The 126,891-nt window shown below is 34.9% G+C and overlaps 6 protein-coding genes across 14 annotated transcripts; 2 read left to right on the top strand and 4 right to left on the bottom strand.

Moving 5' to 3' along the window:
- Window positions 1–36,164: 36,164 nt before the first annotated feature.
- dusp10 (dual specificity phosphatase 10) lies at window positions 36,165–60,541 on the bottom strand. Of its 4 annotated transcripts, XR_005625392.2 has the most exons (6): window positions 55,166–55,382; window positions 51,027–51,776; window positions 41,190–41,558; window positions 39,674–40,036; window positions 36,454–36,599; window positions 36,165–36,320 (listed from the first exon to the last, which is right to left on the bottom strand). XR_005625392.2 is itself a non-coding variant. In XM_039690256.2 (4 exons), the coding sequence occupies exons 2-4, from the start codon at window positions 51,739–51,741 to the stop codon at window positions 39,771–39,773; spliced, it is 1,350 nt and encodes a 449-aa protein (XP_039546190.1). In that variant the 5' UTR covers window positions 51,742–51,776; window positions 55,166–55,382; the 3' UTR covers window positions 38,386–39,770. The 4 variants fall into 4 exon arrangements, 1 of the variants encoding a protein (XP_039546190.1); XR_016146103.1 differs by lacking the exon at window positions 55,166–55,382 and adding an exon at window positions 60,450–60,541 and having other exon boundaries at window positions 36,165–36,599; XR_005625390.2 differs by having other exon boundaries at window positions 36,165–36,599.
- On the bottom strand, window positions 60,282–68,020 carry LOC120492116 (TATA box-binding protein-associated factor RNA polymerase I subunit A). 3 transcript variants are annotated; one of them, XR_016146102.1, is made up of 12 exons: window positions 67,841–68,020; window positions 67,243–67,409; window positions 66,325–66,438; window positions 66,048–66,240; window positions 64,849–64,964; window positions 64,332–64,490; window positions 64,184–64,250; window positions 63,158–63,281; window positions 62,522–62,676; window positions 61,998–62,339; window positions 61,628–61,761; window positions 60,738–60,876 (listed from the first exon to the last, which is right to left on the bottom strand). XR_016146102.1 is itself a non-coding variant. In XM_089118938.1 (10 exons), the coding sequence occupies exons 1-10, from the start codon at window positions 67,938–67,940 to the stop codon at window positions 60,414–60,416; spliced, it is 1,323 nt and encodes a 440-aa protein (XP_088975064.1). In that variant the 5' UTR covers window positions 67,941–68,020; the 3' UTR covers window positions 60,282–60,413. The 3 variants fall into 3 exon arrangements, 2 of the variants coding, with proteins under 2 accessions (XP_088975064.1, XP_039546187.2); XM_089118938.1 differs by lacking the exons at window positions 61,628–61,761; window positions 61,998–62,339; window positions 62,522–62,676 and adding an exon at window positions 60,282–60,541 and having other exon boundaries at window positions 60,722–60,876; XM_039690253.2 differs by lacking the exons at window positions 60,738–60,876; window positions 61,628–61,761 and having other exon boundaries at window positions 61,860–62,339.
- Window positions 68,021–69,676: 1,656 nt separating this feature from the next.
- On the bottom strand, window positions 69,677–87,992 carry LOC148976887 (TATA box-binding protein-associated factor RNA polymerase I subunit A-like). Of its 2 annotated transcripts, XM_089118940.1 has the most exons (11): window positions 87,681–87,992; window positions 77,069–77,218; window positions 74,583–74,749; window positions 73,769–73,882; window positions 73,486–73,684; window positions 73,118–73,233; window positions 72,858–73,016; window positions 72,710–72,776; window positions 72,407–72,530; window positions 70,542–70,696; window positions 69,677–70,091 (listed from the first exon to the last, which is right to left on the bottom strand). In XM_089118940.1, exons 2-11 carry the CDS (start codon window positions 77,166–77,168, stop codon window positions 69,814–69,816), a joined length of 1,479 nt encoding a protein of 492 aa, XP_088975066.1. In that variant the 5' UTR covers window positions 77,169–77,218; window positions 87,681–87,992; the 3' UTR covers window positions 69,677–69,813. The 2 variants fall into 2 exon arrangements, with proteins under 2 accessions (XP_088975066.1, XP_088975065.1); XM_089118939.1 differs by lacking the exon at window positions 87,681–87,992 and having other exon boundaries at window positions 77,069–77,392.
- On the top strand, window positions 78,433–106,874 carry mia3 (MIA SH3 domain ER export factor 3). 3 transcript variants are annotated; one of them, XM_089118936.1, is made up of 28 exons: window positions 78,433–78,666; window positions 80,029–80,162; window positions 80,985–81,071; window positions 81,157–83,542; window positions 85,183–85,491; window positions 86,261–86,394; window positions 88,267–88,398; window positions 89,075–89,096; window positions 90,359–90,447; window positions 90,540–90,617; window positions 90,708–90,818; window positions 90,906–90,977; window positions 93,979–94,083; window positions 94,172–94,294; window positions 95,118–95,217; window positions 96,417–96,472; window positions 96,551–96,641; window positions 96,733–96,871; window positions 98,241–98,403; window positions 98,973–99,008; window positions 99,187–99,254; window positions 99,347–99,444; window positions 100,859–100,972; window positions 101,461–101,529; window positions 102,680–102,729; window positions 102,869–102,922; window positions 104,142–104,385; window positions 105,010–106,874. In XM_089118936.1, the coding sequence occupies exons 1-28, from the start codon at window positions 78,543–78,545 to the stop codon at window positions 105,267–105,269; spliced, it is 5,448 nt and encodes a 1,815-aa protein (XP_088975062.1). In that variant the 5' UTR covers window positions 78,433–78,542; the 3' UTR covers window positions 105,270–106,874. The 3 variants fall into 3 exon arrangements, with proteins under 3 accessions (XP_088975062.1, XP_088975061.1, XP_088975063.1); XM_089118935.1 differs by having other exon boundaries at window positions 102,866–102,922; XM_089118937.1 differs by lacking the exon at window positions 102,869–102,922 and having other exon boundaries at window positions 78,434–78,666.
- On the bottom strand, window positions 106,009–114,283 carry aida (axin interactor, dorsalization associated). Its single transcript, XM_039690285.2, has 10 exons — window positions 113,991–114,283; window positions 112,889–112,955; window positions 112,373–112,426; window positions 111,757–111,811; window positions 111,422–111,485; window positions 110,609–110,712; window positions 109,965–110,087; window positions 109,756–109,878; window positions 109,368–109,485; window positions 106,009–108,944 (listed from the first exon to the last, which is right to left on the bottom strand). The coding sequence occupies exons 1-10, from the start codon at window positions 114,095–114,097 to the stop codon at window positions 108,848–108,850; spliced, it is 912 nt and encodes a 303-aa protein (XP_039546219.1). The 5' UTR covers window positions 114,098–114,283; the 3' UTR covers window positions 106,009–108,847.
- A 609-nt stretch (window positions 114,284–114,892) lies between these two features.
- brox (BRO1 domain and CAAX motif containing) lies at window positions 114,893–126,553 on the top strand. Its single transcript, XM_039690183.2, has 13 exons — window positions 114,893–115,022; window positions 115,707–115,813; window positions 115,899–116,005; window positions 116,182–116,278; window positions 116,530–116,625; window positions 117,387–117,459; window positions 117,617–117,722; window positions 118,986–119,075; window positions 120,183–120,268; window positions 120,517–120,598; window positions 122,275–122,425; window positions 123,014–123,173; window positions 124,714–126,553. Exons 2-13 carry the CDS (start codon window positions 115,713–115,715, stop codon window positions 124,798–124,800), a joined length of 1,236 nt encoding a protein of 411 aa, XP_039546117.1. The 5' UTR covers window positions 114,893–115,022; window positions 115,707–115,712; the 3' UTR covers window positions 124,801–126,553.
- Window positions 126,554–126,891: the final 338 nt, after the last annotated feature.

Below are 126,891 nucleotides of genomic sequence, written 5' to 3'. Positions count from 1 at the left end.
TGTTTTTGTTTGCTCTCGGCCAATTAGAGACTTCCGTAGCTCATCGGGACCTTGTTTTTGAGGGTATAACCTGAACTTATCATCAACAACGATACTCAAATTGTTTAACTGAAAGGATTCTGAACACAATTGCTGATTACACAATTAAAGAAATAGGTTATGTATTTTACATTTCCATACTTTCATTTTATTATTGATAAAAGAAAAAGAAATTTAATCAGGTCATATATTATTTCACTCCGAAAACAAAAGAAAAAAACAGTATATATTTTAATATAGAAATAAAAATCTGCATTTTTGCATTTTGACACCATTTCCAAGACAATGTAGCAATTTTTCCCCAAATTCATGACATATTACGATGTGTTTTCTATGGAAGCCCTGAACCGCCACGTAAAAAAAAAAGAAAATCTGTATTTTTATTTATTTATTTATTTATTTACACACACACACACACACATATATGAATTGACAGTGATAACTATAGCAATGGACGGAACAACGTGATCCTAGTGTAAATGCAAAATAATAGACCTGCCACTTTTTCTGTGTAATTTTAATACTAACTTTTCAAATCAGTGACTTTTTACATATAAATTTAAAGATTTTAAAATATAAAATTAGGGATGCACTGATATGAATATTTTGATTGATACCGATAACCGATAATCCTTTATATCTGAAAGCCGGTAACCGATAATTCTTTATATCTAAAAGCCGACAACCGATAACTCTTTATATCTGAAAGCCGGTAACCGATAATTCTTTATATCTGAAAGCCGATAACCGATAATTACTTATATAAGAAAGCCGATAACCGATAATTCTTTATATTTGAAAGCCGAAAACCGATAATTCTTAATATCTGAAAGCCGATAACAGATAATACTTTATATCTGAAAGCCGATAACCGATAATCCTTTATATCTGAAAGCCGATGACCGATAATTCCTTATATCTGAAAGCCGATAACCGATAATTCTTTATATCTGAAAGCCGGTAACCGATAATTCTTTATATCTGAAAGCCGATAACCGATAATTCCTTATATCTGAAAGCCGATAACCGATAATTCTTTATATCTGAAAGCCGATAACCGATAATTCCTTATATCTGAAAGCCGATAACCGATAATTCTTTATATCTGAAAGCCGATAACCGATAATTCCTTATATCTGAAAGCCGATAACAGATAATTCTTTATATCTGAAAGCCGATAACCGATAATTCTTTATATCTGAAAGCCGGTAACCGATAATTCTTTATATCTGAAAGCCGATAACCGATAATTCCTTATATCTGAAAGCCGATAACCGATAATTCTTTATATCTGAAAGCCGATAACCGATAAAGCCGATAACCGATAATTCTTTATATCTGAAAGCCGATAACCGATAATTCCTTATATCTGAAAGCCGATAACCGATAATTCTTTATATCTGAAAGCCGATAACCGATAATTCTTTATATCTGAAAGCCGATAACCGATAATTCTTTATATCTGAAAGCCGATAACCGATAATTCCTTATATCTGAAAGCCGATAACCGATAATTCTTTATATCTGAAAGCCGATAACCGATAATTCCTTATCTGAAAGCCGATAACCGATAATTCCTTATATCTGAAAGCCGATAACCGATAATTCTTTATATCTGAAAGCCGATAACCGATAATTCTTTATGTCTGAAAGCCGATGACCGATAATCCTTTATATCTGAAAGCCGATAACCGATAATTCCTTATATCTGAAAGCCGATAACAGATAATTCCTTATATCTGAAAGCCAATAACCAATATATTGGCCGATAAATCTAAACCAAAATGTTTCTATAATTTTTTAGAGCCTGATTACAAAAACAAAAGTCTAAATCATTAAAAGCCACGTCCGAAACACACGATTATAATGTTCTTAATGTAATTTCATGTAGCCGACGTGACAGACTTGCGATGCACATGTTGTACTTTACAGTATTTTTCTTTTTTGAAGTGATTCCAGTCATATTTCAAGCAAATCAAAACCATCATGTTGAACAGTCGAATCTGAAGTGTCTCAGCTGGAGGAAAAATACATCATTTATCAGCTTTAATATATCGACCAAATTTTCTTATAAGGCCGATAACATTAAAAATGATGTCGGCTGATACCGATATGATGACCGATATGTAAAGTTAATACTACAAACTGTTTCTTTGCACATATTTTGTATTTATGGTCAGTACAGCCCAAGGGTACTTTGTACTTTTTTTTTTTGCAATACAACTCAATACGATTCAGATATTTTTGGATCATAAAATGTGAATCTGGGCTTCCCTCTGGCGCTCCGGTCGGGCTGATCTAGTCCACTCAACAATCTGAGCAATATGACCTCTCGCTGTTGTCACTTAGGAGATTTATTGAGGCCACATGCATTGTGATCGGCCTGTGACCCCCCTTTATGAGCTCTCTGGACTAATGCCACATAATGTCTGTAAGTTAGCCTGTGCAATTATAAAGCCTGTGGACTGAAAGAGAGCTGTCATTAGGATGTGCTTAAGGACTGTGGAGTCTGGCTCTGGGACAGGACAGCAAATGGACTGGGACCTGTAAGACGAGCCGGGCCAGAAGGGGATAATTAGAGTGTTTTGTCCGACATTGTTGATATAAATATGACAAAAGCCCCTCCTGTTGCTCACCAACACACACTCATTCACCCACTCTACGAGCCACCCGTAGACATCGCCCTAATCATCATGTTCAACAGGTGCTGGGCAAATGCGAAGAGCATGAAACCGATACTGTGTTTCCTGCAAACTGACAAACGTGCTAATTAATCCTGATCTTTTTTCTTTTTTCCCCCCACTTATTGTCTCCCATCTGTTTGTAGCGTGTGAGGCCTGCATGCTGAAAGCAGTTTTCCTGCAGTCGGTGCGATGTTAACCCTAATGTGTTTAAAGAACCGAAAAAAGCGATTCTGTCATCATCCGCTATTGGTTTCCATCGCCACCTATTTTTATGGGAATTTTAGAATGAATGGAATGGAATTAAAATTAAAATGTGCATAAAAAATATTTATTTTTATGTTATTGTTTCTAAAATCAATAAAGACAGTGTTTAATACTTAGTGTTTTTCCACTAAGAAACGAACATTGTTATTATGTTTTGATTGCCATCTATACTGTGGAAAGTGCTATATAAAATATATTTAAGAAGATACAAATAAAATAAATAATAAAAAAATCATTAAAAAAAAAGATATTAAAAAATCTTAAATGGCATGTTTTCTTATTGAATGAAAAAAGTATGCACATAAACTACAATGAAAACACACTTACCTAATAAATTCCTGGATGTGCAACAACAACAAGAAAGTGTCATTTGATTGGATAACTGGACAAACCAGCTGATCAATTTTATTGCACACCATGCAAAACATTGTTTTTTTCATTATGAAATGCCTGAGTGTGAAATCAAAGTGATTTGGTATAATGGGGGTTGGGGGTCACTAGTTACAGCAGCGTTTTGTTATTTTATTATTGATGCTTTGTGCCACGTTCCCAGTAAATTACCATTTTGTTCTCTTGAACAAATGGGGTGGAAATGATTGCAAATGCAATATTCCTCATTCGAAACATTAACTCATCCATGTGTCATTTCAAACCCATACGATTTTCTTTTGTATCATTAAGCTCCAAAAAGGACATAAAAAGTGCCATAATGCGAGCTTAAGTTGTACAATAACATATAAAAGCAAAATGTACGTTTTTATTCACCGATAATTCTCCTCTAGATTTAAACTGAATTTGTGCATCATGACATATATTATTGAAATTTAGTGTATATACAGTATATACAGGAAAACCGGTGATGTTCAACATCACAACTGGTTACGCATTTTTGAATACCGGTATGCATGACCATTTTTGAGATCTGATAAGATTTTCTTTTGTGTTCTAATGAAAAACGAAAGTCATGTTGTTTTGGAGAGACGTGAGTGTGAGTAACTGATGACAGAATTTACTTTTTAGGGTGAATATCCCTTTAAGAGGAGGGTGTACTATAACAAAATCTGCTTCTGACCATGCCAGTTAAATCCTGAAAATGAAAGATTGATTCGCCTTTGCAAACCAGCATGGAATTAAAAACCAAAAATGTTGCTTTTAAACTCCAGCAAACGACATTTGTGGTAACAGAATATGTGTGTCATGATCCACCGGCAGTGAAAGCCCTGATTCATCTACCCCGAGGAAGAGGATTTACCCTTCTTTATAATTTTATGGAGCTACAAGGTGGATGAATCTCACTGGGAAAAAAATATAATATCCTAACTTTTTTTTGTTGCTTTCACGTATCAGATGAAATCCTTTTTTGTGGTATTTGTCATAATTTCTGTAAATGGTTCAGTCATTGGTTTTGTGGTATTTGTCGTAATTTCTGTAAATGGTTCAATCAAATTTGGCTCAGAAAATAATAATAGTTGTGATCATTAACTATTTTAACGAATGAAACTGAAATAAAATAGTTTATAATGACCAAAAATACCATAAAAATTAACAAATCTTTTTTCGAGTCATTTCGTTCATTGAATCAACCCATTCGAGTCATTTTCATTCATTTCGAGTCACGAACGCACATCACAGAACAGAGCAAGGCGAGCATTTGTGCTTATTAAACTTAAACTTTTTTATTTATTGTTTAAAATGGCCAATCGTTTCACTAGATAAGACCCTTATTCATCGTCTGGTGTCGTTTAAAATCTTTTAGACCTTGAACCGTTTGGTCCCCATTGAAGTCCATTATATGGAGAAAATATTCATCAAAAACCTTAATTTCTTTTCGACTGAAGAAAGAATGACATGGACATCTTGGATGACATGGGGGCGAGTAAATTATCAGCAAAAGTGGACTAATCCTTTAAGACTCTTAAATTGATTGATTAATTGATTGAAATCAACAGCCCTAATATATATATATATATATTTCACATTGCTGGAAGTGATATCAGTTTTTGTTTTCTTTTCTTTACCACACCTTTTTTCTCACATTCGGTGTTTGAAGGGATGAAGTTATTTGGGTTTAAGTCGTGCCTGACATACGAGTGTCCAGCATCATGTCACCAGGATCAGATCGCTGAAGAGGCTCAACTCCACGCCCAAATGATGGATCACTGGGGAGCAAGAGAGAAAGAGAGAGAGAGCTTGAGACGAGGAAAAAAAAAAGTGCACAGAGAAATTTACTACACTTCCAAGAAACTGCTGGAACGGCAGCCGTATTATGGCCGGACCTCAAACTCAACTCCATTTTACTCGAATGGCCTGTTGACCAGAATGTGTGATTATCTTGTTTCATGTCAAGCGTCCAAGCGTCTGATTGGTTGACGATCTGTCCTGGAACATGCAATAAAAGTGGACGCGTTTTCGGCGACCCGATTCCAGGGTCATTAGTGGTTTTGCGCAAAGCTGGTGTTTTGAGGCGAAGCGGTTTCGTTTCTTATTCCTACAGAGAGCTTTTGTCCACGCTGGCACTGCAAACCCAAGGGTGGGCCTCTGGATTTGAGTGATTTATGAAGACGAGTAAAGAGGCCACGCGGTCGACAGCGCTGTCACATCTAGGGGAGGAGAAAACCGCATCAGGACATCAGAAAAACGGGCCAAAACTGCACACGAGGGCCCCTTCATGACAAGGAAATGAAATCTGAGCGTCGTCCACAGGGATGATCCACACCGGGAGGAAGCGAGCACATTTCCATCACGTTAAAGCTGACAGGGGAAAGTCTGCATATTTCATCCAGCACATGTTTTGCGAGTGAAAAGAGCCAAATCCTTTTCAATTTTTCATCTTATTATTTTGTTACCCCGAATTTACCCGTTAATAGCGAACATGCACCTGCATTAGAGACCTGATCTCAGGCCTGCGCGCTTCTCCAGATGTGCATCGCGCTGGGATATTTGTGAAACATATGAGATCCCACCAATCACTAAAACACTCCATCCAAAATCCCATCAAACGCAGCAATGCAACACATCCATAATGTCCCACAACTGACTCGATACTCACTCTGGGATCACGCTTAGAGGTTTGAGAAGTATTTATTCGCATTAAAGTCAAAATCGTCGCCTTTCCTAATATGCGTTTCTGTTCTTATTTTGCACGATTTATTAGTGTGCAACAAATTGGATTTTTTGATGATAAATATAAACCTTATCATTGTGTATTTAAAACACATACACTTTATTAGTACTATGACAGAACTGACAAATATGCATCAACACATTCATTTTAGTCGTTTATGTTAAAACTGTGCAATCCAAATGGATGGAAAACTTTACATGCAATTTAAATACATAATCATAAATGTAGGCCTTAAAATATGTTTTGGAGGATGTTTCTGAAATTATGCCAATTTTTTAAGCCACGCCCCTTTTTAACCATCCAATCAATTCCCGCCTGACATCCGGCTTCACAGAAATACACCACATTACCGAAGTAAAACGGGGTGCGAATGCCATTTTCTGCCGGCTTTAACACTAACAATAACGGATTTACACGGATTGTGTAACATATGGAACGCCACTGAATAAAAAAAATGAAATAAAAATAATTGCGACTTTTTATCTCACATTTGCGAGATATGAAGTCAGAATTGTGAGATATAAAGTCGCAATTCTGAGAAATAAAGTCGCAATTGCGAGAAAGAAAGACAGAATTGAGACTTTTTATCTCGCAATTCTGACTTTATAACACATAATTTTATATCTCGAAACTCTGACATCTTTTCTCAGAATTGTGAGATATAAACTCGCAATTGCAAGTTATCAGGCCAATTCTAAGGGGAAAAAAAGACTAACTTTTTTCCCCACAGAATAGTTTAGTTCACGCAATTGCGACTTTATATCATGAAATTCTGACTTTATAACACACAATTCTGACTTTATATCTCGCAATATTGACTTTATATCATGAAATTTTGATTTTATAACACATCAGAATTGCGTGATATATAGTCAGAATTGCGTGATATAGTCGCAATTCACGCAATTATTTTTTATCACGCAATTCTGACTTTATAACACGCAATTGCGACTTTATATCTCGCAATTCTGACTTTATATCATGAAATTCTGATTTTATAACACACAACAGAATTGCGTGCTATAAAGTCAGAATTGTGGGATATAAAGTCGCAATTGTGTGTTAAAAAGTCAGAATTTCGTGTTATAAAGTCAGAATTGCGAGATATAAAGTCGCAATTTCGTGTTATAGTCAGAATTGCGTGATATAGTCGCAATTCACGCTATTATTTTTTATTACGCAATTCTGACTTTATAACACGCAATTGCGACTTTATATCACACAATTCTGACTTTATAATACGCAATTGCGACTTTATATCACACCAAATTGTGTGTTATAAAGTCAGAATTTCGTGTTATAAAGTCAGAATTACGGAATATAGTCGCAATTCACGCAATTATTTTTTATTACGCAATTCTGACTTTATAATACGCAATTGCGACTTTATATCACACAAAATTGTGTTATAAAGTCAGAATTTCGTGTTATAAAGTCAGAATTACGGAATATAGTCGCAATTCACGCAATTATTTTTTATTACGCAATTCTGACTTTATAACACGCAATTGCGACTTTATATCACACAATTCTGACTTTATAATACGCAATTGCGACTTTATATCACACCAAATTGTGTGTTATAAAGTCAGAATTTCGTGTTATAAAGTCAGAATTACGGAATATAGTCGCAATTCACGCAATTATTTTTTATTACGCAATTCTGACTTTATAACACGCAATTGCGACTTTATATCACACAATTCTGACTTTATAATACGCAATTGCGACTTTATACCACACCAAATTGTGTGTTATAAAGTCAGAATTTCGTGTTATAAAGTCAGAATTACGGAATATAGTCGCAATTCACGCAATTATTTTTTATTACGCAATTCTGACTTTATAACACGCAATTGCGACTTTATATCACACAATTCTGACTTTATAATACGCAATTGCGACTTTATATCACACAAAATTGTGTTATAAAGTCAGAATTTCGTGTTATAAAGTCAGAATTACGTGATATAGTCGCAATTCACGCAATTATTTTTTATTACGCAATTCTGACTTTATAATACGCAATTGCGACTTTATATCACACAAAATTGTGTTATAAAGTCAGAATTTCGTGTTATAAAGTCAGAATTACGTGATATAGTCGCAATTCACGCAATTATTTTTTATTACGCAATTCTGACTTTATAACACGCAATTGCGACTTTATATCACACAATTCTGACTTTATAATACGCAATTGCGACTTTATATCACACAATTCTGACTTTATAACACGCAATTGCGACTTTATATCACACAATTCTGACTTTATAATACGCAATTGCGACTTTATATCACACAAAATTGTGTTATAAAGTCAGAATTTCGTGTTATAAAGTCAGATTTACGTGATATAGTCGCAATTCACGCAATTATTTTTTATTACGCAATTCTGACTTTATAACACGCAATTGCGACTTTATATCACACAATTCTGACTTTATAACACGCAATTGCGACTTTATATCACACAATTCTGACTTTATAATACGCAATTGCGACTTTATATCACACAATTCTGACTTTATAATACGCAATTGCGACTTTATATCACACAAAATTGTGTTATAAAGTCAGAATTTCGTGTTATAAAGTCAGATTTACGTGATATAGTCGCAATTCACGCAATTATTTTTTATTACGCAATTCTGACTTTATAACACGCAATTGCGACTTTATATCACACAATTCTGACTTTATAATACGCAATTGCGACTTTATATCACACAATTCTGACTTTATAACACCAATTGCGACTTTATATCACACAATTCTGACTTTATAATACGCAATTGCGACTTTATATCACACAAAATTGTGTTATAAAGTCAGAATTTCGTGTTATAAAATCAGAATTGCAAGATATAATGTCACAATTGCGTGCTATAAAGTCAGAATTGCGTGATATAGTGGCAACTCGCGCAATTTAAAACACAATTGCGACTATATCACGCAATTCTGACTTTATAACACCAATTGCGACTTTATATCACACAATTCTGACTTTATAATACGCAATTGCGACTTTATATCACACAAAATTGTGTTATAAAGTCAGAATTTCGTGTTATAAAGTCAGATTTACGTGATATAGTCGCAATTCACGCAATTATTTTTTATTACGCAATTCTGACTTTATAACACGCAATTGCGACTTTATATCACACAATTCTGACTTTATAATACGCAATTGCGACTTTATATCACACAATTCTGACTTTATAACACCAATTGCGACTTTATATCACACAATTCTGACTTTATAATACGCAATTGCGACTTTATATCACACAATTCTGACTTTATAACACCAATTGCGACTTTATATCACACAATTCTGACTTTATAATACGCAATTGCGACTTTATATCACACAAAATTGTGTTATAAAGTCAGAATTTCGTGTTATAAAATCAGAATTGCAAGATATAATGTCACAATTGCGTGCTATAAAGTCAGAATTGCGTGATATAGTGGCAACTCGCGCAATTTAAAACACAATTGCGACTATATCACGCAATTCTGACTTTATAACACGAAATTCGGACTTTATAACACATATTTATACACACAAATTTATACACACATGCGACTATATTTTGCTTCCGCTACATTTCGCTTTTAATCTCACAATTCTGACTTTATTTCTCAGAATTGCGAGATGTAAATTCGCAATTGTGAGATAAAAAGTCGCAATTACCTTTTTTATTTACCATTCTGTGGCGGACACAAGCTTCCATAGTAACACCATCAGCATTCAGCACAGTAGTGGAAATCTTCCCACTGCATGCAGTGTGTTCCTGTAGCGTTTCCGGTGTGTGTTCCAGTGGGTTAAGGCTCTCAGTGGCAGCCGAGGTTCAGGAGCTGTGGGTCACGAAGGCCACGAGCGAGAGACTTCCACTGCACAGCACATTAAGGAAACAGCTCTAACATTTATGTTTTGAAGCATTGAGCTCAAGTGAAGCTCAACAGCTCCCTGGATCACAGCGAGGAAACACTCGGCTCGGCCTGACAACAACAGATCGGGGGCCTTTCCTGAATATCACAATGACCCTAAACACAAAAAACATGAGTACATTTATGAGGCGTTTTTATGTCACTGGGTTGAACGTATAAAACTAAAGCCTAGTGAACTCTACATAGGCAGCTGCCTTCTGAGTGAGCATCTTAAATGAGTTCCAGTTTGAAGTCTATTTGCTATTTCCATTTTTTGGGGGAATTATTGAGCAAATTATTGTTATCTGCTCACCAAAGCTGTGTTTAGTTGATCAAAAATACACTGAAAACAGAAATATTGTGAAATATTGTAAGAATTTAAAACAGTCGTTTTCTATGTGAATGTTTTAAAATGTAATTTATTCCCTGTAATTTTCAGCATCATTACTCCAGTCTTAAGAAACCACTCTAATATGATGATTTGATGCTAAAGCAATATAAAAACTAATTCAAAATATTAATAAAAATTATAAGAGTAAATCACAGTATGTTATTTTGTAATAAACCTTTTTACGGCTATTGACGTTCTGATTTACAGGATAACAAAAGTCTAATATGTGAACACAGTGACTTTTTTAATATATGCAAATTAGTGCATATTTAATTAGGTAATGCCTCATTTGCATATTTAAACATTAAATTACAGAAAACATTTTTTTTCTCATCTTAATGTAGGTAATCAACTGGGAAAGTTTAATGCTGATATCTGCTAGTTAAAAAAATGACCCTATTCACCTGTAGTGTCATTTCTATGTGAATATGTGTTAAAATGTCATTTATTCCCTGAATTTTTAACATCATTACTTTAGAAATCATTATAATATGATGATTTGCTGCTCAAGAAAAATAAAAACTAATTCAAAATATTAATAAAAACAATAGCAGTATATCACTGAAACTGTATAGATTGTTATAAAGTTATCCGAACCCTTTCATGCTAATTTAAGAGTTTATGTCCGTCGTGCAAACAAGCTTTTCCTCATTCACAGATAAGATGTCACGGCTCCCATCAGTCAGCGGCTAAACGCGCCGCATCGCCGTTGCCTTGAGCTCATAAACTCATAAAACCTGCTTTACACGCCAGGAATTCAGTCCATTGTTTTGCCAAAAATAATTTGAGCAGTTTACTGTTCCAGCAGTCCATCAAAAGGGCCGGAAGTGATTACTGTTTATTAAAAACATCTACTGACGTGCACTAGCGGTGTGTTGCAGAATGGCCGCTCGCTGAGGTAAACAAAGGCAGGAAGATCAAATAATGCATTCATCACATTCCCCAGGGCCGGGGGCCAAGTTCATGTCAAATCCATAATAAGGAAAGTATCCTGGTTTCCCCACACGCACGTCACTCTCGGCGGGAAATCTACGCAGAGGATGCATTGATATTCCTGGCGCTTCCTTTCTCACAAGCTCAATACAGGCTCGTCACATCACAAGCCGAGCGCGCATCTCCCTCCCACATTAAACACACAATTATAAACCATTCGGCTGCCAAAACAGGGCCTTTGTTTTGTGTTTGGGTTCGTTTTCATGGTGGAGTGCATTACAGGCCGGGAGTTTGTCTTGCATGGAAAATAAGCAGATTTAAGGGGTAATGAGAGTCGAGGACAACAACACAACCCTGCAGTTTCAATCAGCGCTTTAAATCATGTCTGCTGATAAACTAATAAAAGTGCCCACGTAGGACATTTCTACTGGGATAAACGTATATTTATATTTTTTTGTTTTTTATTAAAGATTTTTATTAAAATTAAAACTTACGCATGCTAAAAAATATTAGATTAGAAATATGTGCGTCAATATCACTTGCTTTTTTAAATTTATATTTTAATTTTACATATATATGCTAAAAATTTGTGTAATTAACATTTTAATTAAAAATGATGAAATGGTAAATAATACATGCTAAATATTATATTATATTAGAAATGTGTGCCTTTACTGTAGATTACATAATGGTTGCTCATATACAGTAGTTAAGGATAAAAATCGCAATAATTAATATTTAGATTTTTATTAAAACTGTTTTATATACTTTTACATGCTAAAAAAGGTCAGGCAATATTTTTATTTTTTGTTTTCTTATTAAAGATTTTTATTAAAATTGGCGATTTATATTAACTTACGCATGCTAAAAAATATTAGATCAGAAATATGTGCCTCAAGATTACTTGCTTTTTTTTGCACATTTTTTTTATTTAAATTTTAATTTTACATATGCTAAAAATTGTGTAATTAACATTTTAATTAAAAAGGATGAAATGGTAAATAATACGTGCTAAACTTATATTAGAAATGTGTGCCTTTATTGTAGATTACAAAATGGTTGTTCATATAGCTAAGGATAAAAATTGCAATAATTAATATTTAGATTTTTATATAAACGGTTTTATATGTGAACTTATACATGCTAAAAAAGGTCAGACAAAGTGTTCTGCTCACCAAGACTGCATTTATTTGATCAGAAATACAGTAAAAATTGTGAAATATTATTATAATTTAAAATAACTGTTTTCTATGTGAATATACAGTAAAATATAATTTATTCCTGTGATCAACGCTGTATTTTCAGAATCATTACTCCAGTCTTCAGTGTCACATGATTAATCATTAATGATGATTCATTTGCTGCTTAAGAAACATTTATGATTAACAAAGTCACCTTTTTGTGGAAATTGTGATACATTTGATTTCTCAGGATTATTTGCTGATCAGAAAGTTTAAAAGAACAGCATTTCTTTGAACTAGAAATATTTTGCATGTAAAAGTCATTAAATCAAAATGAAACATGCTTAATAGAAATATTAATAAAAATTATTTAAAAAGTTACATTTGTTAAAGGTCTAGGTACCATGAAGTTATAAAACACTTCCATTCCATTATTTTGAATATCAAATTCTACAAAATTCTAGTATAGAAAAGATACAGAAGTGAAAAGGAGTCAAATGATCAATGCCACTCGTTTCTGCATCTAGAAATATTCTTAATAATTTTATATCTTTTACTTTTATATTTTAAACTTAAATTTTATATTTAAGTTTATTTGTTGTAATACTTTAAAATAATCTTCTTTTTGTTTCCAGATGTACATTATATATATACACACACACACACACACACACACACACACACTTACACTTACACTATAAAAAATGCTGGGTTGTTTGAAACCAAATTTGGGTCAAATATGGACAAACACAAATGTTGGGTTAAAAATGTCATTTCAAATTTTAACCCAACATTTGGGTTTGTCCATATTTGACCCAAATTTGGGTTGAAACAACCCAGCATTTTTTAGAGTGTACACACACACACACACACACTATATTCTTAGATAAATATTTACTGAACAATCTCCCTGTCTCAGTATTTTGCAGTCTTTGAGAGCGGGGACTGATCAGGTCGGTCTCCTCTTATCGCTGTCATATTTCAGGACGTTTCAGGAGAGCATAATGGTTTAACAGCAGAATCATATCGAGTTTGTTTGAGTGTGTGTAAATGAAAGGCCGGTTCCCTTGTGGGCCGCTAGAGAGATCTCTGTCAGAGGTGAGAAGAGCTGCTCTCAGTGGTCATGCAAACACACTGCAGCTGCGCACCCTTAACTGGACCTGTGAACAGTGAACCATCCCATAATGCTTATTAACCCTTTAAATAAGTCAACAACTTAATCACTGAGAACGTCTCACTCACTATTCTGGGCCATGTCAAAACAGTTCATCCTGATGACGACTGAACTCAAAGATCATGAATCATGAATAAATGAGCTTTTCTTAAAATCAGTAATTAATATTTAGATTTTTATTAAAATTGGCGATATATATTAACTTACACATGCTAAAAATATTAGATCAAGATTATTTGCTTTTTTTTGCACAATTTATATTTTACTTTTGCATAATTATATATATTAAAAATGTGTTTTTTCAATAATTAAAATTTTAATTAAAAATGATAAAATGGTAAATTTGTAACTTACTGTATATTAGAAATGTGTGCCTTTACTGTGGATTACAAGGATAAAACTTGCAATAATTAATATTTAGATTTTTATTAAATCTGTTTATCTTATAAATGCTAAAAATGTCCAAATGTCCACTTAATGAGCGTCACATCACATGTAATGATTAAAAAATCTAATTAAATTTTAATTAAAAATATTGAAATATAAATTCTATTTTAACATGTTTCGTTCAAAAATATGTTAAATTAGAAATATGTGCCGCTTCTAAACAAAATTAAATTTCAATGCCACCATTTGTTTCAGGCCAAATGATGAAAAGTAACGAAGCGAATAAGAGTTTTTCACGCACCCACCCAAAGTCCTCGTTTTCCTTAAACATGTTAAAAGTCGAGCAGAAATGATGAGCGTCACTTTTCCAGTAACAAAAAGGATCAGATTTCTGGTCCAGCATGGAAATAACGGCGTGTGAGCCTCCATGATGTTAACACACTCACCAGACAAGCACAAGAGGAGGGAAAAAAGACTCCTTACCTTAATGACAATCACAGTTCAGCCCTGAAACGAGAGAGAGAGAGACCTACCTGAGCTTCACACACCAGAGCGTTTAATACTGCAGGAAAACTCCCGTGGATCATCATCCCAGAGACACGGAGAGCGAAACCCATCCACGAAACTCACGGAAAACCTGTAAAGTACATATTCAGACCATATATCAAAAAATGAGCTTGTTTACACAGCACTTTTCATACATAACGGCCATTCAAAGTGCTTTATTTACATAAAAGTGATTAAAAATAATTACAAAAGGCATATAATAAATCAATAATAAAAAATAAGAAATATAAATAATACAAGATAAGGAAATGCATAATTTTAGAATTTATTGACAATTAAGCATGCCCTAATTCTAATTACTCTAGTGCAGAATGTAAAGCTAACTAAAATATAAATAATTATAATTAAATATTATAATAAAAATAATGAAAAAAGGTAACACTTTACAGTAAGGTTTCATTAGTTAACATACGCTAATGCATTAACTAATATTAACTAACAATGAGCAATATACATTTGTTAGTGTTTATTAATCTTTAGTTAATAAAAATACAGCTGTTCATTGATTGTTAATGTCGGCTCCATGAAATAATATTAAAAGATACAACTTCTGATTTAAATAATGTAATTTTAAATAGTAAATGTTGAAATGATCATTAGCTAAGATTAATAAATGCATTAATAAAACGTGCTATGTGTGAACGGTGAAGACTTCATGTTAATTGACAGCAAATAAAAGGATTAGTTCACTCCACAATTAAGATTTCCTGATCATTTACTCTCCGCCACTTCATCCAAGATGTCCATGTCTTTCTTCAGTCGAGTGAAATTAAGGTTTCCAGGACTCATATATAGTGACTTCAATGGGGTCCAAAACAGTTTGAGGTCCAGACGTGAGTTTCAGAGCAGCTTCAAAGTCGGAGGAATAAGAGTCTGATCTAGACAAATATTAAACATTTGTATACTTTTTATCCACAAATGCTATCGCTTGACCCAGTGTTTACTAGTCCCTCCAGAAAAACGTGATTATGCGATCACATGATTTAGTCCATAATCAGCCAAAGTCTGCATATTTATGCGGGGGCATTTTTTCAAATACGCCGCACTTTCACCGCATAAATTTCCAATTTCCGTCTAAAATATGCTGGGCTTGCATGATTTGATTTCATAATCCTTGCATTTTCATTGCAAAAAAGTCACATATATCTTAGCAGAAAGTTGAAAAATGTTGCGCTTGCATCACACAAGAGCAGCCGTTTCCCCATTGCCATGGGAACGTTATGAAGTGATGTAACCTGTTGCCATAGGAACTTTACGAAGTGATGTAACCTGTTGCCATGGGAACGTTATGAAGTGACGCTACCTGTTGCCATGGGAACGTTATGAAGTGACGTAACCTGTTGCCATAGGAACGTTACGAAGTGATGTAACCTGTTGCCATGGGAACGTTATGAAGTGACGCTACCTGTTGCCATGGGAACGTTGTGAAGTGACGTAACCTGTTGCCATGGGAACGTTGTGAAGTGACGTAACCTGTTGCCATGGGAACGTTATGAGGTGTCGTAACCTGTTGCCATGGGAACGTTATGAGGTGTCGTAACCTGTTGCCATGGGAACGTTATGAGGTGTCGTAACCTGTTGCCAAGAGAATGTTACAGTATAAAGTGACGTAACCTGTTGCCATGGGAACGTTATGAGGTGTCGTAACCTGTTGCCAAGAGAATGTTACAGTATAAAGTGACGTAACCTGTTGCCATGGGAACGTTATGAAGTGACGTAATTACGCGACGTGAACATCATCGAAAAGCTGTAAAATAGGAGCGCACTTTATTTTTTGTATTTTATTTATTCATTTTTACAGGAGTTGTAGCTTATTGTTTTTGTAAAGCTACAGAACTTGTTTGACTCATCAATGTTTTGTAAGTTTGATGTGTTTATTAAGGTCTGAAATAAAACAAAATGAGAAATATACTGAAATATTCCAGCACTTTCTGTGATGTATATGCTTGCTTATCATAGGAAGTAATATAGAAATGACTCTACATTAAGGCAGGAGCCGAGTGAGAACAGGGTGTTTGGGAATCACTTTTTTTTCTCTTTTTCATCAAACCGCAGTTTTCGCAATTTCATCGCATAAATATCCATATTCCGCCGCATTTTTTAAGAAAACGGGCCGCATAATCCAGGGTTTTTGTCCGCAACAATTACAAAAAAACTCCATGTTTTTCTGGAAGGACTGGTTTACAAAGCAAACGTGCAAAGACTAAGTCAAACGACCCTTACAAAGCATAAAATAATGATGTCGGATGATTTTGAAGTTGGAAAACCTTCTTCACTACACTTGTAAACACAGGCCTGTACTTCCGCCTACATCACACGTGACCTTTCCAACAGGATTACATCATGCCTGAAGTCGTGGAGTAGTACAAAACAAGCATCTGTGCTTCAATCAAGTGTATAAATGTTTGTTTGTATTACTATTTAATATAAAATGTCCACTGGTTTGTCTTGATCAGACTCTTATTCCTCGGCTGGATCGTGTCGAGACTTTGAAGCTGCTCTGAAACTCACATCTGGACCTTCGACCCGTTGAAGTCACTATATGGAGAAACATCCCGGAGCATTTTCCTCTAAAAACGGAACTGAAGAAAAAAAGACATGAACATTTTGAATGACATTATCAGGAAATCTTAATTCTGGAGTGAACTAATCCTTTAAACCTCATTGTAATTCTCCATTTGTTTTTCTTTAGATTTTTGGGTGAATTGTGACCTGATTTGATTTACCCTTTGATAATTATAATTACGGCCCTGTGACTAACTGAACTTGTTAAAGAGCAGAGATAGACCGAGGGAATAGTGTGTGTGTGTGTGAAGTCTTTTCAGGGTTAGCGCTCTTTGCTAATGTATTTGTGGTAGTGAGTTATTCACAGTCTTAATGAGCTGTAATAAAGCGCGCGGCGGGTGAGCAGAGCCGAGGGGTTCGTGTTTCAGCGACACGGTCACGCTGAGGGGAAATTCCCCCACAATGCACACACTGAACTGCTCTTTGATGACTTAATTCATTAACCAAGTAAACTGAATCACATTCAGCGTGAGCAATTAAGGATGTGACCACATCCAGGACATCCTAGACTGGGACACACGATGGATACTCTTTCAAACCATTAAAAGCATGCTATTTTAAAGGTTCCTAATTATTTTGGAGTCTCCTAATAGAGATTTACATGCATCCAAGGTAAAAAACATTTAAATTTTCTCATTATATACTTTGAAACACCTAATTTCACAATACAATTCATTCGAAGATTCAGTGTCTCTCCGGGAGCTGCTCTGCTCTGATTGGGCGGACGGCCCAGTCGACTGCTCACAGTGCATGTTGAAACTAAACGCTCATTAGCATATCCGAACATCAGCTCTTTCTCAGCGTTTGATACGAACAGTAACGATGGCGTCGGTTTTACCGCATTATTTCGAGAGCTCGTCTTTTTGAAGTGGATTTGCAGCGTCTTCTCGACATTAACGACACAAACCAACAACCAGTCTCTCAGATACAACTAGTGTTTGTGGGCGGGGCAAAGAGACGCTGTTCGCCGGCAGCCAATGAACACCACAGGCCGGCATTATGCAAATGAGTTACATTGTCACGTTGGTTTGTAAGACTGAGTTACTGACGACTCATTTCGTTAAAAAATCTTGGTTTATTTTTTTCAACGCAATTTTGGGTTGAGGATATTGGGTTAATTTGTTCAGTGTTTGGGTAGATTTTGTATTTCCCTGCTCTTGGGTCAGACATAACAACCCAATGTTTGGGTAGATTTTGTGTTTACCTGCTCCTGGGTCAGACGTAACAACCCAGGGGTTATTTATCACGAGTCTTAATGTGACCTCTTTAAGATCCTCTTTAATATTATTTTATTTATAAATTACGTTATTGTTTTGTATATCGTTTATAATCCATAAACATTAATTCACGTATGAAGTTAAAAAAAAAACATTTAAAAAAATCTAGTACTATACACTCTAAAAAATGCTGGGTTATTTCAACCCAAATTTGGGTCAAATATGGACAAACCCAAAATGTTGGTTTAAAAATGTAATTTAAAAAAAATGTACAGTTGAAAGTGAAAGTTTCAAATTTTAAATTACATTTTTAACCCAACATTTGGGTTTGTCCATATTTTACCCAATTTTGGGTTAAAACAACCCAGCATTGTTTAGAGTGTTGCTGGTTTAAATAAACAACCCAATTTCCAAGGTAAAATTAACCTAACATGTGTTCTGTCCTACATTTACCCAGCGCTTGGGTTGAAAACAACCCAGCGTGTAACTTTATTTGACTTTTAAAAATTTGCAGACCTTTTACATTTACAAATAGCGATATTTCACACTGCATGAACGGTAACATTGGAAAGAGCACTCTAAACAATGCTGGGTTGTTTTAACCCCAAAATTGGGTAAAATGTGGACAAACCCAAATGTTGGGTTAAAATGTCATTTCTAATTTTAACCCAACTTCAACTTTCACTATCAACTGTACATTTTTTAATTGGATTTTTTAACCCAACATTTGGGTTCGTCCATATTTTACCCAATTTTGGGTTAAAACAACCCAGCAATGTTTAGAGTGTTGCTGGTTTAAATAAACAACCCAATTTCCAAGGTAAAATTAACCCAAAATGTGTTCTGTCCTACATTTACCCAGCGCTTGGGTTGAAAACAACCCAGCGTGTGACTTTATTTGACTTTTAAAAATTTGCAGACCGTTTACATTCACAAATAGCGATATTTCACACTGCATGAACGGTAACATTGGAAAGAGCACTCTAAACAATGCTGGGTTGTTTTAACCCAAAAATTGGGTAAAATGTGGACAAACCCAAATATTGGGTTAAAATGTAATTTCTAATTTTAACCCAACTTCAACTTTCACTATCAACTGTAAATTTTTTAATTGGATTTTTTAACCCAACATTTGGGTTCGTCCATATTTTACCCAATTTTGGGTTAAAACAACCCAGCAATGTTTAGAGTGTTGCTGGTTTAAATAAACAACCCAATTTCCAAGGTAAAATTAACCCAACATGTGTTCTGTCCTACATTTACCCAGCGCTTGGGTTGAAAACAACCCAGCGTGTGACTTTATTTGACTTTTAAAATTTTGCAGACCTTTTACATTTACAAATAGCGATATTTCACACTGCATGAACGGTAACATTGGAAAGAGCACTCTAAACAATGCTGGGTTGTTTTAACCCCAAAATTGGGTAAAATGTGGACAAACCCAAATGTTGGGTTAAAATGTAATTTCTAATTTTAACCCAACTTCAACTTTCACTATCAACTGTAAATTTTTTAATTGGATTTTTTAACCCAACATTTGGGTTCGTCCATATTTCACGCAAATCCAAATTTGAAACAACCCAGAAACAACCCAGCATTGTTAAGAGTGTTTCTGGTTTAAATAAACAACCCAATTTCCAAGGTAAAATTAACCCAACATGTGTTCTGTCCTACATTTACCCAGCGCTTGGGTTGAAAACAACCCAGCGTGTAACTTTATTTGACTTTTAAAAATTTGCAGACCTTTTACATTCACAAATAGCGATATTTCACACTGCATGAACGGTAACATTGGAAAGAGCACTCTAAACAATGCTGGGTTGTTTTAACCCCAAAATTGGGTAAAATGTGGACAAACCCAAATGTTGGGTTAAAATGTAATTTCTAATTTTAACCCAACTTCAACTTTCACTATCAACTGTACATTTTTTAATTGGATTTTTTAACCCAACATTTGGGTTCATCCATATTTCACGCAAATCCAAATTTGAAACAACCCAGCATTGTTAAGAGTGTTTCTGGTTTAAATAAACAACCCAATTTCCAAGGTAAAATTAACCCAACATGTGTTCTGTCCTACATTTACCCAGCGCTTGGGTTGAAAACAACCCAGCGTGTAACTTTATTTGACTTTTAAAAATTTGCAGACCTTTTACATTCACAAATAGCGATATTTCACACTGCATGAACGGTAACATTGGAAAGAGCACTCTAAACAATGCTGGGTTGTTTTAACCCCAAAATTGGGTAAAATGTGGACAAACCCAAATGTTGGGTTAAAATGTAATTTCTAATTTTAACCCAACTTCAACTTTCACTATCAACTGTACATTTTTTAATTGGATTTTTTAACCCAACATTTGGGTTCGTCCATATTTCACGCAAATCCAAATTTGAAACAACCCAGAAACAACCCAGCATTGTTAAGAGTGTTTCTGGTTTAAATAAACAACCCAATTTCCAAGGTAAAATTAACCTAACATGTGTTCTGTCCTACATTTACCAGCGCTTGGGTTGAAAACAACCCAGCGTGTAACTTTATTTGACTTTTAAAAATTTGCAGACCTTTTACATTCACAAATAGCGATATTTCACACTGCATGAACGGTAACATTGGAAAGAGCACTCTAAACAATGCTGGGTTGTTTTAACCCCAAAATTGGGTAAAATGTGGACAAACCCAAATGTTGGGTTAAAATGTCATTTCTAATTTTAACCCAACTTCAACTTTCACTATCAACTGTACATTTTTTAATTGGATTTTTTAACCCAACATTTGGGTTCGTCCATATTTCACGCAAATCCAAATTTGAAAACAACCCAGAAACAACCCAGCATTGTTAAGAGTGTTTCTGGTTTAAATAAACAACCCAATTTCCAAGGTAAAATTAACCTAACATGTGTTCTGTCCTACATTTACCCAGCGCTTGGGTTGAAAACAACCCAGCGTGTAACTTTATTTGACTTTTAAAAATTTGCAGACCTTTTACATTCACAAATAGCGATATTTCACACTGCATGAACGGTAACATTGGAAAGAGCACTCTAAACAATGCTGGGTTGTTTTAACCCCAAAATTGGGTAAAATGTGGACAAACCCAAATGTTGGGTTAAAATGTCATTTCTAATTTTAACCCAACTTCAACTTTCACTATCAACTGTACATTTTTTAATTGGATTTTTTAACCCAACATTTGGGTTCGTCCATATTTCACGCAAATCCAAATTTGAAAACAACCCAGCATTTGTTAGAGTGAGTGTAATAGGAGCACTTTAACAGTGTGAAGCCAGAAACATATGAAACACAGAATATGAATCTTTGGTCAATGCATTGAATTCTGTGGTGGCAGCAACTTACTCAAGCGGTCAAAGTTTCCTTCAAATATCTGTGCCATTAAACCAGATATGTTATTGTGCATAAGGTATGTTTCAGGGCTCAATGCAGGGAGATTTCCCCTCAAACATCCACCCTTCAAACACTACGTGTGTGTTTGTGATTAATAGCTCGTGACAATTTAATGGAGAAACATATAGCCTGGCACCCAGCAGCTTCTTTCATAAGTAAATAAGCCCCATTAACACCATATGGTAGCAATGCCACACAAGGCGATTGGCTCAACCTGAACTTAATCACACTCACATAAGTCAAGGCGGGAAACATCCTCAAGGTAGCAATTTCAGAGTCACATGAACGACGTATTTCATTAGAGCTTTAAAAGAAAAAGCATGGTCAGTTAAACTCCTGCCAGCTGCTCAAAGCGGGTTTGCTCTGGAAAAGAAACTACGGGGAACACAGGAATAACTGTTCACTTAATTACAGTGTAAAGCCTGTCATAATATAGAAATCACAGCTTTCATCCTGAGCACATTAACTAGAAGCAATAAAGTGTGAAATGTCAACAAATTAGCTCTAAAACGGCTGTTTCTAGAAAAGGGATTGATTTCAATTTATACTTTTATTAACCATGTTGTTTCCATATTATTTTATTTTTATTCATTTATTTTTTACTGTTTATATACTGTAGATCTTTATATCTTTATTATTCTTCTGATTTATTACTGATATACTTGTGTTATCTTAATTGAATGATTTATTATTGCGATTTATAATGTACCCTCTCTCTCTCTCTCTCTCTATATATATATATATATATATATACATATATATATATATATATATGAAGAGTTCAGATGCAAAAGCCTCTAAATGCCATTTGAAATTTTCTTCTAGAATGATCATTTTTATCAAGCTTGTATATTTAAGTTCAGTGATTTCACTTAAATGGCAATGATAATTACCTATTAATTGTTATTTAAGTGAAATTACTGAACTTAAATATACAAGTTTGATAAAAATCATCATTAAAGAAGAAAATTTCAAATGGCATTTAGAGGCTTTTGCATCTGAACTCTTCATATATATATATATATATATATATATATATATATATATATATATATTCTTTTTTTTACTGGGGTAATGGCTGATTGTTTATCTTCATAATTTTGTATGTTTAATCAATAAAAATTTGATAACAAAAATTTGTACTTTTATTTAAAAATTAGTTTACAATTAGATACAATTTTAAATATATACACAAAATATATTATATAAATGAAAAAAAAAATAATCTTAATAATATTGATAATTATATAAATATTTTGGTAACACTTTCTATGAAGACCATGCTTATAATGAATTATAGCTCCATATACTTATTTATAAGTAAGTATTACTATTTTATAGTTTACAATTTATAAATACATTTATAAAGACTCACAGAACAGTTCTTATTATTATTTGCATAATTACTTAGTCATGCATTTGCTTTTTCAATGCACATGACATGTTCATAATCATTGTATTAATTAGTCAGTCGTATGATTTCATAATAATTCATAATTATATCTGTCAAATAAGTGAATATATTGTTATTAATATATTGTTATTAATAGAATATATTGTTATTAAATGTTGTGTTCTAATAAACACTTATTGTGAGTGATACTAGTAACTAACCTATATAAATGCATCATTGATGGCTTTAATTAAAGTGAAAACATAGGATGCATGTCACAAAATCATAAAGATGTGCTCATTATACATTTTAACTTGTTTACTTGTAAATGTAACTAATTAACAATTCGCTTTCAGACGCGTTAGTGTGAATAATTGTTGCATATGTGTGTGTGTGTGTGTGTGTGTGTAGTAGAGATAGGTTCATCCATATTGCCTTGTCTTATGTTGTTTGTATATTTGTTTATTTTTTTCTCATTTGTTTTCTTTAGTACGTATTATGCACTCTTTTCTTATTTGTGATCAACAAGTTTATTGGTCTTATCTATATTTGTCTATATTTGTTTCTTGTGTGGTATTGCTTAATATCCTCACAAACTTTGCGTTTTCCTTTGCAAAAGTGCTTTGTGGGTAATATCAGCCCATAAAGCACACACATATGCACACTTAAAGTATTAAGAAAACACTATTACTTGTAACATACTCATTCTGTACTCAAAATACAGCTGAAAAGATGAGCACTTCATAATTCTGCGTTAACACTCGAGTTCCTCCCGGATCTGATTTGTCAAATGTGATGTGTTAATGGTGAAATGTGCTTTTTTGTGTTTTTTTTTAATGCTCACTGTGGAGGCAGCAATGAATCGAAATCCAGCTGCCGTGGAAAAAGTGGAAACTGAATCATCACTTTTAGGAGAGCAAAAGAAGAAGAAAAAACGCATTGCACAGGTTTGATATGCAGCAGTGTATTGGACAAAATTACTCATGTGAGATGAGCGCCTGCTAAATCTATCAGAGTGTTATTCTAAGAGACACTAAATAATGAGATAAATGTTCACGGCAGCCTCCAGAAAGCATAAGGTCATATAGCTGATGTTCTCCCTTTTTTGTCACACAGAGAGATACAGCAGGGAAACGTTAGATCATACATTATTTTACCTTTTGTCAATCCGGGATGCCTTGAGACAAACGGACACGTCATCTGACAAAACAAAGCAGAAGAGTCAATACAATAATAATAATAGTTTCAGTTTTTCCATAATCAGCCATCTGTAATACACGCCTTTGCCACCAGATGGCGCAGTGCATCACACTCATAACAATAATCACATTTCACAAGGTTTATAGTTTAAATTTGTGGGTTTGTTCAAATCAATAACTCTGTAAAGCCTGATATATGAAATAATACCCAGAGAAATTATTTTTTTAATGGAATAGACAGCTTAATTTTACTCCAAACTGAGCAAAATTGTGTGCAGATGGCTGCTGATATTTATATGGCCAAAAAGTGCTTGAAATTGTGCTTGTATTGTAAATCAATCAGATCTTTATTACAGTACAGCAGATTCTTACATAAAATGCTTATAAATATCAATTCAGACTCTATACCTGCCAATAATCATATTTAACTACTTAGTTTTATGATTAAAGCTTATGTTTTAAAACATAATGCAATGCAATAAAATGATGATTGAGAATAAACAAACATCAAAAGCCTGAGGATCACAACATGATGTCTGGATAAGCTGCTTCAGTCCAATGTGTGATCATATAGAAATATTAAAAGTAATTTTTGTTTACTTTATAAAAAAAGTCAGATTTCACAGTAAAAAAGAGACATTTTTACGGAGGATTTGTACAAAATGTACTAAAACACTGCTAAAAGTTGTAACGACAGAAGGACTGGAGGAGATTGTGTGCGACAGGTTTATTAGCAGAGATTTCATCATATTAATCATTCAGAGGCCTTAGAAAGTCACGTATCAACTATACGGTATGCTTATTGATTTGCTTCATCACTGTAAAAAATAAAACCGTAAAAAAACGGCAGCTTTGATTGACAGAACTTTACCGTCAAAAATATGGTAGCAACATTAATGGTTTTACAGACTTGTAATAAACCAAATTTCATAATCTGATATAATGTTAATTTACCCATCTATTGAAATATAGATATCTGTTTTGTACCATTGTAATACACTGACAACCACCAATCAGAGCAGAGATGACAGTCACGTGATCAATCAAAGCACATATTTACTGTAGAAGAAGCTGCATTGATTCACACAAACATTAAACACCATCAAGGTAACACACATGAAATTTAAAAAATGCAATAAACATTAATTTAACAACATTAAATGTAACATAAAACCCTAATGGACATCACTGATTAGAAAAAAACTAATAAAATTATGAAGAAACAGTTATTTCAACAAAAACGCATCAAATGTGAAGTGTCACACATGGGAATTGTGGGAATGTCAATTTACGGTTTTTCACTGTAAATTATACAACGAGTTGTTCTTTTCTTTTTCACTTTCAAAAAGTAAATTTAACGGTATTTTACAGTAAAATGTACCGTTAGATCTATCACAGTTATTTACTGTATATGAAGAGTTCAGATGCAAAAGCCTCTAAATGCCATTTGAAATTTTCTTCTTTAATGATGATTTTTATCAAACTTGTATATTTAAGTTCAGTGATTTCACTTAAATGGCAATGATAATTACCTATTAATTGTTATTTAAGTGAAATTACTGAACTTAAATGTACAAGTTTGATCAAAATCATCATTAAAGAAGAAAATTTCAAATGGCATTTAGAGGCTTTTGCATCTGAACTCTTCATATAGTACGGAAACTTTATTATTTTTACGGTCTTTTACCGTTAAAATCACAATTATTTTTGTTGCACTGTATGATCAATAATCTGCCATGCTTGAAATCCTTCCCAATAACGGGTGCACCACAGACGGTCCCCGTCCCACACAACATCTTGACATGCGATGAGTCTGACTCTGCGCTCGACAATAACACTCGTCTTTCTGCCAGCAGAGAATGTGAGCGCGAGTCAAGCTAATCCAGACACGAGCTGAAACTTACACTGCGTCTCCAATAAACTCAATGACACACACCGAGTGTTTCTTCCAGAGCTGTTCTTCTATAATAGGCAATGTGGATTGTGTGTTTTATTTAGAGAAGGCATAAATAATCCGTGTTTTATGGTGACGGTTGTAACGCGGGCCGTATGCTATGAACAGGTGGCCTAGAGGTTAATGAGCTGGTAACTGATAGGCTGTAGGTTCAGAGCTGGTGAGCATCGTTTAAACTTTAAAGCTGCAGTTCGTGGCTCTTTTGGGAAGTCCATAACCAGCCAGTGTTCAAAACTCTCTGCTTGCCGTAGCTCGATTCACAACGGTTAGCTTGTGACCATCCCTGCGTCCCAATTCACTTACTAAAAGTATGTACTCTTTTTGTGAGGAAAAAGTACATACTTTTGAGTGTGTAGCAAAAGAAGCTTTGGGACATACTATCACGTCATCTTTAACGGACAGCTCTGTCGCGTGCTGCGTGCATCCTGTCAACGTAAACTGCCCTGTCAATCATCTTGTCAGTTAAAGTCCTCCATTCTATCTAATTTTATTTCCTACCGTTTCGGAGAGCACGTTCATTTGCCAGTTGTGGGCCTTTCATGCTCTCCTCATGTTTGCAATTTGAATATAATGATGCATTTAAAACGTAATGGCTAAACGTGTCTTTACAAAAGTTCACAGTGCTGCCTCAAATGCAATATAATGTGGACAACATTGAATAAATTAATTTTCGTCAGGTTAGATACTGATAATTAATCACTCAAAGCTCTTTATCTAAACCTCTCTACAAAACCGCGGGGACTCGCGCGTCCTCCGTATCGACTACGTGTCTGTAGTTTTTTAACACTTTTTACTCGTGTTTGTAGTTCTAACCGAATCCTCGTCCAACGCGCAATGGTTGTGGGCAATATCAGCCGTTAGAGTGTGCATCGATCTACACTTCGGATTCTGACCGGAAAAAGTAGACCATCCGGGTATCTTTGAAACACTCATTTCAACATACTACGATTTGGGACGTACTAATTCTGTTTTCAAATACTATTTAGGATGGATAGTATTGCGAATTGGGACGCAGCACATGATTTGGATTTCTGCGGGAGATTTGAGCATGTCTTTGAGTCATTACATCACATCTGTACACATAGCCTACGTCTGCACACACACACATAAAGAATAAACTTATAATTAAACTTATTAATTTGACGGCGGATCCAGAAAGGTTCAAACGACGATCAGTGACATATTACATTTTTATTTATTTTTTATCTTTATACATTTTATATTAGCTTTAGTTATTTTAGTAGATCAAGTTAAACTAGATGAAAATGTGATACGCTGCCTTGGCTGCTGGCAATCTTTATATTTAATTTGATTTCAGATTACATTTATTTTATTTCAAGTTACACCAAACTAACCTCTAGCGGCTCAGACTAGTTCTTAACACACAATCTTCATAGTTTTTTTTTTTTTAACTACTGCAGTTTCTTCAAAAACACCCATTAGTTAGTGAAATTGTAGGCTACTAGAACTAAACTGGACATCCTCACAACATAAAGAAAGGTTCCCTGCTCACACACAAGGTGGCACTCGAGTCCAACACAGATTCGAGATTCTTTCTCATTTTTTGTGCCTACAAGTGAGTTTTAAATGTTAGTGCAGTGTTTCCTTTAGATTTGTGTAAGGTTTTATCGCTTTTTTATTGACAGTTCAAGCTTTATATTTTTTCAGTCTTGCCACGAACCCTCAAATGATCATCCTCGTGTGAGGGAACCATCCGAAAATGTAAAAACACACAATCATACACTGAAAAATTAATTGTATCATTTGTTTACTTGATTGAATTTTATTAATAACTTTTTGTAAGTATTTATTTTCATCTAATATTATTAAATAGATCAATAACTAATATTTGATTTATTTTAGCACATAAAAAGTCATAATTATGACACAAAAAGTCCAAAGTCGCAATTTCGATTTATTAATCTCATAATAGGCTATAGTTTAGGCCTATATATCATAATTGTGACATAAGAAATACCAAAACATGATTATTATTATTTTTTTTTGTTTTCTTATTTGTTTTCCATAGCCTGATTTCGACTAATCTTCTCTGCATGTAGGCTATTCTGGAGCTTTAGATTATGTTACCTAAGCCCAAGTACCTCAAGTAGCCTATAGCACAACTATACATGTAAAAACGAATTTTGACAATATGTATAATAATGTGTCGTTTGGTAAAACTGTCTTACCTCAGAAACCCGTCGTCCTCCCGGTTGCGCGCGCAGCTCTTCTTTCTTCTCACTTTTAGCGGGAACTATAGAGTGTCTCGTGCGCCTGATCAAAAACTTGCATGAAATTCATCGTAGTTGTGGTAAATTAAAGAGCTGAAACTAAACTACGTCTATTTGTTAAAGTTATAAGATGTAGAAAAAACACAGGCCTGGTTGTATTGTGATATTTTTCACTGCCCTTGAAAGGCCTCAGCTGAAATATACAACACGTCCCAAAAGGTGTGGTCATACGTTTAGCCTACACGACAATAAAGTAAGTTTACTGTACAACTAAAAACGAAAAAGTTTTTCCTTTGCATTTTTAGATGACAACGTTGTTAAAACGATTCCTCTTTTCTTCACAAGGATCCTCGAAAACAGCTAAAAAGGCTGTATGGGTTCTATGCACGGCAGTATTTCCGGTGAAGGCCTAAGGATGCTCGATAACTTCCGCCGATCGTCCAAATGCAATACCGAGAATTTATATTGAATTTTATATACTCCATGGTTATACTAAAGAAACGTTATAGTCACAAAAAGATACGAAACAGACACCCCTCGTTGTGTTTATGCTTCTTTTTAAAATTATATTAAATAAACATAACTATAAAATTACATCTAAACGTATGAAAGTTTCGTTTCAAAGACGGAAGGACAGTAAATTTTGAAGACTTGTTTTCCTTGGTTTTCCTCTGCTTTAATCTCCCCAACCGGAAACTGAAGAGCATCCTTGCGGAATTTATGCGTGCATATATAGCCTATTCTGCATGTCAGGCCAGTAGTTGGCGAAGTCATTTTGTAGAGACACACTGGCCTTGAGATTGAACTCTGGTTTGAACACATAATATGCATGTATGACGTCATTTTACAAATTCACGTTAGTTTATATGGTGACGACTATCCTTTTCAAAAACATTTTCAGGCTGCAAAAACGCTTTTGTCACGGAAATAAACGGCTAAAACGCATTAAAAATGTTACTTATAAGTTGAAAACGCCCCCTTAAACACAAGACTTGAGCATGATGCGTGCCCTCAGTATTTTTTCCCTAATGTTTTTTTATTTTTTACACATAAAAAATAATAATTTTGAAGTAGGGTACTTTTTAAAAGTTTAAATTCACAAGATAGGTAGGCTATACTAAAAATAATTTTGTTTACTGTAATGCATTTGGAAGTCTATGTGGCAAGGCACTTAAAAATACACACAGTTTCAAGAGTGATCCGACATGTTGATGAGATATAGCCGCTTCTCTGTGCACGGTTGTGCAGTGCAGGCATCTGAAATCACCGCCTCTGTTATCATACTCTTGCTATACTCAGTAATGTAATGTTGTCATTTTGAGATAACTCACTGCCCCCAAAACAGCACAGCCATTATAAATAGCTCCTTTATTGTGACTGTTTCATATTTCAGGCTAAAATTAGATCCAGGACATGTGGCTAGAACTAAACAAGGAAGCATCTTAACATTACATCTAAATGCAGAGCGATTTCTTCCAGCTATGCAAGGACAGATTTTCATTATGGCTCTCATTACAACGGAGAAACTTAACCTCTCGCCCAATGCCAAATGTAGCCTTTATATTACTGCTTCTGTTTACCCTCTGTTTACTGTGCATTTAACAACCAACACACACACTGGGAGAATGTTGCCTGTAAACACAGTATTAAATCGATTTACACCAAAAATTAGATTTTAGGAGGCAATAATATCTGGGCAGAACAATGCAATGCATTAATATATACAATGCATTAATATATATATATATATATATATATATACTGAAAAAAATAATATGCTTTATCTAATCAATAAAATTGTGGCAACATATTACAGGCAATATTATTAATTAAATTGTACAAATTAGAATTAATTAGAATAGTAATTTGATTAACTATTACTCAATTCTAATTTGTTCAATTTAATAAATAATATTGCTTGTAATCTGTTGCCACAATTTTATTGATTAGATAAAGCATATTCATTTTTACAGTATATATACACACACACACACACACACACACACACACACACACACACACACACATATATATATATATATATAACATACACATTTGTTGGCTATAGTCATTTTACCTAGAGTTATAAGATTTATGTCAGTGCTGAAATGTAATACTTCAACTTTAAAAAATTCTGTATTCATAAATGGTGCACTGGAAGATTTTTTGTGTGCGTCTCTAATCAAAAGGTATGATCTGGGATTGCCATTCCCTCTATATTCATATTCTACACTGTTAGACCTTACCAGGTTTTTTACAGTAAAATACTGGCAACACTGTTGCCAGTAATTTACTGTAAAAATGCACTAAAACTCAAGTTAACTAAAAAATACAACTTATAGTTTTAGTGCATTTTTACAACACTGTTGCCAGTAATTTACTGTAAAAATGCACTAAAACTCAAGTTAACTAAAAAATACAACTTATAGTTTTAGTGCATTTTTACAACACTGTTGCCAGTAATTTACTGTAAAAATGCACTAAAACTCAAGTTAACTAAAAAATACAACTTATAGTTTTAGTGCATTTTTACAACACTGTTGCCAGTAATTTACTGTAAAAATGCACTAAAACTCAGGTTAACTAAAAAATACAACTTATTAGTTTTAGTGCATTTTTACAGTAAATTACTGGCAACAGTGTTGCCAGTATTTTACTGTAAAAAACCTGGTAAGGTCTAACAGTGTAAGTGCAATTTTTATCTCATGACCTGATTATTTTTGAACTGACCTTATGGGATTGTGTGTCTTCATTGTAGCATTTTTAGAGTGTGATATACAGGCGGTGGTGTTATGGTCTGCTTGTTAAAGTCTGCAGCTGTTGTCTCGAGAGAGGTTTCATATAGAGTGTAAGTATCTCATTGCAAACAGGACAGGCCAGCCTGAAGTGGGGCACAGACACACAGAGCAACAGTAACCAGCAAAAACACACTTACTGTATACATGAGCTTTAAAAGCGGAAAGTAATGACATTGTTTAAGGGCAGCGTGTCTCACTCTGTTTATTGGCATCTAACCAACAGCCAGCAGGACATCCTAAAGTCACCACGAAAACAAAATGGACAATTCTAATTTTATATGAAACATTGCAACATTTCTCATATCTGTGCAAATTTTTTAATTCATGCATTTTATCAGAATAACTTGATGATGTGGGCCATAGAAATCCATTATAAAGGCTAGATGTCTCGCCTGTGCCGCACATGGCGGCCATCTTGTCACAGGCATCTCGCTCACGCGTAACATTGTGTTTTAATGGCGCATGTACTTTTTAAATAACCATAACTTGCTCAATTTTCTACTGATTTTCAAACAGTTTGATCACTCATCTTACATCAGGAACCACAGAGCCCGCCAGAAAGCTTGCCTGTGACAAGATGGCCGCCGGTTCGCTTGACAAGACCCTTATTCATCGTCTGAAATCATTTAAAGCCCTTTGAACAGTTTGCAGTTTCTTTTAGACCTTGAACCGTTTGGTTCCCATTGAAGTCCATTATATGGAGAAAAATCCTGGAATGTTTTCATCAAAAACCTTAATTTCTTTTCGACTGAAGAAAGAAAGACGTGGACATCTTGGATGACATGGGGGTGAGTAAATTATCAGCAAAAGTTTTTTTTTAAAGTGAACGTCTCCTTTAATTGTCGAACTTCTTCACGGCCGTCATCTTGCTCCGGGTCCGACTCCGGTTCAAACTGATATGTTGTACAGATGTGTCATCAAAGACTCCCGCTGCCATTCTTTATATAAACCTCAACTGTTGTCAAGGCAACGTGTGTTGTGTCAAAAGGCCCGCAGAACAGAGGGGCGGAGTCAGCGAAGCTCATTATCATTTAAAGACACATGCACTGAAACGGCGTGCTGAAAACAAAGCTGTTTTTGACCAGGTAAAATTAGTGTTTTCTTACAATACTAATGAGAATTTTTAATAAAAGTATATTACAAAGTTTTCATTTAGACCCTAAAGATTTATATTAACTTGTACAAAAATGGCATTATATGACCCCTTTAAAGTGTAGCTATTTGATTTCAAATAACGACTTCAAATAAGACTTTGGTTTAAGTTATCTGTAACCAATGAGATTATGAGGTGTAATGTGCATTATTGGCATGGAAATTATATCACAATGTAAAAAAAAAAAAAAAAACGTTTAGGTCAGACATGACCTGGCTATATAGGCTATATATGAAGAGTTCAGATGCAAAAGCCTTTAAATGCCATTTGAAATTTTCTTCTTTAATGATGATTTTTATTAACTTGTATATTTAAGTTCAGTCATTTCACTTAAACAACAATTAATAGGTAATTATCATTGCCATTTAAGTGAGATCACTGAACTTAAATACAAGCTTGATAAAAATGATCATTCTAGAAGAAAATGTCAAATTTAGAGGCTTTTGCATCTGAACTCTTCATATGCAAAATTATGATTTATTTTCATTCTTTTGAGGTGAAATATGACTTACAGAAATATGATTACTGTTAAACATACACATACACACACACACAAGAGTAACGCTGGAGTCCTGAAGGTCTTGGATCAGTTTTTCACATAGGATCTCCTAGTTCAATAAGCTGAATGAAGAGATTACAGGGTTATTCAGTCATGGCACACTTTAGAAATGTCTGTAAGGTGGGACATTCCCCGACAGCTGACCCCGAATCAGACCCAAGGGGGATTACATGGTTCACTTCCCATGACACAAGCAAATCAGTCTGTCTCAATCTCTCAATTCCTAATCCTGGTGAGAATTTACTTTACGTTGGTTTGTTAGATTGCTCTCCACAGAGAAAGATCCCATTTGGGTCAGATTGGTTTTCTTCTAAAGGACACAAGTCAAAAATCTTTTTGCAGTGAGCATCTGAGACGCAGTTAAACCTTGCCTGAAACATAACTGAGGACCCGTGAGATATGGACGAGCAAACCCCGAGCTCCTCCTTTCTGCTCATGCTTTGCCTAATACGTCCATAACACGGATCCCGGCGTCAGACTGTGATCACGGCTATTCTAGTGCGAAAGACTGACAGCAACCATTGGACCAAATTAATGAGGCGGGACTCTCATCACTTCTAATTAGAAACCACACTAAAAACTATTTTTGGCCTCTGCTCCTGCGGGGAGAATTCAAGCCTCCCAGCCGGACAATATCACAGAGCAAATATAGACCGACTCAGGGTCGAGAGTGTGACATTTTCTCATATTTTAATACATATTAAGCGTTATTTATTACAAAAGACTTTTTTTCATGTTCTTAAGAAAATGGAAGTGCAATTTATTTCTTTATTTTAGTATGTATTCATATTTAGTTTGAATATTTTTTCCCCATTTTTAATTAGTTTGTCATAAAATTTTTCCATTGAGCTTTAATCTTTCGGTTTTAGTAAATTTAGTAGGCCTACATCATTTAATACATTTATTTCAGTATATAGTATATAAATTAGTACTAGTATATAAATTATACAAGATTCAAGTCATTTTTTAAAAGTCAGGTTAATGAAATTTAAGTTAAAACAACTTAAACATCCAAGTTAATTGTGTTGATTTTGCTTAATATATATATATAGGCTACTTTTTTACCTTTAAAAAGTCATTTTTAAAAGAAACTTTTTATACTTTCCTTTCAGGGATATATAAATAAAATATTATTTTAGTTTTTAAATTCAAGGTTTTGACAAATCTAATATGAGAAATCTATAATCTAATATCTATATAATATAATATCTAACAGTCATCTAATACTTATCACAATCCAACAAAATGTTAATGGTCCTCCTAAAACAGGCCTATACTGTATGAAAATATGCAAAACTTCTAGTACTTCAACTTAATTTAGTTTTCAACTTTTGTTATTGGTTTTTAAGTTAAGTTTTTAATCTAATATTTGTGTTCAGTGTTGGGTAAGTTACTCTAAAAAAAAGTAATTAATTACTAGTTACTAATTACCTCTTCAACAGTGTAATTAGATCACTGTACGAATTACTCTCTCTAAAAAGTATTTAATTACTTTTAATTACTAATTACTTTTAAAATCCCATATCAATCTCAACCAGCTGAATAATACAAGGACAGACATGAATCTGTTTTAATTCTTTCAAATAAATACTATAAAATTGCATGAATTATCCTTAAACTGACCAAGGTGGAAAAGGTTACATTATAAAAACATACTTTTTAGCATCAGACAATACATTTTGATGTTAAACCCACTATTGTTTAATGTCTGATCTCATGACATTTCACACTTTTTTCATACATATTTTACAATAATTCATACGAATTTGTACGAGTGCGGTCGTCATATTTAGACACCTCATAAAATGCAAACGAATCGCTGCGAGATCGGATTGATCTATACACAGTATTTACCTCAATTACATCAGAAGTAACTGTAATTAAATTACAGATAAATTCAGAGTAATCCCTTACTTTACATTTTCAAGGGAAAAGTAATTAAATTAGTAATTACACTGTAAAAAATTTGGAGTAGGATTTACTTGAAAAAACCTTGCTAAACGATCTCACTCAGAAAATGCTAGTAAATTTACAAAGATTTGCCAAGTAAAAACCTAAACATAATGATCAGTAGCTTTAATTAGAAATATTTAAGTTAAATTTACTTGGAATGTGGAATTAAGTCAACTTTACAAAAAATAAGTCATTTTAACTCGGCTTGTAAAAGGTTGATTAATACCGATTTCCTTTGCCTTTGTATTACACTTCACTAAAACAATTATCTTGAATTTTATTAGTCATTTACAGTATGTTCTTTACTTAGATCATCTAAGTAATTTACACATCATGTCAGACTTTAAGCCTTATGTGAATGCAAACACCTCAATACTTGGTAGACAATACACAATGGTGGTAACATTTGATGGATCGTTTTTGTGTTTGAATGTGTCGTTTTAAGCAAAAAATGTACTCGAAATGTCACAAAATGGCAATTTACTAATACTGAAAACAAAAATCAATGATAAAACATGTAAATACAGCAGGAAACCAGTGAAAAATTAACCTCATTAATTATTCAAGGTCCAGTGCATGATGGGAACCCCAGTATCAGAAAAGTTGAGTAATTTTTACTTAATTTTATTGAGTTGATATTACACTTTCATTTATACTCGCTTGAAATAAGTACTGATATGGAATTTACTTAGTTTTTTAAATTCTTGCCTAAACTAACTTTTTCAAGTAAATTACATTGGGGTTTTTCACTAGTATTTACTTCACCAAAAAATCATTTTTTACAGTGTAGTTACACCCAACACTGTTTGTGTTCTATGTTACTTCAGCTTCCTTAATAGTTTTATCTTTAGTTTTGAGCAACACCTCTCAGAGCAGATGTTAGAGCATCGCTATGCCTATGCTTAAGTGTTGTGGCTGGTTGCCAGGGTGTTGCTATGCGATTGCTACAGTGTTTTTTTTTTAAATCATGTTACTGGGTGGATACACAGAGTTATAGAGTTACAAATACACTTACAGTGATGCAACCATAAACACTAAATAATTCATTCAGAATCGTTTCTTTTTTTGTCGTTTATTTCCAAACCCCACATTACAAAATAACAGTGTTTTGAACTCTGACATTTAAAGAGAGCTCTTGGCTTACAGGAAGACACTTTACCAAAGCAGGTCATGCAAAAACATCGTGGAAGGCCTCCAGCGTCATAGCACCTTTGAGGGAAAAATAATAATAATATTTATAAAAAAAAAGAAAAACAGAAAAAAAGAAAGAAATTAAAAGCTTTTTTTAAGTCAGTGCAAAAATATAAACAATGCATAGAAATCCATTAGCAAATACGTGTACCGTCTGCGGCTGCAAAATGGGATGAGCGCAACCGGAGGGTTTTTGCCCTTTAAATCCTTGAGGCGGATTCAGATGCTCCGGGTCGATCGCACAAACACACCTTTCGCATCAGCTCAACACCAAAGGAACACAATCTGCACCTTTCACTATATATACAGGAAAGCATAAAATATTACAAATGTGCTTTGCATTCGTTTTTATCATCCAACATGTTCATTTAATGGTCTTGTTGAATTATTATTGGAGACTGAAGCTGCAGGAGGAGAGAAAGAGGAAAAGAAGGATGTTTTCTGGGATTGACACAGTGTCTGATCTACTGGTTTGAATGCAATCATGTTTATTTAGTTAGATTAACAAGTATGCTGGCTGGGCTTTTATTATTTATAATAAAAATAAAAATAATAATAGTAATAAAAGACTGCTTTCATTGATTCTGAGGATCTCTGGTAACTATTTCAAGTTAAGTCAATGTGTGTGTGAGTGTGCATGTATATGTGTGTATATATATATATACAGTATATATATATGAAGAGTTCAGATGCAAAAGCCTCTAAGTGCCATTTGAAATTTTCTTCTAGAATGATCATTTTTATCAAGCTTGTATATTTAAGTTCAGTGATTTCACTTAAATGGCAATGAAGATTACCTATTAATTGTCATTTAAGTGAAATTACTGAACTTAAATACACAAGCTTGATAAAAATGGTCATTTTAGAAGAAAATTTAAAATGGCATTTAGAGGCTTTTGCATCTGAACTCTTCATAAATATATATATATATATATATATATAACTGTATATACAGTATATAAATATAAATAAGGTCAAATTTTATAGCAATTCTAGTTGTACTACTTCTAAGAGCAGCAATAAGTAATTAGTTAAAAAGTGCAAGATGTTTGTGTAAAGCTGAAAAATGAAAACTGTATGTTTTAGAAAAGCCCATGAGTTTGACGGCTTGACGGGCTGCAGGTAAAGAAGAATGATAAGCTGTTTTCGTGCATTTTGACAAGCCCAGAGTTTTGTTATTTCACAGCGTTTGACACACTGTCCACAAAAAAAAAAAAAAATTCAACCTTCTGCTTTTTCTAGCACATTCGAGCACCTCACAGAAACATCCTTGCGCTAAAGAGAATTTAAGAAGAGTTTAAAGCCGTTTAAAGTCACAGAATATAAGTTAAGGCACCGATAGAGGCACAATTCTTACTGACGGCTGACGTGTGTGTGCGCGCAAACATCAAGCCTTCGAATTTTACACCGTTCACAGTGAATCATCCAAGCCGAAAAACATACAAACACATACAAGCATAATATACTGTTCTCATGTGTTCTCAAACACACACTTACAGAAGCGGAAGTACAAATATGAAAGTGCAACGGTGACTTAAAAAAGCAAATAGGAATATTAAAATGATTTACTCGCTCTCATGTCATTTAATCTTCAAGCAACTGGTTTAATCTATACTTGGATGATGATATAATAGTAATATACTTCTTGTCCAAACGCCTGTAGTAATCATGCAATCCTTTATTTTGAAAGGACATTCTAATTAGGTTTGTTCTGATTGTCAGCGATTAATGCTCACCCAAGACATGTTTAAAGCTGGTGAGTAGAGATGCACGATATATCGGTATCGGCCGATATTTGATCATTTTTAATGTTATCGTTTTTAGCCCGATAAGAACATTTGGCTGATATATTAAAGCTGATAAATAATGTATTATTTCCTTTAGCTGAGACACTTCAGATGCGAATGTTCAACATGATGGCTTTGATTTGCTTGAAATATGATTGGAATCACTTCAAAAAAAATTAAAATAGTTAAGTGGAACATGTGCATCGCAAAATCTGTCATATATCATCTACATAAAATTATAATGAGAACTTTATATAATTGTGTTTAGAACGTGGCTTTTGTTTTTGTAATCAGGCTCTCAAAAATTATATTAAAATTTGAATTTAGATTTATCGGCCGATATATCGGTTATCGGCTTTAAATTATAATGAATTATTGGTTATCGGCTTTCAAATATAAAGAAATATCGGTTATTGGCTTTCAGATATGAAGAAATATCGGTTATCGGCTTTCAGGTATAAAGAAATATCGGTTATCGGCTTTAAAGTATAAAGAATTATCGTTATCGGCTTTCCAGATATAAAGGATTATCGGTTATCGGCTTTAAATTATAAAGAATTATCGTTATCGGCTTTCCAGATATAAAGAATTATCGGTTGTCGGCTTTTAAAAATAAATAATTATCAGTTATCGGCTTTTAAATTATAAAGAATTATCGGTTATCGGCTTTCAGATATAAGGAATTATCGGTTATTGGCTTTCAGATATGAAGAAATATCGGTTATCGGCTTTCAGGTATAAAGAAATATCGGTTATCGGCTTTAAAGTATAAAGAATTATCGTTATCAGCTTTCAGATATAAAGAATTATCGGTTATCAGCTTTCAGATATAAAGTATTATCGGTTATCAGCTTTCAGATATAAAGAATTATCGTTACCGGCTTTCCAGATATAAAGGATTATCGGTTATCGGCTTTAAATTATAAAGAATTATCGTTATCGGCTTTCCAGATATAAAGAATTATCGGTTATCGGCTTTTAAAAATAAATAATTATCAGTTATCGGCTTTTAAATTATAAAGAATTATCGGTTATCGGCTTTCAGATATAAAGAATTATCGGTTATCGGCTTTCAAATATGAAGAATTATCAGTTATTGCCTTTCAAATATAAATAATTATTGGTTATCAGCTTTTAATTAAAAACAAATTAATCGGTTATCAGCTTTTAAATATAAGGAACTATCGGTTATCGGCTTTCAAATATAAAGAATTATCGGTTACCGGTATCGGCCAAAATGTTCATATCGGTGCATCCCTACTGCTGACTATTTTAAATGTCAAAAAGAAGAAAATCAGTGCATCTAAACTGAACTTAAATGAAAAGATCCGTGACAAAAAAAAACAAAAGAAGCACATCTAACCAGGTGGGCTGGAAGTCTCAGTATCGTATCGTTATATACACATCATCACACACCCGGTTGTTGATTATTGCACAGTGCTGTAATCGCGCTCCTGTATAAAAATAGATTTAGAAGAATGATACAAGCCTTGATTTCCCAGACTCCTCTGGGGGCTTTAGCCAGTACCAGTGGCCAAGAGCCATCAGAAAAGACCATAACACAGTGTTTGGCTGAACACTCACAGGACGGGTCATTTTCCTCATGCAAGTCTCCAAATCCTCGTCCAAGAGAGTGTCTAAAATGGCAACAAGAGCATATTCCATGTGGGAATTAGAGATCTTATACGACGGTCTCGACGCCGGTGAGTTTGGGCGTCAGTATACGTGGAGTGACGCCGTTATTCAGGTCTTCTTCAAACTCTAAAAGCTGACCCATGAAGTTGAGATTTGGCGAGATGATGGGCCGCCGGGATTTGACGAACTTGTAAGCGTCAGTCATGGTCATCCAGGTGTGTTTCATCAGGTATGCGATGACGATGGTGGCGGATCGAGACACACCAGCCTGGCAGTGGATGAGGAGTCCTCGACCGGCCTGATGAGCCTCTTCTGTGGACAGAAAACACACCAGAATGAGCTTAAGCAGAGATCAACACATTCAACACGATGGGAGTTGTGTCGAACAGACCCACCGCCACTGGCTTTTAGGAAAATGCCAGAAATATTTCAAATTCTTAAATATTTGTCAAGTCACTAATGCCTCTGCTCACTATAGTCTCCCTTTTACTTATATATATATATATATATATATATATAGACCATTTCACAAGATGTAAACAACACTGGTCCAGAAGCATTTCCTGTTTCAGTTTGTAACTGTTTTCTTTATTTCACATGTAAAGAAAACATCTTAAAGATGTTTGTTTAACTTTTTGATTCAGTTTTAAATGTTCTGTTGGTTGTATTTTATCCCAGCTTTTATGTAGTGTTAAAAAACTGAAACAGGAAGTGCTTCTGGACCAGTGTTGTTTACATCTTGTGAAATGGTCTATATATAGGTGTACATATTAGTTTGTAAAACTTAATTTTTATTATAATTTATTTAGTTAATATAATGTAATGATTAATTATATATAATGTGTTATGTGTAATTTTTAAAAAAATAATGATTCATTATAAATATGCATTATATATGAATTATCTTATTTTATAGTATGTACAATTAAACAACATGTTTAATGTTTTATTATAATTTTATTAATATTAATATAATTATAATAATATAATATTAATATAACAATATTATTAATTATATAAATATATATATATAATTAATGTAATAATTCATTAATGTAATGTATGTAATATTTAATTAGAACTTATGTATATAAATTGCATGTGTGTGTGTATATATATATATATATATATATATAAAATAAAAATATAGTTACAGATCAATTGTAAAGTATAATGCTTTTAATTATGTTTTAATATTATAATGTTTTATTATAATTATATTATATAGTTTATTAGTAATTATATATATATATATATATATATATATATATTTATTTATTTATTTATTTATTTTTCAAATTTTCAATTTGAAAGTATATTATGTTTAATAATTCTGCATAATTTGTGATTTAATATATATATATATTATATATATATTCCGGTTGACTTTGGGGCTGAAATATAACCCGAACACGTCCTCGTCAGGTGTCATGAGATTGCCCCGCTCTTCTCTTTATCATCATACCTATGAACTCGAAAGCCTCCTCGAAGTACTGCCGCAGGTTCTGCTTGTTGCTGTCGGTGGCGGGGAAGCGCTTGTAGTTGAAGAGGCCGAGCTCGTAGTGGAAGAGCGGCAGGTGTGTGGTGACGTTCAGGATGAACCCGATGTCCATGCGCTGCATCAACTCCAGGTCTTGAGCGTCGCGTTCGTTGCCCAGGTAAAGGAAGGGCAGGATGGCCGTCAGCTCCGCGTTCTCGATGTCAGGTGTGGAGGGCAGGGAAAGAGGTAGCGCCCCCGACAGGCCCATCGCAGTACTGCCGTCCGGTCCTTCCTCCAGGTGAAGCGAGTGCTCACACAGATTATCGTGGTTCTGCCGGAACCCGGAAAGGCCTCCTATAAGAGACCAACGCAAAAACATTCATTACTTTAAAGGTGCAGTCTGTGAGAACGACAGCTAGTGGTCGATATCGGTACTGCAGTCCAAATACAAAATATCAGAGATCATTGTTTCCACCTTAGACTGAGGTGCCAGTTAAAGGACACGCGACAGAAACAAGCACAATTGGCAATGAAAGCCGAGGAGACTTCCTTGAGTTGATCATATAATTGATGGATATCGAGGCTTTTTAGTTTGTGTGGAATCTGTAATCTCTGCCCAGTTTGTTTGCTCGTTTCCATGGCTGCAATACGCTGTGTTTCCCACCATCTGGCATCCCGGGGGTGTCGAAATACTATTGGCTGAACTGGCAGTGGGCGGAGTCACACAGACCAAAACAACAACAGACTGACAATACCGAAAGTGTAAAATAATAAGTAAAATAACTGGATGTAGAAGTTGTTTTCAGAGAAACGAGTATGTGAAGCATGTTTCCTAAATCTCTGCAAACATGTTATTTTTATGCTTTAGTAGAGTAAAAAAGTTACATACAGCACCTTTAAAGGGGTGGTTGATTATGATTTCACTTTTTTAACTTGTGTAATGTTGCTGTTTGAGCATAAACAACATACAGTATGAAAAATTACAACGCTCAAAGTGAGATATTTGCTTTTAAAGAAATCATTTTTTAAGGACTACAACAAACGGCTGGAAGAACTACACGAGCTTCCTCCTGGGATAGTGACATCGCCAACCCTAAAATTGACATAAACCCCGCCCCCGGGAACGTGATTTATAGATTATCAAGACAGAATGTGCTAATCAATGACTAAAAGATATCTCCACATCAGCAACATAAATTCACAAATAACCATTAAAAAATGGCATTATATAAGGCGTTTAATTTATTTGGGTTCACAATAACAGAAAATACAAACATTACTGCACAACACCAACAGAAAGAACCTAAAACTATAGTTGATATATGAAAATTAAATCTCCTTGCAGAAGCATGACACTTTAATTTGCTTATATAACATTTCTGTCCTTCATTTATTTTGAATGTACAGTAGCAACAGTCTAGGCAGTTGTGTGCTCATTTCTCTAATCATAAGAGATGTCTCCTGTTTTTGAGGTCAGGTGACACACACACACAAAATTTTTGCATGCAATTTGCATTTCATGTTGGACAAATTCTAGATCGCGTGACAGATCTGTCTTATTTGCATGCTGGATGATTAATACTATATCCTGAGACCAGTCAGTGCTTATCACAGTTGTTATATGAGATATAAATTCACATTTAAGAAACATGACAGAAATTGCACATATATACACAGTATATTATATCAATAATTTATATACAAGTAAATAATATCACATCATATAATCTCTATTTCTAATTTATTATATAATCCATATAATTTACATTTTATACAAAGCGATAATTATTTAAAACATTATTCATTCTAATTAATAGTATATAATTATAATTACATTATATACTTAATATTATTTAATTATGATATTATTAAATATAAATTATAATATTGCTATACAACAAAAATACAACATCATATATTATCATTATTAGGCATTCAGATCATAATTTGTATATAATAATTATGTCTTTTACAACAATCTAATTTAATCTCCATTTCCATTTTATAATACTTAATAATGAGATTAAAAATATTAATCATAATATTACTTTATACTATAGAATACATTATTAGGTATTTTTATATATTTTATATAAAAATATATATTTTATATAAATATTTTATTATATATTTTCTATTTTTAGAACATAAATAATATAATATTTCTATTTCCATTTTCAAATATACATTTCTATAATTTGCATTTACAATTAAGCACTTTTACCCAAAGCGATAATTAATGAAAAATGTATATTATATAATTATAATTACATTATATAATTAATATTATAGTATTTAATTATAATATTATTAAATATAAGTGATGATGTTGCTATACAATGTAAAACACACAACCATAAATATTATTATATTAGGCATAATACATTCTAATTATTATAATCTTATTTTATGATATATTATAATTTAGTTATGTTACTGGCTGGAAACCCCTGAGCTCTCAGCAAACAGCGGCTGAAACACTGATGACAAAGAACAAACATCAGCAAACACGCTTCTGATAAATGTTTAACCGGCCACACATGAACATCTGCGCTTCCTCCGCTCACAGACGTCGATGAATAAAGGGTGTGACGTTATAGTCTGTTAAATTTCAGTTAGTCAAATGTGAAACCTGTCGCACCTGTTAACCTCTCACTCATCCTCCTCCTCATCTTCCTCATCAACTGAGACTGAAGGGGGTTCCTGCGGTGACACAATCTCTCATTAATGCACGCATGGAAAGCACCTTCAACGCTTGTTCATTTTTGGAAACCCACTGATATCCAGTTTCTAAAAACAACCCGACTGACTTTCTAAGACTCAAATCTTTCAAAACCTCAAAAACAAAGGAGTTACCTGCTGGGCAAAGGAAGTTGGCAAGTCTGTACAAGTGATATTCCTCAACAGTCCCTCAATAATGTCAATGTCACTTTTATTTTATGTTTTTATTTCACTTTTTTTATTTAACCAGACGATCTCATCGAGACTAAAAACCTCTTTTTCAAGAGAGACTTGGCCAAAATGGCAGGATAATAACAGTTGTAACAGCAGTTACAAACACTAACACACACACACACACACACACAACAACTACAAAAAAAAATGTATATGGCACTATTAAAACAATACGTTGACCAATGTGCTTATAATAGTAATACAATAATACGCCATGGCAATGTAGTCAGCGTCCCCGTGTGCGGCTAAGCTATTCCAAAACTTAAGCTATATATCATTAGCTATAATGTAATGTAATATAAAGGAGTACTTCACCACTGACAAAATGGGCTTTCAATTAAACTTGTACAGTATACTATGGAAGCTTGTTTCCGCCACAGAATGAAAAATAAAAAAGGTAATTGTGACTTTTTCTCTCACAAATCTGACCTTTTTTCTCACAATTGTGAGTTTACATCTCGTAATTCTGACTATATTTCTCAGAATTGTGAGATATAAATTCAGAATTGAGAGATATAAAGTCGCAATTGTGTTATAAAGTCATAATTGCGTGATATAGACACAATTGTGTGATATAAATTCAGAATTGTGTGATAGTCAGAATTTCACGATATAAAGTCAGAATTGAGTGATAAAGTCAGAATTGAGATATAAAGTCAGAATTTCACGATATAAAGTCAGAATTGCGTGATATAAAGTCAGAATTTCACGATGTAAAGTCAGAATTGCGTGATATAAAGTCAGAATTTCACGATATAAAGTCAGAATTGCGTGATATAAAGTCAGAATTTCACAATATAAAGTCAGAATTGCATGATATAAAGTCAGAATTTCACAATATAAAGTCAGAATTGCATGATATAAAGTCAGAATTGAGAGATATAATGTCAGAATTGCGAGATACAAAGTCGCAATTGTGTTATAAAGTCATAATTGCGTGATATAAAGTCATAATTGCGTGATATAGACACAATTGTGTGATATAAATTCAGAATTGTGTGATATAAAGTCAGAATTGCGAGATATAAAGTCAGAATTGAGAGATATAATGTCAGAATTGCGAGATATAAAGTCGCAATTGTGTTATAAAGTCATAATTGCGTGATATAAAGTCATAATTGCGTGATATAGACACAATTGTGTGATATAAAGTCAGAATTGCGAGATATATAGTCAGAATTGCGAGATATAAAGTCGCAATTGTGTTATAAAGTCATAATTGCGTGATAGACAGAATTGCGATATATATAGTCAGAATTGCATGATATAATGTCAGAATTGCGAGATATAAAGTCGCAATTGTGTTATAAAGTCATAATTGCGTGATATAAAGTCATAATTGCGTGATATAAAGTCATAATTGCGTGATATAGACACAATTGTGTGATATAAATTCAGAATTGTGTGATATAAAGTCAGAATTGCGAGATATAAAGTCAGAATTGCGTGATATAAAGTCAGAATTGCGTGATATAGACACAATTGTGTGATATAAATTCAGAATTGTGTGATATAAAGTCAGAATTGCGAGATATAAAGTCAGAATTGTGTGATATAAAGTCAGAATTGTGTGATATAAAGTCAGAATTGCGAGATATATAGTCAGAATTGCGAGATATAAAGTCAGAATTGAGAGATATAATGTCAGAATTGCGAGATATAAAGTCGCAATTGTGTTATAAAGTCATAATTGCGTGATATAAAGTCATAATTGCGTGATATAGACACAATTGTGTGATATAAATTCAGAATTGTGTGATATAAAGTCAGAATTGCGAGATATAAAGTCAGAATTGAGAGATATAATGTCAGAATTGCGAGATATAAAGTCGCAATTGTGTTATAAAGTCATAATTGCGTGATAGACAGAATTGCGAGATATAAAGTCAGAATTGTGTGATATAAAGTCAGAATTGCGAGATATATAGTCAGAATTGCGAGATATAAAGTCGCAATTGTGTTATAAAGTCATAATTGCGTGATAGACAGAATTGCGAGATATAAAGTCAGAATTGTGTGATATAATGTCAGAATTGCGAGATATAAAGTCAGAATTGCGTGATATAAAGTCATAATTGCGTGATATAAAGTCAGAATTGCGTGATATAAAGTCAGAATTGCGTGATATAAAGTCATAATTGCGTGATATAAAGTCAGAATTGCGAGATATAAAGTCAGAATTGCGTGATATAAAGTCATAATTGCGTGATATAGACACAATTGTGTGATATAAATTCAGAATTGTGTGATATAAAGTCAGAATTGCGAGATATAAAGTCAGAATTGCGTGATATAAAGTCAGAATTTCACAATATAAAGTCAGAATTGCATGATATAAAGTCAGAATTTCACAATATAAAGTCAGAATTGCATGATATAAAGTCAGAATTGCGTGATATAAAGTCAGAATTGCATGATATAAAGTCAGAATTGCGTGATATAAAGTCAGAATTTCACAATATAAAGTCAGAATTTCACAATATAAAGTCAGAATTTCACAATATAAAGTCAGAATTGCATGATATAAAGTCAGAATTGAGAGATATAAAGTCGCAATTGTGTTATAAAGTCATAATTGCGTGATATAAAGTCATAATTGCGTGATATAGACACAATTGTGTGATATAAATTCAGAATTGTGTGATATAAAGTCAGAATTGCGAGATATATAGTCAGAATTGCGAGATATAAAGTCGCAATTGTGTTATAAAGTCATAATTGCGTGATATAGACACAATTGCGAGATATAAAGTCAGAATTTCACGATATAAAGTCAGAATTTCACGATATAAAGTCAGAATTGCGTGACAAAGTCAGAATTGAGAGATATAAAATCGCAATTGTGTTATAAAGTAATATTTGCATGATATAGACACAATTGTGTGATATAAAGTCAGAATTTCACGATATAAAGTCAGAAAGAATTGCCTGATGTATAGTCAGAATTGTGTTATAAAGTCAGAATTTTTGATTCTCAAAAACCACTCAGTATGTTATGCTTCATTGCTTTGTATTTCTATCCTTGTGTTCTTGGCGTTTTTTTAGTCCGTTTTTTGTAAAGCACATGGTCAACTGTGGCTGTAGTAAATAGTGCTATATAAATAAAATTGCCATCTTGGATTTCGTCACGCATTGCCTTCTGGGATTAGTTCATATGCCACAACAGATTTGGCCAAAAGACGCCAACTTATAAAAGGCCTCATGTTGCTCCCTACCTTTCGGAAAACAATATGACTGTCTCTCTCTATGCAGCAGCAATGTGTTTTGGAGCAGATCTATAAAGTGTGTGTCTGGTTTTCAGTAAGACGGGCACGCTCTGCCATCGTCCCTTGACCACACACTGATCACATGGCCGTCGCAGCGAGACACATGGACATGCGAATACTCAACGACCTGCAGTGTTACGTGTAGATGTAACCGGTCTACTGTAGGGTGGATGCAGAACATGTGGTTGATGTATAGCAAACCCATTTATCATTCTACATGAGCCTTATTAACGCAACAAAATAAATCAAATAGCAACAGCAACTTATATAGCACAATTAAAACAACACAAGTTGACCGATGTGCTTTACAATGTCACACACAAAAGAAGAGGAATAAAATCATCACTGTGAGGATCATGTGACACCCATGCATATTATACATTAAGCAAAAGGCACAATGTCGTTCAAAGGTCTCTTCTGTTCACCGAGCCTGCACTTATTTGATCATAAATTCTATAAAAATTGTGAAATATTATTACAATTTAAAAGTACTCTTTTCTATTTGAATATATTTTAAGATTTAATTTATTCCTGTGATCAAATCTGAATTTTCAGCATCATTACTCCAGTCTTCAGTGTCACATGATCCTTCAGAAATCACTCTATGATGATATGATGACCAAGAAACATTTCTGATTATTATTAATGTTGAAAACAGCTTCATGTTTTTGTGTAAACTGTGATCATTTTTTTCCAGGGTTTCTTGATGAATAGAAAGTTCAAAAGAACATCATTTATGTTCCCTAACTTTTGTAATATTATAAATGTCTTACGGTTACTTTTGATCAATTTAATGCATTCTTGCTGAATAAAAGTAAAATAAATAATAAATAGTAATAACAGTATAAATAATAGTATAATAATAGTATAAATAGTATAATAATAAAATAAAATAATAAAAGTCTCTCTCTCTCTAAATATGCTGCCGCTTATCCTTAAAGAGACACTGCACCCAAAAATAAAAATTTTGTCATTATTTACTCCCTCGAATTTTCTTTCTTGTGCTTAAATATACTGTGGAAGTCACTGGAGGACTGCAACTGTTTGGTTAGCCACATTCTTTCAAATGAATTTTATTTTCAACAGAAGAAAGACGTTTATTTGGGTTTAAAACAACTTGAGAGAGTAAATAATAATGACAATTACAATTTTCAGGAGAACTAATCCCCTACAAAACACAAAGAGGAAATCACTCACTGCTCTTGACTGAGAAATTGAATAGAAGCTTTAATAAGCTTTATTGCACATAAAATAATAATAATAATACATCGGTATTGGGCCAAATTAGTTATATCGTATATCGGCCAAAATCAAATATTGTGCATCCCTATTATATATATATATATATATATATATATCCCCAAACGTTTGAACGGTAGTGTATCAGAAACAGTCAAGGCTTAACAGTGGCAAACAGAAAACCAAAGATTACGCTAAAAAATAATAATGTAAAAATCCCATATGATTATTCAAAAGCGTTGCTTCAAAAAACTCCAAGCAGAGGCATGTTTAAGAGTGTGCGATCATCTTTGAGAGCACTGAATGATGTTTGAAAAGTAGATCATATGCCAGTGAAACAAAAAGTAGGCGTTAAATAATGAGTCATTCTAGAAGTAAGGAGCTCTAGTTCTGCTAGACTCAAATGACTGTGAAAGGGCACACACACGCCGGGGTTAGTCTCACAAAACAATTCACATGAACAAAATTACCTCTTTACTGCAATTTTCTAACTTACGAAAATAGGAAATGTTTGGGGGAATAGTAGAAAATGTTCTAATATACAAGTTCCTGAAAATAATTGACTTTAAAAACATTGTAAGTCACATCTTAAAGTTAGGATATCCTCCATTGTCTTCAGTTTTCTTCTTAAAAATAAAAAAGATGTACTTATTATGTAAAACTTTAAATATTTGAGAACATCTTTTTCATTTTCATTTTGTGTTATGAGAAGTTGCATCTCAAGGGGCTATCCATCAATAAATTAAATTGAATTGCATTTTCAAGAAGCAGTTCTTCAAAAATGAAAAAGTTGTTCTCAAATATTAACGTTTCACTTACACTTAAAAAAAAAAAAAGAAAAAGGTTCTTTATTAAAAATATTTTTTTTACATCCATGGAATCTTTCCAGTCCACAAAAGGTTCTTTAGGGTGAAAAGGATTCTTAAGATTCTTAAAATGTTCTTTTAAGAACTGCTCACTTCTCCGGGAAACCAAAAATGGTTCTTAAAGGGGTCGATCACCCAAAAATGTCAAAGAGTTTCTTTCTTCTATTATTTTTTTTGTATATCTACTACAAAGATCAATGGGGTCCAACAATTCTTTAGTTCTTGGTTCTTCAAAATATCTTCCTGTGTTCAGCGGAAGGAAGAAACTCATACAGGTTTATGGGAGAGCAAATAATAAGAGAATTACTATCCCTTTAATGAGACTTTCAGATGTCAGAAGAAATAGCATTCAAATGATCGAAATGTTTCCTAACATGCTCAACGACAGCAACTAACCTTTAAGAATGACGGGGTCCTTTCCTTTCCTCCTCAGCGACTCCAAACCATAGATTTTTTTATAGTTCTTTAAATTATAATTCTTTTCCTAAACTTCTTTCTTAAAGGGATAGTTCGCACAAAAATGAGTTTCTTTCTTCTGCTGAACACAAAAGAAGATTTAATATAGAACAGTTAATATAGCCATTGACTTCCATAGTATTTTTATTTCTACCATTAAAGTCAATGGGGTCCAACAACTGTTTGGTTAAAGGAGTAGTTCACTTTTAAAAAAAACTTTTGCTGATAATTTACTCACCCCCATGTCATCCAAGATGTCAATGTCTAAAAGAAATTAAGGTTTTTGATGAAAACATTCCAGGATTTTCTCCATATAATGGACTTCAATGGGGTCCAAACGGTTCAAGGTCCAAATGAGAGTTTCAAAGAGCTTTAAACAACACCAGACGATGAATAAGGGTCTTATCTAATGAAACAAGTGCTCATTTCAAAAATAAATAAAAAGTTTAAGTTTTATAAACACAAGTGTTCGCCTTGCTCTGTTCTGTGATGCGCATTCGTGACTCTCCCGTTCGAACTTGCTCATCAAAATTAATGAATCTTTTTTCGAAGTCATTTGGTTGATTCAACGAACAAAATGCATGAAATGACTCGAAATAAGATTCGTTCATTTTGATGAATGAGTTCGAACAGGAGAGTCACGAACGTAGAGCAAGGCGAGCATTTGAGCTTATAAAACGTTTCGCTCGATAAGACCCTTATTCATCGTCTGGTGTTGTTTAAAGCTGCACTGAAACTCTCTTTTGGCCCTTGAACCGTTTGGACCCCATTGAAGTCCATTATATGGAGAAAATCCTGTAATGTTTTCATCAAAAACCTTAATTACTTTTCGACTGAAAAAGTAAATTTTCAGCAAAAGTTTTTCTAAAAGTGAACTACTCCTTTATATTCTTCAGAATATCTTCTTTTGTGTTCTGCAGAAGGAAGAAACTCATACCGAATGATCATTTTTAGGTGAACTATATTCCTTTAAGAAGATTTTCAGATGTCGTAACTTAGAAATAGCATTCGAATGACGGAAACGTTCATCAGCAACTAACCTTTAAGAACGACGGGGTCCTTCCCTTCCCTCCTCAGCGACTCCAGAACCACATGCAGGGCCTGCGAGGGCGTCAGCCGGCCCGGATCCACCGTGGTCTCATCGTACACCACCAACTCTTTGGAGAAAATCCCTTTGAAGGAGTCCTTGCTGTGCCGGCAGGAGATGAGATCCAACACCGTGATCTTCCCCTGCTGGAGCCGTCGCCGGCTGATCTTATCCGAGCAGTTGATGTGCACGGCGCCTCGGATGTGGCTCTTGTTGAACTCCATGAACGGTCGACAGTCGATGATGACCGGAACCGGGCCGATCGGGTGTCCCAGCGGGCATTGCGTGAGCTTCTTAGCGAGCTCGTTAGGGTGGATGACCCGCATGCCTCCCCTAATCAAGCTTGAGGTGAGACTCGGCGCACTCCCGTGTCCCACCGGCACGTGAACGCCATATCCCACGCCAGAGTTTAAGTTAGGACTGCTGGCGCTGACCCGAACGTCTTTCTCGTAGGTGGTCACGGTGCAACAGCTGGCACTGCTGCATCCACACGTCAGCGAGCGCGTGGAGCCGCTGGACGAGGGCATATACGAAAGCTTGGTGTCCTGGATCTTCACCTCGATGGCTTCTTCCAGGGAGCTGGTGTCCCGGCGCAGTCCGAGGTCCTGAGGGCGTAAAGGCCTTGGCAGCGCCACCACAATCCTGTCGTCTAGAGGAGACGGAGGCATGGAGAGACCACGGAGAACTCAGACGACCAGACGATCTGAGGAACACAACACAGATCAGATTACTTTTTTACTCACAGGCCAATTTGGTTACTACATTTTTAAAGGGATACTCCACTTTTTTTGGAAATACGGCTCATTTTAGATAAGACCCTTATTCATCGTCTGGTGTCGTTTAAAGCTGCACTTGGACCTTGAACCGTTTGGTCCCCATTGAAGTCCATTATATGGAGAAAAATGCTGGAATGTTTTCATCAAAAACCTTATTTTCTTTTCGACTGAAGAAATAAAGACATGGACATCTTGGGATGACATGGGGGTGAGTAAATTATCAGCAAAAGTTTTTTTTAAAAGTGAACTACTCCTTCAACCAAACAGTTGTTGGACCCCATTGACTTCAATGGTAGAAATAAAAATACTATGGAAGTCAATGGCTGTATTAACTGTTCTATATTAAATCTTCTTTTTGTGTTCAGCAGAAGAAAGAAACTCATTGGGACCAGAAACTGTCTGGTTACTGATATTCTTCTAAATATCAGAAAATCGGCTGAATGGATTCGAAAACGGTAAAACCCAACTGTTTAACTCTGGGGGAGTGGTAAAATGAGCCTATTTCCAAAAAAAGTGGAGTATACCTTTAAGTTACCGGAGACTTCAGAACTTCTACTAGCCAAAAAATAAAAAATAAACCAGATTTACTACGTCACAGCTTATATATATATATATATATATATATATATATGGTATATTATTAAGTATATATATAAAGTATATATATGAAGAGTTCAGATGCAAAAGCCTCTAAATGCCATTTGAAATTTTCTTCTTTAATGATGATTTTTATCAAACTTGTATATTTAATTTCAGTAATTTCACTTAAATAACAATTAATAGGTAATTATCATTGCCATTTAAGTGAAATTACTGAACTTAAATATACAAGTTTGATAAAAATGATCATTTTAGAAGAAAATTTCAAATGGCATTTAGAGGCTTTTGCATCTGAACTCTTCATATATATATATATATATATATATATATATATATATATATATAAATACTTTGAAATGGCAACCAAAACCAGAAACCCATCAGAATACTACCATTCGAATGGATCGAGGAACAGCCAAAATGGCAAAGATTCAGCCAATAATCAAAGAAGATCTTTAGCAGTGTTGAGAAAGTTCACTTTCTACATGAACTGGTTCAAAGTTTAGTTCACATATTTTAAAATGAACTAGTTCAGTTCATAGTTCATGATGATAGTCCTCAAGATTTCACGTAGGCTAGTGGAACCGTGAAAAGTTTCTAGGTTGTACACCACACACACGACCAGCGTCGGCCAATAGTGAGCCTGCGTGCGCTGTTACACTACGTGAACTATCTCTAGGCCAAAGGAGAAGGAAATGAAGAGTTGAATAAAGTCGTTATTTTAGTTTTATTAAAGTATTAAAGTATTCTAGTCGCTTGATAAACATAAGTTTGAGCCACTGTCGTCACTCGCACTATTTTAACGATGTCTTTAATAACTTTCTGGGCAGGCAAGTTTCAATTACAATAGAAGCCTATGAAGGAGTGAAACAGCTCTCAGATTTAATCACAAATATCTGAATTTGTGTCCCAAAGATGAAGGAAAGTCTGACGGAGTTGAACAACATGAGGGAGAGTCATTACTGACTGAGTTTACATGTTTGGGTGAACTATCCCTTTAAGTTACCAGTGTGTGTGTGTGTGCGTGTATATATATATATATATATGTGTGTGCACACAGTTATGTTCAAAATAATAGCAGTCCAACATCACTAACCAGATCAATCAATGTTTCGGTAGAAAATATATTTGACTCATACTTTACTAGTCGGTGTAGAAGAGTAAAAGAAAAAAACAACAGACCAACAGTCATGACATGCATTGCTGCTTATTCTGTGTAATTAGATCATTCGCTTTGTTCAAAATAACTTTGTGGACTTCAGTAGTGAGGTTATTCATTCTGAAAAAACTGGTGTCAAACAAGTGGCCCTTATTTAAGGACAAAGGCAGTACTGTACTGTACATTTCTCTCGGAGTAAAATGGGCTGTTCCTGCTCCAGTGTAATGAAGAACAGCGCACTTTGATTAAAAAGTTGATTGGAGAGGGTAAAATATATAAAATGAGCTAAAATGCCCAGCAAGCAATTTTACGTTTACGTTTAAAAGACGTCTAATAGCCGTCCAGACACAGCACAGACGTCTAGGCTAAAACAGTCTTGTGGTGAGTGCCGACATATAGCGCACAGCTTTCCCATTCCCCAAATCTCTACTGTCCTGTTCAATAAAGCTAAAAAATATAAATAAAAAAAATAAATAAAAATTTGAAACCCAATGCACAGGACAATAGAGACAGCAGAATAAAAATATTCATGATTCTGAAGCTGAAAATACAGAATTATTTTTGACGAATATGCTTGCACTCTTTCACTGACTAGATATTTGGCATTATCAGGACCCACAAATATTCCCCCATTACATTATTATATATACTCTATATTGAACATTATATATAGTAGTACTGACACTAAAACTTGATTTTCCCCCTAATTTAATATATATTAAATTAGGGGGAAAATCAAGTTTAGAGTTTTAGTGTCAGTACTATTATATATAATGTTCAATATAGTGTATAATAATATTTATTTTTTATTTATATTTTATATTTATTTAATACAATAAAATATATATTTATAAAATAAAATATAAATTTAATAAAATATAAAATATATATTTTATATATATACATATATATATTGGGTGAACCATCCATGACACATTATTGTCACTTGTTGTGTAGCGATATATCGTCTCTGTACTCATCAGGCCCGATTGAACCTGCACTGAACCTGGCTGTCAAGAGTTTCACACTTAAACGACCTGAAAACACTGGCAGGAGACGTGTAAACTACATATTGCACTGAAATCTACATGTTCTGGATCCTCAAAAGTGCACGAGACTCTCAATGTACAAGACCGAATAGCTGACCCCATTAAATTCAAAAGAGCACACACACACACAGGACAGCCCATTCCCAAACACAGCATGTGGACGTGCTGGGAATAAAATATGAAAAGCTTCTGCATCTATGGCTAGACATCATCATTATTTCATGCGGTGACAATGCATGCAATTTGCAGATCGTTTTCTTTGCACAGCAGAAGCTGTCAAGACACCACAACTACAGCCTCACACTCGACTGATATGATGATAACAGTGAGTAATGCACGGACATTAAGTTTGATTTCAGGGGAAACTGGCACGTCATAAGCATCTATGGTAAATATGACGTTACCAACAGTTAAAAGCACATCATATATATGTGTATTATGGGTGGGACTGTGTGTAGCGACTCAAATCAAACAACTCTTCATAGTTAAATATGAGCATTAGACTTACATTTAGCGCGTTTCTAAGCAATGTCTTGTTTCTTCCGATGTGTTTGGGGAGTTATCGATCAGTCTGAGCCGTTCAGCCGGTCCCGGCGCTAAAGACCCGCAACATTTTCCTCCCGTCCTGCTTTGCTCTCTCCTCACTGATAGCTGGAGTTTGTAGCGGGTCCGCACTAGTATCACTTCAGACTGACACGATCCTGAACCAATGAAGCCTCGCACTGCTGATGGAGAGAAACTCCGGCCCAGAAAGGGGAGGAGCGCGAGCGGCGCGTGCGGAAGCGCAGGGTGATGTCATTGCCAGCCAATCAGGAGACAGTTCGGTGAAGCCGGTTTAAAGAGACGAGACGCGAGTGAGAATGGACTGAAGAATGATTATAAATTAATCAAATAATTATAGCTGTACATTTTATAGGGTTCAACTACATATAAAGGCGAAAATAAAAAAGTCATTAAAACTAAAATACAAAAAGAGGGGAAAATAAAACAAAAATGAATTAGAATAACAATGCTAAAACATATAATGTCCCTAAGGTGTCAACACCTTAGAAGCAAAACTTAAAATAGTCATTAAAAATAAAATACAATCAGAAAGAGAATTCGCTGTATAATTTAGCCAATCTGGCCTTAAAGAGACGGAACTGTAATAAAAACACAGAGCTTGAAAATAAAAATAATAAAAATATCAGTGTAAGGTTCTTCCTTGTGTTAACAATTTAAAGGCAAAAAATAGAAAATAAAAATAAAGAACAACGAGAATTTACTGTATCATTTAGCCAATTAGAAAACAGTTCGGTGAAGCTGGTTTAAAGAGACAAGACACAAGTGTGAATGCACTGAAATAATGATGCTACGTTTAAATGAATACATTAATTAAATTAAATAATTATATAAATGTTGTAGGGTTCTTTCTACGTCGACACCTAAAGGCGAAAATTAAAATAACCTAGTCATTAAACAACAATTTATCCAATCAGAAGACAGTTTGGTCAAACTGTTCTTAAAGAGACAGGACACAAGTTTGAATGCACTGTAATTTAAATATTTAAAACTTAAATGTAAAGATTTATTAGATAGTCATCAGAGTAAACTAATTGTGTGTAAATGTTTGTAACTAGGTGCATTTAAAAAAAAAAAAAATTATTTTTGTAATGAGATTTGTTTATGTCTGTGTGTTTGATGTTAAATGTCCATGTAAACTAAGCTGCTTATCTTGGCCAGGACACTCCCGAAAAAGAGATTTTAATGTCATTGAGTCTTTTTCCAGGTAAAATAAAAGTAAATAACAATAATTTAAAAAAGTAAAAAAAAAAAAAATACAATAAAATATGTAAGTAATGTAAGGTCATTATGTCAACACTTTAAAGGCAAAAATAGTTATTAATAAAATAAAAATACAAAAACATAAATAGGTCAATGACATACTGATTATTTTCATTAATTTTTGCAAGCATCATTAGATTACATTATATAACACTTAGATAATGTTAATGCATCCATTTATTATGAAACTTTGATTTAAAGATTCATTTTCAATAGCAAATAACCTTCAATAACATTAATATAACTTATGAATGAGAGTTATGATGTAGTGTTACAGGTTCTTGTGAGTTGTTTTGTATCTCCAGTGCAGATTAAAACTGATAAGTGGACAGAGTTCGGCTGTGATTCACTCGTGTTGACTACAGTCCCGTTTAAAGCCCATGACTGCTGTTCAGTGTAGTTCATAGCCGTCGTCAGGCCTTGTAGGCGACAGTCGCTTATCTCAGAGTCCCAAATGTTAAAACATGTCTTCATGCCATGGTCAAAATTACTCATCTGTGACTAATGAGATATGATATATTATCTTTATATTAACGAGTGCTTTAAAGGTGCAGTGTCATTTTCACCAAACAGGATTTCTAAATTCTGCACTCATCTATTCTTTGCACTAGAAAAAATAAGACATATATTAAAATGAGTTAGTGTGTCTTAACTTTATAAGCTCACCTCTTAAAAAAGCTGATCTTGTTTTATTGCCCCGGTACAAGCATAAAATTATATTTAGACGTGTGTATGTGAGTATCAGTCAGTGGAAAAACTGACGTCATGCGGTGTGATATTTAGAGCCCTGAAGAAGAGGAAACGAACAACCACTTCCTCTTTTGCAGAGGTGTTTTGCTCAGTCGCGCTTCTCACTCTCGTTAGTGTAATACAGTCGTTTGTGTTTTAAATGCGCATCGTTTAAAGGCAGTGCCACAAATACGGTCATGATGAATTCATTGCAGGAATGCCCCAAAAACTTTACTTATTACTGTAATCAAAAAATCACATTGAAATATGTGGAAAGTGGAAATAATTTAATTTTTTAAACGTTTTTAAAATTAAGGCTGAATCCCAATTCTCTGTCTTACCCCTTCCCCTTAGTTTTGCACGTTCACGTGAGAGGAAGGGCTATCCCAATTCTCATTTTGATCTAGGGGTAGGGGTGAGGTGAAGGGGTATATACCAAGAACCAAGAATTTTCGCGAGCTTACTTGAAACCAAGGGGTAAGAAATGCACAAGTTTTTTTTTTTTTTTGCTTAAATTATTGATAAAAAAATATGACCGAAATACATGAACTGAGGAAAATGACAATAGCTTTTGCTGATTTCATTATACGGTCCTACAATTGTCATAGCTACTATATTGTACAAAAAGTTGATGGAAACACGAACTATTGATACAAAATCAGTAAAAATAAATTGTTAATGTGTTTCTATTTTCAGATTAGGTTGTTTTTATTTTGTCTCATCGATTCAAACACAATTTGCGAAGATGGGACAGTGCTTAAAGGCTTTCCTAATTAAGAAAATGATTAACCTTGCAATAGAGAACCATTGTTTATGCCCTAAATCAGTCATTCCCAACCTCTTTATTTGTGTAAGCCCCAAAATATTCATGAACTAGCTAGATTTTGTTCAAATAAAACGACCAAATTCTGAAAATAGAAAGATTATTAATTTTTTTTTTTTTACTAATTGTGTTGTAGTAATAAACCACAAGCATGTTTCCATTAAAGGTTTGTGCAGGTTAAATGTGTTTGTCTATTATTTTAATCTATTAAAATCTATTATTTTCCCTGTTCAAATGGATATGATACACTTCAAGATGTTACCTGTGTTGGGCTGATGTTTTTAATGGCAATAAACTGCATGCATGTGCACGATAGACAGCACATTAATATAGAGCGGTAATTAACCCTTGTGCATCAATTAAAAAAAGTTACACATAGGTAAAAAGAGGACAAAAATGTCCATGTCAAAAAACTGTCATAAAAATGTGATGCTTTGGAGCACAGACTTAAGTTTGGTATCATTTTAAAGAAGACCCTTTGCAGATTATTGCTGAAGTAAAAAAATAATAATAAGGAAATCCAAAAAAAAGTTATATAGGTATAAGTTTATGAAAATTATTTATAAAATAATATTTTATATAAAATATATATTTTTGAAATCAGGTTGAACTCAAAACTACAATAAAATCAAAGCCATAAATCTAAATAGGTTGTGTTCCAAATTTGAGGATGATATCTCAAAAAAATGAGCTTTCAGTAACAGTTTGTTTGGGCGTAGTAACATATTTTCCCCATTGGGTGCCAGCAAAACCCCACTGGAGCTCACAGTGATTGGATTTGAATTTGCAGTTTTTCTCTCTCAGTCTGACAAACACACACATATTTTTTTATAACACACATACTAACCACACTCTGACATCCATACCAACACACCCACACAAATATTGTTGCATAATTTATCCAGTTGGCTCTATAGTATGCCGAACCAGAAAACAGGAATAAAGCGACATTTGTTTTATAGGCCAAACTTAAAAAAAAATGACACCATCTAATAAAAAAATAGTAAAAAATAAAATTTTGAAGCCTTGCCATCAGAATGAAAGCCTCTTAACAAAGATTGCATAATTTTATAGTTAACTGAACCGGGGATTAAAAATGGCAGTTTTAATGGGTTTTAATGGGGACATTTTTGTCCAAAAGGGGCTGAGAGGGAGTATTTTTTGTACCTAAAGCAAAAAATATTTTTTTAAGAAAATGACGGTGAAATAGTAAAATTCCAATAAAAATACACACCTGTGCCACGTTTTTTGCAGTTAGCTTTAACACAGGCAAAGTGATAAAAAATTGCACACCTTCCAGCCAATCAGAATCGAGTATTCAGACAGACCATGGTATATATATCTATCCATCTAAGAATTTTGTGGGACAAAATATGACCTGGATTCACTGCTGAAATCCAAATTATGCAAAATGCTCCTGATGGGCCTGCAAGAATGACTTACAATTCTGACTGAAAAGTTTCTACATTGAAAAACAACAGGAATGAGACATGAATCCAGGATTTCAGCATCCTTCACTTGCATGACTCAGTTCTGTGAGCTTTAACATCTTGCTCAGCATAAGTGTTCAGATGGTCACGATGAGCAACGCACGAAACCTGCTGCACATGACGAGATGCTCATCGTTTCAAACACAAACCATGGGATTATTACATCCATCTGTCTGAGTCTGAGCTCGAAATCTATTTTTACACAACAAGCCGAACAACTTCAGATCATCCAGACAAAAAGTGCTGTTTCTTGCCTTTCATCTGTGGTTGAGTGATTTAAGAGACAGTTACTCTGAATATTAGATCTCTTTTGAAGATCATACAAGGAATAAAAGATCAAAGATGAAGAATAATTAAAATTACACAGTAAAAATGTTACGCAAGCATCTTTTTTTTTTTTTACTGAGATGTCATTTAGGTGACTGCAACCGTATATAAACGGTTGAAATATCACTAGTTGGATTATTTTTGATTCAAAAAAAAAAAAATCTTAAACCAAAAATTACTTAGGTTAACTTAATTTAGTTTTTGATACCATTAAAACCAAGTTACTCATGTTTACATCCTAATATATACATACACATTTTTTTGCCACAATTAGCACCATATATATATATATATAAAATTTATAAATATTTATATTTATTGTTTTTATTTTCAATTAATTAAATTGTGTGTGATATATACACACGCACACCCAGGCTTCAAAAACGCAGCATTTGCGCTCCCTGCTGGTGACAATCAAGACTGACATCAAGTTCACTCTATTCCATTATTTTAATAGAAAGTGAAGCTCAACATGAGCAGATACACCGTATATAAAGAGAGTCTTGTGTCATACATGGACAACTAGAACGTTGTCTTGTATAAATCTAGAAAACATCAAAATTTTACATTTGGTCTTCATCTTTTCTTTTTTTCTTTACCTTCCTTTTCTTGCTCTTCCTCAATGCACATTCCTTTCTTTTACTTTCAGATTTCCTCTTTAAGTTTTGAGCATATCTTCTGTATTCCAAAACTGTGAACAGAAAACAAAATGTTCAGGAACTTTTTAAATATGTAAGGAATGGTCTGAACACACACACACACAGACTTCACACACATAAACTGAGACCCAAAGGTTTCTGTTCTGGTTCTACTGAGGACACTAAATGGAAACTTGATCATTTCATCTGGAAAAAGACAATCATGTACTTACAGCGTTCACCTAGAGCCTTTAAAACATCACTCTTGATCTGCAGAAGACTGGCGTTCTCCTCTAGGTCTACCCTGGCGTAATGGATTCTGAAGTGAAAGGAGAACCACAGCGGTCGCCTGGCGTCCCATTCCTTCAATACAAAGTCCTTGCGCTTTCTAAATGAGAACAAATCAACATCAGAAGAAACATTAGAGAGGATGATGCTTTTTTTAGTGCGTTTAATGTTGCTGTAATGTTACAAAGTCCTTCTCTACGTATTTTCATGTTATCACTGTGAAGCTGCTTTGATAAAATCTGTATTGTAAAAAGCACTATATAATAAATGTGACTTGACTGGTGTCTCTGGCTGGGGAGCTAACCAATGCACACCTTGATCCAAACCATGGAGGAAGACAAAAAAAAAAAAAGGCCAACCACCCATAACAGGTCACAAACTGGGGGAGCTTGGTTTGGGGGTGCCTTTTGTGGTGACCCGGTTATTGAATCGAGGGGAGATGTCTGCGTCTGGGGGTCTGTTGGTTGTACTCATTGGCAGTTTTGGGTCGGCCCCATGAACTAGTTTAGAGCAAATGTACAGTGAACTGAGCTAAATGTATAGTTATTGTCACCATTGTTGAGAACAATAGTTGTAAATTGCTAGAGCCAGTGTTACTATTGTCATGAATATTATCATTGTGAATACTATCATAGATACTACCACCACTAATACTAATATTAATATATTATTGTTGTGATTGTTAAAGTGAATATTAGCTTCACTAGAACTATACTGATACTACCGAATTCCCCCTATCCGTCACAAAAAGGATCTTGTGTGCCTACATACACCACTTTCGATGACTATGTTGGCCTCTTTTGTATTTTTTTCCCCTCGCCTGTATTGTAGATGCGTCACTGATTACTTACCTTGTATGTATTACTGTTTTGTTCATTTGCAATAAAAAAAAGAAGTCCAGGGCCACTTTTTGGTCCCAGTCCGCCCCTGGCCACACATCTATGGGCCATTTGGTTCACACCAAGACAGATAGAGTTGATTACATCTGAGAAATAGTAACATTGTTAATGCATCTGACTAAAGTTAACTGAAAATACACAAGTCTTTCATTTGCAAATATTAAAGATGACTCGAGAAATGTGCCAAAGTGAATGAGAAAAACTGTAATTGAAAGTGAAGCTCAACATGAGCAGATACACAGCGTTTTAAGGAAGAGTCTTGCATCATACTTGGACAACTGAAACGTTGTCTGGTACAAATCTAGAAAAATCTCAAATTTACATGATTTTTATACAGTGCATTTAGACTTCTTGGCCTTCTTTTTCTTCTTTTTTTCTCCATCTTTCTCTTCCGTCTCCAACTTTTCCTTCATCTTCTTTTTTTTCTTCTCTATCTTCCTTTTCTTCTTCATCTTTTTCTTCTCCAACCTTTTCATCTCCTCCTCCATATTTTTCTTCTCCATCATTTCCTGTTCCAACCTTTTCATCTCTTTCTTCTCCTCTTCCTTAATCTTTTTCTTCTCCAACTCCTCCCTCCTTTTCCTCAACTTCCTGAATGGACATGTGTCCATTTTACTTTCACATATTCTCGATACGTTTTGAACGTATCTTCTGTATTCAAAAACTGTGAAAAGAAAACAAAATGTTCAGGAACTTATTAAATATGTCACAGTCAAAAGACAAAACAGGTTTTAATTCATGTAAGGAATGGTCTGAACACACACAAAGGTTTCTGTTCTGGTTCGACTGATGACACTAAATAGAAACTTGATCATTTCATCTGGAAAAAGACAATCATGTACTTACAGTGTTGACCTAAAACCTTTAAAGTTTCACTCTTGATCAGCAGAAGACTGGCGTTCTCCATTATGTCTACCCTGGCGTAATGGATTCTGAAGTGAAAGGAGAACCACAGCGGTCGCCTGACTTTCCATTCCTTCAATACAAAGTCCTTGCGCTTTCTAAATGAGAAAAAATCAACATTAGAGAGGATGATGCTTTTTCACATGTTTTTTAGTGAGTTTAGTGTTGGTGTTTGAGCACAAAGTCCTCCAGCGGGAGTTCTCCTCTATATCAGTGTCACTGTTTCTGAACTCCTGAAACGCCTCCATTGTAGTCTGGAGTCACAACACATCAAAATATTCCTTTATTTAAATAATTAAAATGCAGAAAAAAGGGGCAGGGCCTGGTTGAGATGGTTAGAGTTATGTTACAGCAAAATATGAGTTACTTTTTCAAATAAGTAACACAAGTTACTTTTGCACATTTATAGATTGACAGCTTTCCGGTCCTCATGTTGAGAAATTCAGTAAGTGCAGAGGAGTTGTGTGTAAACATGATGGTTGTTGTAGTTCTAGACTAAATGCGAGTGTGCATTTACTCATCTCACTTGCACTTGGCAATTCTACTTATTTTTTTAGAAGTACATTAACAGAAACTCACTTCCGTTTGAGTAACTTTATAATGTTCAGAAGACACGACCAAGCCTTTACGTCACTTTTCCAACTAGAAAACTCCAGAAGGTCCATTGAAACGCTGAGAGCTTCTTCTAGATCGCTCATGAGGCCTGGAAAAAAAAGAAGAAGCAAAAACTGATTTAAATCAAAGTGGTCTGCTTTATAGTATGGCAAGCCGTTTTAGCTTTTATTCATATCCAGGATATGAATTCTTGATATCAACAATTACATTCTTGATATCAACAATTTAATTGCTGATATCTGTTATTGTATTTTCACTAGTGAAATTTCACCATAGGCTGCCATTCAAAATGAATTGTTGATATCAAGAATTGATTTTTTTACTAGTAGAAATATAATTTGATATTAATAATTACATGGTTACTAGCAAAAATGTGAATTCTTGATATCTGAAAATGTATTTCTGATATCAATATTATTTCAGATATCTAACATGGCTTTCTTACTAGTAACAATCACATTCATGATTTTAAAATATAATATTAAAATTGTCACTAGTAAAAATAGATATTAAAATTGTCACTAGTAAAAAGTGAATTATTGATATCAAAAATGAACATTGTTACTAGTAGCAATTCAATTGTGGATATCGAGAATAGACATTTCAACTAGTAACAATTTAATTCTTGATATCAAAATTAAGGTTTTTACTAGTAATAATTGTATTTCTGATATGTGAAATAGAATTTCAACTAGTAAGAAATCAATTCTTGATATCAACAATTGGTTTTGAATGGCAGCCTATGGTGACATTTCACTAGTGAAAATTAAATTGTTGATATCAAAGAATGGAATTGTTGATATCAAGAATTCATAACCTGGAAATGAATAAAAGCTAAAACGGCTTGCCATACTATACAGTTCAGTTACTGGTGGGTGATGAATCTAACAAATAAACCCAACAGACTTACAGAGGAGGATGATCCTTATAACCACACAGCAACAAGCTAAAAGTAAACACCAATCAGAAATGTCTAGTTTTCATACGTACTGGTGCTCAGCAGGAGAGAGCAGAGATCCAGCATCAGTTCATGACTCGGGACTACAGTGCGCAGAATCTGAGCAACAGAAACCAGAATAAATCAATCATTTTAATCAGAAACTTTACGTACATTCTGATTGGATGAACCATTTCATACCCTTAATGAACCGATGAGGCTGTCATCTGGGGCATTGTGTCTCTTGAGGAACTGGTACAGGTACACATGAGCATTGGGATTGGTTGGGAAATCCTTGTTGTAAGCGTAATTCTCCAGAATCTGCAGAGCGCCGTCCTCATCGTTGTAAAACTCCAGCATCTGCAGCGGATGACACATATAGACAGCATTAGACTTGTGCTTTTAATTCTAAATCTTCTAAATAATATAATATCTGTGTGCAACCAATAGACTGAAATGTAAGCCGTTAAGCAGTCTCATTTGTTCATGTAATTTAATTTAAAATATGACTAAGTTTGTTTTGCACAAAAAATGCATAATTTGACCTCTTATTTTTATGATGTATTTTGACCTTTTTTGGAGCTTGTTTGATTGTACAAAGCTGTGTTTCACAGAGTTTTAAGTTTGATTAAAAGACGACAGAATTGTCATTTGTGTCTAAACAAACCCTTTAAATAAAGAAAATCGTCAAATTGCACGAGGTAAGATCGTGTCTCACATTAACGTAACCCAACACAAAAGGGTCCCAGATTCCAGGCTGACTGATGATGTCCTTCAGGGTCACAGAAGCATGTCTGAAGTAGCTGTGCATCTCATTGTTACGGCTCGCCTCATCTGATAGCAGAAACATAGACAAGAATGCATTAAACTGGTGGACAGTGAAGATATTTGTTGTAATGCTGTTCTTTTGAACTTTGTATTTATCAAAAAGTCCTGAAAAATAAAAAGGTTTCCACAAAAAAAAAAATGAGGCCGCACAACCATTTTAAACAATAATAATAATAATCAGAAACGTTTCTTGAGCGGCAAATCAGCATAAATAAATTTCATTTCGCTCATTTCAGATTCAATTTGTGATACTAACATCGAAGTTCTTTTGGATTATTTGCCTTGGGATAAAAGTTGTATGAAATACCTTTACAGCAATACAATGTTAACGGACATCCAGATCGAACTTCCCGACCAAAAAATGCTGTGGGCAGGGTTCAGGCTGGCTTCCAGGCTACTATATATCGCTTTGAAGCCGCAAATATCATAACTGTTATTTAAAGGGCCTACTGTAGTTGACTGATTTGAGCAAAAGTCGTTTGACCATTGAGTGTGAGCCGTACACAAGTGCAGCGTTTGATTGAGCCGAGCGCATTTGTATAGAGTGGAAAATTGAGTGCCTCCATTTGAGTCTTGAGTCTTTCCGGGATCAAACACATGACAATAATTCCTCATTTAAATAATTAATAGCCAGAATAAAGGGGCGGGGCCTGGTTGAGTTAGTTAGTAGTGTGCTGAAATTGGTGGTTATGGTAAGGGGCAGGACATTTCCCAAATGCACTCAAAGTGCTCGACCAATCACAACACACCGATCCAGCCAACCAATCAGAGCACAGTGTGCTTTTCAGAAGGAGGAGCTTCATAGAGATAGGAAATAAAAAGAGCGTTACTGACGGACTGGGAAGAGAGGAGCCGCAACAATGGAGATTAATGTGTCTTTTGAACATTCAAGCATGAAAACTTGTTCTACTAGAGAACAAAACCAATCAAGACTTCGGAAACCCCCCCCCCCCCGGCATATTAGGGTGCTTTAAAAAAAATAAATAAAAATAAAGTAATTTGTCAGAGAGAGAACACTGTGTTCCATCGTTTACTATAGATGTTAGGAAGACCCATTTTTTTATTAAAATATCAGTTGTCATATCCTACCAGTTCCAGCTGTAAAAGACTTCTTCCACCAGATCAAGTAATCCAGGAAACCACTGTATGCATGGATGAGTTTTTCGGCGTCACCCTGAGCAATCGAGAAGTTTCCATATCTCCAGCTCTCTCCGGACAGCTGCCGCTTGGCTTCTTCCATCTGCCCATTTAGTAGGAGATGAAAGCAATGCTCCAAACAGATCTACAACATTCACATCACATACTGATTAAAATGCATGCCTTGAATACAGTGTCAATGGTTTGGGCTTCTTAATGCAATGCATACCTTGGAGAAGTTTTTGACTCCATTGTTTTTCAACTGTTCATTTACAGCGTTGAAATCTTCAGCGGTGGCGTTAGGGAGATGACGCAGAATTTCTGTGCCTATTCTCCATGTGATCTGATGGACAGAATTATGAATTCAGCAGAGAAACACATCATCCATACAGTAGCAAACACACACACAAGACAGTAGTAAACACACAATAGGAGGATCCAGCATGAAAATACAAACAAATAAACAAGTCAGGCTGAAGATGATTTCATGGTTTTATGATAAGAAAAATGCATGGCCTGGACAAAGCTTAGTAATAATACTTACAAAACAATGTTAATCCTCCTTATACAGTGTATTTAACTAGTATTGAACAAAACCAGGTGACTTTGCAAGCACATATACGGTGTCATTCCATGTTAAATCAACTTTGCTTGCTCAAATTTCAACTTTTTAAATATTTTATTTTAAATTTAAATATTTTTTTTATCTACTTTATAAATATTTTTTTCTGAAGAAAAACATAAATAGTTAATATACATTAATGAAATTTAATGTTTTGGGTTTTTTCACTTAGTAATTCACTATTTTGTACAGAGGGTCAAAATGACAAATTTCACAAGACATTCGGAGCCAAACTGCCTTCATGGCAGCATCATTACTTATTTATTCACAGAGATTGGTAAGTCTATTTAAATCCATTTACTTTTACAATATTTGTTGCATTATAAGACAACAGTGATTTAATGAATTTATATGAAATTTATTTTTTATGAAAAATAATGAATTATATCTGTTTGTTGAGCAACTTTAAGTGACATGCCATGGATGCAATGAACAGTGCAACAATACAGATAACCATTTAAAAACTCTCTTAGCACTCTAAGCTGCTTATAAATCGACTTGGCCAAATTTAAAGGGCTGTTGTACCTCAGAAGCCGTTGGATGCAATTTAATGCTATTCCTGGCCTCCAGTGCCTGAATGTAAGAGTTGTAATAAACCGCAGCCTCCTGCCAGTTATGAAGCAGCATCGCATCTCTGAGCCGCTTCAGACACTTTCTGTTCGACTTGATGAAGAAGATCTCTGTGGGAACTCCTAAACATAAAACAAAACAAAAGTAGTATTGATTTGACTTTGTGTTTGAATAAATATGTTTGCATCTTTTCTGTTTAATAGTGTCTTGTACACCCTGTTAGCATGTTAGTTATTACAAGATATATGGAGCAACAATGCACATGGTATAATTACTCTTTCAGCAAAGCTCTCCTTTCTTTTCTATGTTGACTTACTGTTGACTATTTGTTGGTCTCAGCAAACACCCTAGACTTGCTATATAAACTATGGCACGAGCACAATAAAGCTGACTTTGAGTGAACTGCACTTCTGTGTTTGTGTCATTCTCGGTCCACTGATCTGGTGTTGCACTCTGCTCAGCAGTGATCATTGACTTCGTTTTGATATCCAACTTTATCTAACACTTTACAACATAAACAACAAGTTCACATATGATATCATAGTAAACTCACCTTTGTCATCCGTCCACAATTCATGGTTAACGGGCGATTTAAACAGTTCTCGCTTTGTCAATTCATCCTGTGGAAAATCATTAGCCTCTAAATCATCCATGGATCACTTTCCTCTTGAGACTGTTATGAAGAGTGTGAATGAAATACACCTTGCACGTGGGACGTGTGAACAAAACAATTCCTTGCCAAAAACATCTGACAGCGCCACCTGCCGCACGGGCGGGCAATAACACAGAGAACGCGCAGGCTGGTTAACGTAATCAATTATTGGATAATTTGCACTCTGTCTTTATGGAGCATATTATTTGTGCCTTATAGTAACTTACTGAGTAAGAAATCTATCTATCTGCCTGTCCCAAAACATGTAGGGCTATTTGCAAAGTTTGTTTTTGGTTAGCCAGAAAACATAACATTTTGGAAATAAATAGACGGTTGAATGGACAACAATAATCAGCAGCCTACTTATTAGACAATACAGGACATAATTAACATTAAAAACAAGCCCAGAACATTAAACAATTAATAAAAATTATGTGACTAACTAAAGCATAACATTACATTCGTTTCTTACCACTGACGTGCGTCTCTTTTGGTCATGGTCAGTATTACAAAAACGTCTCCGTTACTTCATGTTCCAATTCAATTAGACGTGTCAAGTCTCTTTGAAATTACACTATTTTCTCTCGTATATTAATTATTATAAGCAATTATTATATAAAGTGGCCGAGAAACTAATGTGGAAGTCAATCAGCAAAACGAAATGACGGTTACTTTTTAAAATCCACGAGCGCGCGAATTTCTGTGGAGGACAGAAGTAAATATGCGCGTGCTGGAGATTCGCGTGCAAGACAACAAGTGATAAATCCACGTATTTATAATCTGAATAATTTCATTCTACACTTAAACCAGGCTTAATATTTTTAACTATAAAAGGTAACAAATTTTAAAATGCTAATGAATTTTGACTAATCTAATCCAGGATTTAATATGTCTACCTAAACTGTTTTTCTAAATCTATATCATCTTAAGGAGGATGAAAAGTCTAAATTGAAAAACAACAGGAATGCGACATAAAACCATCATTCATGATTTGATTCAGTTCTAATATACTGAATGAGCACTGTCACTATTCATCCTGTTCAGTGTACTATATTTTATTTTTTATTCTAAACTGTTTTAATTATTCTTATTTCTTTTGATTATTTCATTTTCTATGTAAAGCACTTTGAAATTCCATTGTGTATGAAATACGCTACATATATAAACTTGCCTTGCCTTACTTTTATATGGAGATTAACTGGGAAATTATTACATAAAAAAAATATATTAACAAAGTATAAAAACTTGTTTTTAATTTGTGATTAATCACAGAAAAAAAATGTGGGGGCCATAAAACAGCATTTCCTTACTTTATTACGGTTCTCACTTTCGAGATGATTTAGCAAAATATGTGGTCATTTGGGATAAAGCGAGACATTCTAACGTAACTTTTTTTGTTTAAAATGTATATATGCCATACAGGAGAAGTGCAGGCTTGAGCATTTTCAATACAGAAACTGCAGCCATAGTTTACATCAGGTAATACTGACAGATACACGGTTGTATTGACAAAATTACTGAACATTTTGACTATCTTGTGACAAATGAAACGAGGACTTGTCATTCTGATGGAACTGATATGTTCATTGACATAAATACTTACATTTGATAGATGAACTAAAGATTTTGAGTTACTGGATTTTGCCGGTAATCCATCGTGTGCAAATGTTTGTACAAATTGTTTTGAGAAATGCACTTACTCGTTTGCAAATATTAAAGAAGACTCGAGAAATGTGCCAAAGTGAATGAGAAAAACTGTAATTGAAAGTGAAGCTCAACATGAGCAAATACACAGCGTTTAAAGGAGGAGTTTAGGAGTTTAACTGAAATGTTGTCTGGTACAAATCTAGAAAAATCTCAAATTTACATGTTTTTTATACAGTGCATTTAGACTTCTTAGCCTTCTTTTTCTTCTTTTTTCCTCCATCTTCCTCTTCCATCTCCATCAACTTTTCCTTCATCATCTTTTTCTTCATCTTTTTCTTCTCCAGCATCTTTTTCTTCTTCTCCAACCTTTTCTTCTCATTTTCCATCCTTTTCTTCTCCAAATTTTCCTTCCTCCTTTTATTCAGCACCTTCCTGTACTGGCATTCCTCCGTTTTACTTTTAGATACTTTCTTGAAGTGTGAATTGTATCTTACGTATTCCAAAACTGTGAGAAGAAAATAAAGATGTTCAGGAACTTATTAATACATCACAGTCCAGACCGATCTCATGAAATGGCCTACGTATGACACGCCAATTCTTATTTCCATTTTTGGCGAGCTATCAACACGCATAATCGCTTTTCAGCGTGTTTATGAACGCCGTTGACTTAACGTTACATTACTTTATACATAAATATATGACCTACCCCAACCCCGTCACTGGGGTTAATACGATTTATGAGTCTTCCCCTACCATCCTAGGAAAAAAATAAAAATATCGCTCCCCAGATGTAGATCTACATTTTGCTTCGTTTCGCTCTGACATTTAACGGCGTGTACATACACGCGGAATCACTCGGATAAACTGAGACCCAAAGGTTTCTGTTCTGGTTCGACTGAGGACACTAAATGGAAACTTGATCATTTAATCTGGAAAAAGATAATCATGTACTTACAGCGTTCACCTAGAGCCTTTAAAACATCACTCTTGATCTGCAGAAGACTGGCGTTCTCCTCTAGGTCTACCCTGGCGTAATGGATTCTGAAGTGAAAGGAGAACCACAGCGGTCGCCTGGCGTCCCATTCCTTCAATACAAAGTCCTTGCGCTTTCTAAATGAGAACAAATCAACATCAGAAGAAACATTTAAATTAGGGCTGGGTATTGAGACAAATTTCACAATTCGATTTCGATTCACAAGCTTGCAATTCGATTACGATTCGATTCAATATCGATTATTTTGGAAATCAGTTACAATAAATGGCCCTTTTTCTCAAGGGAATTAAATCTCTTCACTAAATATCGATTTCTCGATATTAATCGATTCTCATTTTTACGAACCGATATCGATTCTTAAATCTCAAGAATCGATTAGTCGATTCTTATTCAATATTTAATGCATATTTGAATAAATCTGGCAAGTTTTTATGACAGCCACCATTTTAAAATGTTTATATTTCATATAATCTTCTTATTATAAAAATAAATGAAAGTGTAATTTAAGTGTTTGTATAGCTACAAAACAGTTCATTATTACCTTCATATTAGGCTAATGAAGCCTATAGGCTACAACTAGACTCCCATAGTTGTAAACTATGTAATAATGAACTGTTTTGTAGCTATACAAACACTTAAATTACACTTTTATTTATTTTTATAATAAGAAGATTATATGAAATATAAACATTTTAAAATGGTGGCTGTCACAAAAACTTGCCAGATTTATTCAAATATGCATTAAATATTGAAGAACATTAAGATTATAATGCATATGTAATATGGTGTATGTATTTAGCAAAATGCTCCTCTCTGGAGTTATTTTTTCTAGCTGACTAACGAGTTTATGTGGGTTTTCTGTGAGGTAAATATGACGATGACATTGATTACAAGCTGTTTAACTGACGTCTTTCCACGGTTAAAACGCTGATTGAGTGAATCAATGTGACATGATACGGATTTCGATAAGTTGTACTCGATCTTTAACACACTTTCAGATGCTCATTCATGTTTATTTGGCGCTGTGACTGGTATTATTAACCCGGAAGTGAGATCAGCGCTGCTGCTTCTCTAGAGCGATCTCACGCCACAGCGCCAAAACACTATTTATGTTTTTGAATTTCTAAAGAATATGGACGTAATTTGAAAATTGAGACTTTGTTTCATATCAATAGTAACAAAGGACAAAGATTATTGCGATTTTTTGGATGCGCGCAGCCGCGATACAATGTCCCCTTCATTCAAAGGAAACAGGATGACTAATCGATTCTTGAGATTTAAGAATCGATATCGGTTCGTAAAAATGAGAATCGATTAATATCGAGAAATCGATATTTATTACCCAGCCCTAATTTAAATAGTTATAATGATCCTAAAATTCAAAATATCAGGGTAAAAATGCCCCTGTATGAGTTTTCAGGTCTCATACTTATATCATACGATAGAGTCAAACAATATCTCACAAGTAACAAATGCATATCTCACAAGTGCTGTTTTTGTCCCGAATAGCACGTGCCAATGTTAGCTAGAAAAATCTATATATTAAAGAAGATTAACAGATACAACAGTTGAATAAATTAATACTGTGTAATATTTTGGACACAATAGTCAGTTTTTGCTCAATTTTGACAACAAATTATAGTTGTACCATTGCAAAATATTGTACCATTGAATGTAAAGGAACAAAAATACGTTTATAATGTTTGTAAGAGTTTCAGTATTACACATTACTGAATGTAATGTGACATTTGTGTTCTTTTCTTTCAACAATGCAATATTAACCTGAAACGACTTATTTTTTTATAAGTACATTAACAGCAACTCACTTCCGTTTGAGTAACTTTATAATGTTCAGAAGACACGACCAAGCCTTCATGTCATTTTTCCAACTAGAAAACTCCAGAAGGTCCATTGAAACGCTGAGAGCTTCTTCTAGATCGCTCATGAGTCCTGGAAAAAAAAAAAGCAGAAACTGATTTAAATCAAAGTGGTCTGCTTTATAGAGTTCAGTTACTGGTGGGTGATGAATCTAACAAATAAACCCAACAGACTTACAGAGGAGGATGATCCTTATAACCACACAGCAACAAGCTAAACACCAATCAGAAATGTCTAGTTTTCATACGTACTGGTGCTCAGCAGGAGAGAGCAGAGATCCAGCATCAGTTCATGACTCGGGACTACAGTGCGCAGAATCTGAGCAACAGAAACCAGAATAAATCAATCATTTTAATCAGAAACTTCATGTACATTCTGATTGGCCGAACCATTTCATACCCTTAATGAACCAATGAGTCTGTCATCTAGGGCATTGTGTCTCTTGAGGAACTGGTACAGGTACACATGAGCATTGGGATTGGTTGGGAAATCCTTGTTGTAAGCGTAATTCTCCAGAATCTGCAGAGCGCCGTCCTCATCGTTGTAAAACTCCAGCATCTGCAGCGGATGACACATATAGACAGCATTAGACTTGTGTCTAAACAAACCCTTTAAATAAAGAAAATCGTCAAATTGCACGAGGTAAGATCGTGTCTCACATTAACGTAACCCAACACAAAAGGGTCCCAGATTCCAGGCTGACTGATGATGTCCTTCAGGGTCACAGAAGCATGTCTGAAGTAGCTGTGCATCTCATTGTTACGGCTCGCCTCATCTGATAGCAGAAAAATAGACAAGAATGCATTAAACTGGTGAACAGTGAAGATATTTGTTGTAATGCTGTTCTTTTGAACTTTCTATTCATCAAAAAATCCTGAAAAATAAAAAGGTTTCCACAAAAAAAATATGAAGCAACAAAAAATTGGTGAAATTTGCCAAATACGCTCAAAGCGCTCCACCAATCACAACACACCGATCCAGCCAACCAATCAGAAGATCCATTTTCATTACACAAATATGTTCCTACCGGTTCCAGCTGTAGAAGACTTCTTCTTACACCAGATCAAGTAATCCAGGAAACCACTGTATGCACGAATGAGTTTTTTTGTGTCACCCTGAGCAATGGAGAAGTTGCCATATCTCCAGCTCTCTCCGACGGACAGCTGCCGCTTGGCTTCTTCCATCTGCCCGTTTAGTAGGAGATGAAAGCAATGCTCCAAACAGATCTACAACATTCACATCACATACTGATTAAAATGCATGCCTTGAATACAGTGTCAATGGTTTGGGCTTCTTAATGCAATGCATACCTTGGAGAAGTTTTTGACTCCATTGTTTTTCAACTGTTCATTTACAGCGTTGAAATCTTCAGCGGTGGCGTTAGGGAGATGACGCAGAATTTCTGTGCCTATTCTCCATGTGATCTGATGGACAGAATTATGAATTCAGCAGAGAAACACATCATCCATACAGTAGCAAACACACACACAAGACAGTAGTAAACACACAATAGGAGGATCCAGCATGAAAATACAAAGAAATAAACAAGTCAGGCTGAAGATGATTTCATGGTTTTATGATAAGAAAAATGCATGGCCTGGACAAAGCTTAGTAATAATACTTACAAAACAATGTTAATCCTCCTTATACAGTGTATTTGACAAAAAACCAGGTAACAACCCACTTGTCTCGACTTGCAAGTGGTCATTCCATGCCAAAACAACTTTCCTTGCTTCTTGACATGAATGTATATTTACTGAGTAATTCACTATTTTGTAGAGAGTCAAAATGACAATTTTCACATGAGATTTGGAGCCAAATTGCCTTTAGAAAGATGGCAGTATCATTACTTTATTTAAACACAGAGATTGGTAAGTCTATTTAAATCAGTTTACTTTTACAATCTTTGTTGCATTATAAGCCGATGGTGATGCCACACTTTAGATTCGCAATGCAAAAATGCAACAATATGTATCGTGGGTTGTTTCCCAAAACAAAAATTACTGTGTGAGAGTTTTAGTGTCAGTACTACATTAAACTACCATATACATAATGTTGAACTATAAAAAAAACTCTCTAAGCTGCTTATAAGTCGACTTGGCCGAGTTTAAAGGCCTGTTGTACCTCAGAAGCTGTTGGATGCACTTTAATGCTATTCCTGGCCTCCAGTGCCTGAATGTAAGAGTTGTAATAAACCGCAGCCTCCTGCCAGTTATGAAGCAGCATCGCATCTCTGAGCCGCTTCAGACACTTTCTGTTCGACTTGATGAAGAAGATCTCTGTGGGAACTCCTAAACATAAAACAAAACAAATGTAGTATTGATATGACTTTATGTGTGGATAAATATGTTTGCATCTTTTCTGTCTAATCCTTTCTTGTACACCCTGTTTAGTCACACGCTCATTGGGCATGTTAGTTATTACACGTTACATAAGGAGCAACAATGCAAATGGTATAATTGAAGAGTTCAGATGCAAAAGCCTCTAAGTGCCATTTGAAATTTTCTTCTAAAATTATCATTTTTATCAAGCTTGTATAATTAAGTTCAGTGATTTCACTTAAATGGCAATGATTATTACCTACTAATTGTTATTTAAGTGAAATTACTGAACTTAAATATACAAGTTTGATAAAAATCATCATTAAAGAAGAAAATTTTAAATGGCATTTAGAGGCTTTTGCATCTGAACTCTTCAATTACTCTTTCAGCAAAGCTCTCCTTTCTTTTCTATGTTGACTTACTGTTGACTATTTGTTGGTCTCAGCAAACACCCTAGACTTGCTATATAAACTATGGCACGAGCACAATAAAGCTGACTTTGAGTGAACTGCACTTCTGTGTTTGTGTCATTCTCGGTCCACAGATCTGGGGCCCGTTTCAGAAAGGAGGTTAAGTGAAAACTCTGAGTATGTTAACCCTGAAATGAGGGAAACTCTGGGTTTTCCGTTTCAGAAAGGTGGGTATATCAAACCCGAGAAAGCAGAGTAAGTCAAGCCCGTTTCTGAAAGAGAGGTAACTTATACTCAGAGTCAGTTACCATGGTAACTTACTCTGTGAACCTAACCTGGTCGGGAGCAGGTTTTCTTCAGTAAACTCAGAGTTTCTTGCGGTCTCCTCCCCTTTTTTAAAGAGGAAGTGCTGTTTAAACACTAACAATAAAATGTATTTACACATTCTTTAAGGAATATATATTGTTTGTCCATGTTTTAATTGACTAAATCTGTTTTGCAGCAATTTGCCAAAAAGTAAAAGGATTAAAACGTTTGCTAAACTTTTATTTGATTACCACCATTTTTTATAATATATTTCTATTAAATCATTAAAAAAATTGGAATAAAAAACATTTTATAGAACTCAATTGTTTTTCAAACATAATTTAATAAGTTATTAATGATAAAAATAAGATGTTAATCTTATTCATAATCAATTATTGAAGTTAGTTGATTACATATGTTTTATTGAACAAATGTTTAATTTATTTAACTCATTTTCATTTTAACTGATGATAATAATAATAACCGTAATTTAATAATGCTGTTTATATATTTAATAATTGTTTAATACCATAAACCGTGATATTTTCTGAGACGGTTCTTATACTGTGAAACTCTCATACCCCACATGGGGGAGTCCCGCACACCACCCCCACTGTTAAACAAGTTACTCAGCAACTTTTACTGTTTTAAATTAACTACTTTTTACTTTTTAGATTTTTAGACTGGTATTTTTACTTAAGTAAAAATGTATCAAAGTAATAGTAGCCTACTTTAGGTTGAATAACATTCTTCCAGTTTCACCTCTGATATTATAACAGTAAGTTACTGTAAAATAGTTATGAATTATTAACCACAAATGACATCTTAAACAGTGTAGTTAGATTAATGTAATACTTACTATCTCTAGAAAGTATTGGTCTACATATTACTAAATCCTATATCAACCTCAACTACTTGATTAACACAAAGAGAAGAGACAAGAAACAGCACTTTTAAATCTTTCAGATTAACAATATACAATTGCATGAATTATTCTTGAATTGATCAAAGTGTGTAGAGGGAGAAGGTTACATAAAACATATAACTTTTAAAAATGTATGTTAAATGCACTATTGTTTTATACTGAATTGTTCTATAGTTTATGCAGTAGCTTTTTTAATGTAATTGCATCATATTTTATTTTAAATTACAGAAGAATTAAGAGTAACCCCCTTAATTAAATTACAATATTTAGATCACTTGTTAATTAATTACACCTAACACCTCTTTTTGTCTGGCGCTGTTGCCATGGTGACTCATAATATCTGCGCTCCATTGATAATGGCTTTTTATAGTTGTGGTGCACGCGCTTAACTCAGAGTCAGTCAACTCAGAGTTGATTGAACTAACTCATTTCAGCTGTTCTGTAACCGAAAACTCAGAGTTTCCCATCTCAGGGTAAGTCAACTCAGAGTTCAAGCTTTAACTCAGAGTTGGTTGAGCCTCCTTATTGAAACGGGCCCCTGGTGTTGCACTCTGCTCTGCAGTGATCATTGACTTCGTTTTGATATCCAACTTTATCTAACACTTTACAACATAAACAAGTTAACATATGATATCATCGTAAAATTACCTTTGTCATCCGTCCAGAATTCGATGTTAACGGGCGATTTAACGAGTTCCCGATTCGTCAATTCATCCTGTGGAAAATCATCAGCCTCTATATCATCCATGGTTAACTGCTTTACGGAGAATTGCTTTCCTCTTGAGACTGTTATGAAGCCTGTGTGAACAAAATCATAAATACCCTTTACACGTGGGACATGCGAACAAAACAATTCCTCATTAAAAACATCTGACGGCGCCACCTGCCGCACGGGCGGGCAATAATATAGAAACCGCGCAGGCTGGTTAATCAATATTGGATAAGTTGCGCTCTCGAGCCCTTCTGTCTTTATGGAGCATCCCCTATGTGGAGCATATTATTTGTGCCTTGTAAGTTAGTAACTCACTGAGAGAGTAAGAAATATATCTAACATTATCTGTCCTTAGATTTGGATTCCCAGACATTCCCAATGTATTTGCAAAGTTTGTGTTTGGTTAGCCAGGAAACATTTTGTTACGGAAATATAATAGTTTTTTTTTTTCAGGTTTGCAGAACATTTTTGTTTTTGAACACATTCTCCTGCATCACATATAGGTATTATTAAGTTAGTGGCATTGAAAACGGTTGAATGGACAACAATAAGTTATCACTTAACCGTCATATGGAGGATTAGACAATACAGGATAAAACTAACATTAAAACAAGCCTAGAACATTAAATAATTACTAACTTAATGTGACTAAAGTTATAGCATTACATTCGTTTCTTACCACTGACGTGCGTCTCTTTTGGACAGTAGTATTACAAAAACGTCTCCGTTACTATACGGTTTAATATTATTTTTATTAATTATAAAATTTTAATATATTTGAAAATGATTTGCGTTTTGACTAATCTAATCCAGGTTTTAATATGTCTACCTAAACTGTTTACTAAATCTATGTATCCATCTCTGTATCCGAAGAAGGATGAAGTATCTATCTATCTATCTATCTATCTATCTATCTATCTATCTATCTATCTATCTATCTATCTATCTATCTATCTATCTATCTATCTATCTATCTATCTATCTATCTATCTATCTATCTATCTATCTATCTATCTATCCAAATTTGTTTATGTATTTTTGAGCTGTTAAAGAAGCAGTCATCAAATCACTTGTTTCTTTCCCAACACATTTATTATGAAATACGAAACATAATACTAAATAAAATAGTAGTAATACTAATAATAGGCTACACAAAAATAATATATGTAGTAAAAGGCAAAATAAACGTTATAAAGAAAGCTTTTATTGAACACGATACCAGAACCTCCACAGTGAAGCAGACACACGTGACCCGAGCCCGGAGTCTGTGTTGTTTTGGTGCCGCTATCTCTTTAAGCGCTGTGTGTGTGAAACATGACTCCAGTCTTTTCTCCTCCTCGCTCGCTGAACTCAAGCAGCTCAAGCTCGTCTTGGATGTGCTGACGTGTCGGCAGATCAACAGCTGCCAGCATGGCTGCACGAAACACACATTTTTATTACGTTTTTACGATTGTTATTTGCGCTAGTTTTCACATAAGCGACGCGGACCGGCGCTTCTCCGACCTGAAGCGATGCGCCGATGAAGAATGTAGCAGTGAGTATCAGGATCACACTGTCACTTCGTATTATCAGGATGCTGACCATAAAACTTTGGTGCTGCTGACGTCATAAAGGCCGAATGTAACTTTGTAACAGCAAAAAAAAATATGGGTATTTTTTAGTGCGCATAGAGGGTCTATAACGAGTGACGAGTGGCGAGTCCTTGTAGATCCAGTCTGTTGATACCGAGCTCAGTTTAGCCAGTCGTGCTAACAACATAAAAAAACTGTGCATGGATGGGATAAATGAGAGATGGAGTCTGTGTTTTATGCTCTTAATATGATGTATTCACGTGATGCAACAGTTATTAATGATAAATATAAGGCCTGGTTTCATATCTCTGGCTGTTTTCATGTAAAACATACCGTTCGGAAGGTCGTTATTTACAAACAACATGATTCCGTTCACGTTTGATTGAAATGAATTGGGTTGAACTGTGTTTGACCTGTTTTCCTCAATAACTCGCGATAGTTTAGTTAGAAAGTAAACTATCGCGAGTTATTGAGGAAAACGTCATATATTTTACAAGGCACAAATATATATATATATATATATATATATATATATACATGCGTATATGCCTGCGTATGTGTGTATGAAAGTTTAAGAATATGTTTAAAATTTGCTGTTTTATATAACACACATTCTGTCATTTTTGTTTTTCCGATTTTTACATTTCATTTAGTAAAAACACTAAACAAAAAATGTGCTCTGTCCATTAGTGGTCGAGCAGAGAATTATGGGATGATAATAATACATAATGCTTATGTTGTTGAGATGTTCAAATGTTTATTTTCACCACATATTTGTACATTTTGATTATTATTTCTTAATCAAAATTTACTATCCAAAAAGTCCAACGTTTCCCCTGAAATCCAAGAGCGCTTCACCCATATTCCATAATATCCCATGCTAGCGACCTATCAGATGCACTGTTGATCCTGATGTGGTCATACACCATTAATAAACAAATAAAAAGATCATCATTGTAGATAAGGCTTTCATTACACTACTGCAAAATATTAAAAACATGGAATTTCCTAAGCAGCTTTATCAGATGAATCTCAACATAATCTCATGGGTTGTATTTCACTTCAAAATAACTAATAAGAGATTGAAATTATATTTTGCGTAAGGAAAATTAAGCCTATTATGGGACCCTTAAGATTTGTTACATTGTAGGAGAATGTAAAATTATTCATCAGTGTTATGCCACATTAAAGTTAAAATGCACATTGTACGAGCTAACTTGCACACTGGTTTGTTCTTGCCTTAAAGTAAATGCTAGATTTAAAAAGCTTACCATATCCACAATATAAAACAAGTGGTTTTCATCCATGTTTTTGTGTGTCTTTAGTGCTTCTCGTCAGAGGGAAGGCCGCTAAGGATTTCGCGGGGCCGGACTGTCGGTTTCTCTCTTTCAAGAAAGGAGAGACGATATATGTATATTATAAACTCTCAGGGCAGAGGTCGGACATGTGGGCTGGCAGTGTAAGTAACCTGTTAATAATTGATTGATTGATGCTTATGGATGTTGCTGATGATGAACGTATTTGCCATTCGGCATATTTGATTAGTATTAATTTGCCATAGTAAACACTCTACATTTACTTATTTATTGGGGCTACAGATCATGCATGAATCTTCAATAGCAGAGAAAAGCAAATGACTGTTTATTGTAATCGTAAATGTTTTGATTCCTGTTTTAAAATGATCCAAACCACAATGCATTATCATATATGCTCCATGACAATTTGAATATAAGTATATAGCTAAGGAAAGGATGCATATCTTATTAAAATGGACTATTTTAGCAAGTGTTTATCTGTGCTTTGTGTTACAGTTTAATTTTATTCCCTCTTTAACTGTTTTTAATGCATTTCTATGAATGATATGGGAAATATTGTAACACTTTGCAATAAGGTCTCATTAGTTACATTATGCATTAAATAACATTGTGTTTTATAGCATTTATTAATCTTTAACATTATAAAATACAATTTTACATTTTAATAAATGCTGTAGATAGACGTATTGTTCATTGTTAGTTCATGTTAATTAATGTTGTTAACTAATGAAAACCTTATTGTAAAGCGTTGCTGGAAATATTTTACAGATAAAATATGAAAACATTGAGCATTTTCACATAAGTGCGAACTTTATCAGACAGGTTTTGTGCATATTTTCTAATTCTTGTAGATTTGTGCATTTTATTTTCTCATTGGCTTGTTTGTTTTTATGATTGTTTTCTGTAAACACTGATCTAAAAGGTGCTCATATTGACATCTATTTCTTCTTCCTCTTTCTGCATAGATTGGAAACCACTTTGGTTATTTCCCAAAGGACTATCTTAATATAAATCATATATATACTGATAAAGAATTGGAGGTACCTACGGAGGTATGTTCATGTGGTTAATATCGCCTGATGCCTGGTCTTTTTTGACGTGACGTTTGGTTAACGTGAAGCTTTCTTTCTCTTTCAGGAAACCGATTTTGTTTGCTTCGAGACTGGCCTTGATAAATTTGAAACGTATGATATAGATGTGCTGTTGGGAAGCACATTGTTGATAGAAAATGAGAATTTAACAGAGGAATCAACAGCCCCAGCTCAGAATGAAGATTTATCTCAACTGTCTACTGTAACAGAGACCGAATCAGAGTCAGTCGATTCAGAATCAACATTAATTCTTGAATCAGAGTCAGTCGATTCAGAATCAACATTGCCTATTGAATCAGAGCCAGTAGGTTTAAAATCAACATCGCCTCTTGAATCAGAGTCAGTTGATTCAGGATCAACATTGCTTATTGAATCAGAGTCAGTCGATTCAGAATCAACATTGCCTATTGAATCAGAGTCAGTTAATTCAGAATCAACATCAATTCTGGAATCAGAGTCAGTCGATTCAGAATCAACATCAATTCTGGAAGCAGAGTCAGTTGATTCAGAATCAACATCACTTTTTGAATCAGAGCCAGTTGATTCAGAATCAACATCACTTTTTGAATCAGAGCCAGTCGATTCAGAATCAACATCGCCTATTGAATCAGAGCCTGTAGGTTTAAAATCAACATTGCCTCTTGAATCAGAGTCAGTTGATTCAGGATCAACATTGCCTATTGAATCAGAGTCAGTTGATTCAGAATCAACATTGCCTATTGAATCAGAGCCAGTAGGTTTAAAATCAACACCGCCTCTTGAATCAGAGTCAGTTGATTCAGAATCAACATTGCCTATTGAATCAGAGCCAGTAGGTTTAAAATCAACATCGCCTCTTGAATCAGAGTCAGTTGATTCAGGATCAACATCACTTTTTGAATCAGAGCCGGTCGATTCAGAATCAACATTGCCTATTGAATCAGAGCCAGTAGGTTTAAAATCAACACCGCCTCTTGAATCAGAGTCAGTCGATTCAGAATCAACATCACTTCTTGAATCAGAGCCAGTCGATTCAAAATCTGTTAAAGCTCCTGAAACCGAGACATTGCATTTAAATTCTACTGAGGAGGACTCTGATATCTTTCAGCCAAAGATGGACCATGTCTCATCAAAACCAACACTGGAAACTAAAGATGAAGTAAAAGAAGAGCTCGGAGTTATTTCAATAAGCCCAGATGCCGATGTCATTTTAGAAGACGTCGAAACAGAGCCATCAGATACCGATTATTCTGAGCTTTCGCACAACCAAAGTGACTCTGATTTCGAGCCTCACGAGCCCTCACAACTTCTACTTGAAACACAAACAGCAGGTTTAGATACAATACGTGAAGAACCTGCCAAAACAGAGGTGCGCGATAAAGATAACCACTACAAAACACTTGAGGATGAGCATGACTCAGTGACTCAAGAACTCACCAAAGATTCGCTCTCAGTTGCTAATGTCGGAGAAATCCCAGAAATTTCTCATCTGCCACCAGACACTAAAACTGCTTCAGATGAACGTGAAGTCGTCCCATCTGAACCGCAGACGCGTGAAAGGGAAAACACTGAGCAAAGCCATCCAAAGACGTTTGACACTAGCGAAAAGGCCAGCATGAACAAGAATGAAAATGCACACAAAGACACTGCAGATGATGATGCACTCGCGAACAAGATCGAAAAAGCGAAAGAATCCATTCACGAAGCAAATGCAACCAAAAGTAGGGAATTAGTTCTAGAAAGCCAAGAAACGGCACCTCCGCTTGATGAAACAGACGAGCAGGTTGATAAGTTGAAGAACGAACTTGTGAATCTACTGAAAAACACACTGGAGTCCGAAGAACAAAGTCTTGAAGAGGACGAGGACGCCGAAGAGCTTTTGGAGGATGAGAACGCTCTTCTTTCGCTCACAGAGAACATGAATAAACCCAAAGAAAATCCTCAACCTGAAAGCGATGATTTGGTTGTTTCCCAACCAACAGAACAAGAAGAAAACGAAGAGGTACGCCTTCCTCCCGAAGAGCCCGAATACAGCGATAGCGTACTGAGACTCACAATTTTACGAGATCACTTGAAGGACGAGGAAACGGAGCGCATGCAGAAGTATTTCGGACTGAAGAACCTGTTTAAAATCGAAGCCATGTTTTCGGACCTGGATCTGGAGATGAAGTCGGCGAGGGAGCTGAGGACGGACACCGAGGAGATCGAGCGAACGCTGGACCAGATCATGGAGTCCTCGGAGAACTCTGTTCTCGATGCGACCGAAGACATGCTTAATGAAAGGGAGCGCAAAGCTCAGGAAGATGGACGGGAGAAGGAGCCAGAAATGTATGATGTTGAGGCCGCCGTCCTGGACGCATTTCAGGAGATCATTTTCTCTTTGCGACAGAAATATTCAGCGGCCAGTGACAGCGTCCCGCTGCTCGAGGACGAACAACCTGCATCTGAAACAGGTTATGTGTTTGTTTGAATCTCTAACACTATATTTAGCTTTGCCGTATGGGCAACGATTAATCGCGATTAATCGCATCCAAAATAAAAGTTTGTTTTTACATAATATATGTGTGTGTAGTGTGTATAATTAATTTGTACATATAAATACCCACACATGCATATATATATATTTATTCACAATTAATATTATATATAAATATAAATATTTGATATATTAATAACACATTTTTCTTAAATATACACTTGCATGTGTGGGTATTTATGTGTAGAAATTAATTATACACACTACACAGACATATATTATGTAAACACAAACTTTTATTTTGGTTGCGATTAATCGCGATTAATCGTTGCCCATCCCTATTTGCTTGTTTCAGTGAGTCATTTCAGGGTTTGGCTTGGATCAGATGCTGTTAAAATTGTTTTAACCTTTTAAAGCCTACTGTATCTAATTTGATGCATGTATTTTAAAGGCTTCTAAATGATCAATACTTCTCTTATAAACCTGTCGTACACAATCTCATTCGTATGATTGATAGTTTAGACTTTTTTAGTAAGTAAAAGTCTTTGTGTGATTGTACCGTCCTTTAGCTTGTGCTTTTTACAGTAAAATCTAAAACATACGAATAACTTGTTAGTAGGGCTGTCAAACGATTAATCACGATTAATCGCGTCCAAAATAAAAGTTTGTGTTTACATAATATATGTTGCTGCACTGTGTATAATTGTTTTGTATATATAAATACACACACATGCATGTATATTTAAGAAAAAAATATTCTTTATATATGAAATATTTATATTTACATATCATATAAATCTATATACAGTATATACATGAAAATATTTCTTAAATATATACAAGCATGTGTGTGTTTATATATATATATATATATATATATATATATATACAATTATACACAGTGCACCCATATATATTATGTAAACACAAACTTTTATTTTGGATGCGATTAATCGCGATTAATCGTTTGACAGCCCTAATTGTTAGCAATATTTCAAGATGAACACATACTGGACTGAAGAAACTTATGTTTACTTGATTATCTAGAAAAATCAGTGAGTATCACACATAATCATCAGGCTTTTGGTGAAGGTTTATTTGTTCATCTCTCATTATCTCATTATTGTAATGCATTGCATTATGGTTTTTTTAAGACTACAGAGCTTAAAACAAAAACTAAGCATTTAAATATCATCTTACTGAGAGATATTATTTGCAGATACAGAGTGACAACTGATATTTATACCATTTTAATAAGTATTATATGCTGTTATAAAGATCTCACTGATTTACATTACAAGCATCAGAATTTTATCTAAAGTGTTGGCCATATAAATATCAGAATCTGCCCCGAATTGCTTATCTGAATAAAATTTAGCTGTTTTTTCCCCTCAATATTCTTACTGCATCATACTATATGAGCCATAAATGCCTGATGCACCAAAAATGATGCTCAACAAAAAACACACCTGCAAAGATATATTATATTTAGTTTTTTTTTTTTTTTTTACTATTATTCTATCTCAGGCTTTACAACATGGTAATATAATAAACTGATATTTATTTACATAATTATATATGGAAATAATAAAGATCTGTATGCATTTTTTCCCCCAGATGAGACAATTGACTCTGAAGAGGTGAAGGTTTTGGACAGTGACATCGAAATGATCGCACCACCAGAAAGTCCTGAAATGCACGAAGAACTCAACGAATCTGAATTGATTCCGAATTCTGAATTAAATACGAATGAAGATTTATCCCACAGTAAAGACGCAGGTCTTGAGGAGGACGGAGGCCATTTCAACAGAAATAAAGATACACAAATGGGGTTTGAGGACGCTGAGGAGATTCAAAAGGGGCCTCATGCTATTTTGGAGAAGCCGGTGGACATCGGCTTCCACTTTGAAATGGATCCATCTTCAGGTTTGTGAATTTCTCTTTTTGTAACCTTGGCTTGACATAAACTTTTTGCTCACCAGCCACTGTAGATAGTGGTTTTCCAAAGTTAAGAGAGACTCAGCATTGTCACTGGCCAAAATGTTGACATCGATACCATGGGGGAAAAACTGCCATATAGATATTTGTAATATGATTTCATAATTTGGCAGGAGGTATATTAGGCTGCAGTCACTTTAAGACCTAATGCACTGATGCATTATACTGTTACACGTGCGTTTCCTTTTTCAAATATTTACGTTCACTTAAAACATAATTAACTGTTTACATGAATACTCACCAACAGCGGGATTTTGTCATTATTTTGTGTATTTGACTGTATACGCACAATAAGCAGTGAAAAATAACTCAATTTAGTTCTGAGAGGAGGCTTTATCTGCACGCAGTTTGGGTTTGAGCACAAAATCTGCGGGAATGAGTAAAATTATGCGCAAATTGGCTAAAATTCAAGCCCTGTAACACCAACAATATTCAAAAAATGAGTATTGGAAGCGTTTAAGATATTTCAGTATTGATAAGTATCGAAAAATAAATTTTTCTACTAAGTTTATATTTCAGATGCTTGTTTTTAAAAGACTACAATTGAGAAATTTATATATTATATATAACATTTAACCTGCTGAAGCAGCTAGTAGGAGTGACTGCGTTACACGCCACTGCTGAAATCCAACGTATTTGGTGGGTGTTATGTTAATATCAAGCGCTGGTTATAATGACTGTTATTTTCTGTCTCCAGGTTCACTGGAGTCTCCAGTCTCTGATTTCCATGACACTGAATCGAGCAGTGATTCCTCCAGCTCCTCGACTTCTGATGAAGTTTTGGGTTTGCTTCTTCTCATAAAAGAAAATCTTGGGGTGTACGGAGAAATTGTGAGTAATACAATATTTTAAGACATTAAAGCTTTATCCTTTACACAAGCAGAAGTACATAAATGCAAAAGGCTTATTCAAATTTTGTTGCATTATCAGACGTTAGTGTAAATTTCTAGAGTCAATGCAGTTAAAAAAGAGAGTGGTTTGAACTGACAAAAGGAACTTTCTTTATTCCACATTGCCAAAATCCCTTTCAGAGACATTTTAACTGACTTTCATATCTTCAGCGTATGTGTTAATTACAAGACATGGTGTACGAGTAGCTGGTGTGACATTAATAACAGGATTGTTTTCTGTTGGAGTTTCCTTGGTTCTGAGCAATTTGAGGAACGTGTCTGTAATGTTTTTTGGAGTAATGTGTTGTGTTGGGTTTGTTCATGTTGTTGTTTAGCTTGAACTTCTGTTCACATAACTCAGTCTACAGTAAATGGCAAATCACATGAGACCTCAAGAACATTTCTTTTTACCCCAGTGAATACAAAAACTCCTGAAAATATGCAAAATATAATTTTGCTTCAGGATGTTTTTGACTTAACCTCACTAAAATAACTATATAAATATATAATATATATATATATATATATATATAAATAAAATATATTCATAAAGTAGTGTCTGTTCTAAGTACACATATTTATTAGGTCAGCCGTGATGTTGTCAATAGAGTAGGTGAAAGAAAACCAATAGGGCTCCATGCTAAACTTGTTAATAAAACTCCATACAAGACCAATATGTGTAAAAACATAACTAGATTAAATCCCAAATCGTGTCAATTAAACATTTACATAATTTATAGCACATATTTGAATCTATAACACTGAAGCGTTAAGTTGTTATTCTTTCAAAACCGCTAGCATCAGTGCTAAAGACGGTCCCTCAGCCAGTGTGACCAATCAGAGGCCGCCGTCAGCGTCACGTGACCGCTCGCGTACAGAGTGGAAACACTGCTCTTCATGAGAGACTCTTAGCTCAGCGTTTTGAAATGTTGACGTGTTGAAAGAGATCAGTACTGATCTCCCTCTAGCCACGATTTCAAAACATACTAGTTGTATGTACTTACTATCCGTCTGTATACATTATTATTCAAGTTAGACGTGTATTAGCTTTCAAAGACAAGCGTGTCAGAGTGGATTTACAGCAGAAAACACCGGCTTCCCGATATGAACCAACGGTCCGCCATTTATACTGTGTTCATCGGCTTCAACCTCCGTCTCTGAGCGCTCGGATACGCTGGTAAATTAGTTAAAACGCTTTAAAAGCATGGATTCACAGGCAGGTCTTACCTCTACACCAGCTGAGATAGAAAACGCAGCCTGTTTCGTCTTCATTCTGTCCAGACTTCAGGAAGTAAGTGTTTCCCCTCTGTAGACTCGATCACTGTCTTCAAGAGTGAGATGTGTGAGCTTTAACGTCTTCAAATGTAAGTTATAATATTGATCAGTCAGTCAGTATAGATCAGTCCAAGGAGTAATGTAATAATGCCATAGTGCTGTATTTTGACCCCTTCTTATGCATGCAGCTCTCTGTTAAGTCCATAAACAATCGGATAAAATCCCATGGGAACTTGGGAAGAGTTGTAAGTACTTATTATTGGCAGTAGGGTTTCATCAGAGGTGAAAGTCCAGTAAAACCCCTAGTGTTGTGTTTCTGTTGCATGTGGCTGTCTGGTGATAAGGGTCAGTGCTTTAGATTTGTCAATACAAGTCTAAAAGAGTACAGAAATCGATTTGAAACAGTCTAAGTGGCATTCGGGCCCCTTACTAACTAAACTCAAAGCTGGCGAGCAGGAGAACCATGTTGTCAAAAAGCGAATTGTTTCTAGAATTGACATAAAACTGATCACATTTGGTGTGTTTTTGTGTCATCCAGGTGATTACTGCTCTTCCAGAGGAATGGCGACCGGGTCCCACTTTCTACGGAGTCCCCTGGGAGCCGGTGCTCGTCACAGTGGTTGTCGGGGCCCTCACGATACTGATGTTCTTCTGGAGGACGGTGCTCGCTGTAAGATATCTATTCACACATTTATTTGTACTATAGAACACTACTCACAATCACAGCTTTAATTTGAGATTTTTACTTAATGGGAATATGTTTTTGCGCTAATGTCAAATATTCATTTAAAACTAAGCTGATATTTTGGGTTGTGTCCATTACGATGAAATATTTAGTCCACTGGATTATCTAAAAATAGGCAGTACTACATTAGAATATAATATGGATGCATGAATGAGGTTTGATATGATTATTTTTTTTCTGATTTAATATAGTGCTCGCTAAGATATTCAATTCACACATTTATTTGTAAAGCGCTTTTCATAATACACATCATTTCAAAGCAGGTTTACAGAGTAATAATGCATGAGTCCATATTACAATTTAGAGTGATCTGTTATTATCAGAGGAAACTGTCTATGAAAAGTTATGTGTTTCAGAAATGTACATATCACAGTTAGCTAAAAATGTATTAATTTAAACAATGTAACAATTTAAGGCAGAAACAATGAGCTCATTGAAGTAATGACTGCTTGTTAACAAATTATTGACATTTAGGAAAAATCTAGCATTGGTGGATGTTGATTCAGAGTTTGCCATCTTGTTTACACATGATTCATGTTTTCATTCTTTTGAGATTGATTTAATTAAATCTGTGCCATTCACCTCTTCTTTTCTCCTGTAGATCAAAGGGAAAACCTATCAATGTAAGTCACTTCTCAGCCTCACCATGATTGCGATATCAGCGAAATATGCTATGGCACTTTTATACAGCATACTAGTATACTACTTTTGTCATTTATAATGGATTTTACTGTTTTTAGTCTTCTCAATTTGAGATGGAGCTGAATGATTAATGGTTAAAAGATCACAATCTCAATTCAAACACCCACATGATCTCATTCCTAAATGACGACGAGTAAAACTTCGTGAAATCACAGTGAATATTCAGATCTGTGTTGATCCAGAGAGAGCGGGTGTCATGTATAAGTATGAAACCGCTTCACACTCTTTTCAACCACACAGCATCATTATTTCTGTTACAAATATTCATATCACAGAAGTACTGAGATAAAAGTTTATAGTTTGGATATAAACGCTAATGATTTAATTACAGTAAATCACCTTTTGAAAGTACGGAGGCGTATTGCATTCACTTGAAGAAAAAAAATCTACTCTGTTTTTCTGAATTAATGAGTTAATTTTTCATGAGAAAAAAAATTTGCTCTGTTTTTCTGAATTAATGAGTTAGTTTTTCTTGAGGAAAAAAAGTTTTTGCTTTGTTTTTCTGAATTAATGAGTTAATTTTTCATGAGAAAATTTATTTTTGCTGTTTTTCTGAATTAACTCATTAATTCAGAAAAACAGAGCAAAAAAAAAAAAATTCCATTAAAAATTAACTCATTAATTCAGAAAAACAGAGCAAAAAATTTTTTCTCATGAAAAATTAACTCGTTAATTCAGAAAAACAGAGCAAAATTTTTTTTCTCATGAAAAATTAACTCGTTAATTCAGAAAAACAGCAAAAAAAAATTTTCTCATGAAAAATTAACTCATTAATTCAGAAAAACAGAGCAAAAAAATGTTTCTCATGAAAAATTAACTCGTTAATTCAGAAAAACAGAGCAAAATTTTTTTTTTCTCATGAAAAATTAACTCGTTAATTCAGAAAAACAGAGCAATTTTTTTTTCTCATGAAAAATTAACTCGTTAATTCAGAAAAACAGAGCAGATTTTTTTTCTTCAAGTGAATGCAATACGCCTCCGTAAATGGCGCTTCACTGATTGTATTAATTACAGTTACACCAGTAGGTGGCGACAAGGGACTGTTAAAAATGTATTTGTCACTGCATGATCTAAAAATAGGCGTTTTTACATTATAATATGAAAATCAGCTAAAAATCATTATAAGAAATCTTTTTTTCTCTTTTCTGATTTAACGTAGTTTGAATTGTATTTTATTTCACAGTAACAGAAAAGCAGCTCAGAGACAAGATCCAGCAGCTTCTCAGCGAGAAATCTGATGCTGTTAACAAGATCACAGAATTAAATGACATGGTAAACCTCACTGTTTCTTTCTCTCGACTTCTTTTGAAGGAGATTATTGATGAACCTGATCAGATATTAATGTGTAATTTGTCTCCTCGCAGATAAAACAACGTGAAGAACAGCTGAAAAACTCTGCGAAATCACTGAGTTCCAGCCAACAAGAAATGAAAGGGCTGAAGGTGAATCACAGCAGCAGGATTGATGTGTTCCCATCCCAGTTTCATCACTTACACATTTGTTTAATTCGCTTTGTTGTTTTTACTGACTAGAATCATCAGCAGAAACTGCAGAGTCAGTGGGAGGAGATGTCTGGGAGTGTTTCACAGCTCAACCAAAAAATCGTGGACACACAGGAGGAAAATACAAATCTAAATGATAAGGTAAGCTTTGATTCATTTTATCATCTGCCGTTGTGACTTTTCTCCGTCAGATGTTTCAAAACTGTTTTGTTTTTCCTTTGACCAAAGATTGCCAAAATGCACCAGAGAATCGAGAAATACCAGAAAACACTGAAGAACTACGACGAGGAGCGTGCAAAGGTAATTTGTGCTGGATGAGCAGACTTTGGCGGATCCACCGGTTGAAATGAGAAACCTGTAATAATGTCGAACGTTTTGTTGCTCAGAACAAATGAATGTAGTGATGCGAGCAATCTGCTTGGTTACCGTTGCTAACATTGAAAGGTTATCTTTCTACCACTTTTTCTTTCTCTGACGAGCATGGAGAGAGAAGCAGTTTGATTGAGTGAATTATTAAATACAGGATTTCCACTGTCATGGAAAATCAGTCGTGGAAAGTAATACAATCTAAAAGTTCTGTAATCTAACAATATTCCATAAAAACAAGAGTTGTTTGCATTTTTAAACTTTTTTTTTTTTGACAATTCGTGATAAATTATTAAATTATCACCTTATGGTTTTTGTAGTCACTTGACCATGTATCTGAACAATCCTTCCAGAAAACTGAGTTTTGTTTTGTTCTGTTTTTTGCGGGCAAAAATCCTTGATTATGCGGCCTGTTTTCTTTAAAAATGCGATGCAATATGGATATTTATGCAATTCTCCCAACACTGTTCTCAAGAGTAATTTCTTATTACTTCCTATGATAAGCAAGCATATACATCACAGAAAGTGTTGGAATATTTCAGTATATTTCTCATTTTGTTTTATTTCAGACCTTAATAAACACATCAAACTTACAAAACATTGATGAGTCAAACAAGTTCTGTAGCTTTACTAAAGGAATATGCTGCAACTTCTGTAAAAATGAATAAATAAAACATTAAAAAATAAAGTGCGCTCCTGTTTTACAGCTTGTTGATGATGTTCACGTCGCGTAATTACGTCACTTCATAACGTTCCCATGGCAACAGGTTACGTCACTTCGTACTGTTCCCATGGCAACAGGTTACGTCACTTCGTACTGTTCCCATGGCAACAGGTTACGTCACTTCGTACTGTTCCCATGGCAACAGGTTACGTCACTTCATAACGTTCCCATGGCAACAGGTTACGTCACTTCATAACGTTCCCATGGCAACAGGTTACGTCACTTCATAACGTTCCCATGAAAACAGGTTACGTCACTTAATAACGTTCCCATGGCAACAGGTTACGTCACTTCATGACGTTCCCATGGCAACAGGTTACATCACTTCATAACGTTCCCATGGCAACAGGTTACGTCACTTCATAACGTTCCCATGGCAACAGGTTACGTCACTTCATAACGTTCCCATGGCAACAGGTTACGTCACTTCATAACGTTCCCATGGCAACAGGTTACGTCACTTCATAACGTTCCCATGGCAACAGGTTACGTCACTTCATAACGTTCCCATGAAAACAGGTTACGTCACTTAATAACGTTCCCATGGCAACAGGTTACGTCACTTCATAACGTTCCCATGGCAACAGGTTACGTCACTTCATAACGTTCCCATGGCAACAGGTTACGTCACTTCATAACGTTCCCATGGCAACAGGTTACGTCACTTCATAACGTTCCCATGGCAACAGGTTACGTCACTTCATAACGTTCCCATGAAAACAGGTTACGTCACTTAATAACGTTCCCATGGCAACAGGTTACGTCACTTCATGACGTTCCCATGGCAACAGGTTACATCACTTCATAACGTTCCCATGGCAACAGGTTACGTCACTTCATAACGTTCCCATGGCAACAGGTTACGTCACTTCATAACGTTCCCATGGCAACAGGTTACGTCACTTCATAACGTTCCCATGGCAACAGGTTACGTCACTTCATAACGTTCCCATGGCAACAGGTTACGTCACTTCATAACGTTCCCATGAAAACAGGTTACGTCACTTAATAACGTTCCCATGGCAACAGGTTACGTCACTTCATAACGTTCCCATGGCAACAGGTTACGTCACTTCATAACGTTCCCATGGCAACAGGTTACGTCACTTCATAACGTTCCCATGGCAACAGGTTACGTCACTTCATAACGTTCCCATGGCAACAGGTTACGTCACTTCATAACGTTCCCATGAAAACAGGTTACATCACTTAATAACGTTCCCATGGCAACAGGTTACGTCACTTCATGACGTTCCAATGGCAACAGGTTACGTCACTTCATAACGTTCCCATGGCAACAGGTTACGTCACTTCATAACGTTCCAGTGGCAACAGGTTACGTCACTTCATAACGTTCCCATGGCAACAGGTTACGTCACTTCATAACGTTCCCATGGCAACAGGTTACGTCACTTCATAACGTTCCCATGGCAACTGGTTACGTCACTTCATAACGTTCCCATGGCAACAGGTTACGTCACTTCATAACGTTCCCATGAAAACAGGTTACGTCACTTAATAACTTTCCCATGGCAACAGGTTACGTCACTTCATAACGTTCCCATGGCAACAGGTTACGTCACTTCATAACGTTCCCATGGCAACAGGTTGCGTCACTTCATAACGTTCCCATGGCAACAGGTTGCGTCACTTCATAACGTTCCCATGGCAACAGGTTGCGTCACTTCATAACGTTCCCATGGCAACAGGTTGCGTCACTTCATAACGTTCCCATGGCAACAGGTTGCGTCATTTCATAACATTCCCATGGCAACAGGTTACGTCACTTCATAACATTCCCATGGCAACAGGTTGCGTCACTTCATAACATTCCCATGGCAACAGGTTACGTCACTTCATAACATTCCCATGGCAACAGGTTACGTCACTTCATAACGTTCCCATGGCAACGGGGAAACGGCTGCTCTCGTGTGACGCAAACGCAACATTTTTCAACTTTCTGCTAAGATATACGTGACATTTGCAACGAAAATGTGAGGACAATGAAGTCATGCAAGCCCCGCATATTTTGCATGGAAATCGGCATTTTATGCAGCGGAAGTGCGGCGTATTTGAGAAAACGTTGGCTTATTATACAATAATGTGAGCGCATAATCATGTTTTTCTGGAAGGACTGCCTGAACATTTGTATTGGTTGTCTCATATCCTGAAGATATGAAAATTTCTGTGTTTGTTTTGAATTTATAACAGGTTCATGTCCTCATGGATGAAGCTAAACTCAGAGAAGATGCTCTGAAGGCTCAGGTTCTGTCCTTTGAGAAGGAAAACGGCGCTTTAAAGGAGCAGAAGAAATCTGTAAGTCCTGTTGTCGGAGCTGTGAACTTGCCTGTCCTGTCCTTCCATCAACACCAACACGATCTAAATGATGTTTATTTTCTGACAGCTCCTTCGAGATGCTAAAGACTGGCAGGAGAAGCACAAGAAACTGAGCGAGGAGATCAGGGTTTATCACAAATCCCAGAAAGAGCTGGAGGACTCTCTGTTGCACAAGGAAAATGAGATTGATGTGAGTAAAATTGGTTGCTTATGCAATACAGTGGATGTCCCTTGCTTTGCTTAATTATGAATTATAGTGTGTTCTTCGAAATATAGTCATCCCATTAGGCTTGCTATATGATAGTCGTGTGACCGGTGTTCAGAAGCAACACCAGTTGCATCTCTTTTTTTTAATATATATATATATATATATATATATATATACATATATATGTGACTGCGTAATATTTGGTGTAAAGGCGCCTATTTAAGTGAATTTGTCATTGCACTGTTGAAATTGCTAGAGTTGCGAGTACATGGTGTAAACTTTTTTAATGGCACAATCAAAAAGCATGTCAAATTGAAATGTATTATGAATCATTAAACTTATACAACATTTAAAAAATATATATGAAAAAAAGTCACACTAATTCTGTGCAAATTTCATCATTTATCATCAATTTTAATCATATGAAATTAAATAAACCTTTTATCAAATCACTTGCTGCACAATGAACATTACTGTTAAAATTAAAACATGGAGTATTCGTGGATTATTTCTTAAATTCAGTTTTGATGATAATTTATGTGGATTAGTGTTAGTATTATTACATCGGGACATATCTAAAATCTACTGTACAACAGTAATATATTTCTGTCAAGTTAAACCGGACTTTTATTTTGACGGGGCGCCATGAATACCTTTTGAGTTTCTGTGTTTATGTCATTATGATAGTTTTTCTCAAATGAAGCAGTTAAACGATCACAAAGTGACTTTCAGAGTGGAAGTTCATGCATTCGTGCCTTCATATAGGCTTCATATATGATAATCTGTGTGTTTGTCTGGTTTGTAGGTTTTGTCCAGCTGTATTGCAGAGCTCAACCGTCTGGGAGCCGGTGATTCTGCTGAACTACACAAAGACGATGCTAAAATGTCTAATGGAGAAGATGCCGGTGAGTACTCAATTAATAACGTACATTTATCTGCGTTTAGTAGATGCTCTTATCTAGAGAGACTCATAAAAGTGGTTTATTGCACCTGTGAAATTCAGAAAGTTATTTACTGAGAAAAGAAGTCCTACCTATTAGGGCTGCAAAGAAATAATCAATTTAGGTCAATAAATAATCAATTTAATCATCATTTTACTGTAAGGTTGCCATGACTACAGCGTTCCGTTTAAGAAGTTTAAGTTTCAAACTTTCAAACCATCAACCTTTTAGTTTGGCGGAAAACCACAGAGAACCCTTAAAGCTCCTCTTTTGTTGATGCAGAGATGAGTTTGTTTACTGTGCGAACGGAGATGCCAAACACAAGCTCGTAAATCATGAGCTTAAATTAAATTGCAGCCTTTGCTATTTAAAGGATTAGTTCACTTTTGAAAAAACTTTTGCTGATAATTTACTCACCCCCATGTCATCCAAGATGTCCATGTCTTTCTTTCCTCAGTCGAAAAGAAATTAAGGTTTTTGATGAAAACATTCCAGGATTTTTCTCCATATAATGGACTTCAATGGGAACCGGATGGTTCAAGGTCCAAAAGACAGTTAATAACAGTTTCAGATGCAGCTTCAAATGTCTTTAAACGACACCAGACGATGAATAAGGGTCTTATCATGCGAAACGATCGGTTATTTCAAAGCTTATTCCAAAAATGTAACTTGTCTAAGGACAAATGCTAGCCTTGTAATATATTGTGAGGCGCGTTTGCAACGTCACGTAATACGTAATTACGTTCAAAAGGTCACGGGCGACGTAGCCTGAAGTACAGAATCAAAATCGTCCGACATCGATGTTTTACCTTTTAATTCCTTTTTTGTAAACGGCGTTTGAGTTAGTTTTCACGTTCAACCTATGCGTTCAACTTGTAAACACTCTGACTGTACTTCTGGCTACGTCACCCGTGACCTTTTGAACGTAATTACGTATTACGTGACGTTGCAAACGCGCCTCACAGAATAGAGCAAGGCTAGCATTTGTCCTTAGAAAAGTTACATTTTTGGAATAAGCTTTGAAATAACCGATCGTTTCGCATGATAAGACCCTTATCATGGGTGAGTAAATTATCAGCAAAAGTTTTTTCAAAAGTGAACTAATCCTTTAATAACCTCAATAAACCATATCCCGATGTGTCTATCATGTCTGTTTCTTTCAGAGAAAAAGATGGACATCTCGAGAGTGCGAATCAAACAGATGATGGACGTCTCCAGGGTACGTCTGCTCCGGGCTGAGTCTTTTGGAGGATAATTGAACACTCTTCTTATTTCTAATGCCGTTTCTGTTGCGCAGATTAAAGCAACTCTCAGTGTTGTTGAAGACGAGAGGAATCGCTTCATGGAAGGTTTCCTCGCCGAACAGAAATCCAGACAGGAGCTGGAGGGTATGAACATTGTGATTTGTGTATTTGAATACATTGCAGTTTGCGTTCCACATCCTCTTTTAATCCTGTACTGTTTTTCTTTTTTAACTAGAGCAATACCAGAAGGTCATGCACGACCAGATGAATCTGAACAATGAAAAAACGCACCTGGAGAACCAGTTCAAGAGCCTGCAGCAGAGACTCGAAATCACCACCGAACTCTACCAGCAGAAAGAAAACGCCCTGCAACAGTGAGATCACACACATTATTCACACTGCACACAATGAGCAGGGCTGTCACTTTTATGAAAAAATCCAGAAACATAAGTATTCATTAAATCGATTCTCCACGTCTATAGACTTTTCCATTTTCAATGCCAGATACAGGCAAATCCACGGACACCTAACAGGCATTAGGACGAGCGTAAAGAGGGTGCTCAAGTCAGCAATATTTCTGATGATTTATTGGTGTGAAGTTTCAACATTCAGGGATTGAGATTAACACACTCGACTCGCCAAATGCGGGTAAAAATGAACTTTGGCGGGAAACGCTGTCAAATCATGAGCCGGTTTGGCGTTTCTATGTTTACTCACTTTGCTGGGAATCGTATTTTTACTTAACGTTAAAATGAAACACTACAGAAGGCGTTCTACTAAAATATTATGAATAGCCTTAGTCTATTATCATAAAACTATTATTTATATTATTATGATAATAGTCAATTAGGGTTGTGCTGATAGTTGATGATATTGTGTATCAGTGATGCCTGATACCTTTGATTTCCCCATTAATGTATTCAATTTATAGTATTATGATTGGCTATTATTATTAACAAATTAATATTAGGGAGTACAATTCATTTTCCCCCCATAATTTCATAAAAGGAATCGCCTCATAACACGTATGAGGATTGAGCACTCCTCGATGAAAGTGATCTTAAAACACTCGACAAAACCACAACTTGCATCAAAATTTTATGTCAGGTTTATCGATTCATAAATTGTCAGGGGTGTTTGTTATAAAAGTTAAGCGGGATTGTTTTTCATCAGCATTTTGTTTTGTTTTTCCTCCATAGAACTTTAACAAAACATTTTAATGAAACGGATAAAAATACAATTATAATAATACCTTTTATTTGTTTCAAGACACCCAAGAACACCTTACACAACAAAATTAAACATAACAATAATATCATTAGTAAAATCAAAATAAAAAATACAATTAAAATGTTAAAATCCAGGAAATTAAAGACGAAATGTTGGAATTTTATGTTGGATTAGCTAATCTGAACAGATGAGTTTTAAGTTAATACAATACTACTAAAATAATGCTAATAACAGTCTCGATAGGTCCGAACACAACACAATAACCGGCCCGCTTTCACACAGCTGTTGTGTATGAAGCTGCATCCTAAATGATCCACATATCTGACTCAACTTGTCTTAATTTCAAATAAGGACTGAATTTCATTTTGCTGCATAAACTAAACAAAACAACTGAAGTTAGAAGTTCCGATATGAATCGAATTTATGCTTTCCATGTGAACAAAGCATCCCGGATTCATTCGAACAGCAGTAGTTCGGCGTTAGAAAGGCTTGATGAGCTTGGTTTGTGCTCAGGAAATTGACTCAGGAGGAGCTGGAGAGACGCGAGAAGGAGACGAAGCTGACGGAGGTGGACAGTAAAGCGCTGCGGTCGGAGGAGGAGCTGAGAGCTCTTAAACAGAAGATCAAGGACATCGAGGAGGAGATGCAGCAGAACGAACGCTCTCTGAAGTCTGAGGTGAGACGCTCACCATATGCAAATGATTTCTGAAGGGTCATGTGACACTGAAGACTAATGATGCTGATAATACAGCTTTGATCACAGGAATAATTAAAAACAACAACACTCTCAATCTGATGTTTTGTAGTCTCAGTGGGTTGGCATTTTATTTATTTATTTATTTTTTTTGGCACTGGCTGATGGTGTCGAAGCAATGTTGTTATTATTATTATTTTTTTACTTTATTAACTTTTTTTGTAATATTTAGTTTACTTTGTGCTTTTGTCAATTTATTGTTAATTCCGTTTTTAATTTTTTATTTATATTTTTATTTATTTCCGCTTAATTTCATTTAGCATCTTTTTTAAAAAATAGTTTTATTTAAAGATAACCCTGTTTGGAAGCTGACTTAAGCTTGACATGCATTTTTTGTTTTTTGCATTTTTTGTTTTTTTTAATAAATTGCACAAAAAATTGTCATTTTTTGTGCAATTTATTAAATATGTAAAATTATGATTTTTATTGCAGCAATTGTTTACATGTGCTATTCACTATCATTACATTAAATAATGCTATCTTTCCTATAGGTGGCAGTCCAGGAGAAGAAAGCCCATGAGAACTGGGTGAGGACCATGTCTTGTTAGTCTTTATAATGTAAACCAGTAGTCTTTTGTCTTTAGGGATGCACTAAACAGACTCACTATCCTATACAGACTCACTGTTTGATTTTTCTATAAAAAAAAAATATGTATATATATCTTGTTTACTTCAATAAAGTAACTACTTGTTGATCTTCAATAGTTGAAAGCACGCGCCTCAGAACGAGCTCTGGTGGAGGAACGGAGAGAGTTGGCCAACCTTCGTCAGAAGTGAATATATATTTATCAAATCACTGTTTAAATGTAATTTGCTGTTATTTTTCGTGTTGTTTCTGAACTCTGATGTTTGTGCATTTATAAAGGCTTGTGGAGTACAGAGATAAAATCTCAGACATGGAGCAAAGCTTGTTCAAACACAACTCTGGACCCACGGATCGCCACATGCCGCCACCGCGGAGAGGTGAGCACTTACCGTCCTCTAATGCCGCTTTTCCACTGCATGGTACAGTGCGGCTCGTCGTTGATCTGTGCGCCGTATGGTCCAGCTGCTCCCCGGTCCATAACACATGTGGTTTGTGGATTAATTGCAAAGTTAAGGACAGTTTATCATTTTCATGTGTTTTTCAGTCCTGTTAGTTTAAAGATCAAGTGCAGAAAGACTGGAACTCGTGCGCTGTTCCTTACCTTTATCTATTGGTGCATGAACTAACATGTGCATGCAAAACTAAGTCAAAATGCCCGCCTTGACGAGTTTCCTCGTAAACGTAGTCGGTTAACAGAGAACGAAAACGGATGCTTGTCATCACCGGTATTGAATGCACGCATTCGTCTTAAAGTGACAGCAGCCCAATTTACCCGCAACTGTTTGTGTCATGAAAGTTAATCAAACAACAAAAGAGAAAGAGAAAATAAACAAAGATAAATTGCATTAATTATATAATCATATTTAATTAAGGCTATGCAGTGTTATTTTAAATTTGTCTGTAGCTGAATACAGTTAATTTACCTGAAAAACACAAAGCACTGCTTATTTTATCTGAATTTTTTCTATTGTATTTGCTTATGATTGTAATTTATTTTCTACGCAGATGCACTACCCCTACAAAATAGCCCCAGTCATTCTAGAATGATCAATTATTTCCAAATAGAGCTATTTAAATCATCAGCTGAAATGTTCATATCGCAAAAAAAATAAATAAATAAATATATATATATATATATATATGATATTTTGAAACTGAGATATATATATATATATATATATATATATCAGTCAATATATATATATATATATATATATATATATATATATATATATATTAGGGATGCACCGATATGAAAATTTTGGCCGATACCGATAATTCTTTATATTTGAAAGCCGATAACCGATATATCGGCCGATAAACTTAAATCCGAATTTTTATCTAATTTTGAGAGCCTGATTACAAAAACAAAAGTCTCACAATTAAATCCATGTCCCAAGCGCACAATTATAATGATGTTCTCATTATAGTGTTGTATAGCCGATATGACAGATTTGCGTTGCACATGTTGTCCCGAACCAGATTTTAATTTTTTGAAGAGATTTCAATCATATTTCAAGAAATTCAAAAACATAAACAGTTCTCAACAAGTGTCTCAGCTGAAGGGAATAATACATTATTTATCGGCTTTAATATATTGGCCACATTTTCTTACCAGGCCGATAACGATAACATTAAAAATGAACATGTATCGGCCGATACCGATATGCTGGCCGATATATCGTGCATCCCTAATATATATATATATATATATATCAGTTTTTCCCAGTATTGTGCAGCCCTATAATGCAGTGTAAAGATTTTCCTCTGATTGTGGTTTGGTGTGAACAGGTGATTCGTACGGGCCGTCTCCTGTGAGCGGGGGGGCTCCCTCTCCTCCTCTGATGATGGAGGGTCCCGGACGCCCCCCCTCCGCACCTGCAGGGCGACGGGGCGAACCGTTCGGTGAGTCTTACCATCCCGACTCGCAACTTTATCCTCCTCCTTTTCTTTTTCCAGCTTTCCTGTGTTTTTAGAGTTCCTCTCTCATTTTCTGTTGTCATTGGCAACGCTCCTGAGCTCCAGTGCCCGGTTACATAAACAACCTTAAGTGTAATTTTCCCGTAAAAAAACACCCTTAGATTTCTCTTAAAGGGGTGGTTCAGGATTTTTGACATCGGGCCTCATTTCCACGTTAGCCTGCGTGTTATTTATCAGTGGAGACGGTTTTCATAAATGTTCAAACGCACCGCAATCGAATTTTATAACGGCAAACCTGGGTCGCTGTTGTGAAACACTTGACCGTTTAAGGGATTGTATGCAGCACTTTTAAGTCATTTCCTTATCTGAGGACTCGGTACTTAGTCTCATACTTCAGGGAAAATCTTAATCAACCGTGCACAGATGTTTAGTCCTCAAACGATTGATAACGAACGACTCCTGATCTGTTCCAGGTCCACGACCCCCGTCTGACCCTCACGGACGCTTCTCAGACCTCGGACACCCGCTGCCATCCCGACCAGGTGCTTTTGATACAACCCGTAGCAAACCAGTGAAAACAGCAGAGATGTATAAAGTACTAGAAACCCGGACTTGAGTAAAAGTACAAGTGCTCTATCAAAAAAGTGACTTGAGTAGAAGTTGAAGTGCTCTTTAAGCACCACACTTAAGTAGAAGTACTAAAGTATTCAACATTTTTTCTACTTAAGTATTGCAAGTAGTTTATTTTAAAATTCACTACTTAAGTACTAAAAGTAAAAGTACAAGTATTGTGTCATGCAATTATTAAAGAAAGCAGTCAAAAGTTTGAACTAGTAATCAAATAAGGCGCTTTGGCGGGATACAAATTTGCTTTGGCGGCCATTGCAGGACAACCCCTGCATTAGTTGACAATGTGTGTGTAAATCAATATCATTACCCTATAAAACTGGTGTGTGATTTAGGCAGCATGAAAGCCAACTTGCAACGAATGATTCGTAAAATTTTTATAACTGTAACTAGCAGAACATTAAAAAACTATCAAAGTAAAAGTATTAAATTCATCGAAAATAACTACTGAAGTAAAAGTAGATGTATGAGAAAAAAACAATACTCTAGTAGAGTACAGATACAGCATTTTAGTACTTAAGTAGTTACTATACATCTCTTTAAAACAGTAATAATGTGTAATATTTGTAGAGTTTAAAATGTCTGTTTTCTATGTGAATATATTGTAAAATGTAAGTCATTCCTTTGATGAAACTGAATTTTCAGTATTATTACTCCAATCTTTAGTGTCGCATGATCCTTCAGAGTCACATGATCCTTCAGAAATCACTCTAATATTATAATTTGCTGCTCAAGAAACATTTCTCATTACTATTAGTTGAAAACTAGTAATTAATGAAAACTAAAACTGACAAGTAATGGATCCTTGCTGGAAAAAAGTATTAATTTCATCATCAAAAAATCTTACTGATCTTAGAGTACCGTTTTTTACTCTCGTCCATTTATGTTGTATATGGCGTAAATAAATAAATACATTTATTAACTCCATTTATTAACATTTAAATACTCTAATACTGTAAATAAAATAAATATTTCAAACATGTTGGATTTTTATTATTATTATTTTTTTTTTTGGTTTGCATTGCAGTTTTGAGTTTGCCTAACTTGTCATTTTGTCTTTTTCAGAAATGTTTCCTCCGATGACATCATCACCATGCGCACATGATGGACCAATGGTAAAGATCAGTTTTGTTTTTTTAGTGTTTTTTTCTTTCTCAATGTTCACATGTGAGCAAGCCGATCTCCAGTAAATGTCATGCATATGTAGATGTTGTTCTCCATTAAACGGCGGTGGGTGTGTTTGCTTTGAAGCAGACCGCACCGGTCACAGAGACGGCCGAGCAGGTCTCGTCTGAGCCCGTAGAGCCCGTGAGTACAGCGGCTGGGTGCTGGGATGGGTTTGTGCACAGTGTCAGGGTGCAGATGAAACATTTGGTTGTGGCTCATGGCTTTTGTCACTTGTGTTTGGGTCTTCAAAGCCTGATTAAACACAAGTTTTGTTCATCAGGATGTGTTCCTTCTCACTTTCTAATCACCGTCTTGGGTCTTGTGCTCAGAATGTTGTGGTATGTTTAACAAAACTCATGTTCCAGCATGTCTTACGCCTGAAACATACTCTACGCAAGTACGCATGCCAATGGTTTATTATAGAAATGCACGCTCGGTTTGGTTGCAGTGCAGCAAAACTCTGTCAGCTCAAGTACATGTTCTACCCAGGGTTAGTATAGGAAACTAAAACATTTTCATTACTTAAAATAATATAAATGTTTAAAATAACATTAAAAAACCATTAGCGGTGGCCTATTAGTATGCAGGATTGAGCAAAGGGGAAAAAAAAGGACAACAAAAAACATGTTGAGATTATTAAATAAAATTGAGAATGGGTCCAAATTAAAGACTTGGGTTTAATTAAGTAACGTGCAATAAGAACGCAACATGCGTCAGGTTTATTTTAGTTACTAATGTTATTTCCAACATTTTTGAACTACTATAGTGTAAAAAAAAATTACATTAATTTTATTTCACTGTACAATTGTAATTTAAGACTCGAATTATCAAAAATGAACAGAAATGTTCGAGTTAGACTAATAATCACTTTTAATTATTATTAATTAAGCTTGAGACGTTGAATTGTTAAGTTTTAGAGTTTGAAAGAAAATAATTTAAGACAAATATTAGTATTGTAACTTGTAGTATAAAAAAAATGGTGTAATTGTAGTTTACAACAGTAATATATTTTTCTCAATTTATTAATACTCAACCATTATGTTAATTATTTTTATTTAACAATTAACTGATATATTATTATAATAATAATATTTAATTTAATTGGGTTCCTAAAACCAGTATAACTAATAAACATCAGAGAACCATGAACATGATAATGTGTCGTTCGATTATTGAAATACTAACTTAAAATCTTCAAGTATGTATAATTTTGTGTCTGCTGTTGCGTTCTTCTTTAAAGTATGTTTCTGGTCTTACGATGGTTCTCTGACATCTGCTTGGGTCGGTTAGCAGGAATCCACCGTTAAATCGCCCCAGTATAAATTATTCTTTAATAAATAATTATTATCTTCTCTTCCAGCTCTCCAAGTCTCAGAGTCAGGGATCTTTCCTGCCGTCTCCTATCCGGGATTCTCCGGTTCCGCCACACAAGTCTTACGGACCCCCGATCATGCCGCCCAATGGGCCGCCGCCGCCGATGATGATCCGACCGCCCAATGGCCACCTTCCCATGATGCCCCCTGAACCTCGCTTCAGACCGCCACACATGGATTCTTACGGCCCTCCTCCGATTGGCCCATATGGAACTGTACCGCCACCATTTGGTAAGATATCCGACATTGTTTTTAATGACAGATTTATTCAAACATACTCTAAATAACAAAGACATTACTATCAAAAATATAAATATAGTGTATACATTTAGCAAAATGCTCTTCTCTAGAGTTATTTTTCAGTATGACCCCACATTGAAATGAATGGGAAATGTGAAAAAAACAAAATATATTTTCTTCATGTGTCAAAAAAAAAATCCGGCATAAATCTGAAAATTTTTACACAGAAATGAAGGCCTAGTACTCGAGCATTAATAAAAAAATATTTCATATGCAAGCTAATGGTGTAGTTGAAGAATTGTGTGGTATATGGATACAAAAGTACTTTATATCTCCAAAAACACAGCATTAATGAATAGATGAGAAGTAAACAAACAAAAAAAGGTATATTATTTGTATGATTAAAAATGTATATTTTTTGTACAATTACTCAATCGATTGTTGGGGGTCATATAGACCCTGAAGTGTAAACAGGAAACAAAGACCATTTGAAGGTTAAACGCACTATTCAGTTTTAATCCCTGTCAAAAACGGTGCTATTTAAACATCACCGTCACTTTTTTTAGACAAAAATGTATTTTTTCTGAAACTTTCCATAACATTTTGTTTCATCAGTACGAGGCCCACCGTTGAGACCCCTGCCTCCACATCCACTCGGACCGCGCGATATCCTGCCCGAATTTTTCGGACCTCGAGGTCCCTTCCCTCCCGGATCAATGATTCCTCCTCCATACGCAGGACGTGGTTTCCCGGGACCCGCTCCGCCGATTCCTCACGGCTCCAGAGACGGTGACGGGAACGCCACACCAGCCAACGTCCCGCCGACGGACGGCTCCGATCAGAACGCCGGCGGATCCACAATGGCTGAGCCTTGAGAGTAGTGTTGTCATAAGTACAGACTTCGGTACCAAGTCGATAGCGGGAGCATCTGATTGGCCGTTGTGTTCACGAGCTCATCGGATATGTCTGTAATTGGCTACAGTGATCAACACACCGAAGCGTTTGAAAGCACAACCAGGATTGATCCGCTGATAGATGCTTGCATGTGTAAATGCTTGCTAAAGAGCGCCATTGATGTATATTTACATATTTTTGAAGCGCTAATCATTGTAGCCAATCACAGACATATTTGATGAGCGTGTGAACAATCAGAGGTGTCTACGATTCGGCTCAACAGACCCAAGTCAGTACTTTTGACAACACTTGAGTGAACAAGCCGTTTTGTCAGCTCGACTTTGTTCGGTCCTGATTCTTTTCGATATTTAAGCATCGAAATGCCACATCTGGTCTGGGTGGGAAGATAAACTCAAGTTTGATTTTGTGCTTAATTTTGTTTCAAGAACACATTTGTGACGGAAATTATGAGGGTTTTGATTTTATATACATTAGCAAACCTTTCCTATGGAAATAGTTTTGATTTAATATACGTTTAATTTTCTTTTTCCGGTGGTTCAAATTATTATACCTACCACTCACCCAGTGCTGATGCATATTGGGATATCAAACAAAATATTTCGGCACGTGAGACAAACCTGTAATGAAGCCATTTCCTCATGCCTTTAATGTGAGAGGACTCTGAATTTTTATGCCTTTTTCAACATTTTTGAATGCACGTTATTTTCCCGTATTACTGTCCGGTCGCTTTTAGTCATGATTCGCGAGCTCACCTGTTTGTTTTAACTTTGATTTTGTCGTGCGTCTGCTCTTATGATTTCTTTTCCTAACGGAAAGGCACATATGATGTCATATTGACAAAGTATTTATACATTTCTTTCAGCTGCGTATACAAATAAAATATTCTCATAAAATCAGACGTCCCTAGTGTGCTCTGATGAACTTCTGAGTTTTCATACAGCCAAATGTATTAATGAGTGTTGGACTGTAATGTTTGTGTAGAGATAAAAATCATCTCACGGTCGCGATGCTTTTTAATAATGAAACGTGAGCAGAATTAATTTGCGTGCTACAAAAGATTTGAATTGTTCTTATGTAAATTGCTGCATTGAATTCAATGTCTATTTGCATAAAATTGTAAAAATATTTCTCATTCAATTCACGCAGGAATGATTTTACGAGGAAACGATTCACTGGATTGCAATAATTTACATAGTTGTTTTTATGAACCATTTACTCTAATCTTGTTTAATTCACAGAATGGTGTTACACCAGAAGTGCACAGAAAATCATTCTGTCATGTTTCATGAACGAGGCCCGTGAATGATGTTCTCTGGGGTTTTTTGATGCAATGCTCTTGGAAACAAAAATACTCCAGTCCTCAAAATCCATAACTTTTTTTTTTTTTTTTGTGGCATATACTGTTTTGTTGATATTAGAGTAAATTATTTTAGTACGTGTGTTGAGAGGATGCATCTAAGAGTGTCTGCATCATGTGTTGAAATCTTAGGAAGAAACGGTTTTAAAAATAAGTGGCATTGATTTCGTGGGAATGAGTGATTTGAATAAAGCTGCTTTTTCCTGTAGTTTTGATGAATGTGTTTATTGTCAAATCCAGCATTTCTAGTCAAGTCAAATATATTTATATAGCACTTTTCACAATACAGATTGTATCAAAGCTGCTTCACAATATCAATCAAGACAACTTAACAGTGTTTGTTTATTTATTGGGGAAAAAAAGAATCAAGTTTGGTAGAGCTGATCAATGATGGGTCATTTAATTTGAATATCATTTCTGTGTCATTTATCTCAGCATTTTTCAACACCTGTCTAGCTGATATGGACTAAATAATCTAGGACATTCGCAGTTAGCAAGACGCCTAAATACACCCTAATATTTGATTGTCATTGATTTAGATAACAAATATTAAACTTGATTGGTTATCTCTTTTATGGAGCATGCACAAATTTAAATGATTGACAAATAGAAGTTTGCATGGTTTGAAATACTAAAACGATAGATGTGGAGTTACAAATAATTAACCAAATGTTGAATTGTGGTGTTGGTCTTTTTCTCTAGGTGTGTCTGTGGTTAGTGGATACACCTGTGTGTAATACATCCACTAGATATACAAAACACCAGCTGATTCGAATACAATCAAGGTCGGAGATAAAATTTGATAATCTAATTCAATACATTTTTATTTAAGTGTAAATCTGCGCCTTCCTTTAGCAAACTGGCAGGAGAATGTATGGGAGCTCACTCGGGACTAATGCATTTTCCATAAATCCAGGTAATTTGCATTTAGTAAATCATACCAGCATATCCTCAATCATCTTTGATTCAAGCAGCATTGTCATTTATTAGAAATGGGACGTTTTAAAAACAGATATCGTCTATCAAACACTCTTTACAGAAATGCAGTACTTCATAACCATTTAGTTGGTTTTGATGATTCCGAGACTCCAACATTGACATTTAATACAACATAACAGCCTGATGGGAAAAGCATCAGTTTATTTCCTTAATACAATTTTTTTTTTATCTGTAAAGATCCTGTCAGAAACTGTCCCGAAGTCAATCTTCCACAGAAATCATTTAGTTGTAGTTAAACTTGGTAAAAACAGTTTAAGACGGACGAAAATTACAAATTAAAACCGCAATTTTCTCAAACTAACCAGAGCAAAGTGCGGAGCTAATTACAAAACCGACATGCTAATACTTAATTTGCTCCAGTTTCTCCCTTCTTACGGTCAAATTCCATATATTTACTGGCTTTCTGATTAATTCTCAAATAAACTTCTTAAATATACATTATTGTGATAGATCTTCCATATTAAAACGCCAAAGGCCACATTTCAAACAAGTGTGCTAATGCTAAACGTATAGCGAGAAGTAGTTATAACGTTAGCTAACTGTTAAACCAGTTGAGAAAACCGGAATATATCTCAAAAACCAACATATTTATATATTTGAGTTTGTTTGTCGGTGTTGTTTCTTCAGGGTTTGTACTCCATGTGTATATAGCTATTCTGCACTCCATAAAACCAACAAGCCTGCCTGTTAAACATTTACAGCTCACCAAAAATGTAATGTTCAGTCTTTATTCACTGACTCTCCCTCAAATAGTTCCAAACTTCTATGCTGAATTTCCACCCACAGAATGAGCACATGCACACAATGGGCTATTTTTATGTTTTTGTAGACTATTAACTGTCACTGAAATGCGAAAAATCATCTCTCAAAATAATAACAGCATACAGGTTTGGAACATGATGGGGAGCAGTTTCTTTAATTAAATAAAAATGTAAAAAATAAAATTAAAAAAAAAACCCAATGGGAAGTGTTATCTGTGTTCATCAGAAATCAAATACAGAACATTTCTTTGTAGCCTACACCATTCAGTTTTTTTAAATACTCGTCTCTCTTTCAGATGAAGAGCGGTGGAGACATCACTGAAGATATGAAGAAAAGAGTCCGATATTGCAAGGAGTGTGAGTCGACACACTGAGTGTATCCCTCTCCTGTCCTTCATGTGTTTGGCTGTATGATCTTTATTTAGTCTTTGTGCAAAATCTGGTTTAGGTGGAGGTAAAGTGGTTTCTTCGTCAGGAGGTTGAGCTTTTTCCTCTTGAAGTCAGTTGGTTTCTTGTACCTAAAACCAGATTGCATTGCATTTAAAGGGATAGTTCACCCTAAAATGCAAATCCATTCATCATATACTCACCTTGGAGTTGTTCTAATGTCGTATGCTCTTATGGACAACAGGAGGAGGATTAAAAAAAGAAAGAAAAAAAATGTCCTGCTCGCACTCATACATAGCGACCGGCATTAAGCTTTTAAAAATGACAAAAAAGTATCACAGAATGATCACATGTGACGCGTATCATATATTTAAAGTGTTTTGGAGGTATACGTTTCACCAAATCCTGTCGTATCCTATATTAAAAATTTTCCTTTTGTGGTCCACAAAAACAAAAAAGGGCATACGGCATTAGAACAAGGGAAAGTAGTACATGAACTATTGTTAACTAATTGTTTGTTAGTTAAATGTAGATGCAACTAATATTATACTCACAATTCTATAACAATGGGACCTGGTTTGATTTCATCCATTTCCATGAAGGCAAAACACTTCGTGCTGGTGAACCTTTTCTTGGGTTTGTAGTGTTTGAATTCAAAGAAAATAGCGGTGCCTACAGAAAACACACACGATAGTGACCAAGCGCAAAAATATAGTGTAATGTTGACACGTTACAATAAGGTTTCATTTGTTAACTACCATGAAGTACCAATAAAATACTTTTAAAGCATTTATGAATCTTAGTTAATGCATTATTAGTTGTATCTGGACCCGAGTTAACATGAATTGCCAATGAACAGTCGTATTTGTATTAACTAACATTAACATTATTGATAATTGCACATTGTTAATGTAATGCACAACGACTTCTTCAGTTATGGACCTTTCGGTAGTTTTTCTAGATGCTTCTGGATTTCCACTTCCACGCTAAAATGAATATACGTGTCCTCTTTCCGCGTGGCCACTGGAGTCTCCTGAACTGGATTCAAATCTATACCGTTGAGATCTGGAGAAGGAAACAGAGAGAATATGTAAGAAAGTGTCAGGGCAGTAAATCTGAGGTTCAGAAACGCTGCTGAGCTCCACCTTTACCTTTAACACTGACTGTGATGTACGGGTCGATACACTGTCCTGCGTCTTTCAGACCGATCTTCTCTATCGCCAGCGTGAGCAAAGTCATTCCTGGCTCCGAGGGTAACCGTGGCAACAGAGTACCTGTCAAAGACGTCAAACTATCATTAAAACTATCCACCAATGAGAATTTGTTTGCTTATTAACAAACTAAATGGATCAATTGGCACTGTTTAAAGACGCACTGATTCAATGACTCACTCAAAGACTTCACTGAATTGTTTTGAACGAATCTCTTGAATGATTCAGTGATAAACACATTTTTTACAGTCACTAGTCTCCACCAACTGGTGTAACTGTAATTAATAGAATCAATGAAGTGCCATGTTGATATCGAAAGTTTTTTTTTTTACTTTTATCTCAGTACTTCTGTGATAATATGAATATTTGTAACAGAAATAATGATACTGTGTGGTTGAAAAGACTATTTGTGAAGCGGTTTCATACTTATACATGACAACCACTCTCTCTGGATCAACAAGCTTTCATAGACGGTGCTGAATCGTTGTCATTTAGAAATGAGATCATAGATGTATAAATCGTGCAGCTCTGAAGTGCATTAGAAACACGTGCAGCTGAGCGTCGTGCACTATGCAGGTGATCACCTGGCTCCCTTGAAGGGAATGATGGTGTTGAACCTGCTCCAGTCCCAGCGTCCAACTCCTCCTCAAAATCCAGGTTTTCCTCCTCACCCGGTGCAAGAATCTTCCTAAAAACACACAGAATTAAGTATTAATAACTGTATTGGCAAAAACATCTGTAAAAAGTAAATATTGTGCAGATAATCATTATAGAGAGCAACAGTCGAGTTCTGAAAGTAAAAACTCATTCAATTTCTCCATTAGGAAATATATTTTTAACAATAACATCTAAACCGTTAAAGACAGCCCTACTGTGAGCTACGAGCTTGTTATTTGATGGTGTTTGCTTCTGCTAAAGCCGTCAGTCCACATCATTTCAACTTAGTTTTAAAATAACCATGTTTAACAGACAAATTTGTGGTGAAAAACTACATTTCCCATGATGCTGTACAGAAAATTCCACCAATTAGAGCGCCAAAACAGCTCTTTAGCCCCGCCCACTCCCATGAAGCACTGTGAAGTAATCAACACTTCTAAATTAGTAGTTTGATATTTCTCTAACATTTTTAATGCTATTATGCTGTTTGCAAAGCTTCATGGGATTGTAGTTCTTTCGTTCACTAAAGACCTTGTTTGATTTTATAAATACTTTGTTTGCGATGTTATGATTCTCCTCGTCGGCTTGATTTGTGGCTTATAACGCTTTAAAGATGACTTTTTTTGAATTTCCTATGAGAGAAATGAATGGAAGAAATACTTCCGGAACTAAAAAGGGGGCGGGGACTAATGCATTGGACTGACCAATCAGAATCCAGCACCAGAACGCTGAAGAATTACCTCAAAGGCACTGGTTGGACATCAAAAGGGAAATCTTTGTTGTAAGTCAGAATATTCTTTATAACTGCAGAGAAACAGAAGAATAGCAGTCATATATAAACTATATAAATAGATATCAGCACTATTGATGTTTTAAATGGGTGTTAACCCTGGGAAATGTTGTTGCTGTTGTTTTTAAATGGAAGAGTTTATTGTACCTTTACTTAATAATATAAATGATGAATATCTAAAAAAAAAGTTTGTATATGTTTTGTATGAAAAAAAAACAATTTATTCAAAAGGCACAAATGATACAGTAATTCATTCATATCCACATATTTATGTAGGCTACATACTGGGTTCCAGTTTTTTCAGATCTTCCAGCTTGAACTCCTCTTGAGATTGTGTGCACTGACGAAGACAAATAACAGAGATAGTTGAAGATTATCAGCATTACCAGTTATTGTATTCTCAATGTGAGATAATAAACACAGCCAAAAATGCTTTTCTTACTTAGTATTTTTGTCTTGTTTCCAGTCCAAATATCTAAAAATTCTTAAATCAAGATGCATTTACTAGATGAGTAAAATGCCATAAAATATTATGTGTTGTTTTCAGGGGAAATAAATCAAAATTAAGTGAGTTGTTGCTTAAAAGAGCTAAATTATCTGCCAACGGGATAAAAAAAAAAATATCTTCATTAATACAGAAACAAGAATATTCTTCATTATCCCATTGGCAGAAATGCTTGTTTTAAGCAACGACTCACTTGATTTTTTTATACAATTCCCCAGAAAATAAGAAATAATGTTTTATGGCATTTTACTACTTTAATAAATGCATCTTGATATTTGGACTGGAAACAAGACAAAAATCATAAGTAAGAAAAGCATTTTTGCAGTGTTAAATTATGCAGTGCCATAATGATTCATGCACTTTCTTTATCAAAACCACTAATTAACTTCCACTGACCTGTAAGGCTGCACTTCGCATTTCAAGGCATGTTGCAAACTTCCCCAGGGTTTTCTATAAGATAACAACAGAAAGCAGATCTAAAATTAGTTTGATCTCAAGTGTTAAATTGCATTTTCTGTCATGTTGGGCATTAAAATCACCATGAGAACAAAATGGACATTTTAGATTATTTTGTAGTATTGCAGTTTTTTATAATAAATGTTACTCTTCTGTTTTATGATAAACTGCGACTTTCTTGACTTTCATAATTATTTTTTAAATTGACAAACATCATATGTGTAATTCAGAGCACAATTCAAACGGAATAAAACGATAAGTTGTCTCTCGCCATTGACTACCATACATATTTTTTCCGAAATAAGGTCCCATGAGCCGGAAGCGGAGGGGCGGGGCTTAGGCTCTCTATAGAGAAGAAAAGACTAGCGCAACTTCTATATCTATAAAGTGATTATCTTACTTTATAACTATTATAACTTCTATAAAGTGATTGTCACCTCTGGGAAACACACATACCTTCTGTTCCTCTGTGAAATCATGCAAGTTTGATGACTGCACTTCTTTCTGAAGTTGCCTTGCGAGTCTGATAAAAAAAAAGAAAAATCACAGTCATAGGTTAGTAAAGGACAGAACGTCATTTTAATTCAGATTTTTTGTTGTTACAGTATGTTGGTTGCAAGTCTGTGTAGTTCACATCCTGATAGCAATCACTAAGTTAAGTGGTCAAAATGTATTTATATGTATATCTATCATACAGGGATATATATATATATATATATATATATAAACCCTGGCAGGAAAATTAAACACTGAATTTATTTCCATTCACAACATGTTTCTCTGTTTTGTAGCTCATGATGAAAAAAATTAAAGAATTTTGTTTATGGACAAAATCTATGTTCTGGATGAAAATATAAGAATTCAATTTTCTGTAACATGAACAAACAATGAGCTACACATTTGTTACAGTATTTATTAATATTTGTTAATGTTAGTTAATAAAAATACAGCTGTTCGTTTGTTAGTTCATTATGCATTAACTAATGTTAACAAATACAACCTTTGATTTTAATAACGTAGTTAATGTTGAAATGCTGAAGAACTATTGTTCATTCTAGTTCATGTGCACCAGATTGTAAAGTGTTACTTTTCTTTGTGATTTGTGTTGCATGACCAAGTGCACATACATGACTACGCTAAAACCCACAAAAGCGAGATTAGAGTGTGTAGAGCAGAAATGCTGCAGCTGTGTGTGTGTTGACCTAAATGGCACGAGTTCAGCTTGAGACTGAGGAGAGTGAAGCCCCGCCCCGCGCTCGAGGAGGGTGTGGCGCGCGACATAATGCAAACAGGCTGTCAAACACTCAACAGTTATTCACACACTCAACACTCATTGCATCTGATGCACATCTACAACACATCAAATCCAGCAATGCAAGATCATGCTAAATTAAGATGAAAAAAATCTATAAAATGCAACTTTCTGTGATTCCAATGCATCACTTGTCATGCCTTGTTTTGTTAATTTTTTTTTAGAGGAAAGACAAATTCCATCCTGCTCTGATCCAGAGATCGCCAAATACATATTTTTTATTTTAATCAGAAATGCGCAACTTACATTTGATATTCATCGATGGCTTCCACCAGCTGCCCCCACGAATCAAAGTCCGTGCCCTTTCTAAAACTCGCGTGCCATTTCTGGACGGTCTTGCTGACATCTGACATCTTCTCCGGTTAAAGTTGCGCGAAGGCTTTGGTTTCTGACATCGCTGGAGTTTTATCTCCAGCGCCGCATTGTTGCGCACCGCCGGGAAACACACTGGGCTCCGGAAGCACCGGTGGCACCGACACTCACCGCCGCGGGCCTGATGCGAGTGCAACCGAACTACCTGCGACTGTACCGGAAGACGCGCCCACTAGTGGCCTTTTCAAAATAAAAGTCATATTTCGACTTCAATAAGAGGGATCTCATCTCGCCATTATAACCATAGACAGTAAAAGAAATTATAACTTGGTTGAGTTGGGATAGTAGTGTAAAACTAGTAAGTAATTGCGTTAAAAAAAGAAAGTAATTGCGTTATATAAATAATTTTTGCTTTTTTATTCAGCAATCGGATTAATACCACATCCATGTGAATTTGTGAAGAACCACATCCATCCATTTAAATGTTTTACCAGTGTGTATGTGTGTGAGTATACTATATGTAAAGTTGTATATATATATGCATAATACATAATAACTATATACATAATATATATACATAAACACACACACATACACACTGGTATTTGATCCTTTAAAATTTGATTAATGTAATTTTAATTAATTGGATTTATTTACATTTTTTATGTTGTAACTTGCTCTTCCTTGCACCAAGTCATTAAGATTTTTATATGAACAAAAACACAAAAGCATACAAGTTAAAAAAAGAAAGTCTATGATCTCTACTTGCGAATTTAGAAACTGCCAAAACACGTTTTTTTTAATAAATTACGTAAATGGGGGTTTAACTCAATGGGCGTGTTAATGACATCACCACCCGAATCACGTCATACCGGAAGAGTGTTCATTGTTTTGGCGTTTCCTGATCCACATCTTTGGAGTCTCGCTGATTAAAACAACACACATCTGACAGTCGACACATTACTGGTATAAATACATATCTCTTTCATTTAAAACAAGCTTTATAAATCAGTTGTGATATTTGAGCCGGTAGCTGCTGTGTTTGCTAGTGGACTGCTGTTGAACAACGAGTCTCTGACTCGGTTCATTTCTCTCAGATTTTTATTCGCATTATGAACAGCATTGAGATCACAGATCCGCGTTTTTTTCATATGTAGACGACAAAGAATCACCAGTAGATCGTTTTTAACGGGTGTATTGTTTCTCTGTCTGTTTTTATCACATCGAGCTGTTGATAAACAAGGCCGAGATGTCATAAATGGACCTGCCTTCTCAAATGACTCAGTTCATACAGCACTTGAACCAATGATCTTTTGATCGGATCCCATAAGTGTTACTTCTTTTGTAAATTAAATGCACTGCGTATTAATAGATGTGAGATGTGCTCAGAGATTTAGCTGCCCATAACTTTTCAATCTGAATGGAAATGTCAGTGTTAATACCATCTGTGTTGATTCTGTTGTATAGAAAATCACATAAGGTCTAGTTTAGTTAATTGGACGTGTTTCTCGAGAATAATTCTACTCAACCAGTTGTTCCCTACTGGTCATGATCCAGATTTTTATGTGGTGACTTAGTACCGTATTAAAATAGCAAATGGATTGTATTAATAAATCAGAAACTACTAATAATAGTGTCTTTCTTGTTCAGGTCACCATGACTCACTGGTTCCACCGAAACCCTCTGAAATCCACAGCGCCCGTGTCCTTCAACCTGTACGGTGTGGCGTCCAGTCCTGCTGCCAATAAGATCTGCAAGTGAGGATTTAATTCTGTTATTACTGTATATTAATTTTGTGGGCCACTGTATTTTTATGACGTACATGTAAAACCTGTGTTTCAGTGACCTGAGAACGACGCGGGCCAGACTTCTGGACATGTTCACCGATGCCACATGTACCCCAGAGATTATGAAGAAATCCAGTGATGAATATTTCGCTCTTTTACAGGGTTTGTGAATTATTATTTCCTCTTGTGGTTCTGGTCAGATATTTCCATGTTGCTCATGCTGTTTTGATTCATTTGCATTCATGTTGCTCACAAGCATCTTATTGTTGTTGTTTTGTTGGCATTGTAAAAAAAAAAAAAAAAAAAAATCTGCTTTCTATTTTTTTTAATGCACAAAGGATTCATTTTGCCGCTGGATGGAACCACACAAGAGAGCAAGCTCCGGTTCATCCAGAACTTCAAATGGACTGACACTTTACAGGGAAATATTGCAAGGTAACTATCATACAATGTGGTTCAGTAAAGTCGGCGTCCTGCAACTGAACCTGTATTTTCTTATTTTCTTGTGTAGTTTTGTTCATGGTTTTTGAGAATGAAAGCAGGTGACGTGTTCATGTTGACATCATCGATCTGATGTGATGAGCTCCTACCAAATGACAGATGAATCTGAACTAAGATACCATGTTTGATTGGACTAAATCTATTGACTAAAATGACCCCATTAAAAGATGTTTTGCATTTTTCAGTGCGCAGCAGGATGCGATCTTTGAGCTGGTGTCTATGGCGTTTAATGTCGCCATCTGGTACACCAAGTTTGCCTCACGACTGGCTGGAAAGGAGAAGTAAGTTCTCTTGAATAATTGATTATGATTGGTCAGTGATGACATTCTGTGATAAGGTATTAATTTCTATACTTTGTAAAATAAAACCATGGCAAAAATAAAATCCTTTGGAGAAGTTCAAAATAGTTTTGAAAAAATTTCCCACATAGTTCTGCCAATTTAATTTCTCTCCTGTGTTGGTATTCTTAGCTAAAATTAAACTATTAAAAATTATATATTTTTATTTTAAATGATATAAAATATAAATATTAGATGAAAAGCTTAAATTAATAAAAGAAAATAAGCTAAAATAGAAATAAATAAAAGCTAAATAGAATTTTAAAAAGCTAATAAAAAATGATAAAAGTACATAAAACTTTAACTAAAATATAAAACAAAAAAATAATTTATATATATATATATATATATATATATACAGTATGAAAATATAAAAAATAAAAGTTAATAATAATTATAAATAATAAAACATACTAGAATAGTGTAAAAAATACTAAAATAACAGAAAAGTTTCTTGGATCACTGCTCTTTTTCTTCCTACATAAATTATTTTTAATTTCAAAATCAATATTTAATTTATTCATATTCAGTAGCCTTTTAATAATTGAGATTATGCACTGTAAACTAGTCATTATTACTGACTGACTGCACATCGCCTCAGTCTGTAAAATATAGTATTTATTAGTGTAAATAACTTCTGTCTGGGTTTTTATTATAATTTCATTAAAGGCATTTTTTACAAGTTTTTGTTTTTTACATTGTAGCGTCACAGAGGACGAGGCCAAAGACGTTCACAAGAGTTTGAAAACCGCTGCTGGGATATTTAAAACCCTCAAGGTAAAATGTGCCTGACTTATTTAGTGGCGAGTTAAAGCAGAAAGACTTGATTTGAGTGCCTAAACCCCCCTTAACATGGTAAAACCATTGTAATGCATGGTCGTGGGTGTCTTACTGTTTGATTCATGGTGATATTTGACTTCCTCTTTCCTGTCAGGAGACTCATATTCCTCGGCTCATCACTCCAGCGGAGAAGGGCCGAGACCTGGAGCCTCGAGTCATTGACACATACATTGTGCAGAGTCAGGCCGAGGCTCAGGAGGGTAAAACATGCCTCCGTTTACTCTGAGTTTACAGTGTGTTTGTGATACTTTACACTATGAAATTGAAAAAAGTGCAATACAAACAAATGGGGTGTGCGATATTGACAAATAAATGATTTCTCGATAGCGATTATTAGACGATATTTTACTGAGTGTGTTTATTCTGTTTGGCAGGTTTGACTGTCGTGGATATTCTTCATTTTTTCCAATATGGTTCAATTGATTTTTACCTTTTAAAGCAAATTTTTTTTAAACCTAATTCAATTGTCAATTTCATAAATTTAATCAAAATCAATTCTAAAAATAAGACACAATATGGCTGTTACCAATCACATGATATCAGTATCAACAAAAGTAATCTTTGCAGTATTGATATTTTCAGATATTCCAGAATATTGATATTTAAAATTATTTAAAACAAGAAAAGATACTTTAAATGTGAAACTGTAAGCGCCAGTAGGTGGCAGCAAGTCACTGTTAATGAGCGAATCATTGAGATTCTTGATACTTGATAATGTCAAATCACACATCGTTAAAACAACGAACAAATACGATATATATCGCAGACATACACCCCTACATACAAATCAAACTAGTTCAAATCTGAATGATAAACTCTCTCCAGACTAGGTCTTTATAAAAACCTTCTGATTCTGGAAGTGAGTTGTTGTTTTGATGCTTACATGGACAAATGTTAAAATACCAGCTATTAACAAATTTTATTGTCCTCGATTTAAGGAACTCTCTTTTTGAATCAATTCAGTTAAAAAATCCTGATATATTTTGGAAATATGAAGGGGAGATTTTGCGCTGGCTGTTTGAAAATGATGGCAAAATGTATTGAAAAGTCTTGGGCCTGACCCGTATTCATAAAGAATCTTAAAGGAGTAGTTCACTTTTAAAAAAACTTTTGCTGATAATTTACTCACCCCCATGTCATCCAAGATGTCCATGTCTTTCTTTCTTCAGTCGAAAAGAAATGAAGGTTTTTGATGAAAACATTCCAGGATTTTCTCCATATAATGGACTTCAATGGGGACCAAACGTTTCAAGGCCCAAATGAGAGTTTCAAAGCAGCTTTAAACGACACCAGACGATGAATAAGCGTCTTATTTATTTATATATTCATGTGGTTGTGACTATTGATGATGTGTGTATTGTCAGATGAAACATAACAGGCTCTTTGTGAATATTTGGATTGCTGTGATATTTTAATCAGGATTGGTCATTCCGAATAAAATAATCAAGTGTGTGTGTTTTCAGTGACCATTGCCAGAGCCATCGAGCTGAAGCACAACGCCTCCCTCATCGCAGCGCTGGCGTTCGAAACCGCGAACTTCTACCAAAAGGCCGGTAGGTTTACTACTGACTCTGTTTAATCAACATTTCTCTGTTTAAATGGACAGTTCACTCAATAATGAAAATTATCATCATTAACCTATCCCTTGAATTGTTCCAAACCTGGATACGTTTCTTTCTTCTGCTGAACATAAAAGAAGATATTTTGAAGAATGTTTATAATCAGACAGTTGTTGGACCCCATTGACTTCTATTGTAGGAAAATAATACTGTATAGAAGTCTTCCGTCAACTCACATTCTTTAAAATGTCTTCTTTTATGTTCAGAAGACCAAAACGAAAGGGTGAGTAAATGATGACAGCATTTTCATTTTCGGGTGAGCTATCCCTTTAATTCTGCATTATAATTGGCAAATGTGGGGGTGAATATTTATTGTTATATATACAAAAGTTTGGGATAATTTAGAAAGAAATTAAATGGATCAAAAGTGACACTGTAGACATTTGTAACGTTACAAATGATTTATATTTCAAATAAATGCCATTCTTTTGAACTTTCTATTCATCAAAGTATCCTGAAAATTAATATTGTTTTCCACAAAAATTATTTAAATATTGATAATAATCAGAAATGTTTCTTGAGCATCAAATCGTCATATTAGAATGATTTCTGAATTATCAGTAATTCAGCTTTGAACTCAGGAATAAATTACATTTTAATATATATTCACATAGAAAACAGTTCTCAACTCACAATATTACTGTTTTTACTGTAATGCTAACTACATAACTTGAAATAACAATACTTATACAGCATTTATTAACCTTAATGTTAATTTCAACATTTATTAATGCATTAATGTATCTGTTAAGATTAATAAATGCACTATGAACAGACATAAACGAATTGCTCATGCTTGTTGTGCTTAGTTACCATATAATCTTATCCTTATAATCTTAATTTATAAGAATATATCTAAAAATTGTCATCTTAACCCCAAAAAATACACATTGATGTGAATGTAAATAATGATATTATGTTATAAAGTCCAGCTGGACACATGAGAGCTTTTGTTCAGAGATATTAATTAAATACTTCAGAGAGCCTTATAATAAAATATTATGCATTATTTAGAAGATTATTCTTCATATTATTTTTCAGATCACACTCTGAACACTTTGGATCCAGAATGCAGCAGTAAATGGAAGAAATACCTGCAGCTGAAGCAACACTTCTACATGGCTTATGTGAGTCTGTGATCGTTTTCAGATGTTTACCCAAAATTAAAAAAAAACACCATAAATGGATAGACAAAACTTTATAACATTTAAAGCCAGTGATCTAACATTTATAATAAATAAAAATGAGGACCTGAGTCCTCTGTGCCCACATTGCAGGATTAAGGGCTGTAAAGTGAATACGGTTTGAGGGCTACTCAACATTTGGCAACACTAGTGCAGTAAATATGTTCCTGTTTGATTGATTTGATTGGCAGGCACACTGCTATCACGGACAGACTCTTCTTGCGAGTGATAAATGTGGAGAGGCCATCAGATCCCTGCAGGAGGCGGAGAAATGTACGCAAAGAGAAATCCCACATTAAAGTATCAGACGTTTCAGTCAATTATGATGTACAGTTGGGTATTTTAGTGGACATATTTTGGTGACACTTATCAAGTTCAAAAGTTGTACTTTGAACTAACATTTTCATTAACAAGGTAAAAATATATCGCTCGTTGTTCTTTTAATGCATTGACTGATGATAACAAATATTGTAATGTTACCCATATTTTATATTTAGTTATTTTTAGCATTGATAGTAAAACTAATTTTATCCTGTAATAGTAAACACTCTTAATTCTTCGTCATAATTGGCTGAAAAGGTTGAATGTATTTTTGCAAAATGATGCTGTAATGACTTGTAGTTTCTGAATATTTAGAGGTTTTAACTCTTTCCCTGCCAGCGTTTTAAAAAAAAAATTTCACAAACGTTTCTTGGCCCCAAGAATATTTACTTGTATGATTATCTGAACATGCAATATATCAAAAAGATGCATGCATGCATGCATTCGTTTATCAACACTTGAATGTGGGTAACTTTCATTGAAGGAGTAGTTCACTTTTGAAAAAACTTTTGCTGATAATTTACTCACCCCCATGTCATCCAAGATGTCCATGTCTTTCTTTCCTCAGTCGAAAAGAAATTAAGGTTTTTGATGAAAACATTCCAGCATTTTTCTCCATATAATGAACTTCAATGGGGACCAAACGGTTAAAGATCCAAAAGACAGTTTCAGTGCAAACTGCAAACTGTTCAAAGGGCTTTAAACGATTCCAGACGATGAATAAGGGTCTTATCAAGCGAAACAATCACTCATTTAATAAATAAATAACAAAGTTTAAGTTTTATAAGCTCAAATGGTTGCCTTGCTCTGTTCTGTGATGCGCATTCGTGACTCTCCTGTTCGAAGTCGTTCATTAAAATGAACGAATCCTTTTCCGAGTCATTTGGTTCATTCAACGAACAAATTGATTTGGGAAAAAGATTTGTCAGATCACAGAACAGAGCAAGGCAACCATTTGAGCTTATGAAACTTAAACTTTATTAATAATTTATTAAATGAGCTCTTTCACTTGATAAGACCCTTATTCATCGTCTGGAATCGTTTAAAGCCCTTTGAACAGTTTGCAGTTTGAACTGAAACTGTCTTTTGGACCTTGAACCGTTTGGACCCCATTGAAGTCCATTATACGGAGAAAATCCTGGAATGTTTTCATCAAAAACCTTAATTTCTTTTCGACTGAAGATAGAAAGACGTGGACATCTTGGATAACATGGGGGTGAGTAAATTATCAGCAAAAGTTTTTTCAAAAGTGAACTACTCCTTTAAAAAAACAACATTTTGAGCAAAAATCTGAAAAAAAAAATCATGTTTTTGTCAAAGACTACATCCAAATTAGATTCAGAACGCTGATTAAAACACAGATGGAGTAGATAGTAGTCCTGTAACTCGGGGGTCGACATTTCTTTCAGTAACATTTAAATGGGGTTTGATCGTGTACATATGCGTAAGGAATGCTTCTATCACTTGTTTCTGCTTGTGTTTTGATCAGGAGATTCGTTAATCTTTCATTAGATGTGTAATAACAGTGAAAACACGGAAAGCCGGAAAATTCCGTCAATGGCGGGGAAAGAGTTAATAGTTATATGACATGTGTGAAATCCTTCTTTTAATGGTTGTAATGGCGGCAGGTTACTCGCGCGCTGAAGCCTTGTGTAAAGAGTACCGTCAGACGAAGGGTCCCGGCAGCACCGCCAAACCCTCGGAGCAGCTCTTCTTTAAGAAACTGGGCTCGTTCATCAAAAACACCCTGGAGAAATGCCAGAGAGAGAACGGCTTCATGTGAGTCAGCAAACACATCCAGAGATAATATAAAGGGCTCCTATTGTGCTTTTTCACATGTTCATCTTTCTTTAGTGTGTAATGTTGATGGTTTTTATATCTATAGCTATATCAGTGTCAGTGTTTCTGAACTCCTGAAACGCCTCCATTGTAGTCTTGAGTTTCTTCACACGCCACAATATTCCTCATTATAATAATTCAGAATAAAAGGGGCGGGGCCTGGTTGAGTTAGTTAGTAGTGTGTTAAACTGGCTGGTATGGTGAGAGCGGGACATTTCCCAAACACACTCGACCAATCACAACACACTGATCCAGACGACCAATCAGAGCACAGTGTGCTTTTCAGAAGGAGGAGCTTCATAGAGACAGGAACTAAACAGAGCGTTACTGACAGACTGGGAAGACTGGGAACAATGTCAAATTTGTGAAAAATATGGTGTTTTTGAAAAAAATCGAGCATGAAAACCTATTTTAGTAGGGTTAACTCTGTAAAAGGGTATAATCGGTCCTCTTTAACACTCGTTTTAACAGTATGATTAAAAAAAGCTTCCTTAAACTAATTTTTCACGGCTGAATTTCTGTGTCAAGTTACTTTCACAAGGTTCCCGCTGAAGCTCCTGCTCTGGAGTTGAAGGCTAGCTATGGTTTGGCTGAACCGACTCCGTTTGAGCTCCCGGCTCTCAGCGCTCAGTGCACACCTGAAGTCTATGCCACCTTTGACCTTACCAGAGGACCGAAAGACGACAAGGTGAGATCATCTTTCCATCTTAATATATATATATATATATATATATGTGTGTGTGTGTGTGTGTGTGTGTGTGTGTGTGTGTGTGTGTGTGTGTGTGTGTGTCATAAAAGAAGATCATTTGAGAATTGTCTCAGAATTGTGTTTTTCTTTTTGTTTATCAAATGGTCAATGATCTTCAAAATTTATTAAAAAAAGTCATTCAAGTTTGAAACGATGTGAGTAAGTAAACGATTGTAGAATTTGCATTTTTGGGTGAACTGTCCCTTTTAAAGTACGGAAATATGAAATAATTTTTTTTAACGAAATGATAGTCTAAATAAGAAACTAAAACTTCCAGTAGGTGGTGGTAAAAGTCTAAATAAGTAAGTCATTGAATCATTCATTCATTCGATCCGCCGATTCATTCAGGAGTAAACTAAATGGCTCTCTTTATGAATGAGTCATTGAATCATTCATTCATTCTATTTGCTGATTCATTCAGGAGTGAAGTAAATAGCTCTCTTTATGAATGAGTCATTGAATCATTCATTCATTCGATTCTCTGATTAATTCAGGTGTGAACTAAATGGCTCTCTTCATGAATGAGTCATTGAATCATTAATTTATTCGATTCTCTGATTAATTCAGGAGTAAACTAAATCGCTCTCTTTATGAATGAGGCATTGAATCATTCATTTATTAAATTCTCTGGTTAATTCAGGAGTGAACTAAATTGCTCTCTTTATGAATGGGTCATTGAATCATTCATTCATTCGATTCTCTGATTAATTCAGGAGTGAACTAAATGGCTCTCTTTATGAATGGGTCATTGAATCATTCATTCATTCGATTCTCTGATTAATTCAGGTGTGAACTAAATGGCTCTCTTTATGAATGGGTCATTGAATCATTAATTTATTCGATTCTCTGATTAATTCAGGAGTGAACTAAATCGCTCTCTTCATGAATGAGTCATTGAATCATTAATTTATTCGATTCTCTGATTAATTCAGGAGTGAACTAAACGGCTCTCTTTATGAATGAGGCATTGAATCATTAATTTATTCGATTCTCTGATTAATTCAGGAGTGAACTAAATTGCTCTCTTTATGAATGAGGCATTGAATCATTAATTTATTCGATTCTCTGATTAATTCAGGAGTGAACTAAATGGCTCTCTTTATGAATGAGGCATTGAATCATTAATTTATTCGATTCTCTGATTAATTCAGGAGTGAACTAAATCGCTCTCTTCATGAATGAGGCATTGAATCATTAATTTATGGTTAATTCAGGAGTGAACTAAATTGCTCTCTTTATGAATGAGGCATTGAATCATTGGTTCACTCGATTGATTCGCTCAAAACGCTGATTCGTTCAGAAACGAAGCACTGCTGTGTTACTCTGAGATGCACAACAGTTGTGTTCTGGCTTTATAAGTAATATTTTCATTGGCAGAATTTACCAGTTGCACTTGTTTATTATCGATAGCACTCTGTATCTCTGGACACCAACTATAATAATGTCCCATTTTTTTATATATGTTGTTTCCTCCTCCTAGCCGAAAGCGAAGCATGACGAGGAGATCAAGCCAGTGAAGGAGCCGGACCTGAAGCCACAGACAGACACGGGCTGCGTCGTCTCTTAATGGTGTCGATGGACAGGTGAACGTGATGTCTAGAGGAGTCTGTAATCTTCAATCGCCATTCTCTCCACGCGCAAATATATAACAATATAACATAGTGATATAACAGTGGTCTCTAAGATCTCTTTAAGGTGTTTTAACTACAAACGACAGACGTTCTGATGAAGAATTAATCCTAATAACCCAGACTGAATCTGAATTATGTGATCATTTGATATGCACTTGATTATACCGATTTTATTGAGATATTAATGGTTTATTGGGTCCAATGATTAGAGAATAACTTCTATAGGTCACTGAATTCAATTTTTTTTCTCTTAATGTTTATAATTTGGCTATTCATGTTGAGGCTGATCCATTGTTCAACACAAATGCTAATGTTAAACAGTCTTTAAACTGAGTAAATTTCAAACAGAAATGTCATATTTTACCCTGTCTAAAACTTTTTTAAAACCATTAATCTTCTGTATTAAGACATTGCATAGAAATAATAATATAAGGGCTGTCAAATCAATTAATCGCATCTAACATAAAAGTTAGTGATTTTTTTGTGATATATATATGTATATGTGTGTGTTTGTGTATATATATTATATGAAGAGTTCAGATGCAAAAGCCTCTAAATGCCATTTGAAAATTTCTTCTAGAATGATCATTTTTGATCAAGCTTGTATATTTAAGTTCAGTAATTTCACTTAAATGGCAATGATAATTACCTATTAATTGTTATTTAAGTGAAATTACTGAACTTAAATATACAAGTTTGATAAAAATCATCATTAAAAAAGAAAATTTCAAATGACATTTAGAGGCTTTTGCATCTGAACTCTTCATATGCACACATTACATAAATGCAAAGTTTTGTGTTAGATGTGATCAATCTTAATTAATCTATTTGACAGCCATATATATAAAAATTCTGTCTTAATTTAATAAAGTAGGGGTCTGAATAATAGGCTTAATGCAAAATATAATTTCTTGACTATTATTGTGAACTTCACTAAACAAAAGTGGATATTACCCAGATTATTACCTGTAACTCACTTTTAGCACATGAAATATCTGCTGTATGATCAATATTTGTTCGTGGGAAGAGAGGACAAGCACATGTTAATTTGATGAAAGTGTCCCAGATCAGAGAACTAATGTCTGATTATAATCTCGCCATCTCTAATTTTCAGCTTCAGTGGACGTCGTTTCCATACGTGTACATATTCACAATCATATTTTCATTTGCTTTTGATTTGAAACCTGTCCATAGTTGTGAGGGTTGGACGAACCGCATGTCTCGCTGGTTTTGTGCAGGTTTTATTTGATTGTTATATTGTTTTTGTTATTTTAGAAATTGAAGTTTCTCCACATAAGTTCCACCATCTTTAAGTTATTAATGAAATACGACACTGGTGCTTAGAGGAAGGATTGCACAGAAATGATCTCTAAAAAGCTGCAGGATGTTACAGAAACTGTATTCCGCTTGTTATTTCGCTCCGACATGATTCAGACACATTGAAACTACTTATTAATGGTCAATGATTGTCAGATATTTTGCTGTATATTTATTTAACAGGACGTTCTTCAGCGTTTGGAAAATGACACTCCAAGGGTTGCATTTGGTTTTTGTAATTATTTCTTTTTCCATCTATGCATTCGTATGGATATGTGTTCATCATCGAATATACCCGCCGATTATGATGTCAACATGTAACTCACTGTCATACATTTAATGGTTTTCCCATTAAAATGTGTGTTAACTGTATGTGGCTTTGCTTGTTTTGTTTTGTGCTGAGTTTAGGAGTGACATCAGTAGCGGACAGCCAATCACATGCTGAGATTTAGTTTAGGAGTGACATCAGTAGCGGACAGCCAATCACATGCTGAGACTGAGTTTAGGTGTGACATCAGTAGCGGACAGCCAATCACATGCTGAGACTGAGTTTAGGTGTGACATCAGTAGCGGACAGCCAATCACATGCTGAGACTGAGTTTAGGTGTGACATCAGTGGCGAACACCCAATCACATGCTGAGATTGAGTTTAGGTGTGACATCAGTAGCGGACAGCCAATCACATGCTGAGACTGAGTTTAGGTGTGACA

Source organism: Pimephales promelas, chromosome 13 (assembly GCF_988280905.1).
Source record: "Pimephales promelas chromosome 13, fPimPro1.hap1.1, whole genome shotgun sequence".
In the NCBI taxonomy this organism is placed as follows: Eukaryota; Metazoa; Chordata; class Actinopteri; order Cypriniformes; family Leuciscidae; genus Pimephales; species Pimephales promelas.
Note: the sequence above shows the minus strand (reverse complement) of the source record. Positions and strands in the feature narration are given on the sequence as shown.

Bases quoted from the DNA above. Each gene is read 5' to 3' on its own strand.
- dusp10 (XM_039690256.2), bottom strand. From the start codon at position 51,741: ATGCCTCCGTCTCCTCTAGACGACAGGATTGTGGTGGCGCTGCCAAGG. The intron at 41,559-51,026 runs GTTAGTTGCTGA...GGTCTCTTATAG, and splicing joins GGACCCCGTCGTTCTTAAAG to GAGGCCTTTCCGGGTTCCGG. The intron at 40,037-41,189 runs GTATGATGATAA...TTCTGTCCACAG, and splicing joins GGAGGCTTTCGAGTTCATAG to AAGAGGCTCATCAGGCCGGT.
- LOC120492116 (XM_039690253.2), bottom strand. From the start codon at position 67,940: ATGGATGATTTAGAGGCTAATGATTTTCCACAGGATGAATTGACAAAG. The intron at 66,439-67,242 runs GTACAACAGCCC...TCTGTCCATCAG, and splicing joins TGCATCCAACGGCTTCTGAG to ATCACATGGAGAATAGGCAC. The intron at 63,282-64,183 runs GTACGTATGAAA...TTTTTTTTCCAG, and splicing joins CTCTCTCCTGCTGAGCACCA to GCCTCATGAGCGATCTAGAA.
- LOC148976887 (XM_089118940.1), bottom strand. From the start codon at position 77,168: ATGGATGATATAGAGGCTGATGATTTTCCACAGGATGAATTGACGAAT. The intron at 73,883-74,582 runs GTACAACAGGCC...TCTGTCCATCAG, and splicing joins TGCATCCAACAGCTTCTGAG to ATCACATGGAGAATAGGCAC. The intron at 73,234-73,485 runs GTAGGAACATAT...TTCTGCTATCAG, and splicing joins GTCTTCTACAGCTGGAACCG to ATGAGGCGAGCCGTAACAAT.
- mia3 (XM_089118935.1), top strand. From the start codon at position 78,543: ATGGCTGCACGAAACACACATTTTTATTACGTTTTTACGATTGTTATT. The intron at 86,395-88,266 runs GTGAGTAATACA...TGTGTCATCCAG, and splicing joins TTGGGGTGTACGGAGAAATT to GTGATTACTGCTCTTCCAGA. The intron at 90,448-90,539 runs GTAAACCTCACT...GTCTCCTCGCAG, and splicing joins TCACAGAATTAAATGACATG to ATAAAACAACGTGAAGAACA.
- aida (XM_039690285.2), bottom strand. From the start codon at position 114,097: ATGTCAGATGTCAGCAAGACCGTCCAGAAATGGCACGCGAGTTTTAGA. The intron at 111,812-112,372 runs GTCAGTGGAAGT...TGTCTTCGTCAG, and splicing joins TGCGAAGTGCAGCCTTACAG to TGCACACAATCTCAAGAGGA. The intron at 108,945-109,367 runs GTGAGTATAATA...ATCTGGTTTTAG, and splicing joins GGTCCCATTGTTATAGAATT to GTACAAGAAACCAACTGACT.
- brox (XM_039690183.2), top strand. From the start codon at position 115,713: ATGACTCACTGGTTCCACCGAAACCCTCTGAAATCCACAGCGCCCGTG. The intron at 116,279-116,529 runs GTAACTATCATA...TGCATTTTTCAG, and splicing joins TTACAGGGAAATATTGCAAG to TGCGCAGCAGGATGCGATCT. The intron at 119,076-120,182 runs GTAGGTTTACTA...ATTATTTTTCAG, and splicing joins GAACTTCTACCAAAAGGCCG to ATCACACTCTGAACACTTTG.